At 39.1% G+C, this 144,179-nt stretch overlaps 3 protein-coding genes across 11 annotated transcripts; 2 read left to right on the top strand and 1 right to left on the bottom strand.

Annotated features, from left to right (window-relative positions):
• Positions 1–6,298: 6,298 nt before the first annotated feature.
• On the top strand, positions 6,299–14,023 carry LOC306869649 (LIM/homeobox protein Lhx1-like; the record flags this gene model as incomplete). The annotated part of the gene is made up of 5 exons (XM_079416495.1): positions 6,299–6,468; positions 8,032–8,255; positions 8,460–8,731; positions 12,900–13,065; positions 13,650–14,023. 5 exons carry the CDS (start codon positions 6,299–6,301, stop codon positions 14,021–14,023), a joined length of 1,206 nt encoding a protein of 401 aa, XP_079272621.1.
• Positions 14,024–15,456: 1,433 nt separating this feature from the next.
• LOC306869651 (protein AATF-like) lies at positions 15,457–26,802 on the top strand. Of its 4 annotated transcripts, none has more exons than XM_079416499.1 (12): positions 15,457–15,555; positions 16,143–16,316; positions 16,486–16,887; positions 17,029–17,166; positions 19,000–19,114; positions 20,247–20,478; positions 20,790–20,954; positions 21,200–21,283; positions 21,409–21,476; positions 21,560–21,640; positions 22,328–22,399; positions 25,993–26,802. In XM_079416499.1, exons 1-12 carry the CDS (start codon positions 15,471–15,473, stop codon positions 26,033–26,035), a joined length of 1,659 nt encoding a protein of 552 aa, XP_079272625.1. In that variant the 5' UTR covers positions 15,457–15,470; the 3' UTR covers positions 26,036–26,802. The 4 variants fall into 4 exon arrangements, with proteins under 4 accessions (XP_079272625.1, XP_079272623.1, XP_079272626.1 ...); XM_079416497.1 differs by having other exon boundaries at positions 26,564–26,802; XM_079416500.1 differs by having other exon boundaries at positions 16,489–16,887.
• A 693-nt stretch (positions 26,803–27,495) lies between these two features.
• LOC306870305 (acetyl-CoA carboxylase-like) lies at positions 27,496–96,519 on the bottom strand. Of its 6 annotated transcripts, none has more exons than XM_079417496.1 (54): positions 96,321–96,519; positions 94,372–94,627; positions 87,437–87,569; positions 86,887–87,025; positions 86,498–86,607; positions 85,653–85,734; positions 85,447–85,545; positions 82,580–82,686; positions 82,394–82,504; positions 82,102–82,311; positions 81,785–81,955; positions 80,377–80,538; positions 79,278–79,441; positions 78,968–79,118; positions 78,688–78,791; positions 78,242–78,469; positions 76,620–76,770; positions 76,036–76,170; positions 75,781–75,927; positions 74,618–74,806; positions 74,427–74,527; positions 74,241–74,329; positions 73,665–73,789; positions 73,247–73,474; positions 71,949–72,038; positions 71,737–71,855; positions 69,559–69,582; positions 68,895–68,996; positions 66,660–66,803; positions 66,101–66,203; positions 65,070–65,177; positions 64,918–64,974; positions 64,684–64,728; positions 63,663–63,704; positions 61,952–62,167; positions 60,126–60,281; positions 59,843–60,046; positions 58,086–58,241; positions 51,643–51,789; positions 50,921–51,190; positions 50,724–50,821; positions 50,350–50,470; positions 47,611–47,721; positions 41,744–41,887; positions 41,551–41,671; positions 40,835–40,931; positions 39,899–39,995; positions 39,681–39,816; positions 39,420–39,597; positions 38,828–38,940; positions 37,454–37,608; positions 37,103–37,273; positions 34,263–34,399; positions 27,496–28,765 (listed from the first exon to the last, which is right to left on the bottom strand). In XM_079417496.1, the coding sequence occupies exons 2-54, from the start codon at positions 94,596–94,598 to the stop codon at positions 28,639–28,641; spliced, it is 7,152 nt and encodes a 2,383-aa protein (XP_079273622.1). In that variant the 5' UTR covers positions 94,599–94,627; positions 96,321–96,519; the 3' UTR covers positions 27,496–28,638. The 6 variants fall into 6 exon arrangements, with proteins under 6 accessions (XP_079273622.1, XP_079273621.1, XP_079273626.1 ...); XM_079417495.1 differs by having other exon boundaries at positions 59,822–60,046; XM_079417500.1 differs by lacking the exon at positions 68,895–68,996.
• Positions 96,520–144,179: the final 47,660 nt, after the last annotated feature.

The raw sequence follows: 144,179 nt of genomic DNA on the forward strand, positions 1-144,179 counted from the left end.
ATCCACATTTCCTTCAGAAAATGTAAATATAAATATATATTTTTCTGTGTCTTTAATTATGTGTTCTTGTATGTTTACAAGAGAGAATAACAAAGAGAGAGAGAGAGAGAGTGAGAGAGTAAAAAGGCGTGTAACGGTTCTTGTCCCTGAGGGCTTGATGACACTAAAGAGACACAGAGAAGAAAGGAGGAGGGGAAGCCCATCACCCTCTTCTCCATTCTGTTCTTTTACTTGACAAAATAGCCTTTTAATTTTGCTGAACGTCTGGGGTGTCTGCGGCTCTGCCTGCATCAATCTCAATCATCAGCAGGCTCTAGGCACTGAGTCCCCAGGGTCCTCTCATTGCCAGAAGACCACTGTCTCACCCCCTCTGGGCACACAGCAAAAGAGAGCTGCCAAGATTGTTTCTCTTCCTCTGTACAGCCAGGATTAGAGTTCACCATCTTTCTATGCTCAAATTCTCAGTTTTTTCTATTAATTTTGAGATAGTAAATTCAGATTTATGCCTTACAAATGGCATGATTGAATATCGTTTGACTGTGGCCTGGCCTGATGCGGTGACATCATTAAGTGAGACAAATCCATGATATCAATTGGCAGGCTGTATGAGAGACAGTCAATAGGGATTAGAGTGAAGTCTTTCCCTATTGTTTACATTCATACCGTTGCGTCTAGCATGTCAACCAAGGTAGGTGAGGCAGAACAGGTGTGGAGGGTCTTTGCACAGAACACCGCATACATGCCTCATGCACACAGAAAAGGAAGCTTGACAAACTTTTTAACCAGCCATCTGTCAGGAGAGACTGTGTAGTTTCATCATGCATTCAAAATATGTATAAGCTCTCATAGAATTAAGGTTTATGTTGAGTGGTCTTCATCTAAAGTTGGTACATTTTTGTTACTTAAAACAAAATGATTGTTAAAAAAAAAAATATATATATATATATATGTGTGTGTGTATATATTAAAAACCTTTTATTTCTGGCAAGGAAACATTTTTTAATTTATGACTAAAACAAAATAAAAACTAATACATACAATATATAAAGACATTTTTTAATTATACAAATTTATAATAAAATTACAAAAACATAACTAAAAATTAAGTGAAAACCAAAATATTAAAATTCTAATTTAAAATATTAACAAAAACTATGGTAGTATATCAGTAAAATAGTGGGTTGTGTGTGTGTGTGTGTGTGTGTGTGTGTTTGTTGTTTTTTTACAAATAAATTTGCAATTAGCATTTGTTCATATCTGGAAATTCTTCAACATTCTTGTTCATTTTCAGTAAATTACAAAAGACTATGCTATATTATGAACACAGTCATAGTCTCTAGGCCATTGTTAGACACAAAGTTAACTTCTGAACATTTTTACTTTTCACAGTATTGCATGACCTGCATTGTAAGTGCCTTATTACTTGTTTGAAGAAGGCTCCAGGACACCAATTCTCCAGGAAATACTGAACTGATAACAGTTTTGTGAATTTTATTTGTGTGAATACAACATTTTTCAAAGAAAACATAAGCCCCTAACCCTATACATAAAATAGTAACTAATTTCCACGAGAGTGTGTTGGGTTATTGTGGGTGTTCTACAACAATACACACAGTAGCTGGTGAAGAGACGCTTTACTTCATAACTGCTTCTGTAGTTTAGCACATTGACCAATGAGCATCCATTTCAGATCATACATGCAGAGACAGAAAGGCCTTGCACTAACATCACCCAGCTTCATTTGAACCTCGGCAGGGACAGCTGATGAAATGTATCTCTGCAGCTAATTCTGGGGCAGTCCTTGACTGTCCATTGTCCCTGTTAAATAAAACATTAAAATAAATAAATGTGCATCCACACAGGGACAATCTGAATAAATAACATAAAAGTAAACCTGCTTTCCACTACACTCAAACTGGCCTGCACCTCAAGATCCCTCTCCATCCCAGTAAGCCAGTCTCACTGTTAAAACTCCACTACACTACATGAACAAGTATGTGAACATGCCTTTCTAATTAATACGTTTGACAATAGACAAATATTTACAGTAAAGGATACAGAAACTCACGATGTTCATATTCATAATATCTTAATGCCTTATATGGTTGCATGTAGCAGATTAGAGCTGGGTGATAATATAGTTTACATTTTGTGACAAAACAAGCAATCAAATATAGAGGTATGCTAGTACATGTTGCTTTATGTGAGTGTACTGTATGTACTTTACGTGAACAATATTATATATATATCCAACTTGTTATAGAGATATACAGCTTACATAATCGTGTATACCAAAGATCCCATAAATTCCATCATGGATTCATGATGTTTATGGGTTTGAAATGAGCAATGGACTGATGGTTGGTTTGATGTTTTATAAATTTATTTACATCCCCCCCCCCAGAACACATAAAGAGTAAAAATGCCCACAGTCAGAAAACTCAGGCTGAAACTGTGCTAAGTGGATTCATTTGGCAAATCATAATCAATTATGTTTTCGGCAAATTATGTGAATGGGTGGTCCCTCTGGGTTGCCATCTCATCTTGTTGAACTCCATTAACAGTAATTAACACGTGCTAATGAGATGAAGTGGAATCCAAAACAAACAGTGGGAGCTCAGCCTCATATCTAACAGCAACAGAGACTGAATACAGCGGGTCAGGTTCACTATGACAAGACTAGGACTCAAACAATATCAGTCATGCAAGATTGTAAAGAAATCTGACTCATGCTAATCATTCAAACCAAGCTGAAGCTATGGCAAATAAACAAGATGTGTAAGCACTTATGTTTTTTTTTTATTATTATTTGGTTGTTTTGAGGGTGGCTCTGTAACTCACCATGTCTTTATAACCATTCAAGCTCAAAAGACATTAAGTTTTACTATCAGTTGTATTCTTTCAAGCTGAATGCACAGGCTGACCACAATCCTTGTGTATTGACTATATGTTTCATCTGCTTGACATCTATTCCAGGCATAAAAGTGCAGGTCAGACACTGGTGAGATATCACTTTCTCGGTGAGAATAAAGGCACATCCTCTTTCACATTCATATAGGCTATAAAAGAAAATGTGTCTACAGTGCATCTTTGTCTCTGGCTTGCACAACAAAAAGTGAAACTGTCCTGTAACAGGATATTTAACTCCTGCAGTACTCTCAAAATATTTTATTGAATAATAATAAAAATTTGTAACAGTTATGTGCTAGTCCCATGGTTCATCATTATTATTATTATTATTATTATTTTTTTTTTTTTTTAGTTTTTTTGGCATCACCTTCTTTATTGGCATCTATGGTTCCATGAAGAACCTGAAACATCCATGGAAACTTTCCATTGCACAAAAGGCTCTTTCCAGCGAGAGAGAGAAAAAAACAGTCTTTAGATTATTAAAATGTTCTTCAAAAAACTTGCTATTTTAAGAACTGTTTACTAAAAGGTGAAACCCAAAATGGTTTTTAATAGTTTTTGAATGGTTATTTTTTAGATGTTCTTATATTAAATTTATATATGGTGCTTGATGTTGGTCCAGTCAATGACCAATAATATTAATTGTTCAATTTCCAACCGTATTTACTTTACACTCTTAAAAATAAAGGTTCTTTTTTGGTATCAGTGGTTCCACAAAGAACCTTTACCATCCATGAAACCCATGGATTCCACAAAAAGTTATTTTAAAGTGGAAAAATTTTATTTAGATTATTAAAATGTTCTTCAGACTTAGAAAAAAAAAATATTTTAAGAACTGTTCACATAGGTTCTTTGGGGAACAAAACTGGTTATTTTATGGCAGGGATAAGCAGCTTCGGTCTTGGAGGGCCGGTGTCCTGCAGAGTTTAGCTCCAACCCTAATCAAACACACCTGAAGAAGCTAATCAATGTCTTCAAGATCACTAGAGAGTTATAGGCAGGTGTGTTTGATTAGGGTTGGAGCTAAACTCTGCAGGACGTCACCAGCCCTCCAGGACCGAAGTTGCCTAACCCTGTTCTATGGCATCGCTGTGAAAACCCCCTTTTGGAACCTTTATTTTTAAGAGTGTAATATAATAATTGTTTTTGTCTTTTATTGTTTATATCTTGCTCTGTAAGCAATGCTTAAATGCTCTTCAGCACCAACAGTTTGCAATGTTAAAAGTCAAAGAAACCCCAAATTGATGCTATTTTTCTAAATAGCATATCATCCATTAACAGAAGAAAAATGAAGCCCCCCTGGGTTCTTTACACAGCACCGAGACATCGCTGGTTTTCCAAGAATAGAAACGCGCAAACCCATTGGAAATTTTATTTTTATGGATGGTAGTGTTTCGATAGATTTAGAGGTTAACCCTAAATCTGTCACGTTTTGAATAATTCTGTTTCCAAACTTTTTTCCTGTAAGATTGGCTATCGCAAAAACCACGCACATATGATTTGATTAAACAGTAAATTCGTAAGATTCTCAATGCATTGTTGAGGATCAAATCCCACGGCTAATGATATCTGTAGCATACAGACATGAGGCTTGTTCGCTGTCTGCTGTATCTCTCGCTGCAGCTCCTCTGATGATATCTCCCAGCAGCCGGAGACTTTATATTATAATCATTAGTGATCCTTGCCCTCTCACCCGTACTGAAGAACAATAGTAGAGGAACATTAATCTGAGCTGGAAACTGTCGTGTCCCTCTTTTCCCACATGGCTATCCAAGTCGTGTTTTTTTCCCAATTGTGCATAATTTCTGGATCACTATGGCTGAATTCACATGCACACCGGCTTAACTAAAATATTTCAAACAGCCTCGATTTCATTAATGACCCAGTGTTAATAGGATTTAGTCTACTGGATGTAGCCTAGCTGACAAAACGAAATTACAGTGCTGTATGTAAAATATTTAATATATAGGATAGCATATGATATAGCCTATTAACCTATAGAAAAAATATATAATAGGCTATATAAATATATTTGATGTAGTTAGAATAATTTTTCCTAACAAAATAACAGCAGTAAGTGAACCTGTAAAAGCATATCGAGGGGTGAGAACCAGAAGGGCGTAAGTGACATTTTTGGTGAAATGGAGATCAAATGAAAGCTCTTAATTAGCTCTTTCTACTGGCAAAAGTACTGTCATCCATGAGTGTACACATTTTTATTATAAACAATTGAAATCAGTACACAAAGTCAGATCAAACTATGGTCAAAATGTTTGTTTTGGCTCTCCTGTAAAGTTGGTGAAATGTCACCTTTCTGGTTCTCACCCCTCGATTTTTTTTTATTTTCTTTCCATTTTTCTTTTCTTTTATTTTGCATTAGCCTAACATCTAACAAATAACCTTTACTATTCAATTGTGCTTCCTTGGGTTTGCTTAATTTGTCAACAAGAGTCAATAATCAGAGAATTCTATACTGATTCACAAGTTCATTGAAAAAAAATAAGCCTGTCTCCAAGAACACGTCAAATTTGCATTACTCATATCCACGTCTTGCATTCCGTCTTAGGAACTATGAATTATTATTTCTAAAATCAATTAACTATTTTATCAGTAACGAAAAACAGGCACTTTACAATGCATTGAAATTTCTCCGCGGTCAAAATAGTTCTATAGGCTACATTCTCCGCCACTCCATTTGGAACAATTAGTCGACATTCAAGTTTGCTTTGATAATAGGCCTACTCAATATAATGTGTTGTTTCCAAATGGACTGTAGACAGCAGAAATTGCAGGGGAAAGTGCGTTCACCTAAATTACTGTAATCTGATTGGTTCTGTTCCAATACGACGTCACATCGCAGGGAATAAGGTCTCTCAGCAGCATCCAAACGCATGCCAGCGACTGAAGCAGAGCGAGATGCAACTGGAAAATACCCACAAATGACCAGGGATGTATGTGATATGCTTTGAAATCGTTGATTTTTTACTTTTTGTAAAACGAATTAAACACATTTATTGTTTTTTGTTCAAGCTTTGAAAGCATTGGAGATTCCGCGCGCATGTGTCGATTTAAATGGGGTAAACAATAAGTAACTATTCCATGAGATCGAACTAACTCTTCAGCTAAAGTTTGTTTTTATTCATCTTAATGATAAACCATCGACGTGTGTTTAATCGTCTGAAGGGGAGCTGCCACTTGTCCGTTTCTGCGCTGTAGCCTAGGCTATATATCTGGGATGCTGTATTAGGCTATATCCAATGCCTGCCTTTTTGGTGACTTTTGTTTACTTGGATCAAGGACCGCGTAGTGTTCTCTAACTTTTGGCACAAGACAAGCAGATTTTTGCCTCCCACCAAGAATAGCAACGTGGTGACTGGAGTCACAAAATATGGTCCACTGTGCTGGATGCGAGAGGCCTATTCTGGACAGATTTCTGCTCAACGTCTTGGATAGAGCCTGGCATGCCAAATGCGTGCAATGTTGTGACTGTAAATGCAATTTAACTGATAGATGCTTTTCAAGAGAAGGACGACTCTACTGCAAAAACGACTTTTTCAGGTGAGCATTTGAATCGAAAAAAAGCTTCAAAGGATATTTTTAGCTCTTGCAATGCGGCTACGGACCATTCTGTATTGAAAGAGTCTTGAACTAGACCCCCCCCCCCCCCCGTATATGTAAATAATAATAATAATAATTTAAAAAATGACACATTTATGTAAACCAATATAAGACACAGCTATAATAATAAATGTACACCGAAAAAAAATCGATGCAACTGGAGCGCATTACATTTAACATTTACAACCTCCCGAATTCTAGACAGCTTGTTAGGTGACAGACTAAAACAGTTCTGTTTGTTTACAAGGTATGAGTGTCAGACAGGCAGGGGATGAGATTTGCACCAGCACCTGACGGATGTGTGCCCTGCCTCGCCTCAATCTTTCTTAGCACATGCTTTTGTTTGCAAAAGCTCAAGCAAAGATGCGATAAGTGGATTTGAATAATGAATGAGCTCTAGAGGAAAGCCACAGACATCCAGTCAGCACGCATTTGATAACCATTTCAGTGAACTGCATTTATACTTGCACGCCCAGAGACAAAATAATGTATATTGTCGCTTGCGAAGTTTGCAAGAGGATATTCTGTTAATGTATTCTGTCAACGCAATGTTGAACATATCAGCAGCTCTGAAAGTATATAATAATTCAGTATTCCATGCATCTTTGTGGGTGGAAAAAGCATGATCATAAAATGTTAGCAATTTTAACAGAAAAAAAGGAAAACAAACAAAGTGCATGTTAATTGTTTAATTTAAATTACATGGGTAAATAATTATGTTATAAAAAACACTGCGCAACTTGTTTGTAAAATATTGTAAAATGTATTAGATGTACAAGTATGAACCATTTTAAAAATTACAAATATAATTCGTTAGGCTAACGTTATCATTATGCCTTAAAAAATCATTATGCCTTAAAGGTCGTTCCCAGAATTCCCTGCACGAACCATCATTTGGATTTTATTTTAAACAATATCTTCTTATTTTTGTTATCTGTTTTATGCATTGGAATGTTTTACATTGCATGTTGCTTAGTTAATGTTTGCTGCAATATTTAAGTGTTGTTTGTTACCCTGCTGCTTTTCTCTTATTGTGCTGTTTATTATTTACCAGTTGTTGGAGAGGTAAAATTTTGATAACGATTTTCAGTTGCACCACTGTGTTACTATCAGTTAATTTTACAGTATTTTACAGTATGCAGCATAAAGATTTGAATAACTCAAATAGGTTGATACATGAATATAGGACATGTAAAGTTAAGTTACCATTGCTAGGCTAATTCTTGTAATACAGTATTTTAATGACAAGGTTCTGGCAACCAAAGCTGTCAGTTTTTTTTTTTTTTTTTTTTTTTTACTGTAATTAATGTATAGACCTGTAGCTATGCATAAAATATTATTACTGCTTAATTAAGAATTAAATAAAAAAAATTAAAATAGGTAGGCCTAGGCCTATTATAAAAATAAAAAGGTATTGGCAAACCTACTTTTCGTGAAAAGACAAAAACGATAACATTTAGGTGTCTGTTTGTTTGTGATTTTGACTGTTTTAATTCTCTGCAGACGCTATGGCACTAAATGTGGAGGCTGCGCGGAGGGAATCTCGCCCAGTGATCTCGTTCGGAAAGCGCGAAGCAAAGTCTTTCACCTGAACTGTTTCACCTGCGTCATGTGCAATAAACAGCTCTCCACTGGCGAAGAACTGTACATTCTAGATGAATATAAATTTGTCTGCAAGGAGGATTACATGAATAACAGCATCGGAAAAGACACAAAACTTCTGTCAAGTGAGTAATTTTTGCCATTGAAGCCCTATAATCTACGAGATAAATAGCCTATTGCTATTTTTCTCAATTGCTACTGATTCTGTAGGCTATGTCATTTTTATAATGTTAGACTCTATTGTTATTTCAGTATCTGTTTACGTGTTGTCTACGAATGTGTGGCACAAAGCATTTTGACAGCTTTTTTAACGGCTGTGCTTTTTACAGTTACGTGCAGTGACCCGAGCTTATCTCCAGAATCTCAAGATCCACAGGACGACTATAAAGACTCTGAGACTGGACACATGTCGGACAAGGAGGTCTGCAACAATGAAAACGACGAGCAGAATCTGGGTGGCAAACGTCGCGGGCCGCGGACTACTATCAAAGCCAAGCAGCTGGAGACCCTGAAAGCTGCTTTCGCCGCCACCCCCAAACCTGCCAGACACATACGAGAGCAGCTGGCACAAGAGACAGGCCTCAGTATGAGAGTAATTCAGGCAAGTAGCTAAAAACACACAAAAAAGATCTAACTATAGGCTTCGATTGGTGCCTATATAAGAACAGTCCCGGGAAATCCTAATTGCGAATTTAGGCAATTTTTTTATAGGTTTTTATATGTGTAACCGATGTAGGCTAGGTCTAGGCCTGAATAAAACAGTTAATTTAGTTAACACATAATTTGCCTTGGCAAAACATTTGACGTGCCTTGAGTTGACAATCGTTTTTATTAAACACGCGGCCACAACAATAGGCCTATTATAAAACACCCATCGAAAAACAGATGCTTAAGTAGGCTAATAACTAGAATAAACCGTTGTCTCTTCAAGTAGTCTAGTCTACATTACTACCTTACGCCTTCTACGCTTTCAGCATCCTCGCGCATAGGATGCATCTTGTGTGTGTGAACACAGGTGTGTGTGTGTGTGTTGGCTGTTTTACTCCTTCGCCCGCGGCTCGTCCAATCAGATTTTAGAGCCGGAACTATTCGTTTAATTTGCCAGTATTTGCTAATGGCAGAGCCGCTGCTGGACAAACGGGTGCCCTAAGCAGGGTTTTATTGTTGCCCCCCCTCCCATTATGGAAGTAAAAATAAAAACACGTAGGCCTACCATAGGGGTCAAAATAGAACTTTAATAAAATATAAAAGTAAATAAATAAATAGTAATATTTACAAATTACCATTAGCTCTAGACAGTTACATGCAGTAAGTTGTCTAATTGATTTTATGGTCTCAAGCATTCAGAAATCACGCAAAAGAAAATTAAGCAGTTTTACTACGAAAACCATGGTTAATTTTTGTAAGGGTTATGATGTCCACATGTTTTATTTTTTGTTTTTTGTTGAAGAAATTATAGAGGCTGTGTCATCTATAGCAAAAAGGTGGCCAAAAATGAAAGATTAAGTGGATATTTGAATTACATTTTTGGTCAATAGCCTATTAAACAAGGACTTGATCGTCCTGTAAGTGTAACAGCAGCAATGGCCAGGCCTTTGGCTCCCTTTGTAGGCATTTGTAATAACATGTAAAGTTGAAAAAAACAAAACAATAGACACCATCACAAAATTTGTAATGGTTTTACTGGTTATAATTGGACTTGTATTGGTTTTAATCAGGCACGTGCACACATAGACATAAAAGGGGGCTGGAGCACCTGTCCTTTTTCTTCCTCGAGAGAATTTTTTTTTTTTTTTTATAAATGAATTATAGGCCTATGTATATATTTATGCGTGTGTGTTTCTGTTTGCGCACAGCTTTCCCTGTCAAACAAATAAATAAAAATCCAAATATCAGGTCGGGTCGGAAAATGTTGAGACTCTGTCGAGTTCCGACGCCTTTCTCCCCTCCGCGTCTCGGCGCAGGCGCGCGCAGCACAGCAGTGTAGCACACATTGATCGGCATATGCACATCACAGACAGGCAGAGAACCGCAGAACTGAAGCCCTCCCTCCCTCTCCAGTTGTGTTTATCTTGGTGTGGAGGTGAGTGGTGATAAACAAAAGACCTGTGCCTCGAATTTACAGCTAATTATCCAAAAGACAAAAAGCAAATATAATTTGTTTTGCTAACATCAGCTACCATAGACCAGTGCGCGTTCTTTCACTGCATGAATCAGTTTATTAAAATGCATTTCACGAGTTCACACTTACATATATTTAGCACGAGTTACGTAATGCGTAGTTGGCGTGCTGTCCTGTCCTGGGGAAGGGCTCTGAGCTCGGGAATGGCCCGAACCCAGAGTATCCCCCCCGTGGTATGGTGAGAACTTAGTGATATTGGTGGAGGGATGCTGATAGACCGTCAAATGAGTGGAGGTATGTCAGCTGTATTTATGTCCGTGAGTTGATTGACTTGATTACGTATCACTTGTGTTTAATTTGGATAAGTAACTGACGTGCTCCTCCCGAACTTTAATAAAGCATCATTTAGATTAAGAATGATCACAAAATTAAAGATATGGGGCAGAAATATATATTTATATAATTTAATATAGTTAATCAGTATCACGCGAAGACTGACTCTTTTTTTTATTTTTTTTTTATTTTTTTTCCCACCAAAAAGCAACACGATTACAAATGTGATATTGATTTTATAAAGCAGTTAAATAAACAATAATTTAATATTGACACACTTATGTTTTAGACACAATATTGACTGTTTTTGCTCTATTTCGCCAACAAATATAATTTCAATTTGCGTCTCTTGAGCAACAGCTGTTTTGTTCCTGAATGAATCAAACGTTTAAATGAGTCGGTTCAGTTGCAATGACTCACTTATTAACAGTGACTTGCTGCCACCTACTGGCAGTTTTAATTTCACATTTAAAGTATCTATTAATTTATTTATTTTTTTTATCAGGATTCAATGTTTTATGTTTAAAATATTAAAACAGTATTAATGCATTTGTAACTGCAGGTTAAATGCATTCATGTCCTGCATTAAACGCATCTAAATGCCACTTCTAATGCAGCTTCTGTGTATTCTCTGCATTGCAAAGATTAATTTTGTCAATAGTGATTTCATTTGCTTGGTAACAGCTTAAATGACTTATTCTAATTGACTGATTCAATTTAAGAATTTGACTGAAAATATGATGCACACTCATGCAGGGCTTTATAAAGGTAAAAATGCCCATAAAAGGTAAAAAAAAATCTCTTTAAACTTATTGGAAAAGATTCATTTCTACCACTGCTGTGAACTGATCACCACAGAATATGCAGAATATCAAAAACTTTAGTCAGCTGTCCACGGTAGTCCTTAAGATATCAGCACAATAACACACTCTATTTAAATATTGTCTAAATTATCGTTATTGATAAAATCCCAGAAAATATTGATATATTTTTTGTCAATATCGCACACCCCTAATATATTCAGCGTTTTGTTTAGAAAATAATTAAATTAATATGAGAAGTGCCCTTTTTTCCACTTGAGCCCCTGCCCCTCAAAATGTCTGCGCGTCCCTGGTTTTAATGGAAACTGTAAATGGACCCTGTTGGTCTCTACTTGGTCACCTTCTATTGGTGGCTTGTTAAAACCAATAAATTCTAATGGAATATGTCCCAAAACACACTACAGAAAACCATTTTTTTAATGGTTTTAATGGTTAAAAGTTGATGGTTTGCAATGGCATTTATGATTTATTTGTGATTCATTTGTGATGGTGTTAGAATTTTCTGTGACGGTCTATATTGTTTTTTTTTTCAGCAGGGTTGCCTCATTGTTTTTATATAATGTATTTTTAGTCAATTTAAAGGCTGTTGTTGGCTTAGGTCTGTGTTTATAACCACAAAAAAATATGTAGCCTATATTATCTTAATACTTCTTTAATTATGAATGTAGCCTACCTGAAAGTGACGTGCGGGCTTCGTTTTCCTCTTCTTCTTTTTTGAGCAACTGGGATGGTGACTATTAGGCTAAACATGGAAAGAATTATGTGGCACAGAAGAGCCTAATTTTTTATTTTGACTTATTTTTTGATGGATTATAGCGATATACGTGCATAAATGCCCGCCTTGAACGTGTTTTTTTTTTTTTTTTTTTTTTTTTTTTTTGCTTAGATCTTAGGAAGTGGTGGCCTAATGTTAGAGAGTCGGACTCGTAGTCTAAAGGTTACAAGTTCGAGTCTAAATGCTAGCAGGAATTGTAGGTCGGGGGAGTGAATGTACAGCGCTCTTTCCGCCCTTGAGCCGCAGCATAAATGGCTGCCCACTGCTCCGGGTGTGTGTTCTGCTCTGTGTGTGCACTTTGAATGGGTTAAATGCAGAGCACGAATTCCGTATGTCACGACACTTTCACTTTGAAACCAATGTCCCGTCTCGTTTGTGTATTTTCTGTCGAACTGTGTATTTTCTGAGAACTGACCCCCCCGACTGAGCCTGGTTTCTCCCAAGGTTTTTTCTCCTTGCCGCTTGCTTTGCTGGGGACACTTCATTTCCAGCGATATCATCGACTTGATTACACAGATACTATTTAAACTAAACTGAGCTAGACGATGACATCACTGAATTCAATAATGAAATGCCTTTAACTGAAAATTGAGTGTTTAATCTTGTCATTTTACATTATTGACACAATTTTCCTATTTTGATATTGTGCAGTTGCTTTGACACAATCTGTATTGTTAAAAGCGCTATATAACTAAAGGTGATTTGATTTGTCGTGCAGGTGTGGTTTCAGAATCGGCGCTCTAAAGAGAGGCGCATGAAGCAGCTGAGCGCGCTGGGCACCAGAAGACACATGTTCTTCCGCAGTCCGCGGAGAATGAGAGCGCTGGGCGATCGCATGGAACCAGGAGAGCTCGTGTCCAACGGCCATTTATCTTATTATGGAAGTTAGTTCATGTTCATGAATATTAATCAGAAAAAAATGCATCACAACCGAGTGGTATATAACAATTTGTATCATTATTGTGTCCATGCTGTGATACCATAAGTTAAAAACCAAACCATTTTATTTAAGAATTTAAGACTGATCGGTTACATATGCAATTAAAATTTAATATATACTGTATATATGATCATCCTCATCTTTATTTAAAACAATTTATTACACAATTGACTTTCCATGTTTACAAAAAGCAAAATAAAAATAAATAAATAAATGAATAGAAGCTTATATGTGTTGCACAAAATAAAAATAAAAATAATTTATTTAAAAAATATTTAAGGTTGATTTTTGTATTAATAGAAATAATAAAATACACAAAAATATTGAGCACTCCTGCTGTTGTTCCGTTTTTCACCATATACTGCCCTACAAAGTCAAAACACAGTAATTACATCAACACTGATTGAACCGATTTCAGCTGACAAATGGTGGGTTATTGTGTTTTGCCTATGTTGTATTATGGCTATAATTGTAAATCTTGAATTATAACATTGAATGATCATTTGATGACCACCATTTTTGTTACAGACTATCAAGGTGAATACTATGGCCCAGGATCAAACTACGACTACTTCCCTCAAGGTCTACCATCCTCCCAAGCCCAGACTCCAGGTGATCTAGGATTCATGCCCTCCTCTGGTCCAGCTGGAACCCCTCTGGGGAGCATGGACCACCATCACGGAGCACATCACCCCTCCAATGAGACACAATGCTTTAGCGAAATGATATCGCATCATCCAGGGGACTCCCCCAGCCCAGAGCCCAGTGCACCCACCTCCATCCACAGTATCTCCACTGACATGTGTGACTCCACTCCACCCTTCACATCCCTGAACTCTCTCAGTGGCAACGGATACAGCAATCAACTGTCCTCAGAGATGAACGAGGGGACAGTTTGGTAGCAAACAACAGATTAATTCAGGATACAAAGATGTGGATATGTACTGTTCATGTGTGATTTTCTAGCGACAGTATTTCTATTTAGTTAATTTATTGACATAATTGTCTATTTATTTGATCATTTGTTTACCTATTTAATGTATTTATCTATTTAAGCACCATTTGTGTATTTTGAAAGTGGAATGTCAAATATTGGTCTGCAGACCTTATAGCTGTGCTATAGACAACAACAGTATAAGAAAAGCTGAAACAGAATGTATATATTTACAACACCTGGTGTGTCTGCCTCTTTGCCTTTTAAGGCTTTGCCATAATGACACTTGAAATCATCTCACACCAAAATCTTTCATATTTCATCTCCATGTGGTGCAGTTCCGTCTCTAATATGAGTTCCACCAAATCTCAGAGCGTTTGCCTTTTAAAAGGGAAACTTAAAACTGTTGGGACAAACCCTTTATTTGAAATGAAATATGACTTGAATTATAAGACAAAGTCTACTTTCTAAAAATGATTTCATATAGTCAGTGGACAGAGAGCAGTCAATTGTTTACATATATTTTCTTCAGGGGATTAAATATCAACAATGACTTTAAAAAAACAAGCAAGAAACCAAACTTTTGTATTAATTCAATTTATATTTGAGTTGTGATTCACTGTACTAGTTTGTATGATATTGTGTTTGCACAAAGAATACACTAAACAAAACCATAAATACATGTTGACAAATGAAGCACAAATACATAAATTGCATTTCTTGCTCTAGTCTTGAAATTGATTTACATGCATTAGTCTCTGAATTAGGGTTATCTGATAATCATACAGTGTGGAATTTTATAATCTGCAATAAAACTGAAAGAAAGAAAACATCCAGCAGAGCCTGGAGAACAAACAGGGAGGACATACAAGCATTCCTGCGAAACAAAAAACTGGTAAAAGGGTGGATTTTGTTGATCCTATTTGATGACTTGATAATGTTAGTGTTAGGTGGTCCTCCTTGCAGCAAAATGTAATAATACAACAATAATGGTGTAAAAAAAAAAGAAAATACAAAGTCCTACTGCTTAATTTTTGTTAGCCGATTATTATTATTTTTTTAATTTTAAACCAGAGCTTATCGAAAAAACATGTAGGCAGTATAAACTATAGCCTAGTTACCTAAACAATTTAAATAAATGTAATTTAAGATGTAACATTTAATTCTATATCAAGTAACCTTACATATCTCTGTTTAACATAAAGGTGATAAAAAGAACATCTACGAAGAAAAAAAACTCTTTTCTACAGACCCACGATTTTGATCACGTTTATCCAAGACATAATGTCCAAATTATTTCATTTAAACTTCGTTTTTCATTTAAATTAAAGTTTTTTTTTTAATGTGAAATCGACTGTTCTGAGCATTTTAAACAACTTTCCTCCGGCGCGCTCTGATGACGTCACGGTAGAGACATGGCAGCCTCTATATCACAGCAGCTCGAGGATTTGTTAAATCCTTTACCAAACTTTGTGGATCCAGAGGACGACCAAGATGAAGGTATTATACATTAAAATATCATATACGTTTATCTAATGTGTTGTAAATAATTTCAGCGTCATTATAATAGAAAATCTGTCACCTCCAGCATGTTCGTCTGTAAAGTTACTGAGTAGCAGCTTTACCAGCGACTCATGACATGTAATATAAGCTAGTAATACTTATGATTGCCATAAAAACAACAAGGATAAATGTGTATTTTGTGTGCTGTGGTAGTACCCTGTCATCCTTGTAAATATTATGGTACAGTATAGTATATGAATATGGTATTCAGTTTCATGGTATTACAATATGATGTCATAACTGTCCCATGAAACTAACATATAAATATAAGAACAATAGTTTATATTATAACAAATATCTTATGTAATAGAGCAGGGCCTGCTGATCATTACAGTATATTTTTATGGCATTTTATGAATTTTATTCGTTGTTTATGGTATAGACATTGTTATTGTATGGTGATATAGTCAAAATCTTTATCTTGCATGCTGGTTTCACTAATTGTTGATATAATTATGTGACTGTAAATGTCCATGTGTACTTAGCTTAACTAAACAACAGTTCATAATTTTTGTGAACTGCAGAGACGAAAGCAAAAGTCATAGAGAAGTTTGATGAAGGCGGTGATGATGATGACGAAGAACTGTTATCTGGCCATCTGAGGAAGCGCTCTGCTGCAGTTCTGGCTGATGGTGATCGTCGATATCGTGGCAAGGCTACATCCAGAAAAGATCTACAGAAAGAGTTGGATGGATCAGGTCAGTTGAAAATGTCTGATTGTTTAAAAAAAATGAATGATGAACCCGTTGAATAAAAGGACTGATGTTTTGAAAACTCAACATTGTATACACGTTTTGAAAAATCAACTAACTAGTTATCTGTGCATTAAAAGCTGGGTTGGATTAACGTCTATATGAACATTTTCAGCAGATGATGAAAATGAAATGCTGGACAAGGACATGGAGTGCATCAAAGATGATGAGGATGAGGAGGATGAAGACGACATTGATGACGATGAAGATGGTGATGACGACGAGGATGAAAAAGAACAAGGCGATGATGAGGAGGATCTTAATGCAGATGATAGCTCACAGATGTCCAGCTTAGTCTCTAAAATGAAGGGCACAGACTTTATGAAACTCACAGAGGGAATGGATGATCTGGGAGAGAGTGAAGAAGACGTGGAATCGGCTGACGGTGAAGAAGAGAGTGAGGATGCCACTGAGGATGAGGAGGAAGATGAAGAGGAGGAAACAGCCATGAGGACCTTCTCTAAAGAGAAAGTTGATGAAGAGGTTGAAAAAGGGAAAGCGGTGAAAAATCAGCTTGGTATGGATATTTTCCCACATTCAGATGTGCGCTCTACAACAAATAAATAACAAGAATACATTTATAGAAAACCATTATAAGACAAATGGAAACTACCAAAAAAACTTGACTCAACTTTATGCTGTTTTCAAATCTCCACAGCTCTTTGGGACCAAATGCTTGAAAGGCGAATCAAAATGCAGAAAGCTCTTGTGACAGCCAATCAGCTTCCACAGCCACAGACATTCCCAGAGTTCAAGAGCAGGGGAGGGACTGAGTATGCTGAAGCTTTAAAAAATAGTAAGTGAATACAATGAAAAATATTTTCTGCTTCTGACCATAAAGTTGTTCTTTTGCTCCGTGTTTTGGAAGTTTTGTGGTCCATAAAGTCAAATAATGACTGTAAAGATATTTTTAAAGAAATGAATGCTTTTATTCAGCAATGTTGCATTGAATTGATCAAAAGTGTCAGTAAAACTTTCATATGTTGCAAAAAAAATAAAAAATTCTAATAAATGCTGTTCTTTGTCTGAGAATGTCACAGTTTCTGTAAAAGTAGTAAGCAGCACAACCAGTGATGATAATATGAAAATGAGCATCAAGGGTAAATTAATGGTTTCTGAGGACACCGAAGACTAGAGTAAAATTCATGGTAAAAAAAATCACAGTATTTTGTGAACATAGGAGACGTTTTTTGAAAAACATAAAAAATCTTACTGACCTCAAACTTTTGAACGACAATGTATATACAGGAGTTCTCCTAAAGATGGCTCAAGCAGACATGGATAAGGCACATTTTTAATTCTCCCATGCTGTGTCTTCTCTTGAGTTAATTGAGGAATCATATGAGCATGCAGTTAAATTTCTACCTTTTTCATCGTTTAAACCTCACGTCTTCTTTGCAGCCACCAACCAGCCCCAACATCACGTGTTGTTTTAATATTAGGATTCTTCTGGCTCTGAGCAATTAATATATTTGTGCACCTTCTTTCTTAAGCAGATCTGGCTGCTTAGAGAGACTGCCTGTTTCTCATTTGCATATTTATTGCACTGGTCCTTTAGCCAGTGAATGATTGATGTGGGGCCGTCCTCCTGAATTCTGAAAAGCGTGTTGCTTTGGGATGGAAGGAGAGGTGCATGTGTACTTTTGATTAGCAGAAAATATGGCACAATCTCTGCACCCCCTCCATCCCCCTCAGTCTTATTTGTTCTCATTATGTAAAGTGAATTGTAGTATAGGCTTGGTTGTGCTAGCCCTGCTTCGCATGTTGGCTCTGCAGGAATACTAAGAGGCATGTTTTCTTTAAAATATTTAAAAAATTGTTCACTTGGTTTGACTTTTGCTGACAGAAAAAAACGTTTTTGTTTTGCATTGTTTTTATTTATTTATTTATTTTTGTGTGTTTCTGTTTTGTTTTTGTAGTTATGCTTTCTAGGTAAAGCTTGGCGGTTGGGTTGTTGCCAGGGCATTGCTATATATTTGATAAGATGTTTTGAGTGGTTTTTAGTGCTTATTTTTTTGATTGCTTGTGGTTTCTAGGATGTTCTTGGTCGTTGCTTACTGGCCCAAGTCAAAAGAGATGACCATTTAGTCTCTACACTAAAAAAATGTTACAAACTGGAGTGGTAACCTAGGGTATAAAAGCTAAAAAGTACATATTAGTACCTTTTGAAAGGGTACAGTTCCAGTGACAGCACCTTTTTTCTGAGCGTGTATGATACTTTGGGCTATAGAAATGGAACTGGTTCCTCCAATTGAAATCTGTAATTTTTGTTCATCGTAAGGCTGAAAATCTTAAGTCTGATAGTTTAGAGAAATGATAGCATACCTCTCCTAAACCACAAATGGCTAACTTCTGCATGGTCTCTGACAGCATTTTAAAATCAAATGCTGACACACTTCAACATAAGCTTGTTTTCTGTGCCATGGAATCAGTATCTTGTTTGATGGCTTGTGTGCCTTGGGCTGAAGAGTTCATTTCTTCTGCGTTTTGATGTTTTTAACTGGTGTAGTGCAGGAATGACTAAGATCAGAGGAGGTGAGTTGTAATGACCCTGCATTTACAGAAGTGTGCTGAATTGATGTTGTGGTCGACATGTGCTGTATGATAAGCTTGTATCTGTGTGTGGTAGGTCATAAAGCCCTAAAGGCTCTACAAAGGTCTCTGCTGGAACTCCAAGATCTGCTGCTCTACCAAAACCCTGAAACCAGAGCCATCTCTCAGGGAAAGACATGGGGAGCAAGCAGGTACCTAATTCTGCTTTTTGTATTAGTTGTATTAATAAAATGTTGATAGAAATTTAACTTTGTGTGTGAACTACCACTTAAAAACTATTATTAAAGGGGTCATCGGATGCCCATTTTCCACAAGTTGATATGATTCTTTAGGGTCTTAATGAAAAGTCTATAACATACTTTGGTTAAAATTTCTCAACGGTAGTGTAAAACAACCCTTTTTACCCTGTTAAAATCAGCTCTTTTCAGAGCAAGCTGTATTGTTGCATGCCACTTTAAATGCAAATGAGCTCTGCTCGCCCCGCCCCTGTCTTCCGAGCCGCTCTCTGAGAGAAGGTAAACTTTAGTCGCATTCATCGTGAAACTTGCTAACTAGCACATTATTAGGAAAGGCGATTTGCAAAGATTCATAAAAAACAACCTTATACTCACTTCTTCTGTAGGTGAAGCGGGGTCATAAATGATAAGTGCGAACATAGATACATAGATTTAGGCAGATCGGGGGCACATTCCCTTCACAAACAAACGTAATCCATTGCGTCTTCAGCTGCTCAGATGTCGGGAATGACTGCTATGTTCATTATTACATCCAACAACAAAACACCTCAATCGCTTAGGAGCCATTCTTGTCTACTCCTGCTCCGGCATTGAAACAATGGCGGACAGATGACAGCTCATTCAGGGCGGGTCTAAGTGTCAATCAACTATCGTGGGAGGGTCTGGGTCTGTGTGACGTCACACAGACAAGAAGCTGAGAACGGCTTGATTTGAGAAAGGGCTAAAGATTTTAGTAGATAAAAAAAACTGGGTGGATTTTTATCATTATAGGGTGGTTGTGTACACACACTGCCAACACACATTTCTGTTCAAACAACTTGTAAAAGTGCATGTTGCATCCGATGACCCCTTTAACAAAAATCTATCAGAAATTACCATTGTATTCTTCAGATTACTTTGGAGTACTATGTAACCATGCTGTATACATTGATAAATATCTTGTAATGTTAATTAACTATAGTTAAAAAATGTTTTTGACACAGTGCCTCATTCTTTTTCTATTTCCCACAAATGCAAATTGTGAATTATCAATGGAAATGAGTCTACGTGACATGACAGTTGTTTAAATCTCTATTTTCACATGCAGCAGTGCTAAAGATGATGAAGAGATTAACAGTGAGGATGATATGGAAACTGAGGATGTTGGCCAAGAGGAAGAACAGGAAGCAGTGCGAAATGGACCCCCCAAACGAAAACTGGAAATGGCAGAGTATCCCAACTTTATGGCCAAACGATTTGCTGCTTTTATGCCTTACCGTGATGCCACCCTGCAGAAATGGTACGACAAGACGCGACTCACAACGGGCAAGAACAAAAAGGTAAAAAACAAACAAACAAACTAAAAAAAACACTCCACAATCTTGTGGAAAGCCTTCCCAAAAGAGTCAAAGCTGTTAGCTGTTTTGCAGCAGCAAAGGGATGTCCAACTTAAAACCAATGCCTATGTATTTAGATGGCCAAGTTGGTGTAATGGTCAGGTGTCCCAACTAAATATTATATTGTATTAATTGTTATATTATGTTATAGACATATGTGTTTTTAAATGTCACACAGTAGGATACTGCTGTCACTGATTTACATGTAAATATCTTCACTAATTTACTATCTCTTTGTATTTCCCATCAAACAGGGTTTTGGAGCATTTGACAGGAACATCCTCACACAGTTGGAGCAGGTTTTAATGGGCAAAGAGAGGCTGGTGAGACGTACACAGATGCGCAGGTCTGAATACAGAGTTTTAGGGAAGCCGGAGCCCATCATGCCTGAAATAGACAGCAGCATCACAGAGGGAGAGGTAAGACACCGCTTAGCTTTTAAAAGGCAGATCTCTTTTAATTGAATCTTCTGTTCTCTAGTTGTAAGAAAACCACAATAGCTAAAGTGTTATAGCAGTGCAAAACACTTTTAGGCTAATCAACCCAGCCATTTCAATAGGTTATATATATGCGTTGATTTAATTGTAGAGTGTAAAACTACTTTTAAAAGTAACATTCCCCATCATGCTAGAAGACTCGTTGAGCTCACTCTCTGTTGTTTCAGGCAGCTGAACTGGCACTGAAAGCTAACTTACACCTTAAAGATCTGGACGAGGAGATTTTTGATGATGATGACTTTTACCACCAGGTAAGAAAGCAGACAGGATGAATTGTTATTGTGCAGGTACACAACAGTGCTGATGCTGTTGAGTAGTTATAAAGAAAGTAGTAGAGTCATGTGGTGTCAGGGATCTCTTTCTCCTTTATTCACAGCTACTTCGAGAGCTTATTGAGCGTAAAACAAGTGCGACAGACCCCAATGATCAAGTGGCCATGGGAAAGTGAGTGTGTGTATGTGCGTGTATATACATGTTTCATGTGTCATTCACATTCGATCATAATAACTCAACCTCTGATCTCACAGGCAGTGGCTTGCCATCCAGAAACTACGTAGTAAAATCAAGAAGAAGGTGGACACCAAAGCCAGCAAAGGCAGGAAGATCAGGTAAGCTGTTATTCTCCTAAAAGAATCAAGATGTGTTCAGTATAGTTTATCTCACAATACCTGTCAATGACGCCATATTCCCCCCAAAAAATCAAATGAAAAATTAAGAATTTAATTAATTTTTTTTCATTCATTTGTCAGACAGGATATTCTCATTAATGTAAAACAGGCTTTTCCTTTAAACAAAATATTTTTTTATTGACATGCTTTGCAAAATTCACTTATATCTACAGTAATTTTATTGTTTTTAATGCTACAGCACAAACATTGCAGTTTATCATGCAAGGATATTATACAGGTAGTTAACTAAAACTAAATGCATAAAAACATGTTCGTCCCAAGTAGTTTTTACTCCACTAAAAAATGTTGAAATAAAAATGAATAAAAACATACATATTTAGATGTATATTTAAAAGCCAAAAATCAAAAAGCTAAAATAAATCTGCTTTTATTTAATTTTAAGTTATGTCATCTAATCAAATCTAATATTTAGCAGCATAAAAATGTATGCCCAGATTGATGGTATTGCCGGAATGAGATGGTTGTTTTCTTTGAATAAGCAGCAGATATCATCCTTTAATCGTACGTTTGTGTGTAAATGAGTTCAGATTCAGTCAGGCTGTGTGTGCTCACAACGGAACGTCACAATTCAGTTTTCAAGACTCATTCTTTCAAACTTCTTGTCAGGTTTCACATTCACAGTAAGCTGATGAATTTCATGGCTCCAATAGACAACAGCAGCATGAGTGATGATGCCCGGTGAGTGATGTCTTATATTCCCCTCATGTCTGATTTTCTCTATCTGCTGAAATATCAGAGTGAGACATCTGATCATACACATAAAATGTATAGTTATCTAAAGGCATAGTTCACACAAGAATGAGAATCTGTCACCGTTTACTCACCCTAACGCTGTGGAACACAAGATGTTCAGCAGAAAAGCACAGCTGCTGTTTTCCATGCAACAAAGGTAGCTGTGAACACACAAAAAACCCCAAAACAAAACAAAGAAGCACCCGAAAAGCAGTTTACATGAATTGTGCGCTATATTATTCTGAAGTTAAACAACAGCTTTATGCGATGAATAGACTAAACCTGTTATAATGTTAGAACAGCTAGAACATTCTGCTAAATGTTCCATTTTGTGTTTGGAACAACAATGGTGAATAAATGATAACTTTCATTTTTTGGGTGACTTGTCCTTTTAACGGTCAAAGCATCTTCAGTAAGTATATGATTTGAGTGGGCTTTTTATTCCGTGGGGACACCAGCAGGAAGTTGTAGTTGTGTGTGTGTACATCTGTTTAATTAATGGTTCAGTTGTGTGTTTCTCTGTCCTGTCAGCCAGCAGTAATCCTCCTCAAACAGAGAACAGGCTAATCAAACACACTGGGGAGATATGCACATACACAAATACTCATACATTTCAAAGATTTCACTTTTAATCCCTCTTCTCATTTTTTCTTTTTGTTTTCCAATGGTTCCACAAAGACAGTTTTGCATATCAGGTGTATAGTAGCAAAAAAATGTTTAATGTCACATGAGTGATCAAAACATAATGTTTAAAGCATACTGTTTTTTTATAGCATCAAACAGCTAATTAAAAGCAAACTTATTAGAAAAATTAACTCTTGAACATACATCAGCATGCTAAGAACGACCTAAAATGACAGAAAAAAGTGTAATTTGATTTAGTTTGTCTCGCGTCCCATTAGATTACATGGAGAGGGCAGGGTTTATGACTTATAATGCCAACAGATCAAGGCAAATTTGATTTCTCATGTCATCACCCCTTTAAAACAAGACACTGCATTCAAAACTTTTTTTCTTTTCTTTTTTCAGGCATTGGTCAATTTTGAGATTTTGGGCTATTTTGCTTTCATAAATTGTCCTCTTTCACATTAGTGGGAAGACAACATACAAAACATATTTAAGAGTTCATTTTATTACTCTATGTATTAGGTTCTGGAGTTATAATATATATATTTAACATCCATTTTCTCAAAATGAGTTTTAGGTTTTTAAAGAGGGTTTTTTAATATATCATTCACCTAATATATATTTTACATTGCTAAAAACATGATAAGGATGTTTTTTTCCATCTTTACTGTCTTGCTTAAACATTTTTGGGTTATGTTACACAGTATTACCATGATTTTCATTAAAGAGCTGTCAATATTGACTTAATATGAATAAGAGCTTCAACATTCCGCTAAATTGCTACTTTTGTGTTCCTTGGAAGACAATCATGCAGGTTTGGAATGATATGAGAGAGTAAATGTCAGAATTTCATTTTGTGAACTTCCTTTTATAAAACCTGGAAATCCTATCTGTAAAACACAAAACCAAAGTTTTACAAAATCAAGCCTTAAACACATGAATACACCGATCTTCCCTCTGTAGTCTTTCTATTGTTTCCTTTTCCTCACACGCTACCAGTAATTATTCTTGAGGATGTTTTAAGGGTTCTAGCATATGCTGCTCTGGGTTTGGAGAGGTGTAGAGGAGAGAGATGCAGGATTAGAGAGGAGAGGATGGATTGATGAAGAGGTGGAGGTGATGGATAGGCTTGGCCTGGTGATCATGGTCACAGCGCTGTGCTACTTGAGCACGTAGAGGACGAAAACATGAAGCACTCAAGAAGGTGACAGCAATGAATTGTGCTGAAATATAATGCATGCACACTTACCTTTAAGCACACCAGGAGACAACACAAAACATCTTGTGTCAAACTATTTGCCTTGTAGTGTGTGTGAGTTCCTCAGTAGGTCATTTCATGGCAGTATCTACACTAGACGCGATGTTAAGTTTCCGATGACTTGAGGTTGTCTGTATGGGAAAGATAGAGGTTGCTAATCACCTCAGAATGATTATTCAACCATGGATGAATTATCTGTAAGCTCAAAACTAAATTTTAGTCACGGTAAAATGGAAGAAAAAGTGGGATTTTAGTTGGGAATAATTAAATATATATGTGTATACCGTACAATTGAAATGGGCCTTTGTCATTTTATTAGATGAAATTTTTTAGCTTTAATATATTTTTATTTCAGTTGTCATTTCAGTATTTATCTTAAACATGTTTTGTGTGTGTGTGTGTGTGTGTGTGTGTGTGTTTTAAAAATAAAAATATATATATTATTATATATATAAAATTTTCACACGAGGATCTGGAGGATCACGTTACATATATAAAATATTTGTAAATACTGAAAAAAAGTTAATTTACATAATAATATTTCACAATGTTACAGTATTTTTTTAATAAATGCAGCCTTTGTTAGCATAAAAACAATTAAATTGCATCGACCCCAAACAGTACGTGTGTGGAGCATTCATTCAGTTCACAATATACATAAATTATGTAAAAAATGTGGAAAATTTGTTCAAGTCCAATGATAATGCACAATAAAGGGTACATTTAGTATATCATGATAGTGGTCTGATTTTTAACAGTAAACATACTAATAACTGGGACTGTAATCAGACTCATAGATGACAAACTGAAGCCTGCCCTTTGCTAGCCACACACACATAGTAACACACATGCCTGCTAGACTTGTCTTATTTACATAACAATCGTTGAACTACAGTAATAATGATGCATGCCGATGGCATCAGAGTGACCGGTGACCTTTGCCGATGAGGAATTGTAGGCGACCTTTTCCTTGTGCAGTCAGATACACTCATACACACAAACACACACTCCCTCAGTCTGCTTACACAGCCACTCTGCCATATCTCAACTCTGGCTCCATAGCCCCGACACGCACCACTGGTCCCATGAATGTTAATGCCGACGTTGCAAGATGGGGTGCACTCTCTCTCTCTTGCACAAGGGCAAGCAAGTAGACATGCAGCATACAAATTCTGCTGGGGCTTACGAGATAATTACAATGCATTTGCCCCTGATGGGGTGATGGTGGGAGCCGGGGATTCTGGGTAGCGTAAGGGTCCTGGATAAACCTCATCAGCAGAGATGGTTCTCAAATTTCCCCTTTGATTCTGAGCATCTCTCCTTACCCCTCTGCTTCTCCATCTTCTGTTTGGATCAGAATGTATGCGTTGTGTGACGGCGGCAGCCTGTTGTAATCCTGAACGCTGGTTGTGCATTTCTAACAGGGATTTCGGATTAAGGATGGGCCTGTTAGCCTGGCCTCAGCCCTGCTCCTCTGGGACATTAGCACCTCAATCTCAGGACTGTGCATGTGTGCTTTTATCCTCTGTGCATTAAATAGGGCCACAGTTTATCTATTAGGATTTGTGGCCTTTAGTCACAGATGGTTTAAAGGAAGATTGTTTAGTTCCTCATGCCACTTTGATATAGATTCTTTTCTCTTGTTTTATACCAGGTTATTTTCCAATTTCACAGTTTTGGTGCCATGGAATGCCTGAAACAGCTATAAACATGATGAGAACAACTTTCCAGCTCAAATAATACACAAGTTTTAATAGTAGAATTAATGTAACATGCATAAGCTTAACATTTCTGATAACAATGTGAAATATTTTTTTTTTTTACAATGCTCCATTTTAAAATATAATTTATTCTATTGTTAGAAAAGCTGAATTTTCAGTAACCATTACTCCCGTCTTCAGTGTAACATGACCTTCTGATATGCTGATTTAGAACTCAGGGCATTTCTTCTTACAATCAATGTTGAAAGCAGTTGTGCTGCTTAATATTTTTGTGGAAACTGTGATGCTTTTTTTCAGGATTCCTTGATTAATAGAAAGTTCAAATTAAAGAGTAATATACTATGATACTAGGTGTATAGTATTACACAGATAGTATTACCATAATACAGTGTCCAAAAATGGTGCTTTTTATAATGACATTATTTGGCCAGTAACAAAATCTGTTGCTTTCAGCAGAACAGTAAAAATATTGTGTTCAACCTACTGTGTTCTGATTATTTTCAGGTCGGAACTGTTTCGTTCCCTGTTTGCGAATGGTCCAGTAATGGCACACTGACTGAAACATCGGCCTTAAACTCCAGTGTGTATGTGCTGCATTGTTCTCACACACTTCTGCAGTTGAAATCCTTCAGGGACCCCAGACATAAACCTAGGTTTTTGTGATTACCTGTTAATGAAACTGAACTTTTGATTTGTAAAAATGACGCATTTTAGTGCCTGTTTATATTAAAATACAATTTTGTAAAACAAAGACGGTGTTTTCATTGATGCTTTAATTTTACACTTAGTACATGATTACATGTAGTGAAACTAATATGCACCTTTATTTTACCCTCTCTGGAAGCATTCTGTAATATAATCTGATTGGAGGTATCAGAAATCTTCTCCTTCAATTATCCAATACAAGCTTTGACTATTGTGGCTTCCACAATTTTAAGTGGATATTGAATTGGCGTGATTCAATTTGGTCTGTCGTAGTTGGTAGGTAGTATAAGAATAGACTGCGAAACCCACACCGTGGGGACTAAATGAGAGAATGATTGCTGAATTGATAAATCAATGTAAGTGTGTTCCCACATCCTTCTGTCTGCCATTTGATTTCTCTTAGGACTGAAGAATAGCATGAAGACAATCATTGATTATCTTTTGGTAGAACAATCACCAACCTTCAGGATTTTATCTCGGACTACTCTCATTTGCACACTTTTAATGTATAGTTTTCCCATCCTCTCTGATACTTAGAATTTAAGCGGTTTTTGCTATTGTATTTATGACATCTATACATATATTTCAGAGGAGGGGAGTCTCACTTAAACTAACAACTGGGGTACCTCAGGGTTCGGTGCTTGGTCCTTTTGTATAGTATATTATAAAAAAAAAATCCTGTTTTCTATATATAACCTGGTACATTTATTCAAGAAAGAGCCACAAAAAGTAAAAATGAACATGTCAGAATTTATGATTTTATTCAGTTAATTTTTAGAGGCAATCACAGCTTGCCACAGTAAACAGGAAATTCTCCATTTCGACAATGGAGACAGCTTCTGATCTTTTCAGTAACATGTTTAGCAACACTTACAGACACGAGACAGTCCACCAACTGTTTGAGTGACAGCATGTAAAAAAGCATCATGACTGCCAGTGTAGATTGTGCATAATACTCTATTCACCTAGCTTAAGTATCCTCTGCCACCTCTAATTCTTTCATTTATTATATTTTTTCACTGCACTCCTGTCATTCCAGAATATGTATGTTGTAATAATCATGTTCTACAGCTTATATTACAGTATACCATGTTGAACTACAGTGTGCAGCACTTAGATCACTTAGACATGTTTAATAAGTTATTAATGACTTCTCAGCATTATATCTATGCTAAAAAAATAAACGTCATATAAGTACAATACCAGTGGATACACATTTTAAAAAAAAAATTTAAATATATTTTTTTGGTTAAGCCACAAGGGAATGAAACAAGCGTAGTCACAATCTGATGCGGTCATACGGCTCAAACGACCATCCTGCATGCGAAGAATAATACCACGTCTACACAGCGAGTGATGCAACGAAATACAGCTTCATCACTCCTGAAGCAGGAGTGATCTAGATGTGACATCCCTTACTCTCAGTGCGGACGGGTGTTATCGCCTGACTGTTGTAGGAGAAAGTGTAAAGTTGATTGTTAATTTGCAAAGTTCTCTATTACACATTAATCTACTGCCTTATAAACGAAAAACAATTCTCAAAAAACAAACAAAAGTGTAACATCCTCTAACAGCAGCTTTGGGAAGCTTGTTTCTACAATTGATCTCTGTTCAATCTAAGTCTCAAAGTGTACTTGACTAGATTGTAAAACTATAAACAAAACACTAGAACGTTTTACTTTAGTGTTTCTAAAGGTGCGCATTGATGTGCATTCATAGGTACTGACACTGAGTATCTCTGTTATAACGCAAACTTTCAGAATCATAGCCAACAATGTTATGTCACATAACATCATAGCACCGCCATGTTGGCTCCTCCAGTTCCAGTTTCCAGTAACATCATGCCTCTGAGATGATTGTGTGTAAACAGGGCTCTATGATGACGCAGGGGCGTCCATGGTGGACAGGATTCGGACCACCTCAGCACGCTGCGTTGGGGAAATGTGCTGGGTCATGTGAACAATGGAGTCCATGGCCACTTCAGGGTTAGCTTGAACCAGGCTAAGAAATGAAAACAAACAAACAGTTTATTAAAAACACAAAATATACATGAATATATGAATAAATAAGGGTGTAAAAATGCATTGCAACGCATTGATCTGATATTGAAAATTCAATGGAATTATTTAATAATCAGTAAAAATGACCATTTCTTATACAAAACATTTATTTTTGCATTAATTAAAAACACATCAGACCTCACAGATCCTTAATATTTTTTGAGCTCTTTAAACGCAAAGCTGCCGCAAAGAAAAACAGTTCCTAACAAACAGCTTTAAGCCTAGATGAAGTTCAGACAAGTTGGAAATTTAAGGCATAATGCAGTCACATCACTAATTACACAGCTTTTCTCCAAATAAATAAAGACAAGGGCATAAAATGGCATTTGAGAAGACAGTGTTTTAACATCTTAAATCCATTATAGTGTACAAAACACTTCAACAATATTGGCCTCAAATACCCAGATGAGCATGTGTTATTTTCTGCATTGCTAATGACGATGATTATCAGGGAATGACATACCTCAAAATGATTTGTTACTGACCAATCAGAATAGAGTATTCCAGGCAGTTGTGTATTCATTTGTGATAATGAAAGCTGACTGTACATTATCCCTTATATTAGTGGAAATGATTAAAAGGAATAGGTACTCTAAAAAAAACTTCAAGCTTATAAAACCTGAATTTTAAAGGTGTCCTATTATGCTTTTTCACTTTTCACTGTTTCGCTGCAATTCATATTATAATGTTAGAATTAAAGAAGAATAAAAACATAATACATGTTGCACTTATCTGTACATAGATAAGTAAGATAAGGGAAGTCGTGGCCTAATGGTTAGAGAGTCGGACCAATAATCCAAAGGTTGCGGTTTCGAGTCTCATGTCCGGCAGGAATTGTTGGTGGGGAGAGTGAATGTACAGCGCTCTCTCCACCTTCAATGCCATGACTGAAGTGCCCTTGAGCAAGGCACCGAACCCCCAAATGGCTGCCCACTGCTCCATGTGTGTGTGTTCACTGCTGTGTGTGTGCACTTTGGATGGGTTAAATGCAGAAAACGAATTCCGAGTATGGGTCACCATACTTGGCCGTATGTCACGCGTCACTTTCACCTTTTCACTTTCACATAGTAAAGCAGTTATTTTTAAGCTGTTGTTGACATCCAATCTAAAATGTGATTTAACCCAAAAACAACAGTAACGTTGCCACTTTAATGTGTCTTGCAATATCCGTGCGTGCAAAGGTTCTGTGCGATCCTCTTGTTCAATATTCTCAGGGTCTGAATTGATATTAGCAATATTGAAGAACTTGCTGCTTTGGCAAGGAGCGGGGGGCTGTGCTGAAACACCGTCTAAGCTGTTCGCCAATCACAACACACTGGGACAACTAACTAATCACAACACATTTCGTTTTTCGGAAGGCGGGCCTTTGCGCCAGGCTAGGGAGAAAGGTATCGTAATAAACAGGACGATATTTAATAAAGAATGCGTAGAAAAGAATATAATCTTTATTTCAAAATGTATTGACACTGGTGGGATTAGTTATGAAACAGTATTGATATTTATACCCAGCAGCCATATCACCCTGTAGCCCAAGACTGGTTGCCCACCGAAGCCGAAAATTAGGTTGCTGCTGGAAGAGGTGTTAGTAAGGCCAGCAGGGGGTGCTCACCCTGTGGTCTGTGTGGGTCCTAACGCCCCAGTATAGTGACGGGGACACTATGTAAATTGGTCAGTATAATGAAACAAGATTGTCATCCTCTTCATGGAACAGTTGAAGCATGTGTGATTACATTTAGCTCAAGATTAATTCAGCCCCGATGCCATAAGGAACTATATAAAAAGTCATTTTTATCAACAGCCATTAGGTTATATAATCAATGTCATGTTAGATGACTGATGTAGCATTTTAAATTGTACTTGTATAACATGGTGTAGATTGTACTATGATGCTTGAAACAAGGGGGGCTGTATGAAATATTGTATTGTGCAGTATGACGTGAATTTCCCTTTGGGATTAATAAAGTTAATCAATCAATACTGAAAAAGCACCGTCCTTCGGATGAGACGTTAAACTGAAGTCCTGACTCTCTGTGGTCATTAAAAATCCCAGGATTTCCTTCAGAAAAGAGTAGGGGTGTAATCCCAGCATCCTGGCCAAATTTGCCCATTGGCCTCTGACCATCATGGCCTCCTAATCATCCCCATACACTGACTGGCTTCATCACTCTGTCTCCTCTCCACCAGTAAGCTGGTGTGTGGTGGGCGTTCTGGCGCACTATGGCTGCCGTCGCATCATCCAGGTGGATGCTGAACACTGTTGGTGGTTTAGTTTCATTGTTATTGTATTTTATTTTTACTTGTTGATTTATTTATCTTATGTTTAAATTGTTAATACTCTAAATCCCTCGCAACAGGTTGCTTGTTCTTACTCACTGTTAAAACTTCAACAATCACTGTACCTTAACAGTATGTTTTCAAATTTCAAATGTTACTTAAATATTAATTTAAAAAAAGAAAAAAGAAAAGGAAAGGTATTGTAATAATGTCAATTATGTGAAAAATAATGTGATTTTCCACCAAGCATGAAAGCATGTTCTAGTACACCCCCAAAACAAAATCAAGACTTTGTAAAAGAGCACAATAGGACCCGTGTAATTGACAGAAATTATGATTCAGACCTTTGAATATTGTTGTGGACAATGGAGGGCCTTATAGTCAAAAAGGTTGAGAACCTCACGGTTTATCATATACAGACAGACAGACACACTCACTCTAGTACGACGGCATTTTAGTGCCACGTTAAAAAAAATAAATAAATCTATGATTATGAGTCTAAAGTCATAATCTTTCGAGAATAAAGATGAATTTACGAGAATAAAGTCGAAATGTTTCGAGAATAAAGTCGAAATACTACGAGAATAAAGTTGAAATTTTACGAGAATAAAGTCTAAATGTTTCAAGAATGAAGATTAAAGTTATAATATGAGATATTCTAGCCTTTTGTAAATGCAAATGGCCCGGATTGGGAGCACCGGCAGATACTCCAAAGTCTCAGCTTTCAAAATCTGTCAGTTTTATAGCGAAATACAAACAATATGTATATTATATGTTTCACATTCTTTAATGTGGTGTGACGTGACAGATCGCTGTATTCGCTTCAGTTTAAGTGGCATGTGAGTCAATCATCTTTCCGATTACAATAATAATGATATTATTTCCATTATAAATTAGGCTATACTGTTTTTTTCATGCCTTCTGTTCCTTCACTTTTAAACCTTGCTATAAACTTGAAATAAACAAATTTATCATTTGTATTTCATGATAAAACTGACGGAATTTGAAAGCTGTGTTTTTAAAAGCAACAAAGTACAAAATTATTGCTATTACTGGGTGGCTGGCGTGCTACAAACAATGAATGGAAGACGTTAAATATTATGTCCAATCATTTGCTGTATTATACCATGAATAAAACCGCTTGTGAATAGTCACGAGCCTATAGGCCTACAGCCTATACCTCAGAAAATAAAACAATATAGGCTAATTTATGTTAACGAGTTGGAGTACACTTTTTTCAGTTTTATTAATTAAACAGGCTACATGTGAAGAATGAAAGTTTGGACGCCACAGACGTTTTTGTGGAGTAGGTGGTGGAATTTTCACAAAGAAAACAGTATACTTTAATGAACTGATTCACATAAATACAGCGATCTGATAATTAAAGAGCTCGAAAAACACATTATTGTGAGACACATAATTTGTGTTTCGCTATAAAACTGATTTTGAAAGCTGCAGACTTTGTTTTATAGCCTATTAAAAGTACCAAAAGCACAAATCTGATGCAATGGAAGACATAAAATATTATTTCCAAGCATACTGTCCCCGCGAATATGACACATGGGATGATTTCTGCTAATAATCCCACATATTGTAGTGTATTAAAAAAGGGTTAAATAAGAGAGCTACTATGGCGCCCCCCAAAGGAATGTCGATTGAGTGTGTGGGCTAAAAAAGTTGTTCCTGTTCAGTCTGTTAATAAATATCATATTCTTGATATTAAGCTGTTTCCGCGAGTCCTTAAAAGATGATGTGGCCCCTCGGACGCAACAATATTCAAATAGGCCTAAATTCCCTGTGCTCCCAATACAGGCCATTTGCATATAGGTTATACTCTCAAAATATTATAACTTTAATTTCTACGATTTAAATTCTCAAAAGATTTCGACTTTATTCTCGTAACATTTCGACTTTTTATTCTCGTAACATTTCGACTTTTTATTCTCGTAACATTTCGACTTTTTATTCTCGTAACATTTCGACTTTTTATTCTCGTATCATTTCGATTTTTATTCTCGTAACATTTCGACTTTTATTCTCGTAACATTTCGACTTTTTATTCTCGTAACATTTCGACTTTTTATTCTCGTAACATTTCGACTTTTTATTCTCGTAACATTTCGACTTTTATTCTCGTAACATTTCGACTTTTATTCTCGTAACATTTTGACTTTTATTCTCGTAACATTTTGACTTTATTCTCATAATCTTAAATTTTTTTAACGTGGCACTAAAACGCCGTCGTACTCTAGTGGTGTCAATCGATAAAAAAAATAAATCAAATTTTTCTGTAATTAATCATGATTAATCACAAATTAATACTACATTTATATTGTCATAATTTCACATTGAATCAACAAATGAATGTAGAAACAACAAAGATAGTATATTTTAAATACGTATTTAATGACATCTTTTTACTAAGTAGCCAATTATTAAGGAATTGATACCAATACTGCTACTGATGTCTCCATTAAATGCATTTTTCCTTCAAATTTAGTCATTGATTATAGCCATACAATGTTACAGTATAATTTACAGACATTATTTTTAACATTCAATAGGCTTTGCAAAATATAAACATTCTTAATTTAAGTGAACTTAAAACAATCTTCACAAACTATAAATCGTATTTGCATAAACTATCAATTGAATATATGGTAGATTAATGTTTATTCCAGCTACAAAAGTTAATCAGCGAGCACAGCAGTGATTAATTAGTTTTTCTTTTGTTCTTTGATTTACATCAATGACTGTAGCAGGTTTCACTTTAAAAAGCAGTGCTGTCTCTTTAAAACCTGATGACGCAGATCTGACGCGCATCCAATTTTCTCTCATTTAAGACTTTGCTTACGAGGTGACTCGCCAAAAACGGGAATTTTGACGTCATTTTGTGTTTTTGGCTTTCTGTGTGCACATGATGTCAGATGCCTGTGTCCAATTAAGTTCTCATCTTAGCTTGTTTGGTAGCATGTTTATATAGTTTACTGTAACGCTAGCCAAAGGATGCCAGGAAAAAAAAGGATGCTGCTTTAATTGCGTTAATTAAACCCATTAAACTGAAAAAAGTTAATCCCACAATTACATGTGTTAATTTTGACAGCCATAATATAACACCATTTATAAGTGCATATATGTTTTTAAGGCTGGTGTCTGGATGTTACCTGCGGATCTGTTTGAGGATGTGATCCCTGCGGATATATTTGATATTCTCATCGATGACAGATCTGGCACCCTCTTCTTCTGCCAGCTGCCTCTCCAACCAATCCACAACATCCTCATTGCTGTCCCACAGATAAGCCTGGGAGAGACAAACAAAAAGAATAATACATAAAACAAAGTGTGTAATACGTGGGTCTTGTTTGAAACATCCTGCCAAACAAACTTTCTGACAATGTTTCTATTTGAAAACCAAATCACAACCCTAATCAACGGCTCTTCATTTAGGCTTAGACTGATAACATCAGGCTGATCTGAAACAAAGCCTGACTTGTGCTTGTGAAGATTTGCTGAGGCGTTAATGGGCTTCCATGCTTCTAAAAAACGCAAGCACTTGTAGTCGGCAAGAACATTTAATGCCCCATATTAATCATTTTTAATCCGTTTGCTTTTAATTAAGAAACAGCGTGTTGCTCTGCTATCTGCGCATGGCAGGGTGGAGATTAATTGTAGCTTAAGATAGCTCGCTCTGATTAGGGTAATGTATTAGTGGTCCAGAGACCGTCTTCTACAGATACTTTAACCTGCCCTGGGGGCTTGGCTCTGCTCCAGGACCTGGTGTGGCGACTCTTCTGAGGCCTAGTCGGAGCTCGGGAACGTTCATCCACTGTGATCACTTCCAAATGTCATAGATTTTCTGGTCCACACACCACTTCAGCAAAAGAAAGGTTCTCAATGCTCAGGTCAGTTTTTTAAAACTCTTCATACAGTTCTCCTAACCAACTTCCAGCTTGGCACAGACACAGCAGTACATTTTACATGTAAAATGCACTAAAACTACCAAAAATAAAAAAAACTTCAGATGCCTCAAATCAAGTCATTCTTCCATAAAAAAAAGGTCAACCACTAATTACACTTTATCACTCTTTAAAAAAATAAAATAAAATTAAAATACTAAGAGCAGTTACCATTATACATATATGACCAGGGACTTGTGTGAGGATCCTGTTTGTGGACTTCAGCTCGGCCTTTAACACTATCATTCCAAATCCCCTCCTGCCCAAACTAACTCAGCTCTCCAGAAAATTCTCATCCAGCACCTGCACCATCAGCACTGGAGCTCCTCAGGGCTGCATTCTCTCCCCACTGCTCTTCTCCCTCTACACCAACGACTGCACCTCTAAAGACCCCTCTGTCAAGCTCCTGAATTTTGCAGATGATACCACACTGATCGGCCTCATTCAGGACGGTGACGAGTCTGCTTACAGACAGGACATTAAAGAGCTGGCTGTCTGGTGCTGTCTTTACAACCTGGAGCTCAACACACTCAAAACTGTGGAGAAGATCGTGGACTTCAGGAGAAACCCCCCTGCTCTCCCCCCACTCACCATCATGAACAGCACTGTGACTGCAGTGGAGTCATTCAGATTCCTGAGCAGCACCATCTCTCAGGACCTGAAGTGGGTCATTCACATAGACTCTATTGTCAAAAAGGCCCAGTAGAGGTTGTACTTTCTTCGCCAGCTGAGGAAGTTCAACCTGCCACAGGAGCTGCTGAAACAGTTCTACTCTGCCATCATTGAATCCATCCTCTGCACCTCTATAACTGTCTGGTTCAGCTCAGCCACCAAATCTGACCTCAGAAGACTACAGAGGGTAGTCCGGACTGCTGAGCGAATCATTGGTACAATCCTCCCCACTCTCCAAGAGCTGTACTTATCCAGAGTGAGCAAAAGGGCTGGTAAAATCACTCTGGACCCCTCACATCCAGCACACTCCCTCTTTGAACTGTTACCGTCTGGTCGATGCTACAGAGCTCTGAGCACCAGAACGACCAGACACAGGAACAGTTTCTTCCCTCAGGCAATCCATCTCATGAACATTTGAACTCTTAACAATAAACATGAAACACACAACACTATCATACTTTTTATTTTTTAACACACATACTTATTACATTTAAATTTGCACCTAACATACCTGTACATACTGAATTGTCTGGATTTGTATATTGTGTTTGTGCTATTTCGCATATTGTCCATTTTGTATATTTGTACATTATTATTATTAATTAATTAATTATTATTATTATCTGTGTCCTGTCGCTGTCATTCTGTCACACTGTGGAGCTACTGTCACTAAAACAAATTCCTTGTTTGTGCAAACATACCTGGCAATAAAGCTAATTCTGATATGCATACATATCTATATTTGTTATGTTACATGGTCCACTTTTAAATTACAGTACTAAATTATTCCTAATGAAATTAAATGGCTAACATATTGATATATTGACATTTGATAATATTTCATGTCTTTGATTTAGTATTTAATTCAATCTGGTATAGAAATGTATCAAAATATGTGTCTTAGTTTTTTATGTTAAGTTTTGAACTTAAGTTTAACAGTAAAAAAAAAAAAAAAACAAGGATGTAAATGGCCTGTGGGTACACAGTGTTTTGGTGGAAGTTGTGTCTGAGTGAGAAAAGAATACAAGTAATTTACAAGTGAATGAATGTATTTTGTGCCAAAGCAATGGGAAATGATCCACAGTTTAGCCCACATAGACTGCTGTTGTGCAGTTTTGAAAAAGTGACTAAAGTTTTGGGAAATGAGTCTTGGCGATTGACTGGCAATGGCCAAAATTCAAGACAATCGAAGACAACATCGAGTTCAAACCCAAAATGGTTTATTAAATGTGGGCGCATGGTTTTAGCAAGATATTTGACTTATAAAATTTAATACACACACACACACGTACTCTTGTACAGTCATATTCACAATTTTTTTTGTTGGTGATCTGGATAAAAGATGTTTGTTTATGCAATAGTTTTTGGTAACATACTTTCACAGCTCCCTCTGCTTCCACGAACCAGCGGCGGAGCATGGCCTCAACCTGTCCATCTGTCAGCTCACTGTTAGCACACTGGATCTTCCTCTTAACCGTGTCCTCCAGCAATAACCGTCGCAAGCGCCAATAGAAGAACAGTCGAGATGTCCGCCACTCCAGGACATCCTGAATACACACAAGTCCAGATTCATTTATGGCATAGTTCATTGATTCACGTTTTTTCATTTTAGCTTCTGATTCTTCAACTATGGATAAATATTATTACAAAAGTATCAAATAAAAAAAACAACTGCGGGGAAAAGCAGAGCAGACTAATATAAGCTACTATAAGAGTTGAGTACTGACAGTGATGACTCCTTTCTCCTGCATGCGGCCCGGTGTGTCATGAAGGTCGGCAAACTGCACGGCTACTTGATGATATATTGGCAGCAGGAACTCTTCTCTCTCTTTCAGTTTACTCTCCAGCTCTTTACGCTCAGACACACTCAATTCTGGGGTGCCTGAAAACACACGCACGCACACAAAGAATGGACAAATGCAAAAATACAAAATTTATGAGGAATGTACCAAAAAAGTAACTTAGAAACATGCCAGTATATAAATCAGGCTAATTCATCAGCTGACATTTAGCCATTTCACTGTGGCTTACATTAATTATATTGATTAATTAATTTAATTAACAGGCATTAAAATTACTGTTTCGTTAAATAATTAATTTCTTGCTATTGTTGTTTTTATTAATTTAATAATTAATTATTATAATGGATTTGTTTTTGACTAGGTTTTAGAAAGGCTACATTACCTAAAACAATAACTGAATAGCTTTTTAATGTTAATTGCTATATTTTTGGATGAGGTGGCATTGACAAAAAGAAAAGTAAAGCAAACCGTGCAGTTATTAACTAAAAATAAAACTAATATTATTTTCATTAAATGTAATAAAATAAAATATAAATATCAGATAAAATGTTTATCAACTTAAATTTTAAGTGAAAATGAAATGTTGTCCTGCATTTAATAATAATAATAATAATAATAATAATAATAATACAGAAACTTAAAACAAAAAAGTATTTTTTTTAAAAAGCTAATTCAAAATATAAACTTGCTATAATAATGTATATATATAACCAATACTATAACAACACTGGGAAGCATGTTATTCCATTTTGATGAACAATTTAGAATAACCCCTACTGGTAAAGAGTGTAAAAGAAACACGTATAAAAAAAAATATAAAAAAATAATTTAAAATTTTGCTTTCATGCTGGCTTATGCTATTGAGCACAATTCTGCTATTTTGGCATCCATGTGTCGGTCCCTCATTCTGTACATGAAAATCAGCAAGAATTGCACCACTACAGTGCCGCCAACCGAAGAGCTCTCCAGGATCTCACATCAGCCCGTGGCTGTTCGAAAGAGATCGATCTCATCAGAGCCAATCATTCAGCATGGCCGCCTGCAACACTACAGGCCACTCTGGTGGCACGGTTCATTTTAGTGACTGCTAAGGGGGTAAACGATCGAAAGGAGGTACAGAGCAGCAACGGCGTCTGATTGATCTGAAACTCCTGTGATTGACACGTCGCCTCAGGGAGGAGAGAAAGGGTCGACACAATCAGCAGAACGCAGCGATGAGGTGCTTTAATATAACACTTATACACGCCAAATAAAACAAGATAGGATTTCAAGTGAGAGACAGCACTGTGAGAAACTTACCCAGTCTTTCTGCAAGCCCCATGTATACAGGGTCCACCCGTCTCATGGTCTTCACCAGGTCTTTTTTACGGAACTTGATCTCCACCGTGCCTTCAGGCTCCAGCACGCCACCACTGCAGAACACACACACTGATCAATCAGTTTATTCAAATAGGTTATCACAATGAATTTGTCTGAAACAAATTCAATGCTTTTCTTCCATCATCACTCAAAATGGCTTGCTTGTAAGGTCTGACCACTTAATTTTTTTTATTATTTTTTATTTTCTGTTTTAATGCAGTGTTAATAATACACTGTTACATAAAAAAAAGCACAGTGATAAAAAAACTAAATGATACAAAACAAAGCACAAGCAAACAAACAAAACAAAACCAAATAACACCAAAAACAACCAAACAAAATAAACACATCAAAAATAAACAACCAATATGTGTTAATACAGTGTTACGTTTAAATAACATAAAAAAAAAAAAAAAAGATGCAATATACAACAATAAACAAAAAGAACAAAAGCCAAACAAAATCAAAAAAACCAAAACAAAACACAAAACACCTAAACCAAACCAAAAAAATAAACAAAACTGGTTCTTACCGGCTTTCCTTATCCGCATACATCTCCATGTGGCGAGGGTTGATGGTGGGGTCTATGACGACCCATGATCCTCCCCTGAGCTCTGCTTGTGGAGGGATGTACACCAGCACTGGCTGTCTGTATTCTCTCAGCCCGTCCACTATATACGCTCCAAACTTCAGCACCTGGTCATACATGTCTGAAGACAGGAGAGCATAAAGTGTTAGCAGAGATCATTATAGCTCACTAAACACATCCTACTTTATTTCCTGTATCACTGACCTTTCATCCCTCCAGAGAAGCCCCTCCAGTTGGCAAACACCATGAGTGGAAGCCCCTCCCTGTTGAAGTCTTTAATGGCCTGTGCTGTCTTAAAGGCAGAGTCGGGGAACCACACTTGCCCTGCTTGTTGGATGATCTACCAGAAAAAGCACAGAACACTGGTCATCTTCCTGAAAGAAATCAAGTGGCAAAGTGTGTACGTGTTTCCAAGTGGTCACCTTGACTTCGGAGTCCAAATTCGCTGGGTCTGCTGGGATAGACAGCTCCACTGATCGGGTTTCCACTGCAACTACTCCAGTCGGGATCCCGCCCAACCTACAAATGACAAGTCAGAATGTGTGTTACACAGGGACAGATCGAACAAACACTCAAAAAATAAATAAATAAATAAAATTAATAAATGAATGTTACACATTTTATCATTGAGTTAAAGGGATATTTCTATTGTTCTAAAAGGGGTCATCATACTGACTGCCTCTCCAACCAATAATACATAACACGTGTGTGTGTGGGTGTGTGTATAATTTCCTTCCTGTCACACATTTAAGGTCTTTTTTATTATGATTTCATTGTCTGAATGTGTAAATTAAAATGTAAAAAATACAGCAAATTAAAATAAATAGCAAAATTAGGATTTATCATGCAGACAAATACTCTAAAAGGTAAATAAAACCGACACATTCATTGTCAATCTGTATTTTGGCAGACAACTAAAAGTGTATTTATTGAGTAGAAGACTGATGTGAAACTAATGTTCTCCACAGGAGCATTCAAAGTGCATTTATCAGAGCAGGTCCTTTCCAATTGACAAACGCTGCCCTTTAGGAATTGAGGTCAGAGGTCAACACAAGTTCACTGAGGAGAGTAAAGGCTCAGATTGTGTGGTTAATTATTAGAAAAATAAGTATTTGCGAATATACGCCATTGTATGTGCAATAATAATAATAGTAATAATAAACAAAGATAACATGCATACTTCTCTAGAGAACCTCTTTTAAAAATGGTTAGTTCTGAGAGCTCTACAGCAGCATAATTTGTTTGCTTTAGATAACATGACATCGGACCAAGTGGCATCTACAAAGACATTCATGAAGTTTTAGAACTTGCCTAAGAGTCCAAATACTTTTTGGGCCAAAATATTCATTGGTGCTTACCTGGCTCGTCCTACGATTACACTCTGTGCCCACGGCTGCATGATCTCCAGAAAAGAGCCATGGTCAAAGAACCCGTTCACCCACGCACCCTTAGTGACTGTATGGAAGGAGAGAGACCGTTAGAGCTGCATTAGTACCCTATCTTCATCACAGATATTCCGAGCTTAACCGAGGAGAAGCACATGCTTGCTGCAGGAAGAGGTTACCATTCAATTACACGGAGATCTGTCTCTGCACTGAGACAAAGATTTTTCTCCCTGCCACCAGCTCTCGATATCTCCCCACCTCACTGTGGCAATTACAGTGATGTGTAATCTGTCTCGCCAATAAAAAACACTCCATATATCCCAGAGTGTCTTATCTCTGAGTGGAGAGACCTAGTGCTGTGCCTCAAACATAAACCCTCAGACCACACTCATCCATTACTGGACACTTCCATCTAACGGCACATTCCTGAGCACAATTAATACACAAAATATCACTGCAGGAGGCCTCAACACATTGTCAAGTTGAGCTCTTTTGACAGCATAATGTCATTGACACAGAAAAAAAAGTTTTTCCTCCCTTGTTTTTTGTTATTAAAGCAATAATTATTACTATAGAAAGACACTTACAAAGGAAGTACTAATGTAAGGGTCCACAATAAAAATCATGCGACAAAAGCTATCAATAGAGCTAAACATGTAATGAGGTCTAGGGTTGCAGCATCTACTCACTCTGACTGGGACGTCCCGCTAACATCCATCGTGGGTCATAAGGTGCCTTGGTAGGAACAAACTCCACTGGCCGATCGATGGGATCTTTAGCACTTAGCATTGGCACAGGACTCGACTTCATCTGAAGGAGAACAGCACTGTTAGACTCGAAATCACATTCTCTGGGTTACATATCACAGTGTGTTCTGCATACCTTCGGCATGTAAGATAGCCAGTGCAGTAATGCAAACACTCCCTCAAAATCGTCGCACACAGTGGTGTGTGTAACTCCATTATTGTGCATGATCTGTACTCCACCCAGCTGGTTATTAGAGGTGTACACCTCACGACCTAGAACCTGTGAAGAAAGAGCGAAGGTGTGAATGAAAAAGTTGTTCACAAGTCGCAAAGCCGCAACACTGAGAACTTCTGAATAAAAACTTGCTGCGGGATTGCATAAAGTTTGTTAGATACATCACATTAAATATCTGAAAGACACTCAAGAGTTAAGGCAGTTAATGTGACGATATCCTCAAGAACTTCAGAATGTTTGCACTGCAGTGCTGTTTTGAATTCCCAAAATTAACTCCAAAACACCTTCGCTTTGGCCAAATTTTGTTCAAAATTAAAATCACAATCATTTGTTCTTCAACTTGACTTAAAGTGTACATATTTTGTCTACACACCTTTTACAGTAAAGTTTGTTGTCTGAAGTCTTCCTGTAGACTAATATGCCATTATGTGAATTAGCGAACACTTGGCTGCACACCAGTCTAAGACTGTGGAACCATCGATTTCATATTAACCATTGCCCTTAAATAGCATATTTAAAAAAAATACGGTCATTTCAAATGTCGGTCAGGCATGTCCCACTAGCCTTTTCATATTATTGCCACTGGACTCAGATTCAGGATAGATTCAGTAGTCAAGCTACTGCGCTTCCCCTGTGTCATGTTGCCCGCAGGTCAAGCATTGCAATGATGCTCAAAAGCCAGAGAACTTCAACTTTGACCTTTATGACCATTCGAACAATTCCCATGACATATTATTGATGGTGCCACCTTGAAAATAGACTGCAATCAGACTTTTGGGCGATTCTTGTCCAGAAAAAGCTACATTGTGGACCAGACTTTATGTTGATTAACAGTGATGTCACTAACTCTTCTTCTTGCCTCTTACTTGAGGAAGGAACACAGAACTAGGAAGCATGGCGTGTGTATTGTGTGTTATGGCAGTGTCAGTGCTAGTGGAGGTCCTGGGGCTGTGGATCAATACCATCACACATGCAGTCAGCCCAGTGCTGGAGGCTGAGGAGAGTGTGCTCTCCGCTCAATGCTGTCAATGACCTGGGAAGAATGACGGTGTCACTGAGTGGTCAGTGGGGGAGAGTAAGGGGTTATGCCTCCAGGACTACATCAATACTCAGATTTCACATTTCTTTCTCTATTCACACACTGATTAAAGAATCACATACAATGATTTCTATAGAGTGATGTATTTTTTGTGGTGTTGCAGACCATTCATAGTCTAAATTCTTCCGTAAAGCATTTCTGTTTGTTTGAACTCTTTGACAACTTCTGGTTCAACCAATTCCATGAGTTTGGAGTGAGACCAACTGCTAAGCTGAACAATGGCATTTGGCAGTGGTGTCAAATCCTGTTCCTGGAGGGTCATGGTCCTGCTTAGTTTAGTAACAAATTATGTTTTATTAACAAAGTTTGGGAGGAGCACGTCAGATACTTAACCTAATTACATACATTTACATTTAGTCATTTGGCAGACGCTTTTATCCAAAGCGACTTACAATTGGGGAATACAAAAAGCGATTAATCTTGAAGAGGCAATCAGACAGAGGAAGTGCTCGTAACACCAAGTCTCAGTCATTGTTCAAATAAGTACAAGCTAGTAAGTGGAGAGAAAGATAGAGGGAAAGTTTTTTTTTTTTTTTTTTTTGAGTTTAGGATGAAGTCAAGTACTGCCGAAAGAGATGAGTTTTCAGTTGTTGCTTGAAGATTGCCAGGGATCCGGCGTTCCGGATAGGGGTGGGAAGATTATTCCACCGGCCAGGAATGGTGAACGAGAATGTTCTGGAGAGTGATTTTGAGCCTCTCTGTGATGGTAACACAAGGCGTCGCTCACTAGCAGATCTCAAACTTCTGGAGGGGATGTAGGTTCGTAATAGTGAGTGGAAGTAGGAGGGTGCTGAGCCTGTGGTAGTTCTGTACGCAAGCATCAGTGTCTTGAACTTGATGCGAGCTGCCACTGGTAGCCAGTGCAAGGAGATGAAGAGAGGTGTAACATGTGCTCTTTTGGGTTCGTTGAAGATCAGTCGTGCCGCTGCATTCTGAATCATTTGTAGAGGTTTGATTGTGTTTGATGGCAGACCAGCCAGAAGAGCATTGCAGTAGTCCAGTCTAGAAATAACAAGGGCCTGGACAAGAAGTTGTGCAGCATGCTCTGTCAGAAAGGGCCTGATCTTTCTGATGTTGTGTAGTGCAAACCTGCAGGATCGAGCAGTCTTTGCAAACAATTAAACAAGTGGTACGCACTCAAGTCAATCAATGCACGGATATAAATACAGCTGACATACCTCTATTCATTTGACGGTTAATCAGCATCCCTCGACTGCCCCTTCTCCAACCAAAAGTATCACAAGAGTTCTCACCACACTATGGGGGGTACTCTGGGTTCGGGCCATTCCTGAGCTCGGAGGCCTTCCCCAGGACAGCATGCCAACTATGCATTACCATACTCGCCAAATACGCATTACCTTACTCGTGCTAAATATATGTAAGTGTGAACTTGTGAATCTCAGTTAAACAAACCTGACCACCTAATCAAAGTACTCAGGATTATAGCAAACGTCTAGAGAAGTTTGCCCAGGGCAAGTAAGAGATAAACTCTACAGGATGTCTTGCACAAATCAATCAATATTTGACATCCTTAATATAGGAAGAGTGTGTAGGAAACTTTTGAAAATGGCCATTGTTTTTGCAATTTTGTTTGGTGTCACTAATGGTGCAGACATTAACTACTCAGCTCCTCTAATTTATGCTTGCCCCACAAGGAAACTGGATAAGCCATTTCAAAAGTAAACTTTTTGACTCACAACTGGCTATTACTTACCTCTTCCAGAAAAGCCAACGCCAACATAAGACTCAAGCTCACTAAAAGAGTCTTGAATTTAGTTTCTTGTTCTTAAGACCTTTGATACCACATACATGGTTTTGGGTCATGATCATTACTCTTGGAGAACTTTCAAACTAGGTACATTTTCTGCGACGAGTGCGATCTGAATCAGAGTGCAATTGCTCCTGGTGCCCCTCACACCTCACTGGTTAGGTTTTAGAGTCACTGACTTTATCGAACCCCATTGCATTAAGCATTCATCTGGCTATTTTATCTTAGGACGTAACAAATCACCACAAGCTAGCATTATAGAGAACAATGTTAGCCAATGTATTTTTGTTTTAGACATTGCAACCAATTCCATTTCCATTGCAACTAAATTCAGACCACCTCCTATAGATTGTTTCGGGGTTCACAGGATGCTCCCCAATCTGCAAGACAGCTTTCATATAACCAGTGTTTCAATGCAAACCATACTATTTAAAACTAAACTTATAGTGTGATAGACCTATCTACAGCTCGGTTTATGGTATCAGGTAAGACTGCAGTCTGTACCAGTGAAAGGTGAAAATTGCCTCAACCATTTCAGAGAATGAACAAGAACTTCATGACCCTGAAAGGCAACATAGCCATTGTTGCCATTAAGTTCACTGAAATCAACAGCCTGGTCCTTGAATCAACTTCTTAAACTTTAAAGTCTATGTAAAGTCAATTCTGAGAATTGTTTGTAAACACATTATAAATGTTAGAAATGCATTGGTGAAACATGCTACAAAGACTGTAATTAATTGTGGAGTTAGACCGTTAAACAGTTTTCGTGATCACCATTTTCGTGATCAGGATTTTTTGGGCGGGGCTAAATCATGACTCGATGACTCAATCGTGCCACCGTGCTCTAGTTATTAGGTGTGTTCGACTTGAAGCAGCGCTGCAGACCGATCAGTGTGTGACATCAAAGTACAGTGAGAGCTACAGAGAGCAGACGCTCCTGATGCTTTCGAATCGCTCTCGCGGTACTTTGATGTCACACACTGATCGTTCTGCAGTGCTGCTTCAAGTCGAACAGAGCACATTAGCATCAGTGGTTCACGCATCAATCGCGAGTTACTGTCATCACAGTGCCACAGCCTACAGTTTGCTAGCTATCTATGCTTTTGTCACGTAAATGCATAATACCTGGTTGCGATCATTTACAAAACAGCTCGGTCAATATGTCAATATATTGGCCTCCTTATTAAATAAGCTGCTAGAGGAAGACAGTTGAGAGAGACGGCAGCTTTTCCACGAGTGGGCGTGGTTTCAGCGCCGCCAGCGGACACGCCTCCAGCGTTTCAGAGCAGAGAGTAGTTTTGTTCTGGGCCTTGACTCCAGCTCCAATTTTCATGTGTCTGGTAAAATGCCTTTTGTTCCTGTGGTTAATGAAAGACTGAACTCTTCCATATCACAGTAATACAATCACAGGTTTGACCATCCACACAAAAACCACTCTATCATGGATATTTGTAAATGAGCCGATCACAGTTCTGCTCTAATTAACACAGTAATGGGACTGTAAAGAACATATTCAGATGGAGATAGATGGGGCGTTCCTGCAGTTCCAGAGACAGACACAGACACTGGCCGTCACACATGACCGTGACACATGACTGAAATATCTGAATACCGTTTTTCTGTCCACACCAGACATTCAAGAACCATTAACGGAAATTCTTCTAAATAAGAAATGTATCTCAGTTTCCAACCCTAATCTAAACTGCTGCAGAGAGTGATGGGAGAAAGGCAGAGCGAGACAGGGATATCTGTAGCAGTAGAAGTGCTCATTCTGTTCTCAGAGGAATGATATGGGTGTCCCTCCCTCAGCCCCAGGCATCAGCCTATTTCTATGCAAATAACAACTTCACGCTTCTCTTTCTATTATTCCTGCAGGAGCTGCAGCATCATGACAGGAGACAGAGAGAGATGCGGGGGGATGGCAGTCACTGAGGGGTGAATTATAAACCTACAGAAACACACACACACATTTTTTTATTTTTTGGCAGATGATTTTCCATTGACTTCTATTGTCTTTATACTGAGATATCAGTTTTCATACTGTCCCTCAGTTTGTAGAAAAAATTATACTTTAATTTCTGTTCCCATTGAAGCACATGTGGTGCCTTTGCTTCCTTGAAAATCACAAGATCCCAACTGCTTAAAAAATGACATAGTAATTGGCTGGAAAAAGAAATTAACTAAAAAAACATTTTTAGTTATACTTTATTTTACAGCATGTGTAATTATCCAGTAAAGTACCGGGTGATACAAGGTAACTACGTGGTTTAAGTTTAGGTTTAGGGGTAGGTTCACGCATTTATTGTAATTTCTACTGTATAAGTACATAGTATGGACACGTGGAACAGGACTGTAAAAAGTGCTACCAAATTTTGTCCTTTTGTCCAAGTCATATGGGTTTGGAATGATATGAGGGGTGAGTAAAAGATTAAAGAATTTAAATTTTTGGGTGAGCTGTTCCTTTAACAAGTGCTTGAATGCACAGCCAACCACATCCAATCGCTGTCACCACTAAAATAAAAAACTGGCTGATTCATAAATGTCATATTGTAATGCAGTCGTGGTAATTGCATGAATTAGGGATTCATTTATTTGGGTCATAGTTGAGTGCACACAAGGCTTTTGGAGTTCACGCTAACCTGTCACAATTCCTGCCTCGGACCAATCAAATTACTTCAAGCAATTAAAAGAGAGGCCAATTAAAATGCCCTTATCAGCAGAGTGAATAGGTAATTTATGCACAAATGCCATCATAGCCTTTCATAGCAGCAACTAAACAACAGAGAAGACCTTTGAAAACATACAAAGCATACTAGGCGAATTATGAAACTGTTTTGAGGAGGCACAGTTGGCTTGTGGATTGTAAAACCAGAAAACATGTAAACGGGTGCAGCTGCTGACCTTATTGAGAGCTCCAGCTCCAGTCAGGATGATGTGAGAGTTGTCCACCTGAATGGTTCTTTGGCCCAGTCTCACCAGATATGCTCCGATTCCAATGGCTCTGCATGTTACCTGAGGACCAGCAAACCCAGACATTCAGAAACACTATAACATATGGACTACTGCACAAAAGGTTGGGTAAGATTATATTATTATAATTTTTTTTGAAAGAAGTCTATTATGCTCACCGCGACTGCATTTATTTGGTCAAAAATACAGTAAAAACAGTAATATTGTGAAATATTATTACAATTTAAAACAACAATTTTTTTTCTTATATTTTAAAATGTAATTTATGATATTTTGTGATGCCAAAGCTGAATTTTCAGCAGCCATGACTGTCACATGATGCTTTAGAAATCATTCAGATACGCTGATTTGGTGCTCAAGAAACATTTCTTAATATTAAGAATGTTGAAAACAGTCGATACCTAGTGATACATTTTTTAGGTTTTACATTCTTTGATCAATTAACAGCATTTATTTCAAATAAAAAATATTTTGTAACATTTGAATGAAATGCCTTACTGTCACTTTTGATCAATTCAATGCTTACCAAATGTATTGCTTACGAGCTTTTGTGAATAGCTCAGTGGTGTCAAAAGTATTCACATTCATTACTCAAGTAGAAATATAGATACTAGGGTTTAAAAAGACTTCTGTAGAAGTTGAAGTATCAACTCAAGTTTTTTACTCAAGTAAAAGTGTAAAAGTACTGGTTTCAAAACTACTTAAAGTATAAAAGTAAAAGTAATGGAAGGAAAAAAAATGCCATTAAGGACAAAAGCTTAGGCCGCGGCACAGGGGCCTATTGTGCACTACCCCACCTCCTCAAAAAAACATTTTTCTAAAGGCCATAATGACTATAATGTTATATTAAAATGTTAATGTTGAAGAATGTGGGATGCACTATAGGCTACCTGTTTCAGCCGGATATGTGCCCACTGAAAATGAACGCATTTTAGTACAATGCAAATACATTAAAAAACCATATATGTGTACTACTGAGCATTAACGTGTTTCATGGAGCGGAAGATATGATGACTAGTTGCCTGTAAGTATTGTAATGGTGCAAAAAGTCAAACTTCAGAGGCATGTCATCAATAACCTTTATTGGAATGTAAATGTACATCCAAGCTTAGCTGCAGGAATCTGTGAGGGCAACGGACGAAGAGAAAGCACCCGTTTGATAAATGAGCCAGTAGTAGAGAAATAATAACTTTTAAGAAATAATCTTTTTTGATTGTGACGTGATTTGTGTCATGTGCAGGTGCGATGGATCGCGTACAAACCAATAGGGTGTCGGAATGGTATAGGTTTATATTCTCATCCAACCCCAATTCACTCCAGATGGCACGATTTATCTGGATAGGTTTTTATTTTTTTTTTGAGCGATGACCAAGGGCGATGCTAGGATTTTCATTTTAGGGGGGCTCAGCCCCCAATGATGGTATAATAATAAAAAAATAAATATTTACAAAAAAAAATTATTAATAGGGTAGGATGGTATACTAAACTTATTGCAGTATTCCACTGTATTGCATAGATGGGTATAACATCCGAGTACAAGCCAAATACAAGTCTACCTGATCTCACACACACACACACCTGTTTACTGTACAAACCAAAAATGTTACTGTTTGCATTACTAGTACAAATCTTTTTCTATGCTCAAGTACAAACAGAAAATTTTAAACATAAAACATCATATAACTTTAAACTTACACTGACTATCCATATTAGCAATATAAACAACACAGATATAAGGCTGGACAATGGATTAAACTATGTGGGTGCTGTGATTAACTTTTAAAAGTTAAAAAATAAAAAAAACAGCAAAACTGAAGCAGTCTGTGAGAAGGACACACAATGTTTCAATCTCTGTCAATCACTCTGATATGCACTGACTGAGTGCTGTCTGTCACTGTCTTTAATCACTTCTATGCATAACTGTATGGTAGTTAATGCCACATGCGCTGCAATATTAAGTTCTATATTGAAAGCTAAATTTTCAAATGAAAATAGCAATAACGTGATCGTTTTATAAAGTATGCGTATAATGTGTTAAGGGCTTTCGCTGAAGGAAACAGCTGTGGTGTAATGAATGGTGAATGCAGCGAAAACTTTACAGAAGATTGGAAACCGATTGCTCTCCCATGACTTTTTGTAAACTGTATTTAAGACAAAGAACTGCACAGATGTAGATATTATAACAATCTATCGATAAACACACACCTTGTCCTCTCCTCTGCGCACCGCAGTCTGTGGATTGAAAAACGCGCAGAAAGATGGGGAGGAGCCGAAGTCTGCTGCCGTTTCAAATTTAAAGGGGAAGAATCGCAAGATTTTTAGGGGGGCTGAGCAGAAATGTAGGGGTGCTAAAGCCCCCCCAAAAATGGCCTAGCAACGCCCATGACGATGACAAGCCGGAATGAAAACGAGCCGAAATGAAATAGGAGTAACGAGGCTATTTTTTTTAAATGTAAGGAGTAGAAAGTACAGATAATTGCGTGAAAATGTAAGGAGTAGAAGTAAAAAGTCGGCTGAAAAATAATTACTCCAGTAAAGTATAGATACCCAAAATTTCTACTTAAGTAAGGTAACGAAGTATTTGTACTTCGTTACTTGACACCTCTGGAATAGCTGAACGTTTCCAAATGTTTTGCCAAATCTTCGTAAGATTGTGTTCTGTTAGCGTACCAGGTTCATGGTGATGATATCCTCATACGCCAGTGAAGATTCACCCGCGATCATGCCAGAACCTCTCAAGTTCTCCACACCCAACCCCTCTTCTTTACCGATGATATCAGTGATCTTATACCTGCAAAGACACACATTAGAGGAGAGTTTACAATACAACAAAATGACAATACAATACAATCAATGACAGAACAAAAAAATCCTGACAATCTTTTGAAATAAAAGTTCAATGTACAATTTAAACCTTCAGAAGTCAAAACATCCTCCCAGTCCAACTATTTACTGAAATTATGCTGCAAAAACCGTTCTTGTGTTAGACATAAAAGCATTAACAATAAAAAAAAAATCTGTGTATGGGATAATATGTAACTCACCTGGATTCCCCCTCGTCTTCCACATGTTCACAGTGGACTGAGTTCAGAGCAGACACCTTCTTATAGTCCTGAGGTGTGAGGTACAGGTACTTAAAGCCCTACCGTTTAACAGGAAAATACTGTGATTACGACACACATCCTGAAGATAAACACTACATCAATGATCACTGATCCCTTCCCCTGGAGCCACTCCAAACCTTGTACGGGTCTGCTGTATCCTGCCAGGCCACATGGAACATGTGTCTGATCTCCTCTGCCAGGCCAATCCGGGCTCCGCTGTTGGCAGCGATATAGATTCGTGGGATGCCGCTTTCCCGCGCCATCTCTGAAGCCTGCTGAAACAGCACATCCTCCTGCGGCCCGAAGGAGCCAATCTTATGTGTGATGTCATTGCTGATCACGACAATCTCACGGCCAGCTGGATACTCAGGGGTTCGGAGAGTCATCCGCCATGCTACCATGCCAATCTAGAGAATCATGGAATCATGAGTTCATTTTCTATCCACAATAAAGTTGTGATCACTAAATAAATGCTTGTGGATACTCACAAACCAACATTTAAGAATCAAAGGGGCCCCCTACAGTGTACAAAGTTTACTGCATGTGATCATTAGTTGAAAATGAGCAAGAAATGCCACCAATTAAGTTTGAATTACATAGTCTTCCTGTTTAAGTCAAGTCACCTTTATTACTATAGCGCTTTATACAATACAGATTGTTTCAAAGCAGCTTTACAGTGCTCAAGAATAAAATAATGATTCAATGATTCAAACAGAATTTAATTCTGCTGTAAAGCAGCTATAAAAAGGTAATAGTCATCATTCAGTAGAAATAAGTTCATTGTTGATTCAGTTTGAGATAAGGAACACATAACAAAACATAAGTTTTAGCCAATATCATTAACATGGTGCAGTCTAACCTCATTTCCTCCAGGTAGGCGGTTCATCTGCACCAGCTGCCCCTGAGAATCCAGAACCAGCTCTGTGAAGGTCAGCAATTCCGATGGAAGAGGACACTTGGGTAAGTTGGCGTGTGCGTCCATGGATTGCCATAGCTTCCTCAGAGCCTATAGGAAAATAGACACCATATGAGAGATGTTTATTTTAATATATTTCCAGTGCTCTTGCAATAAACACTTGATAATCAACTTTGTGTATTAAAATATTAAAATATGCACTACTGTTCAAAAGTTTGGGGTCAGTACGATTTTTAAATTTTTTGAAAAGTCCCTTATGCTCACCATCACTGCATTTAATTGATCAAAAATACAGTCATTTTGTGAAATATTATAATAACTAAATAGTTGTAATAATATTAAAATAGTTTTTCATTTTACAAGATTTTAAAATGCAGTTCCCCTTCCTAGGTTCACTCAATGCTGCGATGACGTCATCGCTTTGGGAACACCCTCGGTGTGACGAATGTCTGAAGCCCTTATACCATCACGCCAATTTATTGGCCAAATAGCGCATGGCAACGCCCCTACGCATACGTACCGTATGCTATATCAGCGTTCCGCGCGCTATTTCATCAGATTTCAATTCCTTCAGGAAGCGAATCATCTGTTGCCCGTTGGGAAGCATACTACTTCGTGTTCTCAGCTATTTCCTCGGAAATAAGAGCAGTTTACTCCTCTTAGCGGACACGATGAGTCATAGGAAGTGCATCGAGCCGTGTGAAAGGTTCATCACAGCGGGAGACACACATGACAGGTGCGTGCTTTGCTTAGGCCGTGATCACGCCCAAGCGGCGCTTAGCGGCCTATCCATTTGTCATCACTGTGATAGCCTGCGGCTTAAAGTATTACGCTCGAGGCTCGCGGCCTTTTCGAAAGGCCCTGCGTCTAACCCCCGCCAATCCGTTTCTGCGGTTGCCGAGGCGCCGCATGAGACAATCGTTTGGGGTGACGCGTGCGAGTTAGAACCCATGGAGAGCGGGATGACGGAGTATTCTCCTTTCCTCGCGCTCTCTCCCGGCCACGTTCTAGAGTTAGAAGAGCGTTATGTCGAGCCGGTTGTTTTCGTCAATGACGATTTACGGCCTACCCTGGAGGCCCGCAGCGCGGTTTCCTTTGGTTGTAGCCCGTATGACGATGATGTTTTGTCCACCGCGGCCTCCGATTCAGAGGATTTAATGGCGGAATCCTGCAGTTCTCTCCCTCCGAGCGGACAGGAGAAACGCAATTCCCCTTCTTACAACGAACTTTTAGACGTTGTGACGCGCGCGGTCGACAAATTGGGGCTAGAATGGGACGGTGAGCCGACGCAAAACCAGGCCCAATCTAAACTGGATGACCGATTTTTAACTAGTCGTACTCCATCCCAGCCCCGTAGGCCTCTTCCCTTCTTTCAAGACCTCCACCAAGAGGTCTCGAGGTCTTGGAAACAGCCTTTTTCGACGCGGATTACTAATGCTGCTGCCGCTGATTTCGCCACCGTATCCAAAATGGCGGATCACGGTTACGGGGCAATGCCTGCTGTCGAAGAGACGCTTGCGACACACCTCGCGCCTAATTCCGCTCCGTCTTGGAAAGCGCGCCCTATGTTACCGTCCAAGCCATGTAGGATAACCTCCAATTTAATCGGGAAATCTTACATGGCCGCTGGGCAGGCCGCGGCCACGCTACATTCTATGGGTGTGCTTCAAGCCTATCAGGCAGAGCTCCTCAAGGAGCTGGATGAAGGGGAAGGCCTCACTCCTGAGGCTGTTAAGGAGCTCAGGAGAGCTACGGATTTGCGCTTAGAGCTACCAAACATACAGCTCGAGCAGTGGGAAGGTCTATGGCAGGTTTGGTGTCGGTTGAGCGCCACCTTTGGCTCACTCTTACGGACATCAAAGAAAAGGACAAAACTTTTCTCTTGGACGCTCCCATTTCGAAAGACGGCCTATTTGGAGATTCAGTCACCACTGTGGTGGAAAAGTTTCGGGCAGCAAAACAACAGTCTGCCGCTTTTCGCCAGCTCATTCCACGTAGGCCCAGGGAAGCAGAACGTCAACCACCCATGGTTCGTTCACGTTCATCCTCTCTACACCGTCATCAGGAGGTTCAGCGTAGGGAACCATCGCCTATGGCACCCCCTCGGAAGGATTGGGGTCCTAGGTCTCGTCCACCCATTCGCCCACGTCAGCGCAAACGGATAGACCTGAGCTCGACGGCCATGGCCTCTCGTTCTCAGGCTCCTAGTAGCAGCTCCTGATTCCTTCGCTCGTCTTCGGAGGCCAGGCCCTCCTTCGGAGAGTTTGGTTGGACCGCACAAGCGTATCCGCCTCTCTCAATGTGGCCTCCCGACTCAGATCTCAACTGTTCCGCCGCTTACTGCGCCTCGGGCGGTTTTAGACTGGGTCCTCAAGGCGAGCACCTCCTCAAGACACTCTGCGCGCCACAGCCTTCAGAGTTCGAGCAAAAGCCCAAGGGCCATGCGAGCACGGCCCGTTTATGACGGCCTTCAAAGCCCGTACCCTTGGGGTGTTGGGCCGGCCCGACAGGGCTCTCGGACACCCTGTTATAGAGGTTCCCGCCACTCAGTTGCTGCGGGACCCTATGCAAGAAACTCAGGAGAGACTGTTATCAGCTCCACCTGTGCTACCTGTTCTCGCGGACGCGAGAAGCTTTCCGCAGTCAGATGTCCTGACACCTGTAGCTCAACTACAGCCAGACACAGAGCATCTAAAACCTCTAGCAGACTTTTGGGCCGCGTGGAAATGCTTGCCCAACGTCTCGCAATGGGTTCTACGCACCATTCGACACGGTTACACCATACAATTTCGGAAAGGGCCACCCCTTTTCAGCGGGATTCTTCCCACGACTGTACGTCCTGGGCAGGCCGCGGTGTTACGTCAGGAAATCGTGTTACTCCTGGAGAAAGGGGCTATAGAGGAATTACACCCCACTCAGATGGAGTCGGGTTTTTACAGCCGGTATTTTGCTGTTCCCAAAAAAGATGGTGGTTTGCGTCCAATTCTGGACTTGCGTCGTTTGAATCTTGCGCTCAGAGTGAGCAAGTTCAAGATGCTAACAGTAAAGTCCATTTTGTCTCAGATCCAACCCCGAGATTGGTTTGTGACCATCGATCTAAAGGATGCCTACTTTCACATCCAGATCGTCAAGAGACACAGGAAGTTCCTCAGGTTCGCTTTCGAGGGCAAAGCTTACCAGTACTGTGTTCTTCCGTTTGGACTGGCTCTGGCCCCCCGAACATTTACAAAATGTATGGACGCAGCCCTGGCCCCGTTACGGCTCCGGGGCGTCCGAATTTTGAACTACTTAGACGATTGGCTTATATTAGCTCAATCCCAGGATCAGGCACTGAGACGTCGAGACTCGGTGCTCGATCATCTACGGAGTCTGGGGCTACGAACGAACCCACGAAAGAGTGTTCTGCTGCCTCGCCAGCAAACAACGTTTTTGGGGGTAGACATGGATTCTCGCACGATGCAGGCACGTCTGTCTCCCGCACGTGTGCAGTCATTACAGACCTGTCTCAGTCATTTCAAGACAGGACGTCTAGTCCATGTAGGCTTGTGTCTCAGGTTGTTGGGTCTGATGGCGGCAGCGTCCCCTGTAGTCCAGCTGGGCCTGCTCCATATGCGACCGTTTCAGTGGTGGACCAAGAGCCAGGACATTTCACCTCATTGTCATCCGTTACGCAGAATTACGGTGACACGCAGAGGTTTTCGTTCTCTAAAACCGTGGAAAAGACCCCATTTCCTTCAGAAAGGAGTCCAGATGGGAACGTGTCCTCGTCGCAAGACTATCACGACAGACGCGTCACTGACGGGCTGGGGGGCGGTCCATCAAGGGTGCCCAGTCAGGGGACTCTGGTCAGAGGAGCAGCGGAGTTGGCACATAAATCGTTTGGAATTACTAGCAGTCTTCCTGGCTCTCAGGCGGTTCTTACCACAGTTGACAGGCTGTCATGTGTTGGTCAGGACGGACAACATGACCGTAGTTTCATACCTGAATCGTCAAGGGGGATTACATTCTCGCCCCCTGTACAGGCTGGCGAGGTGTGTTCTTCTTTGGGCTCGGACCAAATTCCTGTCAGTCAGAGCAGTCCATATCCCAGGTCACCTGAACTCAGGAGCAGACCTGCTCTCGAGGCAGAGACTGAACGACGGGGAATGGAGACTTCACCCTCAAGTGGTGAATCTCATATGGCAGAAGTTCGGACGAGCGGAAGTGGATCTATTTGCTTCGAGCATGACTACGCACTGCCCGCTCTGGTTTTCCCTGTCTCCCCCATCACCTCTGGGTCTGGATGCTTTGGCCCACGAATGGCCCAGAACCAGTCTGTACGCTTTTCCCCCTGTCCGGCTGCTCCCAGTAGTTCTACTCAGGATACGATTGGACAGAGTGGAGCGCCTGTTGTTGGTGGCTCCGTGGTGGCCTACCCAGTCGTGGTTTTCAGATCTGGTCAGTCTGTCGGTCGGCCCTCCTTGGGAGGTTCCCCTCAGACACGATCTGTTGACTCAAGCTCGGGGCAAGATTTGGCACCCTCGGCCGGATTTATGGAAGCTATGGGTGTGGCCCCTGAGCGGAATGCGTTAGTGTGTTCTGGTCTCTCAGCTGAGACTACTGACACTATTATTAATTCTAGAGCTCCCTCCACGAGACGCTTATATGCTTTCAAGTGGAGACTCTTTACTTCGTGGTGTAGACAACGTGCCCTGGATCCAGTTCATTGCCCCATTGGTTCAGTGCTGGAGTTTCTTCAGAGTCGTTTTTCTGAAGGAGTGACCCCCGCTACTCTCAAAGTGTATGTAGCGGCCATATCCGCGGGACATGCACTTGTAGGAGGTGTTTCAGTGGGTCGTCATCTTTTGGTATCATGCTTTATGCAGGGTGCGAGACGGCTTAGGCCTTTCCGCCCAACGCGAGTACCTTCTTGGGATCTTTCAGTAGTTTTGGAAGGCCTATCGGGCCATCCTTTTGAGCCATTGGAGTCTGTGGCAGTCAAGATGTTGACTCTCAAGACCGTTCTTTTGCTGGCTTTATCCTCCCTCAAAAGAGTAGGGGACTTACAGGCTCTATCTATCAGCCCTTCGTGTATGGACTTCGCCCCAGGGCTAGTGAAGGTTTTATTGCGACCCAGGCCGGACTATATTCCTAAGGTTGCTTCGAATCCATTTCGTTTCCAACAAGTGGTTTTGGAGGCTTTCTCCCATGCTGACGCGGGATCAGGTAACATGGATCTTTGTCCGGTGAGGGCATTAAGAATCTATGTAGACCGCACAGCTCATTGGCGTGGATCTGACCAGCTGTTTGTGTGTTTTGGTGGTAAGAGCAAAGGCTCCGCTGTCACCAAACAGCGAATGTCACACTGGATAGTTGAGGCTATCTCGCTTGCCTACGAGGCGCGTGGCTTGACTTCGCCTCTGGGATTACGTGCTCACTCCACAAGAGCAGTGGCTTCTTCTCAGGCCCTTCTGAGAGGATCGTCAATAGAGGATGTTTGTGCTGCGGCAGGTTGGTCCTCTCCTAGCACTTTCATCAAGTTCTACAGTTTGGATGTGAGGATGGCTCCTGGCTCCCGGGTCTTATCCGCTTGAGCAGACGCTTCCTTGGTCTCCAGCTATCTAAGGTACGTCAGGCGTTATGGTATAGCGTTCCCAAAGCGATGACGTCATCGCAGCATTGAGTGAACCTAGGAAGGGGAACATCTCGGTTACGTATGTAACCATGGTTCCCCGAGTAGGGAACGAGATGCTGCGATGAGGGCCGTTCCGTACCTTGATAGCGCCTCCTTCGTCATTTGGAAATCTGATGAAATAGCGCGCGGAACGCTGATATAGCATACGGTACGTATGCGTAGGGGCGTTGCCATGCGCTATTTGGCCAATAAATTGGCGTGATGGTATAAGGGCTTCAGACATTCGTCACACCGAGGGTGTTCCCAAAGCGATGACGTCATCGCAGCATCTCGTTCCCTACTCGGGGAACCATGGTTACATACGTAACCGAGATGTTTTTCCTGTGACAGCAAAGCTGAATTTTCAGCAGCCATTACTCGTGTCACATGATCCTTCACAAATCATTCTATGAGGATGAAATGATAATCATTCAAGTAACATTTTTTAGCATTATCAATTTTGAAAACCGTTGTGTTGCTCAATATTTTTCTGGAAAACCATGATGAATATGAACGGATGAATAGAACGTTCAAGAACTCTTTACATTAAAAATGTCTTAATTGTCACTTTTGATCAATTCAATGCAACCTTGCTGAATAAAAGTATTAATTTCTTTAAAAAATCATACTGACCTTAAACATTTAAATGGTAATACACATTGAAATGAAATTAAATCTTGAAATGTGTAAAGATTTGCCATCACAGACTAGAGTGTCAGGTTGTGGACAATACCTGACGGAACATCTCTGGAAAGTCGTAGACATAGGTGGTACCGAGGCTCTGGGCCTGGAAGCGTTTGGACTGCAGGAGGTCTTTAGTGACATAGGGTGTGTTGATGAGCATGCCATGAAGAGGACCCTGCTTATCTCCATACGCCTGGAACATGATCTGATATGAGAGAGAGACAAGAGGGCAAAAGAGAGTCAGCCAGTCAGGCATAGGTAAAGAAACACACAACCACATATAAATCGATAATTTTCCCCATGTCTAGACAAACAGATAACAGTTGGCCAATGATACAAACAAACAAAACTGACAGTTGATGTTACAATGACAAAAGATCATTTTGTAAAAATTTTAAAAACTATCAATTTTATTTAACTCCATGACAACGCATTTTTACATTCAGACAGAAAAAGGTCATCACATCACTGACAAATGAAACTAAATGGTGACTATGACAAAACACTACATGCCAATGTCTGAAATATTATTAGATCAACAACTAATTGAACAGTACCATTTATATGTTTGGACACGTGACTAAATTAATTTTTTTCATGATAAATATAAATAACATAAATAACAAAATGATACTGCTTATTAATCATTATTAGTAATAGCATAAATATATACAATACCATTCAAAATATTGGGGTTAGTAGGATTTTTAAAGAAATTAACTGATTAAAGGTTAATACTGTCCTTCTGAACTTTCTATTCATCAAGGAAATCTGAAAAACAATGGATTGCAGTTTCCTAAAAATACTGCAGAACAACTGTTTTCAACATTGATGACAAGAAATGGTTCTTGAGCACAAATTAATTTTAAATGGCAATTAATTTAATAATTAATTGGGTAACACTTTACAATAAGGTTCATTAGTTAACATCGTTAGTAAACATGAACTAAGAATGAACAATACTTCTACAGCATTTATTCATCTTAGTTAATGTTAATTCCAGCATTTACTAATGCATTATTAAAATCACAAGTTGTGTTTGTTAACATTAGTTAATGCACTGTGAACTAACAATGAACAACTGTATTTTTATCAAATATCATTAACAAAGATGAATAGTGTAATAAATGCATTGTTCATTGTTTGTTCATGTTAGTTAATACATTAACTAATGTTAACAAATGATACAAATGTAAAGTGATACCATTAATTGTCATTTGTAAAAATATTTCACAATATTACTGTTTTAATATATTTTTGATTAAATAAATGCTTCTTTCAAAAACAAAAAAAATCTGACCAACCCCAAACTTTTGAACAGAAATTTATTTTAAATATTTTTATGATTTAAAAAAATTATCTATTAAACTACTGAAAGCAGACATATATATTTTTGACATATTTTCATATATTTTATATATTAAATAAATTAAACATTAAATCTATATACTGCATGAAAGGGTGTCAAATTTTAAAAAGCTAAAATAATTAAAAATATATATATTAAAAAAAAGTTTTTTGGTCACTGCGTAATTTGTATAACTGTCATTTGTATTATTTCCTAGCTTTGACTTCACTATTTTTTTAAAATATGTAGAGTTAAAATAAACAAAAGTAAAAAATGTGCATTCAAACTTTTCACTGATTGTGTGTTTACTATTGACAGAAAATTAAAAAACAATGAGGGATGACAAAGACATAGTACTGTTGTTCAGTTTTAGCTGTCTGCATATAATATAATATGTGTTTTTGTTTTTGTGTTAATGAAAGACACGTGAGCCCCACCTGTCGGTCTTTGTGCCCCACCTGTCCTGTACGGGAGTCTGTGACCTCCTTGTACAGGCTGATGTCCAGGTAGTAGCCACTCTCATTGGTCAGGAAGAGGCGGATGGGGATCTGTTTGCCAGTGGGTGTCAGTCGGATGTTAATCTTCAGCTCGGCTTGGAGCACACGGAGCTTCCAGAGACGACTCCCGTAGCGCATGACCATGGAGCGCACAGATTCCTCAATCTAATGAGAACACAAGAGCTCAAAACGCATGCAGATATGTACCTTCCTGAAACAAAAATCCATTGAAACTCATTAAAACCTTAGAAGGGTCCATGATGACAGTTGGGACAAAATTGAGGAAGATGTGATTGCAGTCTGTGCGCACTGTGGTGTTGTTGAAGGCCACTTCCAGCTCATCCATGGCCTCCAGCAGCAAACGCTCTGCCTCGTTGTGCAGGTACTCAAACGACGCTTCCTACGCGGTGAGGAACCATACAGTGTCACACATACAGTCATGGCCAAAAATACCGGCACCCTTGATAAATATGATCAAAGAAAGCTGTGAAAATCCTTTTGATCTTTTGTTTAAAAAAAAAAAAAAACAATCACAAAAATCTATCCTTTCATTGGATAATAGGAATTTAAAATGGGGGGAAATATCATTATGAAATAAATGTTTTTCTCTAATACACATTGGCCACAATTAACGGCATCCTTTTATTCAATACTTTTTGAAAGCTCCATTTGCCAGTTTAACAGCTCTAAATTTTCTCCTATAATGCCTTATGAGGTTAGAGAACACCTGACAAGAGATCAGAGACCATTCCTTCATCCAGAATCACTCCAGATCCTTCAGATTCCCAGCTCCATGTTGGTGCTTCTTCTCTTCAGTTCACCTCACTCATTTTCTACAGGGTTCAGGTCAGAGGACTGGAATGGCCATAGCAGAAGCTTGGTTTTGTGCTCAGTGACCCATTTTTGTGTTGTTTTTGAGGTTTGTGTTTGGATTATTGTCCGGTTGGAAGATCCAAACATGGCCCATTATAAGATTTCTAACAGAGTCAGTCACTTATTGATTTTTTATCAGTTGGTATTTGATAGAATCCATGATGCCATGTGTCTAAATAAGATGTCCAGGACCTCCAGCAGAAATATAGGCCCACAACATCAAACACACAGCAGTATATTTCATTATACACATGGGGTACTTTTTTATCCCTGTGTGCACCAAACCCATCTTGAGTGTTTGCTGCTAAAAAACTATTTTTTTAGTTTCATCTGATCATAGAAGCCAGTCCCATTTGAAGTTCCAGTCTTGTCTGATAACTGAATATCCTGGAGTTTGTTTTAGGATGAGCTAGGAGAATTTTTCTTGAAACCCTCGCGAACAACATGTGGTGATGTAGGGGCTGTTTGACAATTTTTTTTAAGGTTTTCTGACCCCGAAACTCAACTATTTTCCGCAATTCTCCAGCTGTGTTCCTTGGAGAGTCGTTGGTCACTCAAACTCTCCTCCTCACCGTGCATTAGGACAATATAGACGCACGTCCTCTTCCAGGCAGATTCGTAACATTTTATGTTGATTGGAAATTCTTAATTATTACCCTGATGTTGGAAATGGGAGTTTTCACTGCTCTAGCTCTTTTCTTAAAGCCACTTCACTAATTTGTGAAGCTCAATTATCTTTTGCTGCACATCAGAAATATATTCTTTGGTTTTTCTCATTGTGATGGATGATTAAGGGAATTTGGACTCTTATTTATATTTCTGTGAAACAGGAAGACTTGGCTGGATAATTTCATGTTCATAATCCCCCTGGAGTGCTTAAAATTGTAAATATGAATGGGAATATACTTCAGAGATATTTAACTCATAATAATTTCTAGGGATATCAATAATTGTCCAACATGTATTTGAGAAAAAACATTTCTTTCATAATGAGATTTCCTCCCATTTTCAATTGTTTAAGTTCAATGAAAGGTTAAATATTTGTGAATTTTTAAAATAAAAGATCAAAAGGATTAACAATGCAGATTAATTTTCACAGCCTCCTTTGATCATATTTACCAAGGGTGCCGATATTATTGGCCATGACTGTATAACCAAGTTTATGGATGCAAACACAGACCACAGAGATGCTCCTACCTTGGTGACCAAGTCGGAGTGGCGGATGATGGCCCGCACAAAGAAGCGGTAATCTGTGACCTCGGTGCCCACTTCCACACGGGCAGCTCCCAAGTACAAGTGCATCTTATGGTTGGCACAGGGGATGGCCGTCAGTGCAAAGTTACGCATGCGGTTGAGCTCCAGCTGGAAAGCCAAGGCAGGTTCCAAGTGCCTGTAGATACGGTCCTCCTCAAACTAGAAAAAAAGGATTGACAAAAACTTATTTTTCAGAATTAACTTTTGGCCAAATGACTATAAAATGAACTACGTCTAAAGTGGTTCTAAAAAAGTTCAAAAAAAATATTTATATTAGATTATATTTAGGGCTGCCAGTCAATTATTATTTTTTTAATCTAATTAATTAAATGATGTGTCGAATAATCAACCTAATTAATCGCAAAATAAATTTGACTGAAAATACTATAAAAACCTATTTTTGTGTTAAATGAGAAAGTATCAAGTAGATATTATACATTGTAGCTATAGAAAGAAATATTTTATTTGATTCAACAAAATTTAAAGCAAAATTTAAAGGGCCACTACGTTAACGGTGTTAAAATATTTTATATAATATTTTTTTTTCATAAGTAATTAAGTTAACACGTTAAACTGACAGCCCTAATTATTTTATTTATTTTCACAAACCATGACAAGTTTGTGTGCGAAATCTGTGTACAAATGATTTTCATATCCCAATTCATCAATACATTTTGTATTAAATTTTCTACTTTTCTACTTTTTCATAAAAAGGTAGAGGAAAGGTACAAGTTAGGAAAAATATTTTTGTAAGAAATTCTCCTGTTGATATAAATATGAATAATCCACAAAAATTATTAGTGAATGAGACCCATTATCTTTCACAATACCATTTGTAGCTGCTTGTATAGCAGAAATGCAAAATTAAACACAGATGAACTAAAGTATTAGTTTCTGTTGTGGTATTGAAATTGTTATCGAGAATTGTGAATGTCACTGGTATTTAAATTTTGAATATTATAGCAACCGTATTTCCAGCAGAAATATAATTGATATTGCTTCTGTGGAAAAAAATTACTCATAAAATTGTATTAATACTGTCTAGTCCGAATCATGTTTACAATATTTACAATCATCATGATTACAATATTGACGAAAAACAAGTGATTTAATAATTGATTAAGATTTTTGCCATAATCGAGCAACCCTAAAAAGTTTGACCATGAAAAAGCTACATTTTACTAATAACAATAATAATAAGATTTAATAAAACAGAAAATATAAATGGAAGGAAATTGCTCATGTTAAATTTAGAGGAAGTGAGTCTACAGAAGCAGAAAGTGCCCATGAGCTATAATAGCAGGCTAGATTTAGTAAATGTAGGTAATCACAGCTGCTAATGGATGTCATCCCTCTCAAATGAGACAAATAATTAAAAAGTTCATTAATGTAATGAGCTTTGCTGGAACCATTTTAGCAAACTATCAGGGCTGAAGGAAGCCAGAGAAACGCCATGGATCATGATGGAGTGACTTGCACAGCAAAGACAAGAAATGGAGGAATATAACAGCTTTTTTTTCCCCGTCCTCCTCATTTCCCCTTTGTATTTCCCCCCCTAAACAAAGCTGCTGATGAATTTAATGAACACTTGCATTTAAAAGTGTTACAGTCTTTTGTGCCCGTCACTGGTAGTCTTGTGTAAAACATAACTCACCTTGTCTCGAGCTCGAAAAGTGAAAAATTTGGGGAATTCTCTCTGTGAAAAAGACATTAAACATTAACCGTGAAATAGTATTGCATTCTGTACATGTCAACACCGATCAGGAAAACCAGACCAATATTAACTGAACAATATATTATATTCTTTATCACAGGACATTTACAGGTGTTGTACATTTGAAAGACTGAACAGTCTTATAATTAAGTCTGCAACTTAATCAAGAGACCATTTATAATGGCTCTGTTCCAAAACCTAGGAGTCAAAATGTAAAAAAAAAAAATATATATATATCAATATTTCCAATAACATTACATTTATACAATTTGATTAATAAAAATATAAACTTATATTTAATTATATAAAACAAATAATACTGACTTACATTGCTACTTTTTCCAGTTTGTATTCAATTGTTTAATTTCAAAGATAATTTATCCATTTCCAATATTTCTATTTGGGACTTTTAGGGACATTGATATACAGTGTTAAATTATTGGTGATTAATCTGATTGATTAATCAGCGTATCATGCAATAAATTTGATTGCAGCTTTTAAATCAAATGACTGCCTGAATGATCTTACACAAGAGTACTGTCATTAGTTAAGCAACATGCTAACATCCAAGATGAACATGAAAACCAATAAATGTCAATCAAAAAATACAGTCAATTTCATTCAATACTACTAAATTAAAATAGTCTAATTAAAATTTAACTGTGGGCACCATGTATAATACATTCAGTATATGAGTATTGTGTCATTAGCTTAGCAACACGTAATGTTCATCTCTACCAGAACTAACAGTGAGCTAAAGCCAGATTTCTCATGCACTTCAGACCAGTAGTGTTACTGGAGTGACCTGCATGACAGTCTATGTAGAGCGTTTCAGTTCAGTCACTTGTGAGGTCCAATTGGTTTAAGATGCTTCCTAAGAAAGTAGCTGCCTATAGACAGCGAGGCACCTCGATAGGTTGTGAAACAGAGCCAATGTCTCAGACATTCCACAACTACTTACATGGAACCTCTGGTCCACCTCACAGTTGACTTGCTTCCTGAAATCCTGTTAATAACGGCGTCAAGAGCAAAGGGGAAAAGACACATGCAGTCGGCGTACCATATTTGAGATCAGTTACTAAGAATTGCAGTTATTCAAATGAACATTCAATTGATTAAAGATTATTTTGTTGAAATTCGATTGAGAAGGAGTGACAGAGCGGAAACATGCTCAAATGTCATTTTGAAAGCATACCTTCTGAGCAACCAGGAAGGTAAGTCTTCGGATCCCGTGCTCAAAGAGCAGAGATTTCTGTGGTAAAAATGACACAAGTAAAAAATTAATGCACTGACAGTTAAACATCATCATAGACAGTTAAAAACAATTATCATAGAACTCGGTTTCACCTTAGACTGGGTAAACTCGCGGAACATGGCTGCTAGCCCATCATCATCAATGTCGCTGTCCGTCTTTATAGCCACATTTAGGATATGAATTGGCTCATCTTGAATGCTCTGTAGTAAGACAAAGAAAACAAAACAATATAAACTATGGATAGAAAACAACGATTTTCCAAATAATAGCTTCATTGCATCAAACATTCAAGGCACCAATAATGCCCCTTTTTACAAGATGCAGTATACGTCTCAGGTGTCCCCAGAATGTGTCTGTGAAGTTTCAGCTCAAAATACCTCACAGATATTTTATTATATCATTCTGAAAATGCCTATTTTGAATGAAAGCAGAAACACGCTGTTTTCAAGCATGTCTCTTTAAATGCAAATGAGCTGCTGCTCCCCACCGCCTTTTCCAGAGCAGGGCTGTGCCTTTACAGCTCAAACCTCAGATTCTCTAATAAAAAAATAACAACATTTGTTTGGTTTTGATTATCATGTCTATTGTGCTGAAATCATGTGCTTTAAATCTATATCAGTTTAAACTTCTGATGTAGTTTTCTGAGCGCACACTTCCAAAGCACGCACATAGAAAGCAGCTCTTACACGGCATGTGAGTACTAAACTAAGTGCTCTTTCATGTCTTATTGCACTTAAACTGTCAAATACACACAAGTTTATGTTAAAAAAAAAAAACACACACAAGTTACAAAAACACAGTCGTCATGTCTGTGATAAATATGGAAAATTGTGCGTGGCTAACTCAGGACGGGGCCTCTGCTGATATGGCAGGGCTTGTAAAATGTGATATCACATTTTACATATTCTGTGAATGTCTTATGAGACACTGCTTATGATTTATGGGGATTAAAAAAAGAGGAGCGGGTGGATTTTTAGCATTATAGGGTGTTATAGTGTGTACACATACTGCCAATACCCATTTATGTTTAAACAACATGTAAAAGTTAATTTTGCATAACATGTGCCCTTATTTCTGATCTCATTTTCCTTTTTTTGACAGGTTCAAAGGCTAAAAGGTTCACCTTGTTGTCCTCCTCTCCATACAGCACAGGGTTGCCCCCCTCAGGAAAGGTTGGAGTAGAGGGGGGTGAGTCTGAGAAACAGCTCAACACATCTTTAATGTCCCTGTGATAACAGTCACATTAGACACGCAGCCAGAAAATGTACATTACATATGTACATTTTAAGAAAACTGCTATTAAAAGACAACATGAAAAGCCACTCTCAATACAGCACATTGCAGGTTTAAATGTATTTATGATTGACACAACAATCAGCGTGTTGGGGATGTATATGGGATTTGATAGGTCTGCAATAAAGGTTTCGGTATAGGTTTCATGTGATCCCAGTATGTCCCCAAGAGAGAGTCCCACACTAATTTTAAACAAATCATCTAGCTTCATCTCAATTAATGTGAGTGTTTTAAACATTTTACAAAAAAAATCTAAATAGTTTATTTGTGGATTAAACCTTTCATGCAGATTGTGCAGAGTACGATCAGGGCCATTTAATAAGCAAATAAATAATTTAGATTTTATGTTGTACTGAACACCTTTCCAATTACTGTAGACACACACTAACCTGGTGAACTCCAGGAAGGAGCGGAAGGAAACCATGGCGCCCATACGCTGACAGGGTGGGGTGAAGGAGGTGTCCAGGAGCACATCACTAACGCTGGCCATGTGGACCATGCCGTAGTGGTTCAAGTTAGAGGAGAAGGACATTCTGAGAGAACAACACAACCGTACAAATAAAAGGACATGTTATTAATGCAGCCGCATATACCTAACCTCTCAAAAATGTGGTAGACCACCCCAGGAGAAAGACCAAATCATCACCATCACACATCGGTCTGGATCAGAGGAGTGAACAGCAGCAGCATCACCACAACTGATTGTGAATACACACTGACGTGTAACATCTGAATGTTATAAAAGGGGCCAGTTGTCAGGTGGCAAGTAAACCAGATGTTAAAGGAAAAACATTTGTTATGACTGAAACTTCACTGTATGGGTGAATTCATGCATTCACATTAATTTATTTAAATTCATGGTGGAGGTACAGGTTAGTTAAGAATATTCCAGGTTAAAAATAATCTAGCTGTGACCTGCTGTTTATCATACCATAATTACCATAAATTTTGGTCATCCCTCCATTTGTAAAAACAAAAGAAATAGGTTCATCGTGACACATACACATTTATATTGGAAGTCAATGGGGTATATTGGCAAAACAGAGGTTCTTAAACGGGTCTGAGAAAAAATGTAGCCTTCTGAAAGTTAAGATATTAATGAAAAATGTTTGACATAAGTTTTAGATGTAACGGATTTTATTACAATTTCATTCTGCTCTCTAAAATCAGAAACATTGACATTAACTGCTAATTTTATTTTATCGACAGGACAACTTTTTAACTATGGAGCCATGCACACAATTTAACTAAACTGAAAGGGAATAAACTAGTACAACATGATTTACCTAAGATGAGGGAACAAAACAATTTGTGGCTGCAAATGAACAAGTAGGCGTAGGAAATAATACTTCTGTCAAGACCACTATCGTCAAAGATGATTAACAATTGGATTGGCAGTATGGTTCTGTTCTGGGCAAGAACTCCCTGTGCATCCATGCAGCCTAGCAAGGATGAGAGCAGGGAGAACATCGATAACCCCCTATCCCCCAGCCCCTAGGGTAAACAGAACAGAACCAACATAAATGTATTGCAGATATCAATAATGTTCAATAATTTAATGTACACAATTTTGAATTAGTTTGATTTAAAGGGGAATCAGAAGGCTGAATACTGACTGGACGAGAGGAGGAGCTGGGGATGGAGAAGGGTAATTAGTTATTGAGTAACGAGATAGCTGCTGATAATACTGAAGAACCTTATATATGGATGCTGTGATGAACTAACACTAGGCTTGATTTACATATTTTTTCATGCATGCTATGTGCAGGGCTCAATATTTAACAGATACACTGTTAACTTGCATATTTGATTTATAACAATCACACCATTTTACTTGCACGTTATTGTATAATAGCTGCTTTTACAGTATATTTCAGGAATGGTGTCTCTGCCAAGGAGATAAGCACGGCACAATTAATCTCTTATTTATATCACTTCTATACTTTGTTCATTATTTTGAGCGGTGAGTGGATTCTGACTAACTGAAACTCCTCTGATTGGCCATTGGGTTACAGAAATCAACACATAGAGTGTGCTATGTCTGTGATTGGCTACAATGTTCAAAACTGCAAAAACAGAGTGCAAACACAAATACACATTGGATTCTACTGTATGGCGGCCTCCGCTTACTTTTGTTTTGTTTATTTAGTTATTAAAGTTAAGTTTGCTGGTTCCGGCTTGAACTTTGTTACATACAAATATACGTTTCTTTAAATCATCCTGGCGACCCATGTGACCCACGGTTTGAAAACCACTGCTGTATACTTTATTGCAAGTGCATTATTCCAGATTATTAAATGCATTTGTCCTGATTTTACAAACTGAGGGACAGGAAGTCAAAATTGAGTAAGTGCTATTGATTTTAAGTTATATTTAACCCAGAATATTTCTTTAATAGCATCCATAATTATAAAGCTTAATCAGCACATCTACCAGAAATGTTGTCAAAATGTCAGGAGGTGACAAGTATCCTGTTCAGTGTTAGTATTGAGAGCAATCTCTTGCCCATTAAGACCAATTAAAAGATTCACACCCAGATATCATTCAGAAAACTGTGTACATAGATTATTCTTGACTGATTAAACCCTCTCTGTGATTAAACCCTGTAGTCTGTCCTGCTCTACCTGTCCTCATTCTCAGCAGACTGACTAGCTGCCCCTGTGGCAGCACTAGCGTTAGCTGTGATATCTGGAAGTTTGTAGTCCTGAAGTGGGGCAGACAGTTTCCTGGGAGGACAATCACATCACACAAACAGCAGATTTAATCACCACTATTATGTAGCTATTCAAAACCAGTATGAGGTCTAAACAATTTCACTTCGCATATTACGGGAGTGTCTTCATTTGCATGCGCACACACAATAGCATTTCAGACAGACCCACACACATTTGTGTTGAGAGTGGTGCAATAAGCCATGCAAATTAGTTTGTATTTACTGAGATCAACAGAATAAAGCGCCAATGAAGAGCTGTTTTCAATAAAACACAAACTTACACGCATAATACCTGCATTCTATTGATTCAAAATATTTAGAGGCACACAAAAGCTTTGATCATTAGATCCATTCAGTAGGGCACAAATGCATTTCATCCAAGGTTGTTTATGTCTTAAAATATGAATTCAAATACATCTTTTATACACTGGCTATGTTTGAATACTCAACTGAATATTCATATAGTATTACTGCATATTATACTGATTACTATTTAATATTTATGTGTTTGACCATGCTGCTTTTCTATTCTAATTCTAGAATTTGGTTTATGGGAGAAAGAATATGTACTATACCTGTTTAGAGTGGGGATGTTCCCTCTGCAATCAAACAACATTGATTACTGATTGGTTAGTGTCAGGCATCAATGGGAGGGGTCAGTTAGACATCAGAAGTGTGCGGCCCTTTCACATATCAGACCGATCCAATCTAATTTCAGTGCGCTTGATTTAAGCACATATTAACTTGGACCAGCAGATTGCTGCTAATGAGAAGTGGCTTAAAGACAATTGTGTTGCATTTGCACAACGTTTACCTAATTGAAATATACAAGTGTCTCAAATGAGTCTCAAGTGATTATTTGGTCAGTGCATAAATGCATACGTGAATGTTTTTGATCATTTGAGGGCAAATCTTATAAAACCTATCAAGAACACATCCCGGTCTCATTTCACCCCAAAATCAAATGGAAGAAACAAATTATATTTAGCTTTAAGAAAAACTTTTTTTGCACTGTGACTTTTTTTTTTTTTTTTGCTTTCTTAAGCACATTTTCCCCTTTTCACATTACAGAACCAACGGGTTTGAATAAAAAACATATTCCATATTATTAGAACAGAATTACTGCATTATTGTAGTAATGCACATCTACAATATTGAGAATATCGTAAATTGCTAATAAGCTTAGAAGTAAAATGTATTGCATAATGAGAATTGGGAGGTGGTATTAATTATGGTACAATGCAAAAAAATCTTAAAAGGGTTCCAAAAGTTAATTTTTTATGCAAAATAGGGGTGCACAATTCACTAGTATTCAAATATTTAGGGTCAGTATGATTTTAATACTTTTCATTTAGCAAGGATGTATAAATTGATAAAAAGTATCAGTAAATACTTCCAAAAAAATAAATACCGATCTTTTAATACAGCTTTTTCATGAATCTATTCAAAGAACGGGGAAAAAAATGTATCTCAGTTTTCATAAATATATTAAGTATCACAACTGTTTTCAATAATATGTTGCTTGAGTACTACATCAGCATTTTAGAATGATTTCTGAAGGATCATGTGACACTTAAAACTGAAGTAATGATGCTGAATTTAAAATGATGCATTTTAAAATATACTGACATAGAAAATAGTTAGTTTTAACTCTTTCAAAATAATTACAGCATTCATTTACATTTAACTAAAGTAAATAAAGTTAACACTAACACTAATAATATTTAGATGATCTTAATCATTTTTATTATTTTGTATGATTTTATTTTACTTTTCTCCATTTAATAAATTACTGGCCATATAATCAAAATAAATATCGGCTTATCTGACAGAATTTTAATATCAGCGCATCCCTAAATGAAATTGAATTTATTTGGGCTTTTTTTCCCTTTGATTTTAGGGCTTTAAATTTGTGACCAGGTCATGGTTTTGTGAGATTCATCCACTTCTAAACTAAGCCACACATTTCACAAACGACCGCCCCTCCCTCACATGCAACAATTCAGCTCTTAAAAAACTGCAGTAAAATGCAGCTAAAATCTCTTTCATGTACTTTAACACAGTACAATGCATGAGCCACTCAGTTTACACAAATCACAGGTAAAGCAGCTGGAAAGGCCCATGCTAGGAGCTGGGAGTATTGGAGATAAAAAAAAGAAAAGAAAGGTAATATATAAGTAAATATGACTAAATGCACAAAAACAAAACTGCTCTGCATGCATCAGAAAAGGCTACACTGAATCAGTTCACATGCATGAATCAGCAGAGAATTAAAAAAAAAAAAAAAAAAAAAAGAGCAAGAAGAGCAAGCTGGTAGACAGCCAATCAGAACATTCACTAAGCATATGCTATTGGTCGCATTCTTTGGTTTGTCACCTGAAACACACGGATGTAGCCAGCACAGATGAGAGACACCTTAAAGAAGAACTTTTTTTGGCCCTGTGATTCAAACCCTTTGTCACTTAATAATGCTTTTCTACTCCTACTTCATACAAACCTTCTGATCACACTAAACCAGTGGCATAGATTGTGCACAAATAGTGCATTTTAAAGATGTGAGGGGAAGTGGATTGTGGTACAGTGGAGGAGAATTTGTCTCGCAAACAACCAGTAGCTTTTATTTATGCAGAGAATTCAAACACACATTTGCCCCAGTCAGCATTTCTTTTATAGTGTTTTGACATGCTCCTCCACAGTCCCAGCAAGGGGTGTGAGAGATGGGGGAAGCAGGGGTGCGGTACATTTTGAGGTACCTGTTGGGGTGGGATGAGGGCAGCATGAACTGGAACTCCACGATGCAGGTGTTGTCCTTCAGCTGACGGTGTTGGACGCTGTTGAGTTCATAAGCGATGTAAGCTCTACGAACATACACCTGAGAAATGAGAGTGAGAACCATGTTCTTTATTCTTAAAAAAACAGAAATAAACACTTAATTTCTTGGATAAATGTAAAATGACAGTCTTACCTCTAAAGCAGCCATCCGTACCACCTGATTACTGTGGTAAAAAAAATTTGGCAGCACATCAAAGATGGATGTTTCTGACAGGATCAGTTTCTAGAAAAAAAACAAAAACAAACAAGAAAGGTATCAATAACTTGATAACACACAATGCAAAATATTTAGTGCTGTCAAATGATTAATCGCATCCAAAATAAGTTTTTGTTTACATAATAAATGAACTGTGTATATATATATATATAAAAATATGTTATGTTTATATATTTATAAATGATATAAAGTATAATAATATGAATACATAAATGTAACTTACATGTAAATATTTTCAAAATGCGCGTGTTTGTGTGTATTTATATAAACATAAATAAACAGTACACATACATATATTATGTAAACAAAAACTTTTATTTTGGATGCGATTAATCAGCACTAAAAATATTACAACTTAAAGGAAAAAAGTAAATTTCTGTGCCTGTAGAGGCATCAAATGAAGCTTTAAATAAACACTACAGTTCAAAAGTTAGGATTAAGAATTAACATTTATTAATGTTTTTTGAATAACTCTCTGGTAAATTGACAGTAATATTACAAAATATTATTCCACTTTACATTATTACAACTTATATTATAATCAAATGTAATTTATTCCTGTGATAAAGATGCATTTTCATCAGCCTTTACTCTAGTGTTTAATGCCATGTGATCTTTTTTTTGTAAAGATTCTTTGACAAAAAAGAAAGTTCAAAAGAACTGCATTTATTTGATTGCACAACAATCAAACAATAAACTGAAGTCAGCATTAATGTACATTTCTTTATTAATTTTTATTTATCATTTTATTATTAAACATACTGATACTGTTGCAAAACTGTTACAGTACCTACATGGTTTGTTCATTTGATATAACTATAACAGTACATTACAAAACAATATAATAAAGCCTAAAGCGTGTTTTTATGGCTGTATTAAATAATTTAACCGTACTAAACTTATTAAAGTATGTTTGGAGAAAAATGCATTCTGCACATCAGGGAATAATTAATTAGCTCACGGTAATGATGTAATTAATGTAACCATTTACATTTTTTCACAAAAGTTTATTAAAATTATTTGAACTGCAATTTAGAAAATTCTGTCATTCTAATTTCTTTTCAACATTTCTGTTAACAGTCAATTCAATTCAAATTTCTCATATGTAACTAAAAGGGAGTCATTTATTAAATTGTAAAGTGGAAATAAAGTGGAAAAACACAGTCTAGCAGATGGCACTATAGAGCAGTCATCAGAGATCTAGCATGTCCTACCTGCAGGTTTTCAATGCAGAACTGATGCCCATACATGTCGATGGCAGACAGGAAGATGGATTCCACCTGATTGTGTCGTAGCTCGTATGACGGAAGGTGCGAGGCAATGAGAACCTGCCGTGCCCGCAGTGCCACCTTGGCATTAGTGGTCTTGCTGAGCTGTGTGAGTTCTGTGAGTATTGCCATGAGCTCGTCCGTCAGAGTAGGGTCTCGTCCACACAGCTGATCCTACAGAGAAAAGTGTAGAACATTTTGATCATGAGTGGACAGGAGTCACAGACTAAATACAAACATGATTTTATTACATCTAGACTGTTATTACATTGTGCAACTGCAATCTACAAGATAGCCTTCTGAATTATTAAAAAATAAATAAATTCTGTTTCTCTCTGTTTGAAAATTATGACCGTTTACTCACAATCAACATGGTGACCAGAGAGTTCTTCTTTGTAACTTGTGCATGAGAGAATATGTAGTTGAGCACACTGGCCATGTCCCCTTTGTTTTCCTCTCGTAATGCAAATACACACTTGTCATAGTGACCTGAGAATATTACACACACACACACAAATGAATAGTCAATTAATTAATACATACATAAAATACCTAAAAACAAAAGAAAATATAATAAAATTAATTTTAATAGCTTTAGATTTAGTTAACAATAACCTCACTGGCAATTATCAGAAAAATAATTTTCTACTTTTTCTACCTATTCTACTTTTTATTTTTTTTTACTTTTGTATTTTTTTTTTATATTAAAATGTTATTTCATTACTTTTCATTATTCAAATGTTGGATTTTTTGTTCTATTTTCTATTTAGTAAATAGTTTAATATTTTCATTTAAATGATTTAACACACCAGTAAGAATGAATCAGTGTTGCACTGCCATCCAGTGGTCACACAATAAAATTAAATAAAATAAAATAATGCAACATCCTCAGTTTCCAGTGATATCTCATCATTTATGGCTATATAGGAAGTGGTCTTACCATGTTGAAACTGAACTTCCACTCTTAAATACTGCCTGAGGAGGTCCATCACCACTGCCTTCATATGCCCTCTGATGCCACTGCGGTACCTGGGTACACAACACACAAGAGGGCGAGTTAACCTGTGTGTTTGTGATTGTGTGTGTACATACACATGTTGGTTGTATGTATGAATGATTGACTAACTTCTGAACCAGCTGTACAATGCTCTGTGTGTTCATGAAGAAGACTTCTCTTTCTGACTTCCTGTTCAGTGTGGCAGCATGACTGTCCAGTATATTGGCAATCTGACATGAAAAATTTGACAACATTTAAAAACAATGGTCACAGTCTCGTAGCTTCAGAAATACATGAACTCAAAGCACCACAAGTAGCACCTGCTGACTGGGAAACTGGCAGAGGACAGAGGTGATGTTGCTGGCGTACTGAGCCATTTCTTTCTTGATCGACTTCTCTACAGCAGGAGGGATACGGCCTGAAACGCTCGTCATGATGTCCTGAAGCTCCAGCAGGGGCAGAGAGGGGTCCCTCAGAGTCTTCATCAGACGCTCCACCCATTCTTTCAGCTATAACACACACACACACACAAATCATAACGCCTATTCACACCAAGCCTATTTTGTGATATCTAATGAAATATAGACTTTTTTCAACTGCAGAAAAGAAGTACATGACATGACAATGACATATTTCCTTGTCATCCAATAATGAAACTAATGGTGGTCACTATTATTATTATTGTGAACAGTTTCTTAACAACATCACTTTAACTTGTTATATTTTTTCTTCAACTTATTTAATGGTTTCTAATATTCTACCATCAATATCAGCAGTCTCTTGTGCATTTGTCATTTCATTATTTTATTTACTGCTGTTAATAATTGTAATGAATGAAAATATACCAAATCTGTGTCCACATTTGGCACAAAGCCCCCTAAATCATGCAGCTTTTAAAGCTATGATTCTCAACCAAGAGCCAGGGCCTCAGCAAACCTCCAATCAAAATAACTTACTTTAAAATAAGATAAATGAAGTAGTAAAATAAGGTAAAACCACAACAAAACTTTTATATATATATATATATATATATATATATATATATATATATATATATATATATTTCTTATTTTAATTCAACTCCCTTCAGCAACTTTTTTTTTTTCTAAGAACTAAAATTTCCACATTTGGGAAAAGTTTGGATATACGAGGTAGTTTATTTTTACAAGTGTGATTTCTAGACACGAAAGTCATCTGAAGTTTTTTTTTTTTTTTTATCTAGTAAATTATGAACAAGTAGAAAAGTCATGTAAATTCATTGGTTTACAAGAGTGAGAACTTTGAAAAACATTCAGCACTTAAAACTTCTGGAATCCTGAAATTTAAGGATTGTTAGACCTTTAAATATTGTTGTGGACATTAAGGGGCCTTGGAGTCAAAAAGTTGGAGAACCACTGCTATGAAGTCCTATAATGTGGATGAAGGGCTTCATTGGTTACAGGTGTTTCACCATAAAAGAGCTATTTATAATCTGTTTTCTCACCTTGGCACTGAAGAAGGGCTCTGGCAGACAGAAGCCATTCATTATGTGCACTAGGTGATCCAGAGTGCTGTGGAAGACTCTGTGAAGCTTCTCTCCCCTGAGAGCCACGGACTGAACACTGGGTAATGTTCCTGTAAAAAGCTCCGCCTGAAACAGACATACTCATTTTAAAAACTAAACCATTTCATTTCTATAACTTCTGAAAGGAAACCTAACACAACAAACACATTTATCACATGTGCCGCATGCATATACCTGCTGTACTCTGCTGGGATCGTCCAGCTGCAGTTTGCCGATGACACAGCCCGGCTCCAGCACTGCACCTGCTCTCTTCACATAGTGAATACAACCAGACTCAGAGGCCGTCAGGGTCATCACCATCTTCATCACCTACAAGAAGATACATGATGTTTAGAATGAGGCAAACAAAGAAAACTCACACCAGTCTTGCATAGCCAAATTTCTTACTATCACAATTCACTTTGCAGCTTATTTTAGCCTAGAACTGCCCACTTAGACAGGAAGGGCTTGTATAAATGACATGTAAAAGAAACTACCTCACAAATCACACTTTTAGACAGTTAAAAGGAGAAAAAAACCAACATACATACATATACACACACACACATATATACATACATACATACATATATATATATATACACACACACACACACACATATATATGCAAATTAAGAAAAAACTTTTTAGAGCCAAGTAGAACTCTTGAAATACAATAACGTTCTTTGTAGCAGCCTGGGAACATTTATGCCCCAATGGACTTTAAAAAAATTTAATCTGGAACCCTGACTTCTGGAAATTAGGTAAAGCTTACACACCTCAATTTCTGCATAACACTGTCCAGCAAACACATGTCCACCATCCTCCACAGTATACTGGATGAGTTTCCCAGCAGATGGCGAGTGCAGGAGTGAAGGGTCATTCTCCTTTTCAAACACACATGTCTTGTTACCAATAATGATGCGATACCTAAAAAATATAACAAAATGCATACTCAAATGATTTTATACAAGTAACTATTTCTGTCAGAAACTTTTTACCATCACTTAAATTATTCAGTAATAATATATGAAATAATTATGGAAAAAAGTTGTATTCGTATTCCTGAAAACTAACGTTATTTCTACAATTAATATTTGTTGTGTAGACCTTTTTCCTGAGTAAACGATAAGAGCCGCAATTACAAATTCTAACTTCCATTTGGATGCTCTTCTGTTCCGGTCTCCAAAGGAACCAATTCAAATAGTGCCCATCTGTTTTTAATGTAGCTAACTTCAGCAGCTTCGTGTCATCTACACACTCACTAAACTTTGAGGAGTGAGGCACTGACAAATGACGGTCATTGCGACACTGTAAAGTGATGGAGCTATGGAGCCATGTGGTTAAAAAAAATAATAATTATTTTAAATTAAATTAAATGTGAATAGGTTTAACATTAGATTATCAGCTTGGAATATACGCTAATTTGACTGGAAACACTGGAGACCGGAAATGCACAGCATCCTTACAGTTAAGAGTCAGGTGTGACTTCCGCATTCAGGAAAAACGTCTGTAACACATTAAAAATAAGTAACAATTAAGGCAGCATCCATTTTTTCAGTTGAAGTTACAGCTGTAAAAAAAAAAAAGTAGCAGTATCAGTACTTGTATTAGTGATACTGGCCTGCATTGATCGTATTTAGTAAAAAGATGCCATTAAAATAAATATTTAATAGTATAAATAACTGACTGCATTCATTTATTGAAAGCATTACACCGTGTCTTAACCAGACATGATGCATGCGACAAGATTCCAGCAATAAGTAATTTGGCTGTCCACAGCAGAGGCGACACGACAACTTTTTTAACATTATTAAAAGTACATACTGAGTGACTGATACTTTCTTTGTTATGGAATATGTTTGTTGGTTCGCATTGAGTTCAGAGTTTTAATGTACATGTTTGCTTTAATTTAGTTTCAGGATCTGAGGTAAACCATCTATTGTTTCTTTCAGTATGGCTATAAAAGGCCATGAAAAATTATATTCAAACTCACATTAGACACTTTGAATAAACACATAATCAGTACCTTATCATTGTTATAGTTTAGTATGATGATGTTCCAGCCACGTTGCACAGAAAATAGAAACAGTTTCTAAAATAGAATCCCCTGTCATTTGCCAGTTGCCTCTGTCACGGCTGGTTAGGACAAAAACTCAGATAAACATGGAAAAGATATCTTTTGTAGCGTGTCGTAGCGTTGTGTCTGGTTAGGACACAGTGTTATAGATGGCACTCTCAGTTTTTGTTCAAATAAACGTGTCCAATATTTAAATGTAGTTCTGGACTTTAAATGATGAATTAACACATTGAGCGCCTTGAACACTCTCACAAGAACAGCTCTCATAGCTCTCAAAATGTTCTTGCGTTTTCCATCTTGTATTTTCTCTCAGAATCCTACCTTTCCACTTCCTCCTTCATGTAGGTGGTGTAGCTGCTACCGTCATACGAGAGCAGCAAACCCCCGTCGCTCAACCGATGAACATCCACCTCCGCTGACGAGTCATTCATGATGACCACGTAAGAGTTAGGAGACTGTCTGGTCACCTTGAGACCATATTTGGTCCCCTCATAGATTAGCTCAACATCTACCGTGTTTAACAGCGTGTGTGCAGGTAAAACCTGCCCTCTACAGACACAGGAGAAAAGAAAAGAAAACCTTCGTTTAACTTCAAAATCGGGTTGATACTTGAACAATTCATATTAAATATAAAATGTATTGCTTTACCAAAACATTACTTGTAGCACACCTCCCATCCAATAATTGCAATAAGCTTTGTTATTTATGGTATCAAATGAAGTCTTCGATTGCTATTTTTTTCAATATTACAATATTAAAGTGGTTACCTCTCCAGTGAATGCAGGAAATTGGACACACTGTTTCTGAGGTTGACATCAGCCACATGCAGAGCTCCACTCACTACACCCAGCATAGTGTCAGGACGCTCGGCCTACACACACACACAGAGTTACAATTATGTGGCTGAATGGTAACTTGTATAGTGAACTCAATATAGGGAATATATCTTGCTGTCATAGGTAATTATTTGACTGAAAATGGCAGGAAGAAATAACAGGCATGTTCATTAGAGCTGTGATGTGAAATGAAGAGGGTTGTTTCACGTACCTGCATCTTCTCTGAGATGAGTCTGTCCAGCCAACCTGTGTCAATGCTATTGTGCTGGAAACTTTCTGTTTCTAGCAGCTTTATAAGATACTCCACTGTAGTCCTGAAGTCTCCTCTGATGGAGAGCTCCTTGAGGGCCACCACCATGTTTCTAAGATGACAGAGCAAAATAAATGATATTTCACTTATCTTAGTGACTAAATTAACCATTTGTAGAACTTGTCAAAACAAAACATAAGGTATGTATATTTTACAGAAGATTCCCTATGACATAAAATTGTAGCAGTGTAAGATGACTGGCAGTACTCACGAGATGGCCTCTTCACGGTTCTCTCCCCAGGAGAAGCAATGGCCAAACTGAGAGTCTGCAAACTCGTGCAGACCTCCAGCAGCCGCCACGCTGAAGTAGCCCCACACATTCTTGTTACTGCGGAAATTTAACTCCTGGACAGTTCCTGAGCTGGGCTTAAAGCCCTGACACAAAAAACATAAATCAGAAATTGTTTAAATGGTAATTTACACCACTACCATTCAAGAGTTTTGGGGTTGGTAAGACTTTTTAATGTTTTTGAAACAAATCTACTATGTTCAACAAGGTAGCATTTATTTTATAATCAAGTATTGCTGTTTTTACATATAATGAAGTCATTTTTTTCAGTTTTATATATTACATGTAATTTATTCCAGTTGTGCTACTTATTAATATTTTTGAGGAAACCTTTTTTCAGGTTTCTTTGATGAATAGAAAGTTTAAAAGAACAGCATTTCTTCAACTTCCCAATGTTCACTTTTGATCAATTTAATGTGTCCTTGCTGAAAAAAGTACTTAAAAAAAAAAAAAAAAAAAAAAAAAAAAAAAAAAAAAAAAAAAAACAGTAACTTCAGTTTAGGGACAAATTCTCACTATGAACTAGTTGCTAATTAACATGCATATTACTAGCATATTGGCTGTTGATTAGTAGGCTACTTATAAAGCCCATATTAATGTCTTATTCTGTAACACCATATTTTAGATCCCTTAATCCTACCCCATACCTAATCTTAACAACCACCTTACTATCTATCAATAAGCAGCAAAGTACAGTAGGAGTTTATTTATACAAAACTCATAGTTAATAGCTAGTTAATAGTGAGATAGGTCCTTAAAATAAAGTGACCGAAAATCTTTCTAACCCCAAACCTTTGAACAGTAGTGTATATTACATTACGATCAGATTTTTCCCATGACATCCAATACAAATATTCATCAAGGCTTCTTTTCACAAAATAAATGCTGCACAAAAGACATGTTCATAAAGGTTTTTTTCCACCCTCTCTCTGACCCTTAGAATTAAACAAGCCATTTATTGTTGCTTTATCAAATTTCCACATTATGACGCTTTAAACATTAGTCAGGATCACACACACACCTCATCTGGGTTCTCACTAGTAATTCGAGCTGCAATTACATGTCCTCGCGGAGAGGGGGTAGTGGAGAGTCCATCAAAGTCAATGGGGGAATCTCCCCATGGCTGTAACCCGTACATCATCCTGATGTCTTTAATGCGGTGAAGTGGGATGCCCATAGCGATCTGAATGACAGAACATAAGGGTCACAAAATTACCAAAAACAAAATTTTCTAAATTCAAAACATTGTTTAATTTTACTGTTAAAGACTGCATAAAATTGAAAACAGTCCACGTGCAGTCTCTATGATATTCTAGCCTTTTGATATGAGTAAAATATGCAGAAGAAGAAACTTGAGTTCATATTTCTTCAACCATTAACAATGCACTTTTCCTCCTAATTTCTACACTCCATTATGCAATTAATGAATGCCTCCCCACTGTGTTCCTCTCACCCTATTGCCCTTGTCAGTCTCTCATTTTCTCTCTCCATCAATTTCCCTCATTCATCTGCAGCAGATGTGTGTTAGAGTATTAACCCCCCTCTCCTACTCCCACTGGACCTATAGCACATTGGCCAAGTGACCTACATAGCAAAGACAGTGGTCATGTGGTCAAGTGTCTGCCGCAGAGACTGTACTGCATTGTTCACTAGATGCTGCCCTTCTAGCGACTGTGGCAAAGGTGCTGTGTGGCAAAGTTGGATTAGTAAATGAAAAACTTACAAATCCATCTTACATTTATTAAAGCAATACTTTGGTAAAAACTACTTAAACACTATTGGCAGCATCTGTGGTCTGCTGATTATAACCACAAAAAATAAATATCTGTAAAAATGCCCAGTAATGTAGTTACAATGAGGCAAATGTACCAGATGTTTTTCAATTTTTACATTTCAAAATGAAGGCATTTAAAAGCAGAGGATATTTAGTACTATTAGTCTGCTGTCACTTTAAGACCTGCAGGCATCTAATATACAGACAAGCATCTATTTTTCTCTCAACTGTTTACTTTCACTGTAGACATAACCAACTGTGTTTATCTGTAAACCTTGTGTGTTTTTGACAGTATTATTAGCACAATCAGAACAGAAATCAGAAAAAGAACAGGACACACATGAAATGTTTAACCAGCAAGGCTTTAAAGCACATTCAAGTAGTGTACTTTTGTGATTGCAAATAAGTGCAGTGTCCCGTGAGTGCAACCCTATCACTAACATTACTTCACATTTGATGTGAATATATATTGCGTTGTACAGTATATTGAGACACTGCAACTTATAGAATGTGCGCTGTAGCACAATACTATGATATTTCTTTCAAAGCAGATCATGGAGACATTTTAATCGTCCATGATCAAAAATCGTGCAATCACAAATAAACGTTTATTTAATCTGCAATATTCCTTTAAAACCCAAATTCACATACAGACCTGCAGTTGGGCCGCAGGCAGGTTAACATCAGCCACCATCTCAGTACAAGGATGTTCCACTTGAAGACGAGGGTTGAGCTCTAGGAAGTAAAAGCTGCTGTCTTGACTGTAGAGATATTCCACTGTACCTGCACTCACATAGCCCACCATCTTTGCCAACCTCACTGCGCACTGAAACAGACAGATGCACAGTTTCACACATTTCTTTTTTTCTGTTTAAGTAACCCAGTGTTTCATGATGGCATTATTCATTAGTTTAGGAAAACATTTGACTTCTTCTGAATCTGATGCTCAGTGATCATTATAGTCAGAGATACCTTCTCCATATCCTCAAACACATCAGAGGTGGCAATAGTAGCTGGAGCCTCTTCAATGATTTTCTGGTGTCTGCGCTGGACGGAGCAGTCACGGCCGAACAGTGAGATGGCGTTACCGTACTGATCAGCCAAAATCTGCACCTCCAGGTGACGAGCATGTTTGGCCAATTGCATAACAAAGATCGGAGAACCTGGAACCTCAGTTTGAACCTGAGTAACAAGTATTGTGTTAAGTTTTGGAAAGTTAACAGGTGGGTGAAATTGTAGTGTGGCAGTGAAGAACAACTCTGACCTGTCTAAAAAGGTTGGGGAAGTCTTCTGCACAGTTGACTTTCCGGATACCTTTTCCTCCTCCGCCTTCAGACGCCTTCACCATCACAGGGTAGCCTATTTGTTCAGCCGCCTGTCAATCAAAACATGCTCTCTCACTCACTGACTGGACTAAATTATGAATGCCTGATGTAAGTGTGTAGTATACCTTCAGTCCAGCCTCCACATCATGTACACAGCCCTGCTCGTACAGATCAGTAGGGACATTAATAATTCCTTTCTTCTGGTCATTTTCTGTCCACTCTACAGTCAGCCCTGTACAAACACACCATCATGGTCAAGCACCAAACCCACAATCAAGATGGTAGTAAATGCTGGATAGAAAGAGGTTGTGGTGGGTTTAGTACATCTGCCAAATTAAGGGTGTGCTCACACTTGTCATGTCTGGTTCGATTAAAATGAACTCTGGTGCGATTGCTATGTGAGTGCGGTTCATTTGTGAATGCTGCCATCCGAACCCTGGTGCACACCAAACAAGCGGACCAAAACCAATAAAATTATGGGTCTCGGTCGGCTTCCAAACAAACTCTAGTGCGGTTCAAATGAAATATGAGTGCAACACAGACCAAAAACTTCTAATCGAACCAAAAACAGGATGTAACTTAATGAGTGTAAGACAACCAGAAAATGAAAGTTTTTTCTTCATTGGGATTGGGGTTGAATGCTTAGGGGCATTTTGCGCTTTTTCTTTTGGGTTTAGGAAATGTAATTAAATAAATTCTATTGCCCATCCTCTCAGGATACCTGGAATTAGAGTTACAAGGACCCCAGGCACATAGTTTTTCCATTTTTGTAGCATAAACACAATCAAACCGATGCGAGCTTCGGATCTTCCAATGTTTCTCTATGGCGCTGAAACCTAGTAAACCTAGTAAAGTTCTGCTCCCCGTGCAACTGATACTCGACTGTCATTGGCTCATCTGCATTTGAGGGGAGGGGCTTACCGATAGGTCAATTGTTTGGGGTGTTCGGTAAGTTCCGTCACGAAATATGCATCATTCAACCCAACCAATCAGATTGTGAAAGTATTACTATGCCTTTAGGTTCGGTATCTTTAGATTCGCTGTCAAAATTGTCAGTGTTGAACACTAAGCGGACCAGGATCAAATATATTGTTTTCTTTTTTGGTCCGGACCAAACAAACCAAGAGAACAGAAGTACGAGTGTGAATGCACCCTAAAGCTCACATCTCCCATCTGAGTTTTTTTAAATGGAAAATCTTAAAATCAAGCTCACTTAAAAGTACTCTACAAACAAACACCAAAACACTCACTTACAAACACCAACCAAGATAGGGGAGATATAATCAAAAATATAATAACATTTTGGTTGAGATATACAGTGCCCTCCAAAAACATGAAAAATGGGTGGGTTCAAACAAAAGGTGCTATCTTCTAAGTTGTGTATCAGATCCAGATGAAAATACCTGTAAATAAAAGCTGAAATGTTAATCTCTCATCTCAAATTCATTTTTTGATGTCAAACCCAAATGTTTTCAGTCTACAGCAAAAATAAAGGAATTGGCCTTACTGTTCCAATACTTTTGGAGGGCACTGTACATAGGACATATATACACATTTTTATGTAATTATGATTTAAAAGAACTGAAAAATAATACTCATTATAATTTCCAAAGAAATTGTGTTATATAAAATTATATATATTATATTATATACAGTGCCCTCCATAAGTATTGGAACAGTAAAGACAAAATTGCTCTGTTGGCTGTGGAGTCAAGCAGAATGTCACATTTTATTATTAGCCGTTTCAACACATACATGTTTTACCAAATAAAAAGAACAGCACTTTTAGAGTTCATCCCACTCATTGATGTGAGCATAAGTATTGGACAGTTGAACATAAGGCATATATAAAAGATTAAAAGCTATTATTTAGTTGCAGATCCCTTGCGCACAATCACAGCAGTGAGTCTGTGACCCATAGACATCACCAGACTCTTGGTCTCATTCTTTAATGCAGCCAATTCCCATTGTTGCTTGTTTTGGGGAGTTTCTGCCTTTACTCTCCTCTCCAGCTGGTGAAATTCAGGTTCAATCGGATTTAAATCTGGAGATTGACTTGGGCAATCTAAGACTTTCCATTTCTTTGCCCTTATAAATTCCTTGACTGAACTGGCAGGGTGTTGAATTCTGTGTCAAAGTCTCCTGAGGACAGTAAATTGTCCGAGCATCACCCCAGCTTTCTGGAAGTTGTTGGTGATTTTACAGACACGTATTTTAGGATTTATTTTCACAGCTTTTATGATTTGTCTGTCATCAACTACTGTTGTTTTCTCAGCCGATCAGGTCGTTGTTGGTTGCTGGTGTCACTGGTGGTTTCCAAACTCTTGATTTCTCCATGCCCTTTGTTTTTGCTAGAGCTCTAACTGACTTCCTCTTTTCTTTTAGCATCCAAATTGCTTGCTTTTCTCTCAAAGTCAGCTCCCTCGTCTTCATCCTGGTTTGTGTGTCATCATTGAATGCAAGATTCAGAATACAGAAGTAATGGATATAACTGATACGACACATTCCCTGCTTTTAATATCTGAAGAATTAATGCAACAGGACACAGCTGATCACTTAGAAAGACCCGTGAGGCACCTGTTCCAATACTTATGATCACATCAGATGAAACTCTAGAAGTGCTGAACTTCTAGCTGGTAAAACATCTATGTGTTGAATCACCCAATAATAAAATGTGACATTCTGTAGTTTTGTCTCATATTCATCTTTTAATCATATTTGTAAATGTCTTGACTCCACAACCAACTGTTCCAATACTTTTTGAGGGCACTGTATATATGTATATATATATATATATATATATATATATATATATATATATATATATATATATATATATATATATATATATATAACATAACATTGCAATGAAAAAGATTTACAATTAAATAAATGCAGTTTTATCTTTTTTTTAAAGACAAAAATACAGTTTTATCAACATCTGCTCCGCTTCAGCCTGATAACAGTTCACTAAGTCAGATGTTAAACTAACCTGCTCCACTCCAGGGTAGTGTGGGGATGCCAGCTGTCTGGGCCACAATAGAAGAGGCGATCTTATCCCCAAGAGCCCACATAGCCTGACTAGGTGGACCTAATGAAAGATATAAAAACCACTAAACTAAGAGCACAACCATCACACTATGTGAATAATTTAATCAATGTGATATTGTAAGGTTTATTATAATAGCTGAGACTCACCCATGAAGGCGATGCCATTCTTGTGCAGCAATTCAGGGAGTTTGGGGTTCTCAGAGGCATGACCCCAACCAGCCCATACAGCCTAAAGACAGGTACATTACATTTATGCATTTAGTAGATGGCTTTATCCAAAGTGACTTAAAGTCAAAGAGCCAGCAATATTAGTAATATACAATGGCAGGTTCATTAGACATCTAGATTAGAAAGCAAGATAGAGAAGAAGAGAAATGCAAAGAAAAAAGTGAAAGTAAAAAACAATTAAAAAAAAGTAAGAATATGTGCCAATAATGGGTTTAGTTAATAATGAGCAATAATAGCTATGCTTGCCTCAGAAGAGGAATTCCCTCTTTTTTTTTTTTTTGCCAGCTGAACCCTTCTGATATACATTTCTTTTCTTGAGGTATCCCCTGAGATTTTAAGTTAATATCTCAAGAATAATTTAACACATTCACATGTTTACAGTTCATTAAATGATATGAAGGCAAACAAATATGTATTTATTTTTTTTAATTAAACTTTCTATTTTATTGCTTTCTAATTATATTTTACAATATATTGCATATAAATGGGATATGGTAAAGATTTATGAAAAAAAAAAAATCCTATAATGCTGCTGCTGAAACATCCATGCGAAAAGAATGTATTTATACGAACATTCCTTTCTGTTTTTATATTATTTTTAACTCGCATTACTGCTGTAATACTACAACTGTGCTTAAATAAAAAAAATTATAATACTTGATAAATGGAAAAATTGATAAGTTATTTAATTCATGTCTTTTAAGTGTTACCAAAATCATTTTATTTGCTCTGAACACTAGTCATCAAAGCTCACATGCATTTACCTGAACGGGAATTCGTTTAGCTATGTCCAAAATGAGTTCCACATTAGCATAGTTGTTGTTGTTTGTCCCTCCTGGAACAGGTACATAGTGATCTGCCATCTTGATATACTCTGCAGACAGAATTCATAAATCATTCCTATTCATAAATCATTTTCACCTCACTGAACCCTTTCTATGCAAATTAGGCCAGGTCTGCGACAACAAAGCCTACTGACATAGTTTAAACAATGAAGAGAAGGACCAAGACATTCCTTGCTAAATACATTTGCCAGTCCAGCATGGCTTTTCCTGGATTACACCATGATACAGCCAGCAGTGGGGGAAGGCTTCATCAAGCTATTTTTTTAAGTCTTATGATGTAACAGTTAAGCTCAGCATTTTAAACACACCTGCATTGGCTTTGAGGTCCTCCGGGGTAACCATGACTACAAAACGTATGGCCCGTTCATTCCGAAACATTTCATAAGCCCAGCGACGGATGGAGCGCATGCACTTAACTGCAGCGATGCCATTGTTGGCAATGAGAACCTGTCACAACAAAATATGATATTCACAGCTGTCACCACACCAGGGTTATTTATAGTAAACAAAAACATTCAGTTACTTAAAAAGGTTAATTGAAATAAATATATATATATTTATTATGTTAACTAGTTGCCAAGGAAACATTACTCAATTTCATTTAGTTTAACTTGTAATAAAACAACGGAAAACTGAAATAAAAATTGAAACTGTAGAGAACTATTTAAAATATTAAGAATAAAAATAAAAAAACTAAATTGTACGTTTAAATGTAAAAATATTTTAATTAAAACTGTAAAATATAAAAATTTAATAAAAAATAAATAAATAAAAGCTACAATAGTTTCTCAATGACACTAAAAAATAACACTGCACCACGCATATAGCAGAATAGCAAATTGCATTCAAGGATCTTACCTTCTCAATGACTTTGTTGCCACCAAATCTGGTGACAAACTCAGCGGGGGAAGCGACAGTAAAATCCCTTTGCAGGTCGATGCGTCTGCGGTCCCTGCCCTGCTTCACAAGGTGAAGTCCTGACATGCTAGGCCTTGAGAAACACACACAATACCATCATAATTTACTATGCAGCCTGAGAAACACTGAATACAAACAGATGAACACTATAGCAATAAACATGCTAGGAACTGACAGCATTGCTGATCTTTTGGATTGGATTTTTTTTTTAATTTTGAGAAAAATGAGAAGAAAAAAAAAAATCAGCAAGAAAAAATATTTGGGAACAAATTAATTCTTAGGAATATCTGTCTATTTGTTCCTCTGCGTGTCGTGTGGGGCTCCGTACAAAAATTTTAACTTGTAGGAAAAATGGCAAAATTCCAAAAACATAAAAATGATCAACAATGCATATTTTTGTTATCAAATAAGTATAGTAGTTTTTTGTTTATTTTATTTTTTTGCAATGCAATAAAACAGGGGTGTCAAACTCAGTTCCTGGAGGGCCACATCCCTGCAGGGTTTAGCTCCAACCCTAATTAAACACATCTTATCTAGCTAATCAGGTCCTTCAGGCGCAATTGAAACTATATGGTATGCGTGTTGGAGCAGGGTTGGAACTAAACTCTGCAGGGCTGCAGCCCTCCAGGAACTGAGTTTGACACCCCTGCAATAAAAGTATGCTACACGCTGCATATCAAACAGTAGCACGCCATGTGCATTTTAAATTTAGGCATCCAGTTATAATTTGGACATAACAGTTTGTTTGCATATCCAGTTGTGTGTAAAAAATGTCTTGCAAGTCTGATTCTTGAATCAAGAAGGCAGATATTACTTGGTTCTAGTTCTTCTGGAAATGGAAGGTCAAGTGCATTGCATTGTGGGTACAGAATATCACACAATATTCCCGGGTTGGCATATGAGGGTCATTTGGTTCTTCAAGACAGAGAAAATGCATACTTTGCATAACATACATACTGTATACTGCATAAACAGAATTAGTAGTGTAGTAGTATGCTATCCCTAACTTAGCCTTCACGTGGAACCAGTATTGCATCATGTCGGAAGTGCTGGCACACACAAAGCGCTCCTTTATGGGGGAAGGACTGGAATGGCTCTCTTCCTCTCAGACTCCTCGATTTTCCTCCTCTTTCCTCCCCTTAGCCAAAAAGAATGTTTTGTACTTCCTTTGCACATGCCCACCACAGCCCCTCCCCTCGACCAATAGTCGAGCATATTGGCCCACTCAGGCAGTTTCAGCACCGCCACCCTGTCCTATAAGGCTTCTCTAAGCAGCTCGTACGAGGCCTTAATTAAACACTGAGGCATGACGTATTATGTAAATTAAATCAACAAGGAATCAAATCAGAAAAAGACAAAAATACACTAAGCAGCTGAGTTTATTATTTCAGTAAATATATATTCACGATGCAGCCATTAAATAGCAGATTTGCCAGTACTGTGCAATCTGTCTTGTCTGCATGTGGTCCGGTGACTATAAAGGGTGTCCACATGTTCCCCATCCCCAACGGACACTTATTTACCATAGACAGTTATATTATATTTCTTAGTAACAAAACCTGACAAACAGAAACTGATATGTTTAGACCTAACAATTTAAATGTGCATGATGTCTTTGTAATAATTATTTTATTTTATTTATTTTACAGAAAAGTGACTCAAATTTATGAGTGCTGCAAGGGCAAATAATTTAAATTTGAATCAAAATGTCTCTAGTATTTTTTAATCTGTCATCAAGATGCAAAATTCAATATTTCATTATTCATTCTATTACAGCTGTATCTAGTAATATATCATATCCTAAGATATTAACAGATTTACATCATTTTGTATTTGATGTTGATTTTATGTTTTAACACCAATCATTGTTTCCTTTGTAAAATTCAGCTTTGTTTAATCAAATATGATTACACTAAAAATGTTTAAATTTATTGTTTACTTTGAAAATATATTATTATGTAAAATCAGGTTATCATTAACTTAAACTAAAATCATAAAAATATTACTTAATATATAAAAATATAAATATATATAAAAAACACCCAAACCTATTTCAGCTTATTTTCATTTACTGTAAGTCAAAGCACTAAAATAACTAAATAGACTAAAACTAAAAGCTAAAACATTAGGGATGAAAAGATGTACTGATTCACTCGGTGCATTGGCAGAAAACGTTAATGATGCGATGCATCGATGTAAAAAAAGTGTGCATCGGATACAAGTTGGCATTTGTATCGTGATGCATCGTTTCTAACATATTTGCATCGGTAAAAAACGATTTATTAAATATTTACTAGTAGATGCGCTATATTTTTGTTTAGAAAGTAAACAATCTGTGACAATATTTTAGATGATTGACTTCTCTCTAGTGCGTTCTCTCATCACTGCTGCGTGAATATGACGCATCACAACAGAGACCTGAGGAAAAGCTGTGATTTAAGTCCTTAATGTAGATCATGGATCAAATCGATCCACCATGGCAAACAGTGAATATATTTGTGCTGTTTAATGCATTTGAGTTGTTTTCCTCAGTGCATAACTGACATGTCACAGGTATATTCTTCATCTGTAAATGTTAGAAAGTCATGCAAACATATCCATTTAGATGTCAGGAGTGGGCAAGTGAATGAGCGCTGCTGCACGCATGCACACTAAACAGATGGAGCACAATAGAATAATAGCGCAATAATTCTAAAATATGCATTTTGTTCAAATGTTTGTTGTTGGACAATAAATGTGCCTTTTGTAGAATTGTAACCTTATGGTATTTTATGATAGCAGTAACTGTAAAGGGACTATTGTAATGGGTAAATAACTTTTAAGCTAATACAGTCCTAATTACTAAGCTCAAATGAGTTAATGTGTGTTTCTTATAGCAGTTAAAATTAGGGCTGCCACTAACGACTATTTTTATTTCGATTAATCTATCGACTAATTTATCGATTAATCTAAACGATTAATTCCCCACCAAAAAAATCAACAATTTTACTTAATATTTTATTAAACCAAATGAAATCCAAATTTCTATGAAATCCTTTTTTTAAAGCAAAAGTAAAGTGCAACAGAGTGCAAGAAGCAAGCGTCCAAATCACTGAAATCAAAGTTCAGTATTATAGTTTAAGAATGACAACACATCCACGTGTTCTAGTCTACTCAGGGCTCCACGCTTACTTTTCTTTTTAGGAGCACTTGTAAAAAATTTAGCAGCACGGTCAAAAATTTAGGAGCACCTTCAAATCAATAATCAAAAATTCTGATGAAAAATTAACCTTCCCATTACGAGGTGATATTTGACTCCTTAAAAGTGATTTACAGGGAATTTTGTTTTTACCTTTGCAATGGCATTTTTATAACTTTATTAAAAGTATGTCATCTTTTATTTCAAATAAAATTTCAAAAAATATATATATTTATAAGCTTTTTATCATTTCTAATTAAAACAAGTAGTATAAGATGCCAATCAAATGAAATCAGTATTTAAGAAATTTGAACTAGGTGGCACAGAAGAACACACAAGTGGCTTGTAGGTGTATCTTCAGATGTTTAATGAGGCTCAGAATGCAATTAAATTCATAAATTCATGTTTAGGTTAATGTTTTAAATATACTATTTTGAATGTAGACATATTACATGATTTAAATAACAGAAAAGATACGTTAAAATAATAAACAAACTGCCAGTAGGTGGCGGTATGTCACTCATTTTATCACTGAATCGTTCATTTAATTGATTAGTTCGAACGGCTGATTCATTCAGGAATGAAGTACGTGACTGTCGAGTGTGTAACTGAATCATTGACTCACTAGATTCATTTAAAAATGTAGTTCATTCATAAACGAAACACTGCTGTGTTTGAATGGCTTGGCTGGGACTTTATTTGAAACTATTTTAGTTGATGAAATAGAGCAAAATAAGTCAATAGTGTTGTAGTCAAAGTCACTTAATATTAACTTCTTGTTTAATGAACTGTTGTATTAAATCAATATCACATTTGCAAACTCCCTTAATAATAAGCTGTCCCTCATCTTAGTTCATCGTGATCTCACAAAACTCCATTATAATCAACAAAGCTCCTTACACTGCACAATGAATCTCTTATTACAGAATATCACACTTGTTTTGTTATAATGAGAGAATACGTCTGTGATACATTACTCAACGCTGCAAAAACACGCAAGTACGTTAAAAACCTTTAAAGCTCCCTCAGCACAAACACAAATATGCTGATCGGGTCAGTCGCACTGGTGCTCCCGAATATTTTTTCATAGTCGCACGCAGTAGTTTTCAGTCGCAAATGCAACTGAAATGGTCGCACTGTAGAGCCCTGCTACTAATACTAAAATTATAATCAAAAAACAGAATTTATTTAGGTGAAAAATGTAAATGTGCAGTAAAAAAATAAATAAAAACCGTAAAAAAATAAATAAAATTAATTAATTGGAGTTGCTTTTGGTTATTAAAATTTAATGGAACCATTAAAATGGAATCCAGAAAATAATGGAAAACAGAATTTGGTACAGGTAAAACTGTAAAACTTAATTAATTAGACAGGCTTTTTGATTAATAAAATTTAACTTAACCATTAAAACAGAGTATAGAAAAATGAAAATGGAAAAAAATGAATTTGGAAATAAAACTGATTTCACAGGGCCCTATAATTATAATATATATATATATATATATATATATATTTATTGTTTTTGGTAATAAAAATAGAAGTGAACAATAGGACAATTTCTTTAGGACAGAAATGCTATAGCCGCTGTAATTAAATGAATATGTGGATATCAAACCGTCTAAACTCTGAGTGAGGATTTGAGCTTTTATTTTGAAACCGCGATGTATTCTCCTGTGTTTGTGTAGATTTATAAATTATTTACCTCACAAATCTGATGAAATGGCGCGCGTTCCGTTCCCAGATGAACGTTATAATAAACCCAAACTCACAGTATTTTTAAAAATCGACTAGTCGACTAAAATCGACGAATCGCGACAACCCTAGTTAAAATGTAGTGTAAAATTTTAGATTGTAATGTTCTGCTATCTATAAAGGGTACAGCTGTCATAAAACCAGAGAGAAAGGCTGCATGGCTAAAATAGTATGTGAGAGAGTCAGCGGTAATATCATTGCGTTCCTACTGGTCAGTGTTAGAGGAGCTCAGCTTAGCCTGACAGTTAGCCTGCCTCAGACCAGGTTAGTTTCCCAGCATAATTTGCCACAATAACTGAGGTTGATATATAAATTTGGTTCTTCAAGACAGAGAAAATGCATACTTTGCATAACATACATACTGCATACTGCATAAATAGAATTAGTAGTGTAGTAGTATGCTATCCCTAACTTAGCCTTCACGTGGAACCTGAAGTTACAGTATTGCATCATGTCGGAAGTGCTGGCACACACAAAGCGCTCCTTTATGGGGGAAGGACTGGAATGGCTCTCCTCTCCAAATATAAATTAGCCTTATGGAACCAAATCATTTGACAATGAGTCAGACTAACTGAAATAAGCCTGGCCTATTTAGTAAACTTGTTTTATGAAACAGGCATCGAGGCATTAGAAGTCAGAAGACACTTAAGTTAATTTATGATTTGCTGTCTGTCTGAACCAAAGAAATAAAAGCCATCATATTTTGTACATTGCATCATATTGCATCGAATCTCATTGCGTTGAATCGAATCGAAATAGCACTGCATCGTAATAGGGGTGAATCGTATCATATCGCATCACATCACATCGGTAGCTGCTTCAAATCTATCTTTAATGTATCGTATTGTTGGCTATGCATTGAGATGCGTATCGCATCCTCCTCAGTTATGAGATGCACATCCCTATAAAACATACTAAAGATATAGACATTTTTAAAAAACTAATAATGACAAAAATACACAACAAAATTACTTAAACTTTAAAATTAATAAGAAAACAGAAAATGGAAAAATAAAATCTAATTCAAAATATCAATAAAAACTATAATACTATTATCAATGACACTAAACTAACTGTCAAATATAATTGATCAAAATGCATTTCATAAAATACATTTCAGATAATTAAATTAAAATATTAATATTAGTAATTGGTAGTTTAATAATTAAGTAAATAAAAAAGTATATTTGTAAATATTAAGTAAACTAAAAAAATGCCTTCATAAAGGCAAAAATGCTTTAGAAATTAATTTCCAAATTTTAAAACTTACTTTTTAAAAAATGAAGAAAAAAAAGTAATTAAAAATTATTTCAATTAATAATAAAAAAAATATTTTAAAGTGATTAAACTTAATTTTTAAGTAATTAAGAAATGTTATGCAGTGTGGTTACAGGAAATATTCTGGAGAGTAAAGTTAACTGTAAAATCATGACCTGGTCCTGGAATTCTGTAAAGAACTGAACATAAAAACTTTTGTCAATAATCCAGATCCTTGAGCATTACACTACCATTATTCCAGGGCATGTCAAACAGCCTCCTGTCTAACTTCAATCTTTTCCTGAAGCATAACTACTTTGACACTCATTATGGCACCCCAGTGGGCATAGAAATGGAAAACACTGCCAAAGACTGGCAGTGCAACCGAAGTTACCCAAACACACAGAGAGGCACTTGTGCACATTTTCACACAGCAGTGATGAACCCAGATGAACCTTGAAGAACCCAGTATCCTCAAGCCACCACTTTACACAATGCTGCTGCATACCTCCCTCAATCACACATGGGCTAAATCAGACAACCAGCACTAGTCTTATCTTGAAACTAGTCTTTTTCAAAGGCCATATCCCTGATCTCGAGCACCAGGCAGAGCAAGCGTGATACAGACATGGTGAAAATGGACATCCATGTCACAATAACTGCAAAAGAGTGCACAACCATCTCTGACCTCATATTGTGCAAGGGTCCGTCCAGGCTGTCGAAGCCCATCTCAGAAGTGCTGTCTGAACTGACAGAAGAGGGGGAAAGGGAGCGCAGATTCTCCTCGATCTGCAAGTCCAGCTTCCCTGCGGTTTCATCCTCAGAGTTTTCCTCAGACACAGAACCCACGATGAAGTGCGAGTGCAGCGCAGCCACTGCTGGAAGCTTCTTCCTGGTGGAGTCCTGCTCTGCCATACTTAGGCCACGCTGGCAGGCTGCAAGCACTGTATAAGGAGAGAGAAGATCAAGAACTACAGTCATTCTGAAAGGAATCTCAGAACAGCCTGATTTGAGAAAGGAGATTTTAAAATAGGGATTTAAAAAAAAAAAAAAAGCACTGGGTGGATTTGTATCATTATAGGATGGATGTGTACACACACTTCCAACACACATTTATGTTCAATTTATGCTAACCATGTACCATGAACAAGCAGTGAACAGCTGTACTCAGCTAATTCAAAATCATAATATATACCATAATTGTACATAAATAAAACTAAACACTGGCCAAAGTACTTTGGTATTATTTGTATCATATTGTCTTGTAACTGTACTTGTCTTTTTCTCCCAAAAAGGCAAGATTTGATGGTGACTGCTGCTTTACACACTGCTCATGAATATGATAAAGCAAGGTCCAACATGCATTTCTAGAATGTACCCTGTTGAATCGAGAAAACGCATGAACTTTGTCTATCATACCTGGTATTCAATAAATCACAATGACACCTCACTAACATACATGTGGTATGCATGGTATTGTATAGGCCTACATGAATATGGCAGTCAAGAACCATGATGATACCAGTACTTTTAGAAAAAAAACTATCTATCTATCTATCTATCTATCTATCTATCTATCTATCTATCTATCTATCTATCACATCGCCACTTTCTTACAGTCAACTACAAGTTCACTTTTCACGATAATCTGGTTCACTCAGATTTATGTCACAATACAGAAGAAAAGATCTTTTTTCTTTGGAAAAAAATATAGGCTATTTAAGTCAAATATTTCATTAAGACATCTTTTTGGTTGTAGTAACTTTTGACTTGATGACCTGATGAACTATTTCATTAAGACATCTTTTTGTTGTAGTAACTTTTGACTTGATGACCTGATGAACTAATGTTTTTCAAGTTTTTCATCTAATATTTGTATTTTGCCTTTATTTATTTGAAAAGTTATTATAATTGTTCAACCATGACATTTACATGATATGTTGCTCAAATGTAGTTAGTATAATAGTATTTTGGTATCTTTGTAAGTTATGTCCTATGGGCATGGTACCATAATACTATGTTTCAGTACATGTATTATATAGTCTTTAAAATACCACGGACGTAGTTATGGAAACACCATGATACTATGATTGGTTCCCATCAATGTATCGCAAGTTCTGTAATAGTAGCACTATTGTATCTTACCCATATCGTAGGTTTGACTCCATGTGAACCTGTCTGATTACTGTACCTCGATTTAGCAACTCACCTGCAGGACTGACACTTGTAAAAAAATACAACCGTATCTCATCCAGCCTGATGAACCTGATCAACGAGTCTCACCTTCGCGGACCCTCAACCACATATGAGTGAAACTCCTTTTCAATAATAGATCTAATTTCTGCTATCAGTCCATAACCGGCCGGCTCCCTTCAATCAGCATGATAATCATATTTTTTTCATCTTTCAAACTTGTAAACTGCCTGCCTCCATCTTTACCGAGAAACAGTGGACTCGGTTGAACCTAGCACACATGCTAACCCATCATACCATCACAAACCTCCTGTCATCTGATCCACGAAGCTTCGCCAGCCGAAGTCGCTGTTGATGTTTCAGACATCCGTCCAGTATGTAAGTTACAGTGATATGTACAGCGTTACAGTTAGCAGGCACTCGGTAATAAGCTTATGTACTCACCGTGAGAAAAGAGTCTGCAAGCAATTCTGAGGCGTGTAAACCGACTTTTAAATATTGGCTGAATTCCCTCCTAATTGAAGCCCATCTCCGCTCCGGTGATGGCTAATAGGTTATATAGCAGCATAATGGTACAGGCTCTGGAGTCCCAGCCTCTTAGACAGCAGCATCACGGTGGTGTGATGCTAGGGGGGTTACTTCTGGACGTCGTTCTTTGACCTCACCGATGCCACCGCTCACGCTGAATCAACGGACCAATCGTATTGCGCGTCTCGGTCGGGGCGGGGTCACGCATGCAAATGAATAGGAAGGTGTGCCCAATGATTTGACACTTCGTTAGACACACGTGTTTTCTGTCATAGAAGGGTTACCAATGTTAAATCTAATGATTTTGGCTTTATAAAGCTGTGTCTTGCTTGTAAGTCTTTTCTTGCCCAAAAGACACGTTCTACACACAAACAAACAAAAATGTAAATGTAAAGTAGGCTATATTTAGGCCTAATATATATATATATTTTTTGAATGTTGAAAGCTTTGTGTTTACTAGGAAGGCTGTCTAAAGTGGCATTTTTTCTATAGATGGGATAGGTATAGACAGATGAGCTCCATAGTTAAGTATTTCTTGCATTGAGCAGCTAGTAGGGGAAAAGGGGCACTGAAAACAAGGGATTCAGGGGCCATTGCACCAGCTGTGAGTTACAAGAAGTTACGATCTTTTTTTAAAAACGTTTTCAAAGCAGTACATGAGCCAAAACATACTTAGATGATACTATCAATGCAAAACACGTAAAAGCATAAAGTAGGAAGTACATGTAATTATTTGAAGTGTTTGTGTAACAATTGTGTTGAATATGTGTAGATCTCTATTATGCGTTTCCTAATATATATGTAGGCATTTATAATATTATATTATTTGCATTATAAACTGCCATTTGTAGAAGGTCAATGCCTCATTCTGAGACCACACCAGAAAAAGGCAAGGTGAGTGGCCTGAAATATCCAATATTACTTCTCAATAATAAGTTTGATAAATCAATAAAAAACAAATGCACATTTAGAAATAATGATTCATAACCCATGTCTTCATGGGCTCTCTGAGATAAAACACTGATAACTTTTTAACTTTAAATAATCCAGATTTTTATAAAGAAAAATTATTTTTAGTTACTGGCCCAATTTACCTGAATGTGTTAAGATAAAATAAACCATTAATTTCAGTTCAAATGGGCCACCTTCTGAGTTGAGTTTAAATAGAAATTCTGGTGGTTTTTCCTTTTAAAAATTATTTATATTATTATATATTGTATTTTTCACATTTTGTTACAGACAGCATGAAAAACAGAAAGGACCAGAAAGGAAAGATGAGGGTCAGAAAGGAACATAAAGGAGATAGAAAGGATGTCCGCCAGGGATGGGGCAAAAAATACAATCAGTGGATAGAGGAGAGGATGAGAGGAGCAGAATATAGGGAGACAGATGAGAGAGGCCTAAAGGCAAATGTACACTCACGCACACACGCATGCACACACACACACACACACACACACACACACACACACACACACACACACCAAATGGTCAAGTTTTTGTTACATTTTTAATTTTTATTGATGAAATTCATTGAAAGGTTTGAGTGTCTTATACCTCATCTGTTTGAAATTCTTTGCAGTCATTGGCTGTTAACTTTTAAACTGTTGCCATAACACTAATTGTTATTGTTACATTTTGTTCATGAAATGTATGTTTTATTGATTAAATTGTTTGAAATTAATGTTTTAATGCAATTCAAATGGATGTTCTAATGAAATTTAAATGCAGTGTTTTGTTACATTATAAAATTAAACATAATTAAATGTGTTTTATCAGAAATGTCTCCATTTCACTTTGCAGTTTGACTGGTCCATTTTTGCTGATCAACCGGCCCATTTTACCTGAGCACTGCCATCTAAAAAAATGTGGGGCAGCTAATGTTTCAAAACCTGTAGGGCCTGAACTGTTTTATTTTATTACATCAATTCAACACAAAAATATTAAAAACAGTCCTTATTAATCATAAGAACACAGTTAAATGTCATACATGGGTTTTTTGTTAGTGTTCCAAGCAATTAACAAAAACGTGGCCCAATTTGCCTGATATCACCCTACATAAACTGCAATAGAACAACAATAAAAATAAATAAATAGAAATTAAATAAGAAATTGATTAAGAAAAAACAGGTGATACGGGGGCTTCGAAAAAAGTTTCAAATTAGGCACTACTAAATATTTGTGCATTAAACTTAGTTTAAGTGAAGTGAAGCAACCTTTGGATTACGAGTCCGACTCTCTAACCATTAGGCCACGACTTCCCCATGTAGCTATGTGTAGCTACATGGGGAAATGTAGCTATGTATAAACGAAATAATTATGGAAGGCTCTGAAAAGGATTAACGACTGGAATAAAATAGCATATTGAATGAATTAATTAATAATCTCTTGTTTTACCAAGAGACTTCAATTGTTTAGACATTTGCATTTAGTAATTTAGCAGACTTACAAATGAACATATAACTTATGATAATGTTGAGAAATATGTTTACATGTTAAGAGAGAACAATGTGAACAAATTACTTTATTAGCAACTCTTCAACACAAACCTAACCTAAAAAGCACGCCTCTGTGTGCGTCGGTCCATGTTGTGCATGTCAAATAAAATCAATGCTAATAAATAAATGTCATTTATGTTTTTTTTCCCCCCATTATTTATTTTTTTAATCCTTATTTATTTCAAATACAGTTTCTGAAAGTTATATATTATAAACCTATATATTATAATACTTCTTTACGCACTCAGGGTTCAGTCTTTCCTCAGTCTGACACCGAATTTCCCATTAGACCCAAATAAATGAAACTTCATGCTCCCATCACTAAAGTGAACTTTGGTCCAGTTCTCCTCTGTTGACACAATATGCTCTTCAGCAAAGGCCAGCTTAGCCGTTTGATTCTTTCTGCTGATGAGAGGCTTCATCACTGCAGAGTGCACTTTCAGTCCAACATATCTTAGACGTGCCGAGATTGATCCATATCCTGTTCTTTGCTGAACTGACAAGCAATTCCAGCTGCATTGTTGAACCGATTCCCCATTGAGACTCTCTGGATTATCCTGTTGTGGACGAGGGGGACAACTTAGATTCGTAAAATTACGTTTGAACCGCTGATGTCACGTGGATTATTTTAACAAAGTCCTAGCTAAATTTCGGGGTAGTATCCTTGCTGTCTATGCAAGGTTAGAGAGCTCTCAGAATTCATCAAAAATATCTTAATTTGTGTTCTGAAGATGAATGAAGGTCTTGTGGGTTTGGAACGACATGAGGGTGAATAATTAATGACAGAATTAACATTTTTGGGTGAACTATCCCTTTAAGGAAATTACCACCAGGTGCCAGATTAACACCAATAACTTGGAGGTATCTGTAAATGTTCTCTAATTTTGATCAGACTTCTTTTTCAAATATCTCAATAAAGTTTTTCAGAATACAAATAATTTATGAAACATGTTTGGAAAACTGCCCTTCTACTCCTGTTAGGATAACTTCAAACAGGACTAAAGCAGTGGCCTTGAAATTTAGGAAATTATAGGATATTCTCTAAGGTTGTTCTTCGGGTTGTTCTTTGCTGTTTCAAATGTTTATTGTTAAATAGATTAGTAGATTTATTGATAGTAGATATTCTGAACATTCTGTGAATGTAAGTACATGATAAATTTTAGTTGTGGAAAAAACTTAATCCATGTTTGTACAATAACAGGCTTTGTCAAGCCAACATAACAAATCCCTCACATTGTATTGGCATCCAGCAGTTGATAATCATTGTTGTACTTTAGAACATGTTTCTGATTTGTAAGCAAATTTGCTGATTTGATCAGAGTATTTCAAAAGGTGCAACCCGCTACACAACCTTGACCTGTTCGGCCTAACTGGAGATATAGAAGCCTGATCCAGATACTGAGTAAATCATTTAGTTGGAAATCATGCAGTTTTATATTGTGAAACATATATTGCAACATATTATACAAAGTCTGAATCAGAATGAACCTTTATTGGACAATTTATTTAAACTTACAAGCTGGTTAAATATTATATAATATATAGCAATCCATATCTTCAGCTAGGGTGGGTGATGGCCAATGTATAATACAGGCTATATCAACTAAGATATACAGTATGTACATTCATCCATTCTCCAAACCACAGATCCTCTGTAGGGTCATGGGGATGTATGTACATATAAGTTAAATAAACTATTTAACTTATATATGTACTTATAGTATTTACTCAAAATTATTACAAATATTACAAATTGGACATTTAGTGTTGATGAAAGGTAGAGTTAAGGCTTATGTTAACTGGTCAATTAGCACTGTATATCAACTGCTTTACTGTTCTATCACTTCTTTATGCACAAACAAATGGTTGATAATGATGATAACACTGTAATTATGCACAAAATAAGACTGAATCTTTTCTGTCAGCCAACCACTGTTCATGAAGAGATCTAGGATTGCCTACAACAATATATCATTGGTCAGTTTCATATTCAGGTATTAGGGCATTTTAAAATATCATTGGTATGTTCATATTCAGGTCATTTTAAATCCACATTGGACAATTGTTGCCTAATCTAAAACTTCCTGATTTATTTGCTTTGAATTACCAAAGCCTGAGATATGTAGCAACATGTTCTTTGATGACAAAATGTACCTTTATCTTCACTTGAGCACGTGTAAATGTAGTGAGACTTTAATATTTGCCAAATGGCAACATAATGCAAGTATATTTAGAAAACGTCCTGTTTCAATGCCATTTTATATTTTCGAGGAGAATGCAACGAGACATTAGATCTGCAGTACAAAACCTAATTTAGCACTGCCATCTGCTGGCAATATTGTCACACTACAAGTGAGACTGAATAATTCTCATGAACTGTTTTTTTTCGAAATATATATATATGGCAGCAGGATACATATAAAAGTTGTTAAAAGCCAAAAGAAAAGTCTGTGATATCCTTGGTCTGTATTGAGTAATTATTATTTTTTCACAATTGATTTTGGCTGCTCTAGGGCTGTTTAATTGAATGTTGTGTAATCTCAGCCCATATGGTTGTATGTTTCTTGTGCTGTATCTTTTTTTAAGGTACAGTACATGTGCCAAAATATTAAATTTGTAACACAAAACGTGACAACTTGTCCCTGTCTCCCATAAACTATTTCTGCACTTGCTGCAGTATTCAATATGCAGTAAGCTAACCTAACCAACTAATTAAAAAATGAGTACTTCTGGCTAGTGTGGAGGTATTAAGCCTCCTAATAAAGATTTTTTTGCATTTGCACCTATTTTGTGGAACTGGTATTAAATAAGAATTGTGAAACTGCATTTGCTGTTTATGGTTTTCATAACAGAAAAAAAATCTGCTTTAATTAGAATAATAAAGAATAAAATAAAAACCAACATCACACTTTTCATATTTCTGTGTTCACGCTTCAAAACAGTGTAGAATCTAAAATATTTAAAAGCAAACCCAAAAGTCAAAAGATGCTAATGAAACAGCTAACTGCTCAGTAAGATGAGAAAGAATACAGTAACCATTACTAATGTTACTAAGATCTGCTTACTGTCTAGACATCAAACCATTAACCATGTTTATCATTTCTTATGTAACAAACTTTGGATTTGTGATAGACAAAAGGCACATTTATAATTTTGCTCATGTTTTGGAAACTTCTGAATCTTGGGGTCAAATGCAGAGGACTGGATCACAATGTTTTTGTCTGTATTTCTGTGTGGAAGCCATTATAAAATCTGTGTTTTTGTTCATCTCTTGCTTGGGGCTTGCTTGTTTGTCTCCAAACGTTTCACAGGTAACACTGCAGCCCCAACAGCTCGTTCAAATGCCTGTGACACTGCACTGATCACCATTTATATATGTCCACATACCCGCAGTTCTTGATGGTGTTTATGTCTATCTTTATTTTCTGGAAGGTCTGATGGTACTTCATCCCCTTCAGTTTTTTACTGATCCTTGAGGGTAGAGTGTAACCTAGGATGCTGACCATTCCTTTGAAAGCTTGATCTTTTTTTTTTTTTATCTTTATCCATGAATCTCAAATTTACTTTTCAGGTCTTCCAGTGCCACACAACCTCAGTTTTGCATATTTTGCAGGTTATTACCAACTTTGCAGCATTTAATATGATGCATTATTTACAGAATGTGAGTAAAAAAGGACCCAGATGAAAGACATCTTACAGTACTGCAGTTTTTGTTGTCACATCAGCACCGAGCAGCACAAAATGCACAGCTGATTAGACACTCAGCACCTGTTTAGAGAAAAAAAAAGAGTGCCAGTGTAAGCATAATCACTGGGTTTAGTAACTAGTAAATGACTTTTGTGACAGATACTGGGAAGCAGCTTTTGTGGTCTTGTATCATATTCTGAATCAACACCTTCTCATAGACGTTCTCATAACTTTCACAACACATTGATTTGATATTGTTTTATGCTTGGACTGAAGGACATATCATTTCTTGTATTATCTGTACTTTACTAGCGCGTTTGTTTCACACACCTGACTGAGAACCACAGATGTCTTTTCTTAACATTAATAAATATTAAGTCAATGTCAAGTCAGGAGCAACATGAGTCCAGCAAATTTGCCACCAGGAGTTGTCTCAGTTTGAAGCATATGATCACAGCTGTTGGAATTTATGTATTTATTTATTTATAGTTAAGTTTGTTAGCTAGTAAAACTCTGGCTGTACTTCAGCACTTTTTTTTCCAGTAGAGGCCAGCAGAGACCACTATTAACAAAGCAAATACTTATGCTTATCCAAGGCATGGTAATGCTAACTACTATGAGAGATACACACTATCCTGTAGATTATTGTTATCAGATTTGAATTGATTACAGCTTGTTGGATATGATTAATTAACTAGTTTAATATATTTGCATCATATTTTACATAACATGATAGAGTGCTCATTTTACTTGTATAGTTCACCCAAAAATCAAAATCATCATTTACACAGCCTCATGTCTTTCCAGACATGTACTTTTTTTTTTTTTTTTGTGAAGAATAACTCATTTTGTATTTCTGTCCATACAATAGAGGTCAGTGAGGTCCAGTGTTGTTTTTCACACCATTGTTTCTCATTATATGGATAAATCACTTGAAACATTCTTTAGAATGTGTTTGTATGTGTGTGTTTCACAGAAAAAGTCAGTCATACATATTTGGAATGACACAAGGGTGAGTAAATGATGACCATATTTTCCTTTTTGGATGAACAAGCCCTTTAAGTATAGAACATTAAATGAGATGTTGCGACACTGCACATTACACATCATTTTTTCCTCAAAGCAGATGCCACAAACACCAATAAAAAGAATCTGTGTTGATGTCTTCACACATCACACAGTGGAACATATTGCTTACTAGTGGCACAATGAGGCTGGGTGACTTTAGTTACACGTTCCTGTGGACTGGCAGACTGTAACAATGGCTACAGAGGCCCTGGTCCCTACATCTCTGTGATAAGGCCACGATCTGGTTTCACTCCATCATGCTGGTGCTGATTGACGTCCTTGAATGCAGCTTTGATGCAAGGCTCCAGTTTAATTAAAGCATTTACCCAGAGGTTTGCTGATAAATTCTGAATGGAGTTCATCCGCTGGCGTCCATGGCATGATGGGAACAGACAGTTACTTTGTGCCTGGATAACGATTGGGCGGAATTCTGAGTTTTGCAGTGTTCTCAGATCTGGTTTGTAGTTTTTATTGGGTCAAGGTGCAGAAAGTAGTTCTGGATCAGAAAGGCCACAGTGAGCTCTGCCAACACGTCGAGCCTCTGTGGCCCCGAGTAACGGGCAGTGTGAGATTTCACACGGTCGAAACATGGCACTGACTCTCTGGTGTCAGGGTGGCAGTGTTAGAGCGAGGTGGGATCAGCTCTCTATCCACTGGGGCTGATATCAGGGTGTCAGGCTACCTGTGTGGGCTTGCAGGAGTGTGATAAAGTCACTAGCAATCCATCCGCCTGCTGGTGCGACCCCTGAACCCCATAGCCGTCTTTGAGCTTGAATGCTCATGGTTCGCTGTAGCTTTGAAGCGAGGCACTCTTGCGGTGCACTTCTGTCATGCTGTGTCACGGTGATGAAATCGATGGAGAAAGGGAAAGCTTAATGTAGACCTTGCTATCTGCATTCCATGGCGACTGTTGCCCAACGGCAATGTGTGCTGATAGTTTGTATGGCATCTGAGAGAGGGGACAGAGTGGTGGACGGGCAGAAGCAGGTAACAGATACCCCTCTGTCACCTGTTCCTTACACCACCACTGACAACAAGGACCCCCATTCACAACCCACCCTCCTATTCTTTCCTTCAACTATGAATAAGTAATCATTCCATCCAAGAGGCGAGTAGGGAACTTGGACCGGACCATTTCATGTGGCAGCCGCGGGTAAAGCGATCCCCCCCATCATGGGCAACCGGAGCCGGAGAGGGCCTCTTCTTCAGCAGGTCTGTAACCCAAGCTGTGGCTCTCGCTCTCTCTGTTTACCTGCCGCATCAGGCCGGCCCTTTATTCCAGTGAGTGGCAGCTCAGAGGGGCTCACTTTCACCTCTGTACTATGGCACATTGTAATATTTAATGGCAAACAAGCTCGAGGGGGAGCTTGGGTAACTGGACGCTGTGTTTTTCACCAAGAAATGGAAGCTTAAAAGACAGTTTGATCTTCGCGCAACACACGCCGAAGCACAGCATTTGTTTTGGGAATAAAACTGTGGTGGTTTGCCATGAAATAAATGGGAAAGACTTTTTGAAGATTTGTTGTAATGGCCTTTGAATGGGTGTTTTGTTGATACTGTAGAAATAAGGAATATATTACATAATATTGGATTGCTTCTGTCTGTCCCGGTCTTTCGTGCTGCTGAGAGGTTTGCGATTGTAGCTCCGTGTAGCTTGGCTTTTTTGTTGAATCTCTATCTTACTTTCACTCTCTGTTGTTTAAAGTGATAATATATAACTTAATTCCAACCATATTTCTGGTATTATCTATCAAACTAATTTGATTGTTCGCTTTTTAAAACCACGAGTGCAGCGCGTTAGCATTCGTTAGCCGATTAGCTTGTCACTCGCGGTTCCATTCGCGTTTCTATTCGTGCCTATTATTGCTTTAGTTCATCAAACAACAGAGGTAAGCGAATCATTCTTCAATCACGTTGAGTAATGGCTTCTTCTCCTGCTATTGTTGTTTGCACAGGTTTACCAAATGTACAGTTTATCTCTCTCTGTCGGTGACGAGGGATTCACATGTGATAAATGCAAGGAAATAGTTAGGCTGACAGAGAAGATTTCAGAATTAGAGACACGCATCCAATCTTTAGTTGAGGACAGTAAGAATGTGAGGGCTGTAGATACTGCTTTGGATGCGACTAGCTCAGGGAGTCCTGTACATTGTTCGGTTCTGGTAGAGCCCGTGCAGGAGTGCAACTGGGTGACTGTGAGGCGGCCTAGTTGCGGGTCAAAACACCACTCTTCCGTTCCGATCAAAACATCAAACAGGTTCTCCCCACTCAGTGACGCACCCACTGAGAAACCTGATGAAAGTGCTCTAGTTATTGACTATTCTATTGTACGGAACGTGAAAATAGAGACACCAGCCAGCGTAGTCCAATGTTTACCGGGAGCCAGAGCGCCTGACATCTTGGCAAATTTGAAAGTGCTGGCTAATGCTAAATGTAAATTCAGTAAGATTGTTATTCACGTCGGCGCTAATGATGTTCGACTTCGCCAGTCGGAGATCACTAAATATGATGTTTAAAGAGGTGTGTGAACTTGCAAGTACGATGTCAGACACTGTAATATGCTCTGGTACGCTCCCTGCTTACTTGGGTGATGAGATACATAGCAGACTGTCGTCACTCAATGGCTGGATGTCTAAGTGGTGCCCGCAGAATAACATAGGTTTCATAGAAAATTGGTTTCATAGAAAACAGGGGCAGACCTGACCTGTTGAAAAGAGATGGTCTTCATCCCTCTTGGGGTGGTGCCGCTCTTCTCAATAGAAATATGGCACATAGTCTTAGAGTTCGTACTTGACTAACTTGGGCCCAGGTAAGAAAGCAGACAGACTGGCTAAACCGACCGTCTGCTAGCTGTCTCACGTCACAGAAGTCAGTTAATTCTCAGCACATAGAGACTCTTTCACCTAGATATCACACTATAGAGACTGTGTCTGATCCCCGAACTAGAAAATACAGAAAACATCCAAACCAAAGTAAGAGTAACCATTTATTTAATGTTCAACAAATAAAAAACAGATATAATACAGATAAACAAATGACAAAGCTTGGCTTATTGAATATTAGTTCCCTATCTGTCGGTCACTACGAGTTATGTCGTGACGACATTAGGGGATTTACTTGGAAGCCCCAATCATCTCTGACTTAAGAGAAAACGCCAATGAATATTGGCTAGTGGATTTTGCATACCTGAGCCACTCCCCGTGCATACGGGTATAAAAGGGCGACAGGTGCATCCACTCATCAGATTTTTGCTTCGGAGCCGAGTGGATGAACGTGCTGATCTCCACAAAGCCATTCATCATCTGTCTGGAAGCTGTTCTGGTTGGCATCACGGTGTGAACAGCGGTGTCCTGTCTGCAGCGATTCCCCTGGGCACTTCAACTAAAAGAGCAGATTTCCTAAAAGAGCAAATCATGGTCGGTTCACGTCTTTTTAAAGACGCTGTTCCGGCCGTGTCCTCTTGGTTGCGGTCGTTTCCTGTCCTCCGTCAACAGCCACGATCATTGTCTTCAGTGTCTGGGGCTCCAGCACGCTGAAGCTGCGTTCGTGGATGGTTTACGCATTCACTGAGCGTGTAACCATAGCAGCGCTGCGATCGCGCCTCTCTCTCCTCACGGGGATGGGAGGGGCTCCCTCTGTCACTACCCGCGCTGGCTTCTCTGCCGAGCAGAGAACCATCGGCTAGTGCTCTGGGCGATCTGAGGATTACAGTGAGAGCCTTCCGCCGGGCTAGTCCCCACGGACCTTTCACTCCTCCTGCAGCAGCTGTTCTGTGCGGCTCCCCGATGAATCTGTTGTGCCGTCTTACGGCGTGCCCAGCATTTTCATTCAGCGCGCCGATAGAGGATTAGATGTCGATCGCGGCATCGGGGGATGGGCAATCGTCCTCTGAGGATGAAGGTTCGGCGCAGCTGCCTCCTCGGGGTTCGAATCGGACCCAGAGTTGACGGCCGTGCTTTCCCGGGCCGCCGCGAGATCGGGCTGGAGGCGTGCACACCTCCCAGTCCCGAGCCCTCGCGGTGAGGTGATTGGCTCCTCGGCATTGGCATTGGCTCGCGACCACGCCCTGCCTTGGCTCCTTTCTTCCCGGAAGTGCACGAGGAGCTGATGGAGTCGTGGACGGCCCTTTTTACAGCCAGAAGCGGCGCGTCTGCCTCCTCCGTCCTCGCTACCCTCGATGGCGGGGCGGCTAAGGGTGACGCTGACATTCCCCAGGTGGAGAGAGCGGTCGCAGTGCACTGGTGCCCGCGAAACGCCGCCACTTGGAGCAATCGTCCGTGTCTCCCGGCCAAAGCCTGTAAGTTCACGGCCGTGCTTGCCGCCAAGGCTTACAGTGCTGCGGGCCAGGCAGCCTCTGCCCTGCATGCCACGGCTATCCTGCGAGTACACAAGCCAAGGCATTAAATGCACGAGGGTAGTACCAACCTGAGGTTGACGCAGGAGCTGCGCTCAGCGACTGGCCTTGCCCTATGGGCAACGGAAGTCACGGTGCAGTCCCTCGGTAAGGCGATGTCCACACTCTTGTGGTCCAAGAGTGCTGCAGGGTTCAGCCTGGTGAGAGGGACGAAATCGACAAAGTGCACTTTCTCGATGCTCTCGTCTCCCAGGCCGGACTGTTCGGCGACACTGTCGGGAGCTGTGCCAGCAGTTCTCGGCAGCACTGCAGCAGACTGAGGCGTCCAGCACATCTTGCCCCGGCGTGATGCATTGCTCCGCCGCAGGGCAGCCCCAGTCTGCTGGCCGCCCTCCTGTGTTCCCCTGAGCTGTTTTCAATAAAAGAGCAATTTCCCTTCCCTCCGGGTTCTCAGGTCTGCGGGCTGACAGTATGCGACGCGCTGCCTCCTCACTCTCGCCCGCGACCCATCTTGCCGGTGGCCAAGAGAGTGCGGTCTGGGGACGCGGTGCCTCCCCGCGCACCTCTAGCCAGTCCCCCCGGGGACTTAGGGAGTTTTGTGGGGATGAGTCAGAACGCACCGCCTTCTGTTCCATCCAGCCTTACTCCCCTCGCCTTCACGAAGGTGGCGGAGGGCGCCCTTGCCCCGTTACGGGAAGTGGGCGTCAGGATCCTCAACTATCTCGACGATTGGCTCATCCTGGCCCGGTCGCGAGAACAGTTGTGTGGTCACAGGGACCTGGTGCTCCGGCACCTCAGCCAGTTGGGGCTTCGGGTCAACTGGGAAAAGAGCAAGCTCTCCCCTGTGCAAAGAATCTCTTTTCTCGTGTGGAGTTAGACTCCGTGAGTATGACGGCACGTCTCACGGATGAGCGCGCCCAATCAGTGCTGAACTACCTGAGTTCCTTCAGAGGCAGGACAGTGGTTCCGCTGAAACAGTTTCAGCAGCTCCTGGGGCATATGGCATCTGTAGCCGCAGTCACGCCGCTCGGGTTGCTTCATATGAGACCACTTCAGCACTGGTTACACTCACGGGTCCCGAGATGGGCATGGTGCTGCGGGACACGTCGTGTGATCATCACGCAATCGTGTCGCCGCTCTTTCAGCTCCTGGTCGGACCTTGCGTTCTACGGGCCGGGGTGCCCTTAGGACAAGTGTCCCGGCATGTTGTTGTCACAACAGATGCCTCCAGCACGGGCTGGGGCGCTACATGCAACGGGCAGGCAGCTTCTGGGCTCTGGACGGGGCCTCAATTGCTTTGGCACATCAACTGCCTAGAGCTGCTGGCAGTGCATCTGGCCCTAAGGCAGTTGCGGCCACTGCTGTTGGGCCAGCACGTGTTGGTCCGTACGGACAACACTGTGGCTGTTTCGTACATCAACCGTCAGGGAGGTCTACGATCACGCCGCATGTCACAGCTCGCCCGCCATCTCCTCCTCTGGAGTCAGTCACAGCTCAAATCGCTGCGTGCCGTTCACATCCTGGGGGAGCTCAATCGTGCAGCCGACGCGCTCTCACGACAGCTCATGTTCCCTGGAGAATGGCGACTCCATCCCGAGACGATCCGGCTGATTTGGAGTCGATTCGGGGAAGCCCAGGTAGACCTGTTTGCTTCCCGCGAGTCCTCCTACTGCCAGCTGTACTTCTCCCTGGCCGAGGCCCCCCTCGGCACGGACGCACTGGCACACAGCTGGCCTCGGGCTCTGCGCAAGTATGCATTTCCCCCAGTGAGCCTGCTCGCACAGACACGGTGCAAGGTCAGGGAGGACGAGGAGCAGGTCCTGTTGGTTGCGCCATATTGGCCCACCCGGACCTGGTTTCCCGAACTCATTCTCCTCGTGACGCCCCTCCCTGGCGTATCCCTCTGAGGAAGGAACTCCTCTCTCAGGGGCTCGGCACCATATGGCACCCGCGTCCAGATCTGTGGAACCTCCATGTGTGGCTCCTGGACGGGACGCGGCAGATTTAAGTGGTCAGGGACGCGGCAGACAGGCGTGGTAGACACCATCACTCAGGCTAGAGCTCCTTCAACAAGGCAAGCCTATGCACTGAAGTGGAGTCTGTTCGCGAACTGGTGTTCTTCTCGCCGGGAAGACCCCCGAAGATACACGATTGGAGTAGTGCTTTCTTTCCCGCAAGAAAGTTGGGAGCGTAGGCTGTCACCCTCCACCTTGAAAGTGTATGTGGCTGCTATCGCAGCCCTTCACGATGCAGTGGACGGCCGGTCCCTGGGAAAGCATGATCTCATCGTGAGGTTCCTGAGGGGTGCCAGGAGGTTGAATCCCCCTAGGTCACCCCTGATGCCCTCCTGGGACCTCTCTATCGTCCTGGCTGGACTTCAGAGGGGTCCCTTTGAGCCGCTGGACTCAGTCGAGCTGAAATTCCTGTCGAAGACAGCGCTCCTGACCGCGCTCACTTCCATCAAGAGGGTCGGGGACCTCCAAGCATTTTCGGTAAGCGAAGAGTGCCTTGTGTTCGGGCTGGCCTACTCTCACGTTGTCCTGAGACCCCGGCCTGGATACGTGCCTAAGGTTCCCACCACGCCCTTCCGCGATCAGGTGGTGAACCTGCAAGCACTGCCCTCGGAGGAGGCAGACCCAGCCTTGGCGTTGCTGTGTCCCGTAAGAGCGCTGTGCATATACGTGGACCGCACCCGGAGCTTCAGAAGCTCTGAGCAGCTCTTTGTCTGCCACGGAGGTCAGCAGAAAGGGAAGGCTGTCTCCAAGCAGAGGTTGGCCCACTGGATAGTGGATGCCATCGCCTTGGCGTACCAATCCCAAGGCGAGCCGTGCCCCCTTGGGGTGAGGGCTCACTCCACACGGAGTGTTGCCTCCTCCTATGCGTTGGCGCACGGCGTCTCTTTGGCAGACATCTGTAGAGCTGCGGGCTGGGCGACACCGAACACCTTCGTGAGATTTTACAGTCTCCGCATTGAGCCAGTCTCTTCCCGTGTGTTGGGTAACAGGTAAGTGGCGGGAAGAGTTGGCCGGTGTCACGCTTGCTGCGCCATTCCCCCTTACCCGGGGATATGAGCGCCTGTTTCTCTCCTCCAGTTTAGTTCCCCGGACGGCGAACCCTGGTGGAGTCCTCCAGCACCCCCGGCAGTCAGACCGGGCGGAGCAGTCTGACGCCAGGCCCAGTACCGGTGTTAGCTTGCCCGGGTCTCCGGTCAGCCCCTGTACTTGGCTAGGTGCCCGTGTGGCCTGATTCCCTGCGGGTGATCCCACACGTGTATTCGTCCAGGCGTATGTAGCGCTGCCCCAGGCCTGGGCCAGTCCATACCAGTGTCTCCACATGTTACCTCCCTTCGGGCAGGATGTGGCCTCCGTAGCGCCCTTCTCCGGAAGGCTCGCTTCCCTGTCGTTACTGCCAAGCTGTAACAACAAATAGGAAAGACTTGAAGCGGTCTTTCATAGAAGGTCGAAATCCCTTCCAATTTCTTGGGGAAAGGTACAGCGGCTTGGCTATCTCCAGCAGCAATGTACTCAGTGGTCCCTGCGGGCGCCAAGGTTAGCGAATTTGCGCTGGGGCGGTGGGAAGGTTGCGACCTTCGCATGGCATTTGTCTGTCACGCGCTAGCTGGTTAACATCTGCATGCCACAAGGTCGTGACGGGGTTCAGGTTGTGGCGTTTTCCATAGACCCCTAATGTCGTCACGACATAACTCGTAGTGACCGACAGATAGGGAACATCTCGGTTACGTACATAACCCTCGTTCCCTGATGGAGGGAACGGAGACGTTATGTCCCCATGCCACAATCTTGAACCATCGCTGGTTGCCAGGGACACGTTCTCGGCTCCTCAGCAGAAAACCTGATGAGTGGATGCACCTGTCGCCCTTTTATACCCGTATGCACGGGGAGTGGCTCAGGTATGCAAAATCCACTAGCCAATATTCATTGGCGTTTTCTCTTAAGTCAGAGATCATTGGGGCTTCCAAGTAAATCTCCTAATGTCGTCACGACATAACGTCTTCATTCCCTCCATCAGGGAACGAGGGTTACGTACGTAACAGAGACGATCCCTTTCTACAAAAGCACTTTTTGTAAATGATATGATCACCATAAACTAGATGTGCTTTGTTTGACAGAAACCTGGCTAAAACCAGATGACTACATTACTTTAAACTAGTCTATCCCCCAAGATTACAGTTATAAACATGAACTGCGCCCAAAAGATAAAGGGCGAGGTGTTGCCACAATTTATAGCAATATTTTCAGTATTTCTCAGAGTTCGGTTTTCAAGTATAATTAGTTCGAAGTAATGGTGCTTCATATAACGTTATCCAAAGAAACAAGTGTTAATAATAAATCCCCTGCAATGTTTGTACTGGCTACTGTATACAGGCCACCAGGGCACCATACAGACTTTATTAAAGAATTTGCTGAGGTAGTGCTGGCTGCAGATAAAGTCCTAATTGCTGGTGATTTTAATATCCATGTTGATAATGAAAGAGATTAGTTGGGATCAGCATTTACAGACATTTTAAACTCCATTGGTGTTAAACAACACCTTTCAGGACCTACACATTGTTGAAATCATACTCTAGATTTAATACTGTCATATGGAATTGATGTCAGTGGCGTTGAAATATTGCAGCAGAGCGATGATATCTCAGATCATTATCCAGTTTTGTATATATTCCATATAGCTAAAGCTGTAAAGCCAACTCCTTGTTACAAATATGGTAGAACCATCACTTCTACCACAAAAGACTACTTTATAAATAATCTTCCCGATTTATCTCAATTCCTCAGCATATCCAATAGCTCAGAACAACTTGATGATGTAACAGAAACTATTAACTCTCACTTTTCTAGCACTTTAGATACGGTTGCTCCTTTACGCTTAAGGAAGATTAAGGAAAAGAGTCCAACATCGTGGTATTATGAGCACACCCGGGCCCTAAAGAGAGCAGCCTGGAAAATGGAGCGCAGCTGGAGAAAAACAAAATTAGAGGCATTTCATATTGCTTGGCAGGAAAGTACCCCATCCTACAAAAAAACATTAAAAACTGCTAGATCTGCTTACTTTACATCTCTTTTCGAAAAAAAACAAACACAACCCCAAGTATTTATTTAATACAGTGGTTAAATTAACAAAAAATATAACATCAGCAGGTGCAGACATTACCCAGCAGCACAGTTGTAATGAACTACTTTACTTCCAAGATCGAAACTATTAGAGATAAAATTGTAACCATGCAGCTGTCAGCCACAGTATCGCATCAGATAGTGCACTATAGAGCCCCTGAGGAACAATTCCACTCATTCTCTTCTATTGGAAATGAAGAATTGTATAAACTTGTTAAATCAACTAAACCAACAACCTGTATTTTATACCCTGTTCCATCTAAGCTCCTAAAAGAGGTGCTTCCAGAAGTAATAGATCCTCTTCTGAATATTATTAACTCATCATTGTCATTAGGATATGTCCCAAAAACCTTCAAACTGGCTGTTATTAAGCCTCTCATTAAAAAAACACAACTTGACCCCAAAGAATTAATTAATTACAGACCGATCTCAAATCTCCCTTTCCCGTCAAAGAAGAAGGTAGTATCATCATAACTATGTTCCTTCTTAGAGAAAAATGATATATGTGAGGATTTCCAGTCAGGTTTTAGACCATATCATAGTACTGAGACTGGTCTCAGAGTTACAAACGACCTGCTTTTATCATCTGATCGTGGTTGTAACTCTCTATTAGTGCTACTGGATCTTAGCGCCGCGCTTGACACTATCGACCACAACATTCTTTTAAATAGACTAGAAAATTATGTTGGCATTAGAGGAAGTGCACTGGCATGGTTCAAATCGTACTTATCTGACCGCCATCATCATGGCAGTAAATGAAGTGGTATCATACCAATCACAAGTGCAGTATGGAGTACCTCAAGAATCAGTGCTTGGCCCCTTACTTTTCAAGCTTTACAGATATCAGGGAGATATCATTATGAAACATGGTGTTAGCTTTCAATGTTATGCTGATGATACCCAGCTCTATATTTCTTCGCGACCTGATGAAACTTACCAATTTGCAAAACTAAAGGAATGTATAGTTGATTTCAAAAACTGGATGACTAGCAATTTCTTACAGCTAAATTCTGAAAAAACAGAGGTGTTAATTATTGGACCAAAAACGTTTGCATGTAATAACCTAGATCACTGTCTAATACTTGATGGCTGCTCTGTAAATTCTTCGTCATCAGTCAGGAACCTAGGCATACTTTTTGTTAGCAATCTTTCCTTTGAAAAACATGTTTCTAGCATTTGTAAAACTGCATTTTTCCATCTTAAAAATATATCTAAATTACAACCTATGCTCTCAATGTCAAATGCAGAAACGTTAATTCATGCATTCATGACCTCGAGGCTAGATTATTGTAATGCTTTATTGGGTGGTTGCTCTGCACGTTTAATAAACAAACTCCAGCTGGTTCAAAATGCAGCAGCTAGAGTTCTTACTAGAACCAGGAAGTATGACCACATTAGCCCGGTTCTGTCAACACTGCACTGACTCCCTATTAAACATCGTATACATTTTAAGATCTTGCTAATTACCTATAAAGCCCTGAATGGTTTGGCACCTCAGTATTTGAGTGAGCTCTTATTGCATTATAGTCCTTCACGTCCGCTGCAATCTCAAAACTCTGGCCATTTGATAATACCTAGAATATCAAAATCAACTGCGGGCAGGAGATCGTTTCCCTATTTAGTGCCCAAACTCTGGAACAATCTACCTAACACTGTCTCCTAGACGGCCATCGGGACAAGACCACAGGAACCAGATGAGTCCTTTGCACAATCTGATTCTTCTTTAGCCTAGATCAGGGGTTCTCAAAGTCTACATTCAAAGGCCCAAATCTGAATTTTCATCAGTGTCAAAGGTCCGGACCGGAACAATTGGTTATTACAAAACTTGTTTTCAATAAACAGACATAACATGCATAACAAATCAACACTAATTAAAAAAATAAATAAAGTGCCCTTTGCATTCAAAATACATTACCAGCAAGTGCATAAATGGCAAAACAATTCATTTACGTGTCAGCATTAGAGGTCGACCGATATGGGTTTTTATAGCGATCGATGGCCGATATATGATGCCGATTTTTTGGCCGATATATTGGCCAAAAAAATTCCCCCCTTCATCTCATAAAAGAGAGTAGAGTAATTGTTTATTGCAGGCAGGGCTTTTTGTTTATGTTTGTTGACAGACACCAGTGTTTGCACATGCAAATTGATTCTCTGCCAGCAGGAGGCAGATATAATGGTTTCCCCGGTAACATCTGTAATCAAATCAGTGCTGGCTCACTAATATAATTAGTGCTCTTATATGAAATGGAGGCGGGTCTGGATTGAATTCCCTCCGGACTTTGAGAAGCACTGGCATATATTTAAACTGCTGATTTTGTCTGGCCAGAGGAGAATGACACTATTTCGACAAACTATTTCTAAATATTGTAAAGCTGATATAAAGCCACCCAGCTTTATATCAAGCCGATGTAAAGCTCCTTTGACACAATTTGCATTGTTAAAAGCGCTATACAAATAATATTGACGTGACTTGACTTGACATAAGATCCAGATTTTTCAACTGTGTGTATATAGTAATGAACATAAGGGCTCACTGGAAAACTGTACCTCTACATACATTTTTGCAAAACTCCAAAAAGGTACTTACAGTTCACTGCAGTTTCTAGCTGAAATGAACACTCTAAGTAAAACACCAACAACTTTTTATTCCATTTCACACAAAAGTAGGGGGAGTTTATCAATTTATCACTTATTTTCTGTATGGTTCCTTGCACAATTTTATGGAACAGGATTAGGGCCATAACAATAGCAATAATAATTAAATAAAACCATCTCGAGATTAACGTCGTTAAATATTTGAGAAAAAACTGGTAAAAGTTTGGGAAAAAAGTCTAAACAAAATTTTGAGAATAAACTGATTAAATTACGAGGAAAAAAGTCGTTAAATTTCGAGGAAAAAAGTAATAATAAAATGTTGAGAATAAACTCGTTAAATTACGAGTAAAAAATTCATGAAATTACTTGTCGACTGCATCATATGCTACATTCATGTGCATTACTCTCCAACCTACACCACTGCAGAAGCTGTTTGACTCAAATCTACCTGAGTGTGTTTATTCGCCGCATTTTAATTAGACTTTTTTTTCTGAGTTTTTTCTCTAAATTTAACAACTTTTTTTCCTCGTAATTTAATGAGTTCATTCTCAAAATTTCATTTAGACTTTTTTCTCTAAATTTAACAACTTTTTTCTCGTAATTTAACAAGTTCATTCTCAACATTTTATTTGGAGTTTTTTCTCGAAATTTAACAACTTTTCTTCTCGTAATTTAACAAGTTTATTCTCAACATTTTATTTAAACTTTTTTTTCTCGAAATTTAACAAGTTGTTTCTCGAAATGTAAAGCCTTTTTTCTCATAATTCAATGACTTTATTCTTAAAATTTTATTTTGGATGTTTTTCTCTAAATTAAAAAAAAAAACAATTCTCGAAATATAATGACTTTATAAAGTCTAAGCAATCTCAAGATGTTTTTTTTATTATTATTATTGCTTTGCCCTAATCGTCTTCTGTACAATACTCAATACAAGACATCACAGCACATTTTTACAATAATTTGTGATTAACTAATATATTTTGATGTTTGCATCTCATAATCAGCTCCATATGCATGGCTTTTCTAAAGTAGTCCTTTAAATCACTAAAAGACCTTAAAATGTGTAGAAACGTTCTAAAATGGTTGCTACAGAAAATGCATTTTTATCTCAAGTTTGCATTTGTTTTGGTTAGGTTTAAGGTAGAGAGTAGGTGCTACATTATTTTCACATATTAAGCATTAACCTTTTAGCGCCACTTGCTAGACATTTCATTCCAAAACTGCCCCGAATGGCACAACAACCAATTTAATAAACATTGCCAGAACTGACCATGCTTTCAGTAGCACTCTCTGGACATTTCACTTTGAAAGTGTCACAAAACGTGCAACAAGCAACTCATCATTGTGCAGAAATGTCACCACAGGCATTTCAATGAGCCTGGGTTGATATTTACTTAAATTCATATAATATTTATATAATATAATTATCTTTCAGGTGATTCAGTTGCTTTTATAGAGTGCAAAACCATCATGAAACTTTTTTTCTCTCTCTGTCAGATGATACAGTGTTGTAATGAATCCAAAACCCAGAGTCCAGAGTTTGAAACTAGGTCAACACTAGCTAAGCAATAATGTTTGTTAATGTTATTACCATAAATTCTTATACATGAATAGCATTGGTTTAAGCAAATCTACCATTTTTATATTAGGAGTCCCCTGAGTCATAAAAGGCTGGCTACATCTGCAATAGAACTGAGAAATTGTTTTATTCATCATTAACACTCATGTGCCATCATGTGCCATCATGTGAATAAACCTTAAAGCGGAGCAGTTGATCTACAGAAAATCTTTTCAAAAGAAGAATGAACAAATGTGATGCATGTGAACAATACAAATGTTTGCCAATGCTACAAAGATTCTTTCAGCACAACATAAAACTGACTGACTGATTTCATCACCTGCAGGTAAATACTTCACACACAATGGAAGGGTGGGAGAACGTATTAATAAATGGATGAACGAATAAAATGACATGTGAATGCGTCATTGCATTATACAGCACACACCCTGTACATGTGCTGCATGTGATAGATTTTTTTCTTTTAACAGATATATATATATATATATATATATATATATATATATTAGGGCCGGGACTTTAACGCGTTAATTTAGATTAATTAATTACACAAAAATAACGCGTTAATTTTTTTTAACGCATTTTAATCGCACTTATTTTTGCACCGCGGAACGTTTCTCACTGGATGAGTTTCGGCGGACCGATTATACTGGAGCACCAACTAGCGTTAGAACGGACTTGCGTTCGTGGAGACCGGTCTTGGCTAGGGCTGGGTATCGAGTTCGATAATTTTTAGGCACCGACCGAATTGCCTCGATACCACCGAGTATCGAAAAACGTCTTGTCGTTCGGTACCAAATTTCGATACCTAAGGGGTTAATCTCATCACATCAGTGAGCCAATAAGCCTGCATCACTAGCTGTGTTTGACTAGAAACGGCGACGTGCAGATTGATCAGTGTTTGACCTCCGCGAGAGCGTTTCGAAAGCGCACGGAGCAGTCCGCTCTTTAAATCGCGCGGTTTGTTTATTATACACAGACTGAAGCTCGCGTGACGTTCGCGGTCATTTCAGCGTCTGCCGCCTCTCTAAATGAGGACATGAACAACATCTCCAGACCTGCTCTGAAAGTCACTTCATGAGCCTTTTACCGTTTGATTCGAGTAAAACTAACTCATCTCATATACACACAGAACTGTAAAGGTATTCCAGGCAACCCGTCAAAATAAAAGTTCGGTTTTAATATTAACGGTATTAATATTGTTCAGCAGACAGTACATACTGCTACTACTAGGCTACTATTAAAATTATTAAAACTTTTTTTTTTTAGTAATGATCACACAACAGTTATTCCATGTTTTAATTTTAATAGTAACCTCCCTTTGTTTGCCAAAATAAATAAACTTTGATTTTCAATAATTTAAAGAGAAATTAAATTAATGTTTTATGTCTTCATTTGAAAACCAGATACAGAACACAGAATTTCTGAGGAAAAATAAAACATTTCATTAGGCTATTTTAAGAATAAATTTAAATAAACTAAGTTGTTTTTATGCATTCAAATAATTAGACATACTACACCAGAATTTAATAACAATAAAACATATGGTGAAAGAAAATAAAACACCCACTTATGAAAGTGGATGAAGGTTTTACATTTCTTGAAGTCTTTAACAACCTAGAAATGATGATTCTGTCTGAGCTATGTGTTTTAAAATGAACATGCACTAGTGTAAACGTAGCCTAACAGATGGTTAAACTGAAAACAATTTGAACTTTATTAAAATTATTTATTTATTTATTGTGTTGGATATATTTTGTTCCTTTGTGCAGTGGCTCAGGAGATGAGACTTTGAGTCTGTATAAATATCAACAAGCTAAACAAAATAGTTTTTTCAGATAATGTAATCTTATTAAAACGGATTTTATAAAACTGGTATCGAAAAAAGTACCGTTCAGGAACCGGTATCGAACTCAAGGTATCGGTATCAATATCGAAATTTTTTGAACGATACCCAGCCCTAGTCTTGGCAAGCTTCCTTGGAAGAACGAACTCGGAAGGACGCGAGAACACAGAACGCACACTTATGAGAATTGAGATGTAACTTACTGCATTCCTGCTTAACTGACCGCATAGTCTCAGCATAAGAAACGGCCAATGAACAATAAATATTACAAAATGTCATAACTTATTAAAACATTTCATACTATTATAGATATTACTTTTATATAATTGTATTGTTTTATTTTACAGCGTTATATGTTTTACTGTTAAGATTCATTTTAATATGCCAATAAAAATGCAGACTTTCTCCGGGTCTTATAACTTTATTAAAATTAACCAAAACAAAACGATAAATGTTTACTTTCAACTTGAAGAGCCGTTAAGTATTTGTGAGAGCGACTTTAAAGCTTACAGGCTTCCGTACACCGGCCACCCACAGCGTTTTCTGGGATTTCTAACGGCTCGATTCTCTTAAGTCTGCACTCGATGCATATATCCTCAGTTTCAAGAACATATCCGGGCACTTTCATGCATCCTCTGTACTTGCGTTCTTGAGAATTGGAACTGAACTTCGACGGTTAATGATGACGTAGAACGAGAACACAAGGACGCAAGATCGCTGAAGAACGCATATTGAGAAAGAGCCAAAAACAAACCACAGTGAACATGGACAAAGAAGCTGATGAGACCGCTTTGGCTGGCCCTGTGGATGGGAAATTTAAAAATCCATATAAAAAAACTTACTTCTCACTGTTCTCAGGTCAAATATTTATATGCGATTAAAATGCGATTAATTTCGATTAATTAATTACAAAGCCTCTAATTAATTAGATTAATTTTTTTAATCGAGTCCCGGCCCTAATATATATATATATATATATATATATATATATATAGTATCTCACAGAAGTGAGTACACCCCTCACATTTTTTAAAATATTTTATTATATCTTTTCTTGTGACAACACTGAAGAAATGACACTTTGCTACAATGTAAAGTAGTGAGTGTGCAGCTTGTATAACAGTGTAAATTTGCTGTCCCCTCAAAATAACTCAACACACAGCCATGTCTAAACTGCTGGCCACAAAAGTGACTACATTGAAGCAAAGTGTCATTTCTTCAGTGTTGTCACAAGAAAAGATATAGTAAAATATTTACAAAAATGTGAGGGGTGTACTCACTTCTGTGAGATACTGTATATTCAAAAATACATGTGCAAAACAGTTATTTTGGGTACAGTTTTGTAAGCTTTTTTCTGTTTTGAAATAGCAGGTATTAATTCTTAAGTATCAGGGTCATTTGAAATGAATTGAGGATTAGTTATTCAGGCATATTTTACTTGCTACAGATGTGATAAGAATTGCTGCGGTACAGTATCTCAAACAATCAGAATACAATGGCAGCCACTGTTTCCCTGGATCCCCTTACAACCGCTACACACAGTCCACTTTCAGCTTCACACTCATAAATAGTTCAGACAGCAATGTTCAGCATCAATTATTCACTGTCTTTCCAGCTGCTAGTTTGCAGGTCAAAATGATTTTCTAGTAAGATACTCTTTTAACCATAATTGTGATAGGAAATAAGAAAATAGATTTCATATTTAACACTTGTCATTGCACATATATTACTATAAGGACGACATCCAGGTATGTTGTTCGAAAACTTGAACTGACCTAGATTTAAAAGTATATCACTGTGCTTTTTTCTATTAACTGACTTGGTTGTAGTTCTTCCTACCATAGAGCTCTGAAACAGAATAAGAAATCGTGAGTCATGTGGAGGTCTCCTGCTATCTCTCTTGCTGTTTTTCTCAACTTCAACGGTGGTGCCAAGTGGAGCATTCAAGCACCGCTAAGAGAAGTTTTCTGCTGATTGTGAAAGGAACTTGTCCTTGACCTCTTCGCCACATTTCCAAGCCAGTGAAGATGTTTTTTGATTGCTCAGGCACGCTCAGCGAAGAGGAAAATCCACATTGCGAGGACAGGAGGGAAGATCGACAGAGTCCAGAGGCTTTTAGATCAATGCTTTCCCCTGGAGAACCACTGACTTTTCCCATGTTACAGCCTCGTTCAAGAGGAAGAACCGCAATGATTTCACTATTGGGGAAAGTGAGAATTCACTTTCAGAGTAAGTGCACCAAGAAAAGATTCACTCTACTAAGTTACTGCAAAGATTATCACATATGAAGTGGGTCAAATGGTTTATTCTTCAAATCTGAAACATGTTGACACACAGTAATCTTTTAGAAGAACCCCCTGGATTGTTCTTTCAGTGGTTGCGGCAGAAATGAATGTTTTTTGTTTATCCTTGCTCACTAGACTAGGTGAAAAATAACTGATCTGCTGCAGTGCAGCTTGTTTGAAGTGACAGGAGGACCTAAGGGAAAACACCCTCATCTTCCACTTCACTGGATCTAGGGCAGGACACTCAGGCTGCATCTCATTTACATTTGACAGCTCACACCAATCTTAAAGTTGAACATAATCTGGCCTAAAAAGATATTCAAAGATTACCAGAATTTACCATGTTTTCATCACCCCTCACTGTACCACCAAGAGTGACCAACAATAATGTTAGGAAAAGTAATGTTAGAAAAGAGTGCTGAATAAGGAAAAATTAAACAGGGGTTAAAGAAATAGCGCTACCTTTACTTCGAGTCAAGTATTACTTGATATGACAGAAAGCCATAACAAACATATATATTTGTCTTACATACATTTGTATTTTTTCTTTCTTTCTTTCTTTCTTTCTTTCTTTCTTTCTTTCTTTCTTTCTTTCTTTCTTTCTTTCTTTCTTTCTTTCTTTTTCTTTTCTTTTTTTTAAACACATACAGTTGTATTTTTTTATTCAATATTGTTACAAATCTATTGCTCATTGGGACTTCCTTCCATGTTTTTAATTATTATTTATTTTTTGCTTCAGGTTAGAGCTAAGATCGTTGGCCAAGTAAATTTTTTGCAAGTACATTTATGAATAATAGTAATAATAATAATAGTAATTATTTATTTATATAGCGCCTTTCAAAAATCCAAGGACGCTTTACGTAAAGTTAATAGACAACAAACACAATACAAATATACAGCCACATGATCAAGCAAATAAAGCAGACAGGGATCATCTGTACCAGATAAGTAAAGAAAGCAAGCATGGAACTGAAACTATTTTACATAAATAATAAAATTATATGTATATTCAAAATTGTATTTATGTTTACGGTTTTAACAATATAAAACAATTCGCATTTTTGACACTGAACATTTTCATCAATTATATAACTTACAGTAAAAACTGAAAGTCATTGCCAGAAATAATGCACGTAGCATGCATAAATAAATAAACAGCAGTGGTTATACAACATTTTATGGATGGCATATACAGTATCAACATGCTTCTAACATGCATGGTCGTCAAAAACCAGTTTGAACATTGTTATCAAAGCTGGTCTAAAGTGTAAAAGGAGAATAATGAATGAATGACATAGACACTGACGTAAAGCCAACAAGTTCAGCTATGGTCTTCCAGGAAACACAAACAACATGAATGGATCACTTAGCTGCAAAACACACCTTATAGTCAATAGTAGGATAATAAAAGCTAGGTAGAGGCTTAAAAAGTATTGTCTGACATTTTAGCTCAGTCCCTCCTAGCATGTGGTCTCATGTGCGTTTAAGGATCATTGCCAGTGGTGAGGACTGCCTTTTGCCCATATGTGAGCTGTCAAATTGAATCGCGTGCTGCTTTCTGATAGAATCTGGATGATTTAATCCCTTGGGCTACTGGCCTTTTCTTTTGGTGAAGCGATCCCTCATACAAGACACTTCCAGCCCCTGGTGCCCCAAAGATGGAAATACTCCTGTCAGGAAACTGATGGCCTTTAATGGCCCACTATCTGACTGGTTGAATGATGGGGACTTCTGTCTGATTGGCCATACTACAGCTGGCTCTGCAGTATTGCCACTAGCCTTATGATTTTCATTAACATCAGTATCGACAAGGATCTGATGGCATGCATATACAATGCTGTAGGTCACCTGCTTGCTATTTCTGCATGGATTAGATATTTCTGTGTAATGTGGGCGTCTACTTATTGTGTAGTGAAAAGGAATGCACATCCTCATGACAGCTGGTCCATATAATACATGGCTTTCCAAAAATGTATACAGTAATTAGTATGGTGGCCATATGGGACAACTATATGTGAACTATTCGTAGATTAATTTCAATCATGACAATTCACTGAAACGTTTTAGCATGCTAATAAATGAAGAGTTTGGTTCCAAAAAGATATAAATACATTTTGATTAATTTGAGTAAAAATGTGTTTTCTTTACCAAGAAAGTGGCAAGATGAAAACCATTATTTGCTGTTTCAAACTTTCCCATAGCATCTTTAGGATATAATGACATTAAAAATTATAATCCATATTTTGATTTTCAAAGACTTATTATAAAAACTGATTATTTTCCGCCCCCAAAATGCAATAAATCCATGACACATTTTTTTTTTTTCACAATGCAATAAATCCATTGAATCAATATAAATGTTATTTTTCATGTTGAAACTGTTGAAAATACACAACAAAGAAAGTTGATCCACATATGATAGCCTCTGAACTTGGTCAATGCTAATCTTATATGCAGGCACTGGACTAAACATACATTCAATAAGTCATCGCTCCCAAAATGAATCTTGTTAATGCTATAAATTAATTACAACAATAAAAGAAAATTTCATCATGAACAAGAACATGAACCTCATATCACATTAGAAAACAGAAATTCCAAAATAACATTTCCCTTACATTCAACTTCCAAAAGTGCATTCATCTTTACCATGTTAGCCAACATTAATTTAGTTGACTAGTGCTGTTCGCTGGACTAACAAAAACATTACTGGCATTAATAAAATTACTTACACTGACAAGCTATGCAATAGCGCGTTTATAATCGAATCTGCGATTAATCTGCGATTATGAATGCAATATTGCATAGCTACTCTGTTATATATGGCTCTGTGTATTAAATATAGAATTACCAAACAGAATTGCATACAGAATTACCAAATTTTGCCATAAATTCAATATATTAAGTTTCTTGTCATGTTTATGGTCTGTTATGGTTTTGTTTTCAAAGTGTTCCTTGTTTTAAATTTCCCCAGGTGTTTCTTCATGCCCTTATTTGGTTGTTCCTGTTCTTGTTTAGTTCATTGATTTATTCCAGCACCTGTGGTTGTTAATTATCCCTTGCATTTAAGTTCCTGTTTGTTTGGTCTTCCTTTGTCAGGTCTACTTGTCACATTCCCTGTGTTTCTTTGATTTATGTTCAAAGCCTTCATGTTGGATTTTCCCTGTGTTTCGTCATTAAAGACTGTTATTTAGTTTACTCCTCGTCTCCTGCGTTCTCCCTGCTTCCTACGTTACGTTACATTTCTAGAGTATATAAATACACTCACCTAAAGGATTATTAGGAACACCTGTTCAATTTCTCATTAATGCAATTATCTAATCAACCAATCACATGGCAGTTGCTTCAATGCATTTAGGGGTGTGGTCCTGGTCAAGACAATCTCCTGAACTCCAAACTGAATGTCAGAATGGGAAAGAAAGGTGATTTAAGCAGTTTTGAGCGTGGCATGGTTGTTGGTGCCAGACGGGCCAGTCTGAGTATTTCACAATCTGCTCAGTTACTGGGATTTTCACGCACAACCATTTCTAAGGTTTACAAAGAATGGTGTGAAAAGGGAAAAACATCCAGTATGCGGCAGTCCTGTGGGCGAAAATGCCTTGTTGATGCTAGAGGTCAGAGGAGAATGGGCCGACTGATTCAAGCTGATAGAAGAGCAACTTTGACTGAAATAACCACTCGTTACAACCGAGGTATGCAGCAAAGCATTTGTGAAGCCACAACACGCACAACCTTGAGGCGGATGGGCTACAACAGCAGAAGACCCCACCGGGTACCACTCATCTCCACTACAAATAGGAAAAAGAGGCTACAATTTGCACGAGCTCACCAAAATTGGACGGTTGAAGACTGGAAAAATGTTGCCTGGTCTGATGAGTCTCGATTTCTGTTGAGACATTCAGATGGTAGAGTCAGAATTTGGCGTAAACAGAATGAGAACATGGATCCATCATGCCTTGTTACCACTGTGCAGGCTCGTGGTGGTGGTGTAATGGTGTGGGGGATGTTTTCTTGGCACACTTTAGGCCCCTTAGTGCCAATTGGGCATCGTTTAAATGCCACGGCCTACCTGAGCATTGTTTCTGACCATGTCCATCCCTTTATGACCACCATGTGCCCATCCTCTGATGGCTACTTCCAGCAGGATAATGCACCATGTCACAAAGCTCGAATCATTTCAAATTGGTTTCTTGAACATGACAATGAGTTCACTGTACTAAAATGGCCCCCACAGTCACCAGATCTCAACCCAATAGAGCATCTTTGGGATGTGGTGGAACGGGAGCTTCGTGCCCTGGATGTGCATCCCACAAATCTCCATCAACTGCAAGATGCTATCCTATCAATATGGGCCAACATTTCTAAAGAATGCTTTCAGCACCTTGTTGAATCAATGCCACGTAGAATTAAGGCAGTTCTGAAGGCGAAAGGAGGTCAAACACAGTATTAGTATGGTGTTCCTAATAATCCTTTAGGTGAGTGTATATTGTAGAAACTTAATTTCCTGTAAAGCTGCTTTGCAAAGATTTGTATCATAAAAAGCGCTCTACAAATAAACTTGGATTTAATTGAAATGAATATTAAATGCCGCTCTATCTGAAAGCATGTGAAGGAGATTTACTACTAAACACAGAACTGGCTTTACTGACGAGATATGCATGACAATCACATGTGATTCATCGTACAGCCCTAATGTTTTGGTTTGTTTGTTGATCACAAAGTAGATGAGGAAAACTAGGATGCCGGGTGTATTCAAAGTGCCGCCATTACCGGTACTGTTTCCAGTGCACAGAATGGTGCTATGATTGGTTGAGCGGATGTATCGCATTATTCAGAGAAGGGAGACTGGCGTTTGTCATGGTTTGGAAAGCTAGGGAGAAAACATGACAGAATAATACAGCAGGTATCGCATTTTGCGTAAAATTAAAAATGTACTTTTCAATACCGACCAGATACAATACTGATTTTGGTGGAAACTCAATTTTTGTAAAAATGGTGTTTATCGTGTTTTGGAACCAGACTCTTCAGATATATTACATTTTTTGGTCTTCACAGATTAGATCTGCCACACACTGCTGCTTCAGAGCAAGTATGGACTTGTTACTGCCAGTAGATACACAGACATGATGCTGTGGGCATGTAAGATATACTGCTGCTACATCAATAGGCACACATAAATCCCATAGTAGATTTAGACAGGTAGAGCTGGGGAGGTGGAGGTTTTCAGAATAAATCTGATAGCGTGCTGCAGGACTAGCTTACAAAAAACACTAAACCAGACCATTTAATTGTTGAGCAAACAGTCTTATTGGCAGAATCAGCAGAGGCCAATTAGCTTGTACCATGTAGTTAATGATGTGATTGCTAGGACATTGCATGTAGAGGAACCATCAGTCTGCGCTGATTTTATTAAAAACTATAAACATAGTGTCTTTGTGAGCTATGAAAATTTCAGAGGTTTATGCAACAAATCCTGTGATGCAGCCTGGAATCATAAATCACACTGTGTTCAGTTATTTAGACCAGAGAACAATTGATCCCCTGACTGAGCCTCGTTTCTCTCAAGTTTTTTCCCTTCCATTTCAATCACCTGAAGGAGTTTTGGTTCCTTTTCACTCTCACCTTTAGCTTGCAATACAGCTGAATTAAATTTGTTTCATAATTGACAAATTTTGCAACATCAACACTATTTTTTTTTCCAACTGAACTTAACCCTCTGTGGTCTGAGGTGATTTTAGGGTCCTTGAGATGTTTTGACATGCCCTGACATTTGCGCTTATTTCAGATACTATAACATACTATTGGTCAACTGGTAATTGTTTTGTGGGGAGGTTAGGACGATTCCAATGGCCCAACGTGGGAGGCCAACCAACCAACCAAAAAAAAACAAAAAAACCTTAAAAACTTAAATATATATATATATATATATATATATATATATATATACTTAAAAACTATGGCTTCCCAAGGTATAGTATCTATACTAAATGCAACAACAACAACCAGCAAATACTACAATTTAACTAAAAAAAAAAAAACTGTGCTAACCAAAATCAGGGACTTGCTAAGCTTAATGGAATAGTTAGACTGTTTTGAAACTGCTAAGCTACTGTCATGCTACTAAAATGTAGTTAAATGTAGTTAGATACTTTCAGTTCGCTACTCAACAACACTGTATACAGCAGGGGTACTCAAATATAAACTTGAAAGGTCCACTTACCAAATTTCCATTCAGGCCGAGGTCCGGAAAAGTAATGGTCAAATTCCAAATAGAGAACTCTAACAAACAAAAAGGCAATACCCAGAACTTTTGAACTATACACAAAAAACAACATGCTAGGCCTTTTAGTGTGAAAGGTGACACCTTCTTTGTGCCACCAGTTGTTTAAACTTGGGCATAAAAGGTGTGAGGGCCAGACGGAGGCACTGATGTAAGTGTTCATTGGTGAGTGTGCTGCGGTATGCGTTTTTCACCATGTTCATGGTTGAAAAGGCAGATTCACAGCAGTATGTTGAGGGAAACATTGTGAGAATTTGAAGGGCCATCTTCTGCAGGAGAGGAACACCTGCTGCAGTAACCATCTTCGTCCAGAAGGTGACAGGGTCACAGTGAGATTCCTGCAGTGCTAGGTTTTCTTGGAGCTCAATTAGCTCTGTTTGCAGAGAAGCAGCACTGGCCCATGGGAAGACTTTTGTGGCTTCAGTTGAGAATTCTGCAATATTTTTGACAAGAAATGGATTTTCGATGCAAAGCAAGACTTGTTTTCCCAGATGGAAATCTTCAAAGCGAGTTTGGAAATTTTTAATCAGCTTGTCCAGGAATTCAGCATAATTGTGATGATGATGTTTTCCTGCAGTGTGATCCAAAAGTCTTGGGAAGTGATGCAGGTCCTGCTGTAAGTCACTTCAAGTCTTCTGCTCGGGTCCGGTGGTCTTCTGCCCCGCCGAGGTGGTCCTCTGCTCCAGTCTGGTGGTCATCTGCTCCGCCCTGGTGGGCTCCTGTTCCGCCTGCTCCGCCCTGGTGGGCTCCTGTTCCGCCTGCTCTGCCCTGGTGGGCTCCCGTGCCATCTCGATCCCCGGCCTCTCCACTTCCGCAGGGATCTGGCCCTCCATCCCTCCCCCTGTTCCGCCTCCGCTCCACGAATCCTGGCCATGCACTTCCGTTTACTCACAACCAGAGGTCACCCGCTCACCACATGGACTTTCACACTACACAGCACATTGGACTCCATTTCCCACCATCCATTGCACTCACTAATCACTCACAGCTGTTCACACTGATCACGCCCACACCTGAGAACCATCTCGCAATCACCATCACCCAAACACACACTATTTAAGCCTGGGACTTGCTCTTGCTCGCTGCCGAGTATTGTTAGCCCTGCTGCATACAAAGCGTTCTCTGTTCTCTATTTTCCTTGTTAGATTTCCTGTGTTTGATTCCTGCCCGTGTTTCTGGATTTATCTCTCTGCCTAGCCCTTGTTGGATGTTTGCTGATCGTCGACCCACGCTTGCTCTACGGATTGCTCTTGTGTTTTGCCCTTGCCATACCTGTTTGCTGTGTACTGCCTGAATATGACCATGTTTTATAATAAAGTTTTGCAAATGGATCCGCACGTCTCACGTCTCGTCATCCCCATTACACTTTCTTTCTTTCTTTCTTTCTTTCTTTCTTTCTTTCTTTCTTTCTTTCTTTCTTTCTCCCTATAGTCATGTTTTATCTCAGCTTGGGGAAAAATAGATGTATGACATTTTGGGGACCACAATGTATCTTCCAGAATTACTTAATCATGTATATTTTACATGTTTAAAAAATCCTAAACATAAACATTATAGCAAGTACATTTAGACATTCAAATTTTGTCAAATGAGTCCCCTTAGCTGATCCCTATTAAAGCTTTAATCTAGTGGAGCAAGACTGTAAAAACTCTGATCAATCCAAATCCTACAAAAGAGCTAATCTGAGACATTAATAGGCTCTATCTTGACTCTCTCATTTTAAGCAGACCTCCCTGCTGTGTGTGGCAAGATGCTATCACTGAAACTCAACAAAGACTTTACCTGAATCCAAGCTCTCCACTCAGATATGTAGACTAACCCATTTGTATTAAAAAGGGATGATCTTAAGGAAATGCTATTATCTATGTTATTAAAGAGATCAATGCTTGTAAATCCGTCCCAAATGGTCCCAGCCTAAAACCTAATGGGATGAGGTATTCTCACACAACTACAACACAAGCAAGCCACAAATTGGTGAACAAAACTTTTAGTGCATTAGTTGTGTTGATCAGTACAAAAATAAACCCACTTTTTTCATGTGGAAAATAAAAAAGTGGATGAATTATTAGAAAGTAGGTGGGAATCAAGAAGTGGAAAAAACAAAATGCCAAAATTTCAGCACCATCAATAATTTAATTTTAACTTTATAGTTATTCATATCAATGAGTCCATCTGATATACAGTAAGAGTATACAAAGTATATCATCCCAGCTCCTGGGCTGCATTTCCCAAAAGTTTAAGTACAGTATAATGATAATTCAGTATAGGATAACAGAATAAATTCTGAAGCACATGCTGTAGCTTGAAAATCTTTATTAAATATAAACGGTTCTGTCAAAGACCCTCATTCTATCCATTATTAATTCTGTATAACAAGTTTAAAACATGTCATGTGTGAGATTTCTAGTAGCACTATGGCAGATCTTCAGCCGTGGATCAACATCCCGAGATATGGTATTGTTGACTGTGGTGGCTGAGTAGCTGAGGGTTTCTTTAATCTGCCTATGGTGGCAGCTGACAACACTTGAATTAATGCCAGATTTTAGAGCTCTATTGGACAGTAAATCTGAAGCCTTTTAGCAGATTATAGATGTAATTAGACATATAAAACGCCTTACTCTCTTTCATCTGCAGATGTCAAAACAGTTTGCTTGTTAATTGATACATTAATATATATATACATTTCTTTCAGGCTTTTTCATCTTGGTTTATAAAAGCACCAGCTGATTTGAATGTGATCCCATGTTTTTGAGTGGCTGTGTGCTTTTATTTAGTCTGCATGGAGCTCTGTGGGATGGGTTGGAGCTCACCGTGCTTAAACAGAGCTGCACAACTGGAATTGGAGTCAAATAGTTTTGTTGATAAACTATGATGCCATACAAATGTCATTTTGTATTATCTCATTATGACTCCCACGGCTAGTCTTGTGACTACAATCAAATGAAAGTTAATTTAATCATTTTACTCTTTTTCCTCTTATTTCAATTGTTCTTTTTATTTATTTTATTGTCACTATACTTTATGCACTTAATGTATTCCTTCTTTCAATATGAACGACTGCAATAATATATGCATCTAATAATGAAAAGTAACAGCTAAAAAAAAACTGTTTAGAGAAGTATGCAATGTGTAAGTTCTCATTCTAATAAAATCTAGCTTGGCATATTTTTGACTTGATATGGGCCATGTGGGCAAATATAGTTAATTTAACTACTTTATGGATTATTCATCATTTAAACAATGCTTTCCGAATATTATGTACGCAAATGTAAAAATGCTTATCTTACTTTTCGAATAACATGAACAAACAGTTTAATTCTCACAGTCAGCGCCGAGTGGACTGTCTGGGTGGTCTCAGTAAACAGTAGGAGTGCTGAGGGTTAAATATGTCAAAACATGCTCGCTGAAACAGTGCTGAGATGAAGACAGACAGCTGTTCATCCAGAGTCTCTGCCAGAGTCTCTCTGTCATGCCAAACACGTCTGAGGTGTTTCTTGTGCCATTAAAGTATGCAGGTAGAGGGGTAGGTCAAAATACACAATTTAAAAATTGGCTGCCCTTTAATATAAGTTTGAATTGAATAGGACACACTTACAAGAAATTGAAATAAAAGGTTGGAATAAACATAAAGCATTTTATTTTGTTTAATCATACCTATTCAGCACCACAAATTATTAGTAAATTAGAGTGTTCTGGAAAATTAAGTGTTCTTTCATGCTGGTCAATACAATGAAATGCTAATTATCATTTGTTAAATGTTACTGTAAATACCTTGTGTGTGTGACAACATGTCATTTGTGCTGAATATGTATATATATATACACACACACACACACACACACAGTATCTCACAGAAGTGAGTACACCCCTCACATGTTTGTAAATATGTATAGCTTTTCTTGTGAATGACACTTTGCTACAATGTACAAGAAATGACTACACTTTTATACAAGAAATGACACTTTGCTACAATGTAAAGTAGTGAGTGTGCAGCTTGTATAACAGTGTAAATTTGCTGTCCCCTCAAAATAACTCAATACACAGCCATTAATGTCTAAATCGCTGGCCACAAAAGTGAGTACACCCCTAAGTGAAAATGTCCAAATTGGGCCCAATGAGCCATTTTCTCTCCCCGGTGTCATGTGACTCGTTAGTGTTACAAGGTCTCAGGTTTGAATGGGGAGCAGGTGTGTTAAATTTGGTGTTATTGCTCTCACTCTCTCATACTGGTCACCGGAAGTTCAACATGGCACCTCATGGCAAAGAACTCATGAAAAAGAATAGTTGCTCTACATAAAGATGTCGTAGGCTATAAGAAGATTGCCAAGACCCTGAAACTGAGCTGCAGCACGGTGGCCAAGACCATACAGCGGTTTAACAGGACAGGTTCCACTCAGAACAGGCCTTGCCATGGTCGACCAAAGAAGTTGAGTGCACGTGCTCAGCATCATATCCAGAGGTTGTGATTGGGAAATAGACGTATGAGTGCTGCCAGCATTGCTGCAGAGGTTGAAGGGATGGGGGGTCAGCCTGTCAGTGCTCAGACCATATGCTGCATGCTGTATCAAATTGGTCTGCATGGCTGTCGTACAGTTTGCTGAAGACAAGCAGACTAAGGACATGGATTACTGGAACCGTGTCCTGTGGTCTGATGAGACCAAGATAAACTTATTTGGTTTAGATGGTGTCAAGCGTGTGTGGCAGCAACCAGGTGAGGAGTACAAAGTCAAGTGTGTCTTGCCTACAGTCAAGCATGGTGGTGGGAGTGTCATGGTCTGGGGCTGCATGAGTGCTGCCGGCACTGGAGAGCTACAATTCATTGAGGGAACCATGAATGCCAACATGTACTGTGACATACTGAAGCAGAGACTGGGCCGCAGGGCAGTATTCCAACATGATAACGACCCCAAAAATACCTCCAAGACGACCACTGCCTTGCTTAAGTCAATAATCAATATTATTTGTATAGCGCTTTTAACAATGCAAATTGTGTCAAAGCAGCTTTACATCGGCTTGATATAAAGCTGGGTGGCTTTATATCAGCTTTACAGTATTTAGACGGGAAAATAGTTTGTCGAAATAGAGTCATTCTCCTCTGGCCAGACAAAATCAGCAGTTTAAATCTAGGATAAAGCAGAATCAGATTGTGCAAAGGACTTATCTGGTTCCTGTGGTCTTGTCCCGATGGCCGTCTTGGAGACAGGGTCTTCACTGGGGATCAGTCTCTGGAGCTCATCTAGGTGTCCTGGCTGTAGAGGTCATGTCTAGGTGCTGATCCACCCACCATCTGATCTGGATACAGTCTGGATCTGGGTGGCTACGGTGACCTCGGAATAAGAAAGAAACAGACTAATATTAGCGTAGATTCCATTCTTCTAACAATGTAACAAGTACATCAGGTGTTTTGGGAAGTGTTCCCGGTTCCGGTTGACCTAATTAATGCAGCCTAACAATCCTTTAACGGATTTGAATTATAGAAATGCGATAATGTATTATGTGTAAGACAGGTTAAACGATGGGTCTTTAATCTAGATTTAAACTGACAGAGTGTGTCTGCTTCCCAAGCAGTGTTAGATAGATTGTTCCAGAATTTGGGCGCTAAATAGGAAAAAGATCTCCCGCCTGCAGTTGATTTTGATATTCTAGGTATTATCAAATGGCCAGAGTTTTGAGATTGCAGTGGACGTGAAGGACTATAATGCAATAAGAGCTCACTCAAATACTGAGGTGCCAAACCATTCAGGGCTTTATAGGTAATTAGCAAGATCTTAGAATGTATAAAATGTTTAATAGGGAGCCAGTGCAGTGTTGACAGAACCGGGCTAATGTGATCATACTTCCTGGTTCTAGTAAGAACTCTAGCTGCTGCATTTTGAACCAGCTGGAGTTTGTTTATTAAACGTGCAGAGCAACCACCCAAAAAAGCATTACAATAATCTAGCCTCAAGGTCATGAATGCATGAATTAACGTTTCTGCATTTGACATTGAGAGCATAGGTCGTAATTTAGATTTATTTTTAAGATGGAAAAATGTTTTACAAATGCTAGAAACATGTTTTTCGAAGGAAAGATTGCTAACAAAAAGTATGCCTAGGTTCCTGACTGATGACGAAGAATTTACAGAGCAGCCATCAAGTATTAGACAGTGATCTAGGTTATTACATGCAAAAGTTTTTGGTCCAATAATTAACACCTGTTTTTTTCAGAATTTAGCAGTAAGAAATTGCTAGTCATCCAGTTTTTGATATCAGCTATACATTCCGTTAGTTTTGCAAATTGGTAAGTTTCATCAGGTCGCGAAGAAATATAGAGCTGGGTATCATCGGCATAACAGTGAAAGCAAACACCATGTTTTCTAATGATATCTCCCAAGGGTAACATGTAAAACGTGAAAAGTAAGGGCCAAGTACTGAGCCTTGAGGTACTCCATACTGCACTTGTGATTGGTATGATACCTCTTCATTTACTGCCACAAATTGATAGCGGTCAAATAAGTTTCGATTTCAACCATGCCAGTGCACTTCCTCTAATGCCAACATAATTTTCTAGTCTATTTAAAATAATGTTGTGGTCAATGGTATCAAACGCGGCACTAAGATCCAGTAGCACTAATAGAGAGATACAACCACGATCAGATGATAAAAGCAGGTAGTTTGTAACTCTATGAGAGCCGTTTCAGTACTATGATATGGTCTAAAACCTGACTGGAAATCCTCACATATATAATTTTTCTCTAAGAAGGAACATAGTTGTGATGATACTACCTTTTCTAATATCTTTAACAGAAAAGGGAGATTCGAGATCGGTCTGTAATTAATGAATTCTTTGGGGTCAAGTTGTGTTTTTTTAATGAGAGGCTTAATAACAGCCAGTTTGAAGGCTTTTGGGACATATCCTAATGATAATGATGAGTTAATAATATTCAGAAGAGGATCTATTACTTCTGGAAGACCTCCGTGAAGTTGGCCCCCCACCCAAAGCAAAATGTCGCAAAAATAGTCTCATTCGTTTGTGCTCCGTTTGTGCTGTTTTGTGATGTCAATTTTTTTGTTTGTGCTGCTTTGGTTTGTTAAATATAAAACATTTATTTAAAGGTCATTCTGAGGTCACTCAGCCCCCCCACATGCTCCAAATTCACCCCAAATAGCCTCGTTTGTTAGTGCTTCGTTTGTGCTGGTTTGTGCCGCTGAAAGTTTCGTTCCCTTCCAGGAACTTCGAGCTACGTCCGAAGACGCTATGGGAACGCCATCAGCGTAACCGGCGCTCTGAATATTTTATACAACAGTCTAATGGATGGGCGAGGCGTCACGGGCGGGGTGACGTCACGACCAGGAAGTATATAAGCACGTGCGGCAGAGCCGGCGTCAGCTTTCTGTCATTCAGCAAGCGCTCTGTGTGTTGTCAGTCTGATTTCTGTCTTGTGAGTCTTATTTAGTGTTGTCTGTCCAAAAAAAAAAAATAAGGAGATGCCTAAATCTAAGGCTGAGACAGTGGGCGATTTCAGATCGCGTTTCAGGTTGTGTGTTAGTCCCTGCCCTCGCTACATTACGAGTGGGGACACACACACAATCGTTGCGTGGTCTGCCTGGGTGCTGGTCCCGTTTTTGCCGAGGCAGAGCGGCGGCTGCACTCTTGGGGCTCGCAGGCTGATCTGGCTGGCGAGAGCGAGACGGGCATGTCCCTATCTCCTCCCGCATCCGCCAGATCTGGCGCCCCGTCTCTCGGTGCGTAAGCGGTCTCTTCCCCCGGAGACGAGGGCTCGACGCTTCGTCTCTCTTCCTCTGAGGAGGTTGATGTGACAAGCGTTTAGGAGGTTTCGCCGCCTCTGTCGCCCCAGTAAAGAAAGCGAGCTCTCCACGCGGTGTCGGTCCCGTTTTTGCCGAGGCAGAGCGGTGGCTGCGCTCGTGGGGCTCGCATATGGATCATCAGATCCAGCGCCCGCTCTCTGTGCTCGGAAGCGGTTCTCTTCCCCAGAGAGAGGGCTCGACGCCCCGCTTGTCTTCCTCCGAGGAGGTGGATGTGAAAGATGTCGATGAGCTTTGTAAGCTCCAGTGTTTGCACAAGCACAAATAAAGCCGGTCCCGCTCTGCTGAGGCAGAGCGGCGGCTGCGCTCGCGGGGCTCGCAAAAAAAAAGAAAAAAAAAAAGAAGGCTGATCTGGCTGGCGAGAGTCAGACGGGCATGTCCCTATCTCCTCCCGTATCCGCCAGATCTGACGCCCCGTCTCTCGGTTTGGAAGCGGTACTCTTCCCCCCTGAGACGAGGGCTCAACGCTTCGTCTCTCTTCCTCCGAGGAGGTTGACGTGACGAGCGTCGGCGAGGTTTCGCCGCCTCGTTCGCTCTCGAGCTCTCCGCGCGGTTTCGGTCCCGCCTCTGCCGAGGCAGAGCGGCGGCTGCACTCGTGGGGCTCGTAGATCTCAACGCTTCGTCTCTTCCTCCGAGGAGGTTGATGTGACGAGCGTTCACGAGGCTTCGCTGGGGGCGGAGCATGCGAAATCGGCTCTCGAGGGAGCCGGCTGCCCACATTACGAGCGGCTGCCGCGAGAAAAAAAAAAAAACCTGCCGAGGCAGAGCGGCGGCTGCGCTCGTGGGGCTCGCAGGCTGATCTGGCTGGTGAGAGCGAGACGGACATCTCCTCCCATATCCGCCAGATCTGGCGCCCCGTCTCTCGGTTTGGAAGCGGTCTCTTCCCCCGAGATGAGGGCTCGACGCTGCGTCTTTCTTCCTCCTAGGAGGTTGATGTGACAAGCGTTCACGAGGTTCGCCGCCTCCTTCGCCCCAGTGGGAGGTGGCTGCTGGGCGGGCAGCCTCCTCCGCTTACCAGCTCCTCACATAGGGCTGCGCAGAAAGAGAGCTCCGCGCCGGGGACTTCGAGGCCAAAGGCAGACCTGAGGGATGTCTTGTCGGCCAAGAGGTCCTCGACAAAGAAGTCCTGATGGGCGAGCCCCAGGACTTCGGAGGGCGGCCCCTACTGGGGTGGAGCGGCTTACACCGCGGCACACGGTGACCGTCTCCCCTCGGTGCCCTCCGGGGATTTGTCTGTCAACCCTGCAGTTCCAGGGCACAGCAGGTCCCAGCGAGTAGTACTCTCAGGTTCTTCCGCCTGTGATTTCAGCGGGCCTGAGAAACTCGCCTCAGCCGCCAGATCATGCGTCTCCTGCCGGTGCGCCGCAGCGAGGCAGCAGTCTGGCCGCTTCTCTGACACCAGAGGTCAGTCTCGAGAGACTGATTCCTTTAGCAGATCGTTTTGGCAGTGGCTGCCGAATGTGTCTCTTTGGGTCCTGCGGACGGTAGAGGCTGGCTATTCCATCCAGTTCGATGGGCCACCTCCGCTGTTCAACGGGGTTTGCGTGACTACGGTCCGCCCCGAGCAGGCTCTGGTCTTGGAACAGGAAGTCGGTACTTTGCTGAGAAAGGAAGCCATCGAGTTGGTTCCACCTCACGAAGTCCACACTGGCTTCTACAGCCGGTACTTCATTGTTCCAAAGAAGGATGGTGGGCTGAGGCCCATACTGGATTTGCGTCTCCTGGACCGCTCAGTCAGTTCGCTGAAGTTCAAGATGTTGACGGTCAATCAGATCGTGTCTCAAATCAGGTCCGAGGACTGGTTTGTCACGATAGACCTCAAAGACGCCTATTTCTATGTGTCCATCCTTCCTGCTCACAGGAAGTTCCTGAGGTTCGCTTTCGGGGGCAAAGCGTACCAGTATCGGGTTCTTCCCTTCGGCCTAGCACTCTCACCCCGCTCGCTCGATCGGAGCGCTTGGCGATTCGGCATTGAGATGTCGCTCTCGCCCACATGAAAGACTTGGGGTTAAGACTAAACGCCAGGAAGAGTGTGCTTTCTCCGGCTCAGAGAACCACTTATCTAGGCGTGGTGTGGGTTTCGACGAGTTGATCCTCACGACAGTCAGAGAGTGCGAGAGGGCCAGCCATTCACTGTCAAGCAGTTTCAGAGACTGCTCGGGCTCATGGCAGCTGCGTCCAGCGTGATACCTTCTGGCCTGCTGTACATGAGGCCCCTACAGTGGTGGCTCAAGACCAAGGGGGTTTTCTTGAGGGAAAACTCGCTCCACGCTGTCAAAGTGTCACGCCGTTGTCCGTGCCTTAGACATGTGGAGGAAACCTTGGTTCTTGTCTCAGGGCCCGGTGCTGGGAGCTCCTTGTCGCCGCGTCTCGCTAGCGACAGACGCTTCCCTCACCGGTTGGGGTGCGGTCATGAGTGGCCACCCTGCCCGCGGTCTGTGGAGTGGTTGCCACCTGATGTGGCATATCAACAAGCTAGCGATCCTAGCTGTGTTCCATGCGCTCAAGCACTTCCTCCCGGACCTGGGAGATCACCACGTGCTGGTCCGCACCGACAGCACGGCAGTGGTCTCTTACATCAACCACCAAGGAGGTCTGCGGTCGCGCCCCTTGTAGAAGCTGGCACACCAGATCCTTGTGTGGTCCCAGGGCAAGCTCCTGTCACTGAGAGCTGTGCACATTCCTGGGCATCTTTATATGGGAGCAGGCATAGGGGTGAAGCAGATGTGGAAGGTTTTTGGCCAGGCACAGGTGGACCTCTTCGCCACTCGAGAGTCAGCGCAATGTCCCCTCTGGTTCATCCAGCTCCTCCGGGACTGGACGCTATGGTACAGACGTGGCCGAGGCTCCGTCTGTACGCCTTCCCCCCGATCGCTCTGCTCCCGGGAGTTTTGGCGAGAGTGCGCCGGGACGCGGTAAGCCTACTGTTAGTAGCGCCGTTCTGGCCGGGCCGAGTATGGGTCTCGGACCTGATTTCGTTCCTCGACGGCGCCCCGTGGCCGGTGCCGATCAGGAGCGATCTCCTCTCACAGGAGATGTGGAAGCTGTGGGTATGGCCCCTGAGGGGGCGCAACTCATAGCGTCCGGTCTGTCAACCGAGGTTGTCGAGACCCTCCTCCAATCCAGAGCTCCCTCCACGAGGAAACTGTACGCCTTGAAGTGGAAACTCTTCACTTCTTGGTGCGGGGATCGCCAGCTCGACCCAGTCAACTGCCCGATTCGCGCAGTTCTGGAGTTCCTGCAGGCCCATTTCTCCGCAGGGTTAACCCACTCCACTATTAAGGTCTACGTGGCAGCTATCTCTTCGTACCACGCCCTTATTGGTGGCCAGTCAGTGGGCAGACACCCCCTGGTTACACGTTTCCTCCGCGGTGCGCTGAGGCTGAAGCCGTCTGTACGACCCCGTGTCCCCACGTGGGACCTGGCTGTGGTACTGGAAGCTCGGTGCAGAGCACCTTTGAGCCTCCCGAGGAGATAACAGATAGACTCCTCACCATCGAGACCGTCTTCTTGTTGGCCATCACTCCTCTGAGGAGGGTGAGTGACCTTCAGGCCCTTTCTGTGGCCCCTTCGTGCATTGACTTAGCGCCCGGTTCGGCGAAAGTCTTTTTCTACCCCCGTGTGGGGTACGTACCGAAGGTTCCGACGGTCGTATCACAGCCGGTCGTACTCCAGGCCTTCTGTCCTCCTCCCTTCTGGGAGCACGACCAGGAAAGGCACAACTGTATGTGTCCAGTGCGAGCACTGGACGCATACATCCACAGAGCTGCCCTGTGGAGAAAGACGGACCAACTGCTCGAGTGCTTTGGTCCGCCTAAGAGGGGTCTTCCGGCTTCAAAGCCCACTCTTAGTAGGTGGATTGTGGATGCCATCAATCTGGCGTACGAGGCCTCTGAGCGTCCCCCGCCGCTGGGAGTCAGAGCGCACTCTACCCGAGGTGTGGCGGCCTCCAAGGCCTTCTGGGCAGGTGTCTCAGTCCAAGACATCTGCAACGCTGCGGGATGGTCCACGCCCCTGACGTTTGCCAGGTTCTATAACCTCGACATCAGAGCCACTCCAGGCTCTTCCGTCCTTTCAGCCTGACACCAGGCAGGGACTTGTCAGTCTGGCGGCGTTGGTATTGCGTTCCCATAGCGTCTTCGGACGTAGCTCGAAGTTCCTGGAAGGGAACGTACCAGGTTACGTATGTAACCCAGGTTCCCTGAAGGGAACGAGAGCTACGTCCCGAGCCACACTTCCGGCGTCCCTGCCCGCGCTTGCTTCATGACTTTGAAGCTGACGCCGGCTCTGCCGCACGTGCTTATATACTTCCTGGTCGTGACGTCACCCCGCCCGTGACGCCTCGCCCATCCATTAGACTGTTGTATAAAATATTCAGAGCGCCGGTTATGCTGATGGCGTTCCCATAGCGTCTTCGGACGTAGCTCTCGTTCCCTTCAGGGAACCTGGGTTACATACGTAACCTGGTACGTTTGTGCTGCTTTGGTTTTTTAAATATTAGACATTATATTATAGGCGATGACGTCACCAGCCCCCCTACATGCTCCAAACTCACCTAAAATAGGCTTCGTTTGTGCTGATAGAAGTTTTGTTTGTGCTGCTTTGTTTTTGTTTTTTTTAACAATACAGTTGATGTAAAACCCTAACTTACCGATAGACTGTGTGTTTCCAACGGAACACTAAGATGTGTGAAATGTAACACCAACTTCAAGGTAAATGTTTTTACTTGTTACTGTATGTCTTTATGTGAATAGCAACAGTATGTCATAAATACACACACCATAATATGTCTGCTGTATCTCTGTGCTTATACAAGCTACGTGTGTGCAGTGGCGCCTGCAAGTGTATGGCTGTACGCACTGTGCGTACTGTGAGCGCTCAGACTGACCTGAGATTTGCCCTGCAAACATTTCAGCAGTAAATTATAGGCCGTGCGTCCCGTATTCTATCGACTTACCTTTATGAGCAAAAATTACGTCATATTTGAAGTTGTTTCCACTATCAAGAAAAAAATGCAAGTGACCACTCTGGCGCCTCCATGTCCTGCAAAGTGCGCTTCAGCTTCCACACTTCTCACAAATGATTAGATATGCAACTAGCGCACATTTATATAGTCCAAATTTTAAAACTAACATTGTGATATGCTTGAACTGTTTATATCTATAGATTTTTCACTCAAAGGAAATTCTGTGGAGTTGCTTCCCAGGTCAGTGTCAATCCACAGAAGTTCTCCCAGACTGTAACTGTGAGAAACTTTCCCTGCACAGAGCTCTTTTCCTGATGTAGAGTCTGTCTTGAATGCAGAGGGACACTGTGATGGACTTTGGACTGGCCTGAGGCAGGGGGACTCCGGAAGGTTAAGGCCTTCTTCCACTGCAGTCTGAAGATGAGCGATGCCAGAAGCCTGCAGTACAGCAACAGAAGTACAAACAAATGGTATTTCCCATGTGACTTATGTGCTGAGACTGCAATGCTGTGAGGAGCACTGTTTTGTCAAGTACACACATGCATGTTTTGACATTGATTTTTAAATGATAGTGGAGATGTGGCACTGTGCATCTATTTGGAGAGCACCAGACTTCAGTTGGACAGGTTTGAATATTTCATTCAGCAGCTCTGACCTCTGTGTGTAGGCCTGTGCATTCAGACCCTTTGTGCTGATGGTTTTCACTAGCTGGAGAAGGTTGTTGGAGTCCTCCACAAACAAAATTAGCAAAAGCGACACTATCACAGAAAGCACAACATAAGCATTGACAAAAAGCATCAAATGCACATGTGTTCATCGCAGAGATTCTTGATTTCCTGAGTTTAACAGGCTGTTGATTATTTCCATTTTTCAACAGTTCCACTTTCAGTCTTTTCCCCCTCACAGATGGATCTGCACAGAGCCATTCAGGACAAGGAGAGAGGTAGGAATTCCTCTTTCTCTTTTTGGGTGGAAGAGCTAGGCCTCTCCAGTTTTCAACAGGGTCTTCCTCTGTTGGATGGATGTTTGTGACAAAGCCAGACTTCCCAGAACAGGAAGCATCCATTTCTGGTTTTACATCTAAACTGCAAGTTATAGTTGGTAGTGGATTGGATTCTTTGACGATCACTGTTGCAACAGCTGCATCTTCTTCACCTTTTTTTTCTTTACTTTTTTGTTTTGCAGAACAAATGCGCATGTTGCCTTTAACGAAGGACAGATGTCGAGCAATGAATCAATCCACTCGAATTTGCAAGTTTTCATGCTTGAAAAGGCCACGTTTAATGTTTTTGAACTCGGCTTCAACATTGGTTGAACTTGCGATGATGTTGGTGCTTCGGAAGTGAGGGATCATTACCCCTGTCCAGAGTGGTAAGTAGCTTGCAAGCCAGATTATATTGGGAATGATCTCAGGGAGGAAGTACATATTATCAGGCTCTCCATTAGCCACGGCAAGAGACCTGCTCTCCTCACATATTTCTGTCACCCACTGCCGTAGGTCTGTCTGTGTTTGGTCACCCACCCACTGCGTTTGATCCACTTTTTCCAGGTCCTCACCCTCTACATCTGGAATGACGACATTCTCTTATACAATTCGGGCTTTCATGTATTTCTTGCACCTTTCTGATATGAGGAGGACTCCCGAGCTGTCATTGCCCTCTGCTTCACTGAGAGCCACAATAGTAATGCTCCGTAGTAGCTCTTTAGCATCGTCCATGGATTGTGACTTAAGAAGCTGTGCCATTGACCTCACAAAGAAATCTTTAATGCAATATGTTTTTTTCTTCAAGCAGTCCCACTGGTAGATCATCTTGATGCAGCGTGCAACATCAACCCGGACAAAACAAGGTGGCACTTTTGCAGACTGTTTACCAAGTAAGACGCCACAACACACTTTGATGTAGGTCTTCAAATCAGGATGCGGAGTAAAAGCCTTGACCAAAACCCAGAGCAAAGCCAGTGAAAAGTCACTTAAAACCTCTTTTGGAGTTGGTGCACCTGCACGTATCCATTCTTTCAGCCAATGTGTTATTGCATTAAGATCATGTCTCTCTGACAGCATTTGCACGACTGGAACACTTGAGCTCTCATCACCTGCCAGAACACCCTGATATAAGAAGACATGGCCAGACATGCCGTTTGGTCTCTGGAGTTTCCTCACTACTGAGCCAGTTGCATCAAAACTCACAGTGGAGTTAGTAGATGTCTTTGATAATGTCTTGTACATATACATTTGTCTTTGACTCCAATAGTGATAGAAAAACTTGTCCAGTCCAATTTCTTTAATGCTACCACTGTGAGGTGCACTGTATTTTAACATCTGCTGTGACAAAATAGGATCCTTGTCGCCAAGTTCTAAGGAATTTCTCTCTTGCTTTGCTTTGCGCAGAGTGGTCAAATTAGGCAGATGGCTTGGCTCAGGATCTCCAAAATCCATCAGCTTTGTTGCCTCTGATGCCCTCCATACATGGTATTCCATTCTACCCTCACACAGTTCTTTGGATATCTGCACACGCAAGTTACCAGACATTGGACGCTTGGAACAGCCAGTGTGCAGGGAGTCATCTGTGTTTTTAATGAAACACTTTAGCACCATTGGGCTGTTCATTTCAGGCTCTCTGTCACATTTTATGTGAATGTGGCCATGACACTCCTTACACGTGCCTCTGATTTCTATGTATTTATCTGTGGCTGATGGATAGACCTTGGCTCTTTTAAAGGCAAATGTGCAGGGACTCTTCACCTCTTGCCAGATATGATGATTTATCACATGCCTCCAGATGCCAGGCTTCAAAATTGTGTATTCCCTTTTTTGTGTTTTAGAGATCTTATTTTTGTATTGAACTGTTTCAGGCATAAATTCAATCCATTTCTGAAATGGAACTTCAAGATCAAAAGTCCAGCAATCTTTTGGTCTGGGGAAAGGGATCCTGGCTCAAAGTCAGTGTCATCACTGCTGCCACTTGTTTCATTAACACTTTCATGAGTAAACCCTAAAGCAGTCCAGATGGTGTGTCTGTTTAATTTAACAAAAGTGTATAGAGCCTTTGCGGTGATCTTGTTCTCTAGCTGCTTACTAAGCTCTGTCCAGATGCTCTGATTAGGAGTAGCTATGTTGCCATTTTTGACTATGTCCTCTTTTGATGAACACAGGACTGTGAAAATGGAATCCCTGTCGACTGCTAGTTTCTTGGGCATCTGGCATAAGCAAAACATAATAACCCAGAATCCAAAAATGTAATGTATAGTATAAACCTGTATTACTGTATTGTCCTGAAAATAAGGATAATATAGTAATAATATATAAGGATGTTATATCTTATATTACAATTTTCCTACAAATACCATGGTTAAACTATGGTTAGCAAAAATCATGGTTAATTTATGGTTACCATGATGTAACTAAAGTAGCCATGGTTTTATTTGTACTAACACCATGGTTAATTTTTGTAAGGGTAACTAATAACATTGTGAACTGACATTTAAACATACTTACATTGGCCAGAAATTTGAGTTTGTAACTGTATCAACTTTTCCCCCACTAACTGTACTAACTCATTTTCCATAAGAGAAAAAGAAGTGTGACCTCGTGGTGGGAGTGAAGTGTATCAGATGATACTCCTTGTAAATAAGGTCAAAAAGGTGAGAACAAAAGCGCTGAAGTTACATAAAGCTAC

The sequence above is a fragment of the Barbus barbus genome, assembly GCF_936440315.1.
Source record: "Barbus barbus genome assembly, chromosome: 5".
Classification (NCBI taxonomy): domain Eukaryota; kingdom Metazoa; phylum Chordata; class Actinopteri; order Cypriniformes; family Cyprinidae; genus Barbus; species Barbus barbus.

Excerpts from the sequence above, each read along its gene's own strand:
- LOC306869651 (XM_079416497.1), top strand. The coding sequence starts at position 15,471 with ATGGCAGCCTCTATATCACAGCAGCTCGAGGATTTGTTAAATCCTTTA. Across the intron at positions 16,317-16,485 it reads GAAAGAGTTGGATGGATCAG|CAGATGATGAAAATGAAATG; the intron begins GTCAGTTGAAAA and ends GAACATTTTCAG. Across the intron at positions 22,400-26,563 it reads AGCATGAGTGATGATGCCCG|GTCGGAACTGTTTCGTTCCC; the intron begins GTGAGTGATGTC and ends GATTATTTTCAG.
- LOC306870305 (XM_079417495.1), bottom strand. The coding sequence starts at position 94,598 with ATGGCAGAGCAGGACTCCACCAGGAAGAAGCTTCCAGCAGTGGCTGCG. Across the intron at positions 87,570-94,371 it reads GGACCCTTGCACAATATGAG|GCCTAGCATGTCAGGACTTC; the intron begins GTCAGAGATGGT and ends GTGTTTCTCAAG. Across the intron at positions 79,442-80,376 it reads CTAGTGAGAACCCAGATGAG|GGCTTTAAGCCCAGCTCAGG; the intron begins GTGTGTGTGTGA and ends TTTTTGTGTCAG.